Source organism: Hippoglossus stenolepis, chromosome 18, assembly GCF_022539355.2.
Source record: "Hippoglossus stenolepis isolate QCI-W04-F060 chromosome 18, HSTE1.2, whole genome shotgun sequence".
Classification (NCBI taxonomy): domain Eukaryota; kingdom Metazoa; phylum Chordata; class Actinopteri; order Pleuronectiformes; family Pleuronectidae; genus Hippoglossus; species Hippoglossus stenolepis.
In genome coordinates, this window is record NC_061500.1 from 2,965,496 (window position 1) to 3,102,531 (window position 137,036).

Genomic DNA, 137,036 nt, shown 5'->3' on the forward strand with positions numbered 1-137,036 from the left:
CTTTCTGTAAAGTGTCTGTATAGATAAATGTGGTTTAATCTTCTCTCTGTGTTCAGCAGGATGGTGTCATCTCTCCAAAGACCAACAGCGGGTTCATTGGTTCAGAGCGCTGCCGTCCGACTCCCGCAGCTGGCCCCAGCCCTCTCCACCAGGGGGCGTCACGGAGGTGAGGAGGTCTCCACATACACACACATTTACTAAACCCAACTAGAAAGAATACGAACAACACCAGTTGGTTCAGCAGAACAATCTTTCTTACAAGATAACGTAGGAGTCTTAAAGTAAAAGAGTAAGAGTGAAGACGTGGCCACACCCCCCATTCTGCTTATTATCACTATTACAACTGTATTAACAGTGAACTAAGACCAAATGATCAAGTCCTCCCAATAATCATTAACCTTAAACCTAACCTGGCTTTAAAATCAAACTAATGTGTTAATACAGACCCCTTGGACATATTAAGCCGAAAACAGGCGTCCTTGGGGTTAGAATAATTAGTATATACATAACATATTGTTTAGTTAATTTTGTTTCTCACCCAAACTGTCACTAATTTAGTTTCCTGTCGCCCATCTCTCTTTCAGCATGTCCTCACTGCCCGTCCACGTGTCTCCTAGCAACAGGACCAGCACATCCTCAGGGGTCAGAGGTCACAAGGTGGCGAGGGGGAGGATGAGAAGCTCCAGGTCTGTCGATGGGCAGAGCTGTCTGAACGTCTTTCTTAATAACACGTAACTCACCTCAAACACTGAGCGAAACCCTCACCAACATACCCCAGCACCTGTTCTGAAATAAATAAATGTTGAGACATTCGTCCATCCAGCCGTCCTATTCTTGTGAAGGTGAAATCTCAAGAACGCCTTGAGGGAATTTCTTTAAATTGGGTACGAACGTTCAGTCGGACTCAAGGAACTAATACGATTTTGGTGGTCAAAGGTCAAGGTCCATGTGACCTAACAAAGCACAATTTGTCTTGTGAACGCAATGTCTCTGGATCGCCGTGAGGGAAACCCTTTACATGTGGTCCAAACATTCACTTGAACTCAAGGATGAGCTGATTAGATTTTGGTAGCCAAAGGTCCCAGTGACCTTATATTAAATCTAGTAGCTGTTTAACATCTAACAGTGTAAATTGCTCGTGAACAAATGGAAATAAACAGTTATTACTGCTGTTACTCAAAAACATGATCCGAGTCTTCAATATAATGGAAGCCAATTTATTAGACAGCCTTAGTACATACTAGGTAGACATGGAAGTATTGTTTGTGCTTCAACACTTGCAAACAAACAATCCCAATAAGTTAAAACAGTTTCAGGACGGACTAGTGTTTCATTTAATGTATTTTTTCCTCTGAAAATCAATTGATTTAACAAAGTAAACCCTAAACATCGGCAAATTAAAAAATAAACGGAACACAAAATCAAGCGCTTGCATCACAGAAAACGCAGTAGTGCAATATACAAGTTGTTTGGCCGGGAAAAAAGTGGGAAAAGCTCAAAGTTCAGTCGTTATGTTTTTCGTCTTTTAAAGCCATTCACCACTGAGGGGTTTTTACACTGCACCAGGAAGAAACGGACAAAGAAAATAGAGATAGAATTTCATTTTCCCAGCTGACCACTAACAGCTACAGCTAAAACGTCACAAACACGGCGGCTTCACATCGGCATTTTCAAAAAAGGTTAAAGGAATCACTACTTCACAGTCAGAAAGATCACCAGTCAACAGTGAGACGCTAAAAACGGCAACATATGGCATTTACACAACACGACTCAGTGCATGGCCCAAGTAAACATCATTACGAAAACCAATGATAAGACTTAATCTGACAGGATACAATACTGAAATACAACTGGCCCTTTTTAACATTATTCTTTATATAACAGCAAGCAACGGCCCTTAGACATTAAAACATGAAGTTTCTTCACGGAGAACGGAAAGAAGGTTGTGGAGGGTAAATATTTCACAGTCTCTGCAGCCGGAGGAGGGATGATTCTATTTTTTAAAATATTTTCTAACTGAGCTCTTTCTCTTTTCATCTTCTGCTCCAACAAGTTCTTAAACCAAACTCTAACTTTGTTTTGAGTGTCAAACACACACCAGACTTTACATATTTACATGGAAACTGTGTCAGAAAGGGTCAAATTTAGTTTGTTCCTGCCTTTAGGGTATTTCTTTAAATTTGGAGAAGTTGCCACTTGAACTCTTAATTAATCAATCAACTGAAAGATTAATTCAAAATGGTGATTCTGGAAGAAAACCTACGTAGTGGAGTAGTGGACGGTGGTTTTTGAGAAGTTTCAGTGATGCCGTTTCATACTCAAAACAAAGAGTTTGGGTGGAGGACTCCAGCTCAGCATCTTTGGAAATAAAGCTAAATGCTAAACTCTGCAGCTCCCAGAACATCCACACCGGATACAAACACATCGACAGTCCACACAAGTCCAAGCATGCTACTGAATATGCACATCTCAAATGAGCGAGGTGGGGCTCCTCTCCGGTGAAATATATGTATTTTATATATATTGCATGTTGACTGGTATGATATTTGAGTTTTTTTACAACATCGACCTCCCAACACGTCACATCCCTCCTCCACCTGCTTCCGATAAAACTGACACGGAGGAGAAATCCAGAGGAAGGAACCAGAGAAGATGTCCACCTCTTACGGTTATTACATTTGGTACTTTCCGTTTAAAATGGCCTTCTCTTCTGATATTTAAACCTTTTTAAATAAGTTTATTTAGTTGCATCCATTGGAAAACATGAGAATACTTGCAACGATTTTTAATCTTTGATACAACATATATATTTTTTTTTTACTCATCTAAGATGTCTTTTGTTTTTCTTCTTTTCAAGCAAGATGCATACACAGTTAATGGATCGGGTCGGGTCGGGAGGGGGTGGTGGTAAGATGGGTGAGGGTGGGTGGGTTAAGGGGGAGAGAGATGTGATTGGAGGATTTTTAGCTCGTCACTTCCTCGTCTGGTTTGTTCATGGCCTTGAGCTGCTCCAGGAGACTGGTGGGGGTGAAGATGTGGGTCGAGCCTGGAGACGCGCACGCAAAAGACACACAGACACACACACAGGGCGTTAGATCTGCACGTTTGTAAAGGAACCAGTGGAAAAATGTGTTTTCAGCTCTTGCTATGGAAGCCTGTTGCGGATGTTTCGCATAATGGAGCTGCCGTCACTCTGCGGATTCAGATTTTTTCATCATCAAAACAGCTCGTCACAATTTTTTTGAGATCTCCTAACTTGAGTTTCCACCTATAGAGAAACTTACACTGATCTGAAACACAAGAAATCCCCCAAAACTAGAGATATGACTTGTGCAAGACTGATTGGACATGGTGGAAAAACCTCATATGTCCAAATTTGGGGGTTTTCACTTGATTTAATTTCTCCAATTACCTCCACATCTCTTTTAATCTTGTAAAAAAAATGACTATTTTAAACTTCTATCACTCTAGAGCTGATACAGACTCATGACGCGGAGCTAAATCATGCAGCCGGACATTATGGAAGCACACAGATCAGCGATGGCACCACACGACTGACATGACACTGTGCAAGGCGGGGCTAGTGGAGAGCCTACGACACCAAAACCTGTCTACGCAGCGCAGCCAATCAGGTGTGAGAAGGAATGTGCACATGGCCGTGTAAGGCCTTTGGTTTAAAGAGCATGCAGGAAGCTGAGAAATACATCGAGAGGAAGCAACGAAAAATAAATAAAATACAGCAAACAGAGACGGAAGCAGATCTTCTCTAACGTGTCATGAAATCCAAAACCAGAGAGTTAGTTCTGTCGTCTGCCGATAAAATGGATGAAAATGTGAAACTCGGTAAACCTCGATCAGACAGTGATGAGCTCGTGTGACAGCTGAAGACACATTTCACACATCGTAAAAACTTGAAAGGTGCCGAGTGGAGTAAAGCAAACATTTACGCCAAATTTAAATTGTCACTTCGTGTCACGGATTCCCCATTTTTCACTTCTCGATATTTGATTTACTCCTCGCACCTGTTCAACGTCGACAGGATTTTTTTTTTCCTACGTCGGCTTGTTTCTGTGGCAAAGCTGCGTGTTTCTTCCAGTTTGGGCTGATTCACCTCAAACACATTCGCCCACTACGAGGACAGGAGAGAAAGAGGCGGGCCCATCTCGAGTGGGGTCGTTATGGTGATGATGCAGGTGGGGGGGGGTGTTGTGGGTGGGTGGGGTTTTAGTGCGGGTCACGGAGGTCAGTGTCGGACTGGCCTCACCTGCTTCTCTGCTGTTCCCCCCAAACACACAGCTTCGTGGGCCGCTCGGCCCCAGAAACACAACGCCGTCTACGCCACTGAGGCGACTACTGAGGTCCAGACCAAAACAGCATAACAAAAACAAAGAGTTGTTTTAGTAAGTGATGGCCATTTTGCTCAGGAGGTGCTGAATGTGGCAGTATGTGGGGGAGGGGGGGGTCATACTGCTTATGGTGTGCGCACGGAGGAGGAACCATCCGTCCGGGTTGTGAACGATATCGCTTTAGCAGACTGGTCGGGAATGAGATGGATGCCCAGGACGACAGGTTTCTGTTAAATGGCGACGATGAGGTGGTCATGGGATGTGGAAATAAGTCTCACAGGGAGATGATGTGTCGAATGTTCCTAAACGTTCTGTCAAGTTTCAGAATCGGTGTTAGAATTAGTGGTGAGGAGGGTAAGGAAGTTTTTAAGTGCAGATAGCGCCACCATGTGGCTGTTTACATAACACTTTTTAGAATTAGAACACTTCTGAACCCAAAAATCAAAAACTTATTCTCCATTTAATCTGTGGTTCAGATGATATCTTGTTTATTTACTAAACTTTTAGATAACTTTTAAATATTACATTTTACAGGTGTGGCTTATTTTAAATAAACTTTAAAATTATTAAAAACTATTCTGTGACACTCTGAGCATTTTAAAAGATGTGATGTTCTTTAAAAAGCTCTCAGATTCCCATGTGACCGAGAGCTGTTCCTGTAAAAACAAACTTAAAACCCTCTAAGATGATTTCTTTGAAAGAAATGAATGTGTTTGTGGCATCGTTTACTTTTTTCGGGGAGGTCGCTAAAGCATATCAGGTGGAGCGATGCTACATTCTCAGACTGTGTCAGCAGAGAGACCAACTGAATTCCTCTGAAGCTGAACCCTCGTGATCTGTGTCTGACATCCAGCTCCCTCTGCAGACGAGCCATGAGCCATGTGAGCATGTGACGTGGACTGAGAGAGAGTGTGACATGGATGAGGGAGTCAAACAAATAAAACAACACACACAGAAAGAAAAGGAGAGAATCCTTGTTTTCAAATCCAGCATCAAGTCAAGGACCTGTCCTGAAAGAGCAACAAATCGGGGGGGAGGGGTGGAGGGGTTCGTCTTTGCGAAGGGTTAGAAAATTAAAAAATAATAATCGGACAGTTAAAAAGTGATAGAGATGGATCTCGGGGCGGGGTAGATTAAATCTGGAGTGAGCGGTCAACAGGCTCAAGGGGCCTTCGGGTGGCGGTGGAGGGGCGATTTAATCCACCCAGTTGAGATGATGGGAGGAGGCAGCAGGGATGGGGTCGCGACCCCCTCAGGCGCGGCCGCTCCGCAGCACGGACTCTACATGAGCTGAATCCACACGTCCTCCCTGCAGACTCACAGACGGGTGATGTCGAGGAGCGAGGATTAACGTCACACGCTTTCTTTTTCCAACGTGATAAAATACAGAAGTTGCTGCATTAAGAGTCTCAAACTCATTTTATAGGATGATTTTTATATTTTAGAGATGAAACTGGACAATATTGTACTATAATGGAGTATTTATCACATAATTTATAAGTTATATTGATTGTTGAAAATGTTATTTTAAAGTGAGTAAAATAAAAGTCTGTAATAAGATTTTCTTGGACAAAATTTGACGGAAGGATGTGACAGAAAGAAAGAATTACATTTTAGTGCAGATCCGGAATAAGGGGTGGATCCAGCATTTTCTTTTTACTTTCTTTACCTAACTTTCTTTAACATTGTGAGATTCGTTGATTCCTCGGAGAATGATTTGTGGATTTTAATGAAATAAAATCAGGCTTGTTTAGGGAACTGACATCGAGGACTGTTTGACCTTGATATTCTTTCTTTAACATCAAGAGCATCTTTCAACTTTTCCACGAATAAATCATGGCTCTGGTGTGGATCCAGATAAAAATATGGATCTAGGAGACTGAGGACATCTGTCTGATATTTAAAACACGATACGGAACGTGAGTCTGCAGACGTGATGAACTCTGGACATTTGGACTCAGCCTCCCTGAAGCCTCGGACGACAGGCGACTGAGGCGCGGAACCCCCGCTCTGATTGGCTAACCGTCAGCGAGACTGGTGGAGCGGTCCGTGCGCTGAGGAGAGGTCGGGGGTGCCCATCCCCGAGGGACATGGGGAGGAGGAGGAGGAGGAGGAGGAGGGTGGAGTTACATAGAACAGGACTGAGTGTTCAAAGGAAGGAGAAGGAACGAGGACGAAGCCCTTGTGCTGTGAAGGTTCAGAAAGGGCTTCATTGTGCGGCTGCCTTTACTTTTTTCAGTGTGATTTCTCTCTCCCTCCCTCCCAATCTGTCTCTGCCTCACTCGGCCGCGGGCTCTGCGTCCTCAAAGGACACCCTAGTGGACTCTCGGAAGTCGGGGTGCTGCAGGTCCGATAAGAATTTGGTGGGGGTGATAACGTGGGTGGAACCTGTGGAGGAACAGAGGCGGCTTCACCACTCGTCTCTCAGCACATGCCACGCCCCCTCCCCCAATCGCTCCATTTAAATAAAAAACCCCAGAAGGGTTAAAACAAACACACACAGACACACACACACACACACACACAGAGAGAGAGACACACGCTCACACTGACACACACACACACACACACACACTCGCCATTCTGCAAAAGACACAAAACAACTGGGAGGTACAGACAGAAACAGACGTGGCGTGGCTGCAATTCAAAGACAACAGTTGTTTTTAAAGACAACAGCGGAAGCAGAGCACAACACAGACTAACAAGACACTTTCCCAGTTATAAGACAGACTGGCTGACGAAGCTTAAGGACATGAAATCGACAGTACACAGGGGCATAACATGACAGAACACACGGCACAGGTTACGACAGCTATTCTGCAGCTTCGTCCGCCTCCATTAAGAGTTCACTTAAACGTGGGATTCATCGTCTGCGTGCGGGGAAAGCGAAAAACTGAAATATCTCTATTGGTAATTTTGTATTTGTACCTGAAAGTGTGTTTGGTTAAAGTCGGCGCATAAATAAAAGAAAACCAGAACTTTTAACGTAACTGTGTCTGATCTTGCATTTCTTTTTATTTCTGTGTGCCAGTGGGGCAGTATATTGTTTTTAAAAATTGCTAAAACATCAGAGTGAACTGTCTCGTAATAATGTTTTTACGACAAACTTACTTCCAGAAAGTATTTGTTGAAAACTCATAGTGCTTTTCGGAAAATACAAGCTGATTCAGATTTCTTTTCTCACACGGTAAAGTTGCTCGTCTACGTCGATGTGAGACCCTTTGTTCACTTTCCTCCTTCTGTCCTTTGACCTTCAGAGGACCTGGAGGTCGGACCGGCCTCACACAGTGACCCCTGAATTAGGACGCAGCGATCTCACAACACGACCACTATGAGTTCAAGAGTCTTGAACTTATCAACTCACTAACCCTTCCTCTTGTGCTCAGCCTGCGCTCAGTGCTGCCCCCTGTTGCATTACTCACCGATGATGGCTTCCCATTTCCCATTGGCCTGTGTGACCTCGTAGGCGCAGCGCATCTCGCTGAAGGACACGCCGCCGATGATGAAGACCATGACGCGTGGACCGGTGCGGTACTCTCCGGGTGTCTTGTTCTTGTGCCAGTGGCCGTACCGAGCGCTGCAGGAGCAGAACAAGGTCACGTCATCAACGGATAATAGGATTCTTATTTCATGGATGCAAAGATGCAAAATTTGGTTATTGGAGGAAAAACCTTGAAGGGATTCGGGAGGAAAATGTTTTATCTGGACATTTAAAACCAGATTCAAACATTAGAGCTTTAATCTGCACGTGTGTGACCAACCTACAAGTATCCTAACACAAACCTCAGAGCTGTGTGGTGTGTGTGTGTGTCTTTTTTTTTATAAATTATGTTATTCAATGTGTGCAAACATTTCAATAAAAACAATAAAATAATTTGATAAAAATGCAACTAGTCAGTTTCAAAATGTGCAAACTGCAGAAGCTTCAGTCCTGTGTTATTTCCTCTTCCTGTCGTTGTTCCTCCAGCTCGAGCTTCTCTTCTTCCTGTTTTTACGCTGGGATTCAAACTGCAGCACCTCCCTGCTCTCCATTTCCCCCAAGTATTGATCCGTCGGACTCATCTCCCTTCCAAAATTACTATTGATCCAACACCAGCATATCTATTTTGGTCATTTAAAAAGGGTAATAAAACACAACGCTTTGTGCATATGTCGTTGTGTGTGTATGTGTGTGTGTGTGTGTGTGTGTGTGTGCACCTGACTGCAGTGGTGCTGAAGGAGGCGGAGGAGCGGGTGGAGATGTAGGGGTAGTGCTTGGTGTCCAGCTTGTCCTCGATAGCATCCTGCAGGGCGACAACAGAAATACCGTTACACACTCGTGTTGCACAGCATCGTTGTTGTGCGACTGCGACGCCTCTTACACACTCGTCACATGTGTTTCCGTCATTGGAGATCAATCGATGAACTGGCTTTGCACAAATAAGGAGCTGAATACAGTCGATAACATTACGGCTGGAAAAGAAAGATGTTTGACTTGATTAACTGAATTGAGGTTAAATAGAGATAAAGAAATAACACGTGTATCTGATGTTTAGTGATTTGCAAACACACCTCCATGATGTCCTTGACCAGCGGTGTCCAGCGGGACAGCTGATAGGTCTGCTCGCTCACGCGCTCCTTCCTGTCCAGCTTCTTTCCTCGGCGCAGGGTGGACTGATGAAGGGAAGAGGAAACGAGGAGGTTAAAAGGAGGAAAGTCTGTAGATACAAAATTATTTCGCAGTGTTTGCTACAGATAAAAAGGAGAAGAGGAGGAAGAGGAGTAAGTAAAGAAGTAAAAGACTGAGAGTCCGACTGAAGGAGAAGAAAGTGATGGTCTCACGTCTGTGATGATGGGGACGCCCAGGTGAGCCATGTTGGTGATGATCTCACTGTCCTCAGGGGGAATCTGAGCGTGTTGGATCAGCTTGTTCAGATTCTCCTCCGTGATGCCTGGACACACACACACACACACACACACACACACACACACACACACACATACACACACACACACACACACATAATGAACTCCATGACTCTGTTTACATTTAATATGTTCAGCCTACTCCCTTATGAAGGCAAATTCATGTTTGCTGCTCGAAATCCAAAACTAAAATAATTCCCTTTAATTTAAAATTTGTTCACTTTGATATCTCTGCACTTTCTGTATATTAATGAACTTCAACAGTCTGTGTTTCTGAATTTGTATTATGTGAAACGGAATACATTAATAGAAATATTAATACTCATGAGTCTGCATTCATATTTAAGAAGACGATGGCAGCACGGACTTCAGATTGACTGTTGTCTCCGACTCACCGTTCTTGAGGAAAATGTAGAGCAGGATGATGCGGATCTTGTCGTATGTGGTGACGTTGGCGTCGAGCAGGATCGGCACGATGGCCCTCATGGGGTCTTTGATCTTCTCTCCCTCGGCGTCGGTTCCCATCGCCAGATCCTGCGGCAGAAAACGTTTGTGAGGTTAAACAATCTCCGTCCATTGCTCTGGACATTTCCCAGAACTTTTCCTGCAGCCCCCTGGTTAAATATGGTTTCCTCTTGTTTCCTCTTGTTCCCTCTTGTTCCCTCTCACCTGCTCCACACGGCACAGTTTGTCCACTGTTCCCTGGTAGTGCTTCATACAGTCCTCAGCCAGCTGCAGGTGAGTGGAGTACTGAACGAGACAAAACACACCGTCAGCAACAACACACACACATAGGAAAGGATACACACACTTACATGGTAACACACACATAAACACACACACACCTTGCTGAGCTCCTTCTGGTACTGAGGCATCTTCTTCAGCATCTGGGACAGATCCCTCATCGTGGTCTGTTCAGAGAGAAGAAACATTCATAGGATGAGTCCGGTGAAAGTCGTCAGTCAAATAAAACCCTTTAAATTAGTTCTTTAGGTAAATATTCATTATTTAAAAAGCTTGAAACATAAAAAATGTCGGTTCTCTGGTGTTTTATAATCAACTGGACTAAAACTAACTTATATTATCACTGCAGGACAAACTTCACAAGTGGAAAACTGAAAAATAAGACACAGAAACTTCAGGATTCGTTTCGTTTCCTCGACTAACTGACAAGAAAAGAGAAAAACTGATAATCCCGGTCACATTTCTGAGAATATCTAAAGGAGTATGTGGAGGTATGGACTGTCTGAGTGCCCTTCTTGTTTGAGATCACTTTTTTAGATATAATTTACTTTAACAGACACAAATAATCAATCCCAGAAGTCAGTAGTTTCTCAGGGAATTCAAGAAATGATCCCTCTTGTAAACACATCAACGAATCATTACCTTCTCTCCAGTGTTCATCCTCTTGCTGGCCGAAAAGTCCTTCAGTTGACGCGTCACTTCCCTGAATCACAAAAACACAAAACACAAGCAGCGAAGGGCGAGCGCGTGAGCGGAGAGTCGTGAACGCTGCTGGACTCAGCGTCAAAAGAGCGATGCAGGAAAGTGTGAAGATTCAAAGTCGTACTCACTGGGACACCTCAGCTATGTGTTTGTGTCTCAGGCTCACCCACAGGTCATCGTCCTCGTGCAGCAGAACCTCCTTCTCGCGTCCTCCGTCTCCGATGCCACTGGTCTCGTACCTGCAGAAAGAGAAACGTCCATTTCAACATTTCATTCCATAGTTTGATAACGTCCAACAAGACGCCCTCGATGTTTCTGTCGTTTGGGTTCTTGTCGTACTTGTAGACGTCGTTTTCGATGGGCAGCAGGTCGTAGCCCATGGCCTGGAAGGTGAGCTCATGGAGGACAGGTGAGACGGGGTCGAACGCCCTGTCCAGGATGATCAGCTGTGAGCGAGCCTTGTCTGGACCCTGCGCCGGGAGGAGCACATACAGGAGTGAGAGAGGCAGCAAGAAAATCATGCATATAAGAGGGATTTTGAATAAATACACGTCCACATACAGCCTGAAATAAGAATGTGACACGAGTGAAATTTGCATTTTCCTGATCTCACCTCTCCCATGGTCGGGTCGTCAGCCTTGTAGGCGTCCAGCTTGTCCTGAACCAGCTGGGCCAGGGTGGCGTTGTCCTTGTACTCGCTGACAGGAAGACAGACGGACACACAGATGGAGGGACGATTAGTAACACAGACAAATGGAAACACCTGCACCCATTGGGCGTTATCAGCTGCCAATCACACGGTATCCACGCCCCGGTGCAAACAATGCTTTGACTCTAAAGGATCATAATTTACGAAATGAACATCAGCTGTATCGAAAAAGACTTGAAACTAGAGATTAAGACATAAACCCCTCCTCCCATCAGCGCCCCCTGCTGCTCACCCTCGGTATCTGACAGCCGGGTACTCCTTCAGGGTGGCACAGAGCGTGGCCAGCTGCTCGGCCAGCCGCTCCATCACCGGGTTCTTCAGCTGGGTCTTATGGGGGCTGTAGAAACTGTGGAAGGCATCTGGATTGTCCAGTGAGTACACCTGCACACACACACACACACACAACACACACACACACACACACACACAGAGAAATGTAAACGTTGCTGCAGCTGCACGGTTTCGCTCCTTCCAGCTTTGACCGTTTTGACCTTTTTCACCTTCGTACATCTTCTTCTTCTCTAAAGCAACGTGCATCTGAACGTCCGGAGCAGATTCGATGATGTAAAATCATTTTCAGTGTCAGAGCGTCTCGACTCGACAGCAGGTCAACGTTCTCTCACAGCCTCGGTGATAACATCAAACTGATTTATATAATGTCTCCTTTTTCCTCATCTCTCTTCCTCTGTTTTACTCTCAACTCCTCTTTAATCACTTCACCTTCATCTCTCATCTCTAATTACTTGTTTCCTTTCCTCTCTTTCATTTTCCTTTTTTCATTCTCTCTCCACGTCTAATTCCCTCTCCTTCAATTTCCTCGTTTGCTCTCCTTCGTCATCCTCATCCTCCCTCTCTTCTCTCCTCTTCTCCTCTCCCCTCCATCCCGCTCCCTCCTTCCCTCCCATCTGTCCACGGTCACATGACCACGCTCCTGCGCTGCAGAAGGGTCCCTCCGTCAGCTTGGCTGTCATTGGCCACCGATTCTGATTCATCCAACAGGACGAGAGCATTGGGTTGGCGGGGGGCGGGGCTACAAGGCGGCGTTTCGGCCCCGGAGCAGAAAATCACTGACTCCGAATTAATTCTAGTAGACAGGAGGGGAGCAAGGCATTGTGGGCCGAGTGGCATCTTCAGACAGTGAGCGAGTGAAGGATGGACAGAGGGAGAGATGTGAGAGAGGAGAGGAGAAAGAGAGGGAGGGAGGGAGGGAGGGAAAGAATAAATATGTGAAGTGAGTATAATAAGAAAAAATAAAAAGGTTGAAGCTTAGAGAGTGGAAGCGACGTGCAAAGGCAGGGATGGAGGAATGGGAAGAGAGGGAGGGATGAGGAAGGACATGATGGAGGCAGGAATCTGTGAATACGGTAAAGGATGGAGAAGCAGGAAGGAGGGAGGGAGGGAGGGAGGGAGGTGTGAGTGTTTCTAGAAGAGTCTGGCAGTGAACACAGTGAGTCAGCAGCATTGTGACAAGCCACCACCTGAACATGCATTTGTGTTTCTCCCTCCGTCTCTTCCCGTCCATCGCCTGTTACTATTCCTGTCTGAGCAGCTTCTCTGTCCTGCGCCTCGTCTCCATCCACCTCTAACGCTCTCGTTCTCTGGATCGTTCTCTCACAGCCGCGAACAAACAACAGATGAAAAAGAAGAAACAGTCGTCACGACGCGCGCGACGCTGCCGGACGTCTACCTGAGACTCGTAGGGCAGGAACGCGATGTTGATCTCCGTCAGAGTCTTTGTGGATTTGGAAGCGCGGCTCTTCACCAGCTCGTTGAACAGAGGATCAGGGCAGGCTGGAAAATACAGAATCACATTGATCATCATTGAATATTTGCTCTTAATCACGACCTAAACATCTGGGATTCTCACTGATTTATAAATGCATGTTCCTGTTTGTTCATGCATGTTCATGTTTGTGTATAATATACTCACAGTCAGTGAAGAAGACGTGCGCTGCCTTGTATTTAGCTGAATGAGGATCTTTGTAATCTGCGATGAGGGTGTGGACAGACTGAAGAGAGACAGAGCGAATCACTGATGAGGATCACAGTATATGTGCACATTCAAATAAGCTTTATTGCCATGATGTCGTAGAAGCTTAGAGGACGATGGCCTGAGTGTGAGAGAGAGAGAGGAGGAGAGAGAAGGAGAGGGAGAGAGGGAGAGAGGGAGAGAAAAGGAGAGAGGGAGAGAGAGATCATCCTCACCTTCTCTGTGGGTGTAATCAGGTAAATGGCCTCCAGGCTGGGAAGAGGCTCTCGCCGCTTGTGGATGTCCTCCACAACTAGAGAAAAGAAATGACACGTTACAATCACACAACACAAAGTGTGAGCGTGCAGAGCGACAGCGGACGTGATGGTCGTCTCTTACTGGTGATGCCCTCCGTCATGATGTCTGTCATCTTGCAGCAGGACGACAACATCCTCATGCTCAGCTGGTCCACGATCAGCGCCTGGCGACAGGGGGACGAGACACTAAATATACAAACTCTTACTTCCATTGAGAGGCTACACTCGATTTGAGTCGTCACAAACTAGACTAAATGAGAAGCTGCAGAGATTTGATGTTGATGAGGTGGTCGTTGGTTCTTACCTTCCATTCTCCCTTCTTCTTCACCTTCTTGATGACATCGTTCATAATCTCTGTGGAGGAAAAGAAGAAACATGGTCAGGAACCCGAGGGCGACACGGTGACGTGAGGAGCGAAGATGTTTTAATGCTGTTAACCAAACCCCCCCCCTTCAGAGCAGACCTCAGCTGTTTCATATTCACTTAAATAAATGATGACATAAATAATTCTAGATACATTCAGATGAATTCACTGTGTGTATAATATAAAGTCGATGGTTCTGTCGTCTTTCAAATCTCTGCAGGCCTCGATATGCTCAGTTTGACCGGGTGACTTAATGTGTGTGTGTGTGTGTGTGTGTGTCTGTGTGTGTGTGTGTGTGTGTGTGTGTGTAGAGGGTTCACATTTGTCTCTGTGTTATGTCTCATGTGCTCTACTTATCTGAGTTCCCTGCTCTCCCACAGCTGATGTCATGTGATTTTTCCTCTTTTCTTTCGTCGTCTTATTTCTCTAAATATATTTACTTATACTATTTGAATCAGAATTAAATTATTGTTATTATTATACAATAACAAGGATCCGATAAGGACAACGAAGGTAGATCCCATCTCCTAACTGCTCGCCTGCAGCACAGTAAGAAAATAACAAATCAGGTTTGCAGGTTTTCAGTGGGAACAAAACAACACGATCCCGTCCGACTGGTGCAGATTTAAAAATAACCTCATAATGTAAATTCCTGCAGTGGAGGACGACGACAGGCGAAAGTCAAACACGGCCTCCAACAAGGTTGAACTGAGCACAGACACCGTGACGAGCAGGAACATAAACTGCAGGGGATTGATTCCGTGTTTGATTTCAAATAATCGTATCCACCGTGACGTCACATCACCGCGGCGACGCTGCCGATATTGGCCTGATCACTAACGCCGACAATCTGCCAGTCGCATTAGGACAAATCCATTTAGGGTGAATTACTGTCGGACATGATGCTGGATCACTGTGAATGAAACCCGCTAATCCCCGTGGCTAAAACCTGAGGCCACGGAGATACTGATGGATTATCACAGATTAAAAAAGGACACGCAGAAATAAATAATAAAAAACTAAGATTACACAGCAACGTGGAATAAAAGATCAGAGATGTGCTCGTGTCAGTCAACGCTGGCTCTGTTTGATTCCCGGTAAATCAGTGAATTGATGGAGATGCTAGCTGCTGATTGGCTGAGAGGGAAGAGGATGGATGGATGAGGACAAACAGAAGCTGTGTCTCAATTCAGAAGCTGCGTCCTTAGAAGTCCGCTTGGACCACAAAGGCCGAAATGAGACGGTCTGGTCCACGGAGGCTTTCGGGGTCACAAGCTCGTCCCGCAATGAATCCTGGGATAGGATCCACCCGTTGGGAGCCTTCGTTTCTCGGGGGACGAAAAAAGGACACAGCCTTTGAAATGAGTCAGTCTTGCTGCCTCGACAGAAACAGCCAGAGAGTCAGAGACAGTTCTCACCTCCTGTGAGTCAGAGGAACTGTGTCTGACCTCCTGTGGGACGCGTGATGTGGGAATAGTACGTTTCTCACTGAGTGACAGTGATTTCCTGACTCAGTCTCTTTCCAACATCGTCTCAACGAAGCCGCAGCAAATACAAACTACAGAAGTTGACTTTTCATTAAGGAGCGAATAGTTGTGGATGTGAAGCCTTTGACAGATCTGTGCTTGATGCTCAAAGTGCACGTTCGATTCCCAACTAATCATCTCGTCTTTTCATGCAGCAGCAACCCGAGGACCTCAAGACGAGACACTTCCACAAACAGAGCGTCAGCGAGGAAATCCTTCTTCCTCTGCCGCTGCTCATGTGTTTCCTCTCGACGCTGCTGCAGCTTCTTTCTGAGAAACAGCTCCAGGAATGAAAATATCCAGTCACAGTACTTTGTGTACTTTATACCCGTTATACACTGAACCACAAAACACATAAGGTTACATCACCAACATATTGACGCATTTGTGTGGCTGCTGCATGTCGTTTTAAGGTTTTATTTTGAGAACTGCTCTGCACGATTTTAAAAAACATTATTTATTAAAATTCATTTATTATTAATGAATCTACCTGATTACGCTGCATGTCTGTGTGGTCATGGCTTCACTGAGAGGCCGTCTAAACAGGAACTGAGTTAAATCTTTCATCCAAATGTTGTCTTCTGGAAAAAAGTTATAAATAAATAGTAAATACTGTCAGTTTTGTTCAAGAAAATACAAATATATATATATATTTCAAACCCTTATGATAAAGAATTGAGGCTTGATTTTAATTTCTTCAGTTTAACCATAAACTTTGTTCTAAATAACAAGAAACAGAAACAAAACACAAACAGAAACAGATATAATAGAACTTGAATTAAGAAAATACATGATTTCGTAGAATGTAAATGTCTCCTCTGCTTTGTTTATTCTGCAAACATAAAGATAACGCTACCGACTCTATTGATATAAATGTGAAAGCCACATATTGACAGAGTTTTATTGGTCAACCGATAAATTGGAGCGGGGTCTCCTAAAGAGGAATCGACTCGCTCACAGTTCTCCTTCGTGTGGTAGCGTCACTCCGTCGTGTTACTGAACCACGTCAGGAGAAAAGCTCTGTGGGTTTTTCCTTTCTGTCGCGCAGACAGAGCCTCAACAAAGCAGGGACGAAAGGGAAGGGACCTGAACAAACACAGAGCAACAGCTGTGTCAACCAAACACACACACACACACACAGACAGACAGACACACACACACACACACACACACACACACACACAACACACACACACACACACACACACACACACACACACTCCTCAGAAGCCTCAGGAGCTCTCTCACATCCAGTTTAACAGGATACACATCCTCATGGACAGAAAGCGTGACAGGAACCTCTAACTTGTACTTTCTTCTCAAAACCTATTTAAAAATAATCTAAAATAAATCAATCTAATCTTTGCTTTTTCAATTTCCCACATTTCCTTCTTTTTCCGACCCTCAGAACAAACAGCGTGACGCGTTATCGTGATGTGACTGCTCCTGCTGATTGGCTCCGTGTTCCCTCCTCAGCCTTGACTCTGCACATTATTACACATCACAGCGGCGACAGTTTCTCCCTTTGACTCGTGCGTCCCCCCCCCCTTCAGGGACCTTCACCTATGAGTGCATGACCCACTTCTCCTCTCTGGATCTTCACTGGGGCACCGCTCCCGAGAGGAGACAGCGCCGCGGAGCTCAAAGAGACGAGCAGACACCTCAGCACTTCTCAGCAGTGAAACCCTCTCAGCTTCCACCGGGGCTCGGCTGAGAGATTTCTTTATTTCATCTGATAAAAAACAAACAAACGCTTGAAGCTTTACTAAGATGCAGCTTCTGTAAAAGTCTCTGTTGTAGTAGTTCATTAATAAAACTGTGTCAATGAGTGATAACACACGACACGGTTTCATAGTGATGTGATATACTGTAAAGAACAAAATGGAGGCAAAGAACATGGTTGGTATTTACATGTATTTGTATATTTTACAATATATTATTCATAATAACGTTTGTGTTTAAAATGTAAAAAATTAATCTTCCAAAAATATGTATTTGCCAATAGAGTTAAATAATGACATCTTGCCCAATTCTTTTATTTATGTTTTTAAATATGTATCTGTCAATAAACTGGTTTCAGACTCTAAAGTAAACTAACATAAAATAGATGAGTATCGTTAGAGTTTGTTTGCTCTTCATCCTGCAGTTACATAACTAACCAGCACAAATGTTTTTTTAAGAGAAGCAGAGGAGGATCACGAGTCTGTCGCTCCTCCGGACTCCCACATAAATCCAGTCAGAGGTCAGAGGTCAGGCCGAGGAGTCGTGACCTGCACCCAGAGGTGCTGGGAGATGACGTGCAGGAGTCACGAGACCTGAATGTAGTGAGACACTGTGATTCTGTAAAGACACGCACGTTGTGAGCGATCAAATCAAATCTGTGCAGCTGTTAAGTAGCAACACAGTGAGAATAACATCTTCACATATCGACATGTCATCGTCTCCCTTCCTCTTCATCAATCTGCATTTCCTCTTTTTGCTCACGTCGCTTAAGGACGACGGCATCTTGACCGACGCTGTTTGGCTCGTCTGGATATTTCTGTAAGACTGTGTACAGTTGGCCTCTGTGCACATACGTATGTAGAGGAGGATGGAGAGAGCGCTCACGTGCCGCTGAGCGGAGGAGTGGGAGGAAGAGGAGGTCTGCCAGCTCTGACACAGCACTCTTCCTCAGCGGGAGAGAAAAGAGGGAATTCATTGAGATAACGAGCGACTGTGACCCGGCTCTGTTTCAGCCGGTTCTTCGTGCTCTCTGCAATCACGTGACATTTCAGCTCTGATTTACTTGAGTGTGTGAATGTGTATTTGTTGTGTGTGTGTGTGTGTGTGTGTGTGTGTGTGTGTGTGTGTGTGTGTGTGTGTGTGTGTGTGTGTGTGTGTGTGTGTGTGTGTGTGTGCGTGGCCCTGAGGGCTGCAGGCACTGCGTCAGACACTGAACCCAGACGAGTGTGCGATGCTCTGGTTCAGTGATGCTTCCAAGGTCAGCAGCGCTTTGTATGAGTGTATGAGTGTGTGTGTGTGTGTGCATGTGTGTATGAGTGTGTGTGTGTGTGTGCATGACTGTGTCCTTTTCTCTTTCATCTTCCCTCTCCTCACGAAGAGTAAATACACACCAGCATGTTTCCAGAAACGTCCAGAGAAGAGTGACCTTATCCAGCAGCCAATCACATATTTAAAGGCGACGTGTTGTTTGCGATGAGGAAGACGAGAAGATCGATGTGAATCACACACATTCATAACAAAGCTGAAGTCTTTCAGGGCCTGATTCGATTATCTAATAAAGACTGGAGACGGGGGGTAAAACAGTGAGTCTCTATTATGTGTATGTAACATAAAGACATGTGTGGTTTGAGGGGGGGTGTATATGTTGGAGCTATGCAGTTTATCTATCCAATAGGGGGTTATTGATGACTTCTCTGGCACCTGGATGAAAATTGGAACTCGGAGATTCTGTTTAACCTTCAGATTTACTGCAGCTACATCACAGGTCAGAGCGTAGGACGGATCAGTACATGTCTCGATCACAGTGGATCTGTTATGCACCTGCAATATGAACCTCATGACCCTGAATGAGCAGCTGAAGACAACGAATGACACTTATTATGGTCATGAGAGAAATCCCATAATGCTTTGTGATAGTAGTATTTTGAAATCTGATCATTTTAAATGTTTCATTTCAGTTGATTAGACTTTCCCACCTGGGTATCGTGTCTAGAAACTGTTTCTCAATTATGGAAAAATCTACAGCATCATCATCCTGTGATACCAGATTTTAAGATAAGATAACAGTTAAGTGATCCCACGCTGGGGAAATTCACCAAATGTTTTCTGGAGAATGCAGGAATTTATCGTGCTCATGTTTTAAGCGAGCGCCGTTTGAGCTACTTTCGCTATAAATCTTGTTCTATCCACATCCCCTGATTTATCCCCTGATTTGATCCATATAAACCTGAGTTATACGTGTCTTAACGAGTAAATAAATAAGTGAAAGCTGTCTCTTTCAAGACAAGCACACGGAATAAGACGAATACCTGCACGATGCAATGAAATCCAGTAAAACAGCCCTGAATCACCTCTAGAAAATCAGCTACAGCTACATAACATTGTTCCTTTTTTAATATTCAGCGCTGTAATATTCAGCGCTGTAATATTCATCTCTCTCTCAGCTCCATCAGTCTGAGCAGCAGCCTCATTCAGAGATGATGAATCCTCCAGCTCAGGTGATGAGAGGCCTCGTCATTCGGCCTTATTTCCCTTCTGCTGCTCTGTGGAGGCCGATGCTCACGTGCAGTCATGAAAAAGATGGTGGGAGAAGCTTCTGCTCGCTGCCCACCCCCCCCTCTCCTTCATCCTGGCTGCTACATCCACTGCTGCAGAGAGAGAGGAGCCGTGATGGTGTCGCCCTCCTCCCTCCCTCCCTCCCTCCCTCCCTCCCCTGCCAACTCCACCAATCCCATCCCAGCTCCCACCCTCAGCCACACGGAGCCCAGGTGTCGCTGCGTTCACCTACTGGGAAACATCCACAGTGTTTATATTGTTCTGGAAAAGAGGAGCCAGTGGCTGCGTGTGCCCGTCTTCAGTTTTACTGACTGGTTTATGTAATTACCAGTTACAAGGCCTGAATAATGAAATAGTCCAGGACATGCAGGGATGTTTGTCGTGTGAAGCTGTGTTGTGTTCGGGTGTAGGTGTGCAGATGATATCATATCAAGATGTTGCTTTATTCTAACAGGAAAATCTTTTTATAAGAAACAATACCAGTGACGCAGGGTGTGAAAATGAAAGTCTGTGCTCGCGATGCAGGGCTGCAGGGCGATGAAGGAATATCAATAATCATCCCAATATAATTTTAATCAATAGCAATATAACAAATGTTGAATATATATATTGATATATTGCTTCTGCATCGTGCAAACTCAGTGAGGATTTGTAAAATGCTTTGCTGTTTGTGCAAAAATCTGTCTTTACACCATTTGACATTTATCGTGATAATAACCTGACTCATATGAACATTTTCATCTCCATAATATTTTTGGCCTTATTGTCCATGCAGCACGAGCTCACACTAATTTTAAATCAAACCTCAACTACAATATAGAACAAGGCCAAACACTATTTCATAATCATCTATTAAAAAACCCTGTTCATCAGGATTAACCAATAATGACTTAAAGGTTTTAAGTCAGAAATCTTCCCTTATTTGGGAATAATCAAGGATTATCTTATTTTATCTCATCCTATCTTATATTCTCTTATGTTGTGTTTTCGTTTGTGTTTGTTTGTCTGTTAGTTAGAAGGATGATGATAAAACGACCGGACAGATTAATGTGACACTTGGTGGAAAGATGTGTTATGGGCCGGGAAAGAATTTATCAAATTTTGGTTCGGATCCAGGATATCCTTTTCCACTTTCTTTAACATTGAGCGTTTCTCAATATTTACTATTTTCTTTCTTTTTACACAGTGTGATGTTATTATAATTATTATCCAGGCCTGGTAGCAGCCACAGCTTCGCACTAAACCAACCATAACAGCATACATAATATTCTGGGTTTCTAATCACTCTACTCCTGCTCCATGTTTGGAGTCTGATTCCCGGGCTAAGCTCAAACCCTTTCCCCCTCCACGGTGTCACAGCAGAGGTGTGCTGGTGGAGGAGGTGTAACCGAGTGGGGGTGGGGGCCCTAAAATGTGCAGCAGTTCACCCAGGACATGATGTGATGCACCAGCGATGCCTGGTACCATTAACAACACGAAGGGGGACTCAGCTTCAGAGACTGGGACGCTACTACAGAGCGGCTGTTTGTCCTGGACGTCGGTGAAACGTGAAACCTGGATCAATAACAGTGGAGAGATATCAAGTGAAGCAAATCCTGCAGCACAGGCTGGAGGCAGCGTAACAGCCAAACTGAGGAAACGATGGAAAAACCCTGAGTCATGAGTTAGAAACGTGCGTCTGGAGGAACTGGATTCTACGAGTCCAGTGTCCAGGCCTGTGTGACGTTAACACGACCAAACTACACATGCACCCAGTTGACCCTCCAGAGCACATCCATGTTCAGGCCTGCACCATGTCCACACGCACACACACACACACACACACACACACACACACACACACACAGACTCACACACACACATAATGACTCTAAAAGCCAATATCACACAGTGCACACACTGATCTGTCGGATCTGCTGCGTCCTGACGGTGCAGAGTGACACAGACTGGTTTTGGCGCATCACCAATAAATTGCATGATGATGAGGAGGAGGAGGATGAGGGTGAAGAGGAGGAAGAGGAGCTTCAGCGGGTCGTTAGTGGGGCCATGTTCAGATAATGCGGAATTTCTCGTGCTGCGGCCTTTTAAAGGCAACTTGGCCACAATCCGCCATTAGCAGCTGACACCAGCCCGGTGGAGCACCGAGACGCTCCGGCTCCATCAGGGAGGTGAGGCGGTGCTCGACCTCGCGCACGGATTGATACCGTTAATGCCCAATAATCACCTATTAATCGATGTCATCGCACGATTGGCTGGAATTAGCCAGCGCCAGGGCGTGATACGCCGCAGCAGCGCGTCGCATCAGCACAGTTTTACGATGCAGCTCCAGAGAAGCAGCGCAGATTTTTTTTTTGCTTATGGGGGTAAAAGGGCGTGTGTTGCGCTGCGTGAGCCTCCACGGATGTTTTCTATCTGCGGGAGAATCACCGCGCGTTAAAGACATTTTGTATGTATACGCATGCTGGAAATGGAACAAATTGCGCATCCGCACCGCAGGAGACCAGCCAGTCTGTGCAGGTTACTACAGCCGCTGGGGTCTACAATAGGATGCGATGAAGCACCACCTTCATCACCATCATCCTCCTCCTCCTCCTCATCATCACCCCGATGCTCTCCAGCCATCCGCATCCTGCAAACACACGCTCACGCACACACAATAAACGGTCGCTTTTACGCACAGGGCGCGGCGTTACATTTAGGACTAAATGATCTAAATGTGAAATAAAGAAAATCTTACTTTCTCCGACCACCGCCTTTAATCCGATAGGTGCCATGATGCTGCTGAGTGCTGGAGCGACTGGTCTCCCTGTGCTTCCTCCCTCTCTCCCTCTCTCCTCTCCCTCACCCACCCCCCCACAGCGCCGTGGAGGAGCCTCCAGCTCGAGACGTCACCGCGTATCCTTCCGCATCGTCCTCTCATTGGTGGACCTGAGTCTCATATTAGTTTAATGAAGGGTTTTACCGCAGCAGAACCTGGATGAAGCCTCTGACATCCACACAACTTCATCTACAACCTCTCAAGTCCCTGAGGAACCCACATGTCATCCAGACGTCATGTGTTAAAGAGGCTGCGGGATGTATTTGGTTTGAACGTGTGAAAAACTAAATATTCATATGTGTCACATCTTTCTAGTGTTTTGATAAACACAGGAATTGTTTTTAATTGGCTGCTTTTACTCCAGAGAAGAAGCCAACGTCCAAATCAATGATGTGAAACACAGAAGCAGCCGCTCGTCCTCATATCTGACAAACTGAAATCAATAACCTGTAGGTTCTATTTTTGCTTTATAACTTGAAATAGTCGATTATTGAAATTGGAGCCTGATAATATTCTATTGATCGGCTCATGAAGTTATGTTATGTTGCAGCGTAAACTTCTCAATATGATCCCTGAATCAGGCTAATTTCTTTTTAATATTTCTCATTTCAGATAATCGTTAGCACATCTTCTTATCTGATGAACTATGTTAAATATTTTGCTTCATGAAATAAATATTTGATCATTCATATACCTAATACTTAATATAGCAAATGTGTTTTTGATTGTGGAATTTATTGATTAAGGCATCTTTTAACTATGGATCAGATAATCTGTTGCCAAGGTAACAACGAAGTTAAAAGGGGATGTGATTAAGCTGGAAACTCATTGATATTATATAAATAAATAAATAAATATTATATCTAACAATATCAGTTATTTCACCATATTTCAAGACTTTTGAATGATCTGTAAACTTTCTGTAAACAATAAAATAAAGGTTGAACTATGTCACAAATTCTATGTGAGCATTATTTTCAATATGCTCCAAAAATATGTGGCTTCAATAACAAACTGTCCACCAGGGGGCAGCATCTATCTGGAAAACGCCTCCCCAGGACCTCATGGAAAAACGTTTTCCTCTCGTGACAGAACCACAGACATTTAAATATTCATGTGTCTGTGGTCAGAAGCTCTAATAGAAATAAAAGAGACAACCTCTAATAGAGTTAGTTAATTAAATGCAAAGTGACAAACCCGTTTAGGAATAAGACAAATAAATCCGGAGGGAAGTTTAAATAAAGGAAGTTTGTTCTTTGCTCATGAGATTGAACAGAAACATCATCAACACGCTCCTGCTCGCTGGGTATTGAAGCTGTTCCATGAGGCTCCTGGTTCTGGCCCCACCCTTGGCAGCTCCGACTGAACACGTTGGACCAGTGATGACTCCCAGAGGGTGTGTCCTGCACACGTCTGTGAACCAGCCCAGTGTTCACCTCCTCCTCCTCCTCTTCCTCCTCCTCCTCCTCTTCCTCCTCCGCCTCCTCCTCCTCCAGAGAGAAGACGCAGAGTCGTGCGCCTCTCACCCGGAGAAGTGGCACAGTTTTTACGCAGCGGCTCAGTGGATATTCGACTCTGCTGGAAGTTTCCACCACAGCCCAGTTTGACCTGGAGGACAAACCAGTGCGAGGCTCGGGTACCTGCAGGATCGGTTGGGCTCTCCGGTCACCATGGGGGACGTGGTTTCCTCTCACCTGGATGAGGGCAGGAGGGAGGTGATTACAGGTAAGACACGAGCTGGACTTCACACAGTTTGTGGCTTTAAAAGTTTTGATCTTCAAACTGAAACTTCCCTCAAAAAGTTTACTATAGCTTTAGGTTTTTAAACTCTCCAGTGGGGATATAACTACACTATTAACACTACTATTTAATTAGATTGTCCTGCTCCTTTGTCTGTGAATCATAAAAACACAGGCTACTGGAGTAATCTCTCGTTTTAGATGAAAAGAACTTCTTTGTAATCGAGTTATCAAACTAACTTGAAACTTCAAAAACAGCTTTATTAAGTTTTTATATCCTCCAGAAGGGAAATCACCACAATATCTGCTTTATTGTTCTTATTAGATTTTCCTTTCTTCCTTCTTTTTGTTCTGAATCGTATAAAAACAAATGCGCCGGAATAAACTCTATTTCAAGATGAAACAAACTTATTTTAAACCGAGTTATGGAACTGAGCCGAGGAGAGAAATCCACTGAAACTTCAAAAACAGTTTATTACAGCTTTATTAAGTTTCTACATCTTCCAGACGGGAAATCACAATATCACTTGTTGAGTTGAGCTCTATTTTTAAAACAAACAAACTTTTCTTTTAATCCGAGTCATGGAAACTGAAACTCTGCAGAAATTGTCTCATAAAATCTGTTTAAAAATCCTCCTCCCCCACCTGCTCTCCTGTCATTTCTATCCCTGCTTTGTTGCTCTGCTCCCCTGAATCCTCCAGCTCTGCTGCAGGCCCATTTCTCCGAGATAATAAGTAGGTTTCCCAAAGGCAAGCGTGTTTGTATAAGTTCGGGACAGAGTGCTATTTAGGTCTCAGATTGCTGCAGCCTCCCACTGTGCAGGTCTGTGTGATCGTTTCAACCGGGAGCAGGAACAAGCAGAAGAGACTCCCGTGCACGTGTGGATGAAATTATAAGACTGTCCTCACTTTGGAGAAAAGTTAGTTTTTTAGTTTGACTTGGTAATTACATCCCTCAGAGCTGTGCTTTCTAGAAACTGCTGCGTCTGAGTGGTTTCAGGCTGCAGGACGCTGCAGCACGACAGGTTCAGGACTGTCCTTCTGTTTACTGGCAGCCCAACACTTGCATGAAGAAACCACTTCCAGAAACCAAGGATTGTGTCCTTGAGGTTTGTTGTTGATGGTTACGGGAAAAACAATACTCTCAGAAATAGTTAGAAATTGGAGGAATAACATTGTTAGAGGCTGAATTGTTGGGTGTTGGAGCTGTGCATATTGTGCATATAAACATATTTAATTAAGTTTAAATCATCTACAAAGGATAAATGTCAGATATTCTCTGGTTTTATCATCTCAAATGTGAGGATTTGCTTCTTTTTCTCTGTTTATATCATGTTTATATCATGTTTATATCAGCTCTGGGACATTCTGCAGATTAAATAAACTGTTTTTATTTGAAAACAATGAATTCATTTATACATTTCATCTCTAAAAGTCCACTTACTAGTTCCTTTGGGGCCTTTCAGTTGCATCTCAGTTGGCCTGTGTTGTTTATGACAAAGGTGTGGTGCAGTGCATCTACCTGCGAGCGCCAGTTATTCATTCCTCATTCCTCACATGCGTCATTTAGTTTAGAGCTATTACAGTCATCCGCTTTGTTTGAAATAATAAAATAACATAACAGGCAATATCTCCTGAGAGAAAGATAGAAGGAGTGCAGCGCTGTGTGAGAGGAGGAGAAGATAGTGAGTGAAGCTGCAGAGGTGAAGCAGGTAGAAACATGTCACAGGATTATTAGCTGAAACTGTCTGGTTGTCACACACCCTCCCTCTGATGAGCGCGAGCCGCCTCCTCCCGCATGTACGTGCATGGATGAATAGTGTATGTCCTTTAAAGTACAAGCCACAAACCCTCTCTGGTTAGTGGGTGTGCATGTTGTCTTTGTGTGTGTGTGTGTGTGTGTCTGTGTGTGTGTTAGGATGACTCTGCACTGGGAGTCATGTTTGGAGAGTGTTCCTCCCTGCACATCCTCACAAAATGATCTCCTCCCTCGTGTGAGCCCACATAAAAAGACGCAATGTGCACGTAGTCACGCACACACACACACACACACACACACACACACACACACACACACACACACACACACACACACACATTTCAAGAGACCTGTGTGATCACCGACATTCATCCGCCAATGCTGCAGGCGTTCCAGACGTTAACCTTTTCAACACGATCAATTAATTCTTCCTGGAAATATGTGAAAAGGTCAAAAACCGCTCACATTCTCACACTGTGAAAGAAAGTGATGAAAAAGTTCCTGGATCTGCACCAACATTCTTTCTTCAGTGGAAATCCGTTCAATTGTTTTTGCGTAATCCTGCTGATAAACAACGAAAAAAAAGGAAAAGACGAGTGGTCGTCAGTGGAGCGTGTTCCTCAGCCACGGCCCAGAAGTACAAACTACACACACTCACAGATATCAGGTCTCTGGACAAGATTGAAGATTTAATTTAAGGAGGTATTGCACTCATGGTTCCCAGAGGATGAACCCCCCCCCCATAAACACATGTCAGCTGGGCTTTGCTCTTTCAAAATAAAAGGGCACGAACATGACCTTGCCCCATCCAGACCAATGGAGAACAAGTGAAGATCTGGACTTCGGTGTGTGCACTTACCCTGAAACAGAGGATTGGGTGTGTGATTTATGATGTGGTCTTTGCTCCCAAATTCCAATTTCCAAACTGCCCTAAAAAGTCCATGTGCCGCGTCCCAGTCTGCTGACTTTGGCACCGGTAGGACCAGTGGAAAATACCCAGAGTATTCAGGTTTGGAATGGAGCACACATATACGGTGGAAGTTTACTCAGGTCCGGACCTACAGAGGATTTAAAATCTTCATTCAAGGAGTTAAACATTGTTTCAGCCGTCTCACTATCTTCCTGTGACCTTCTAACCCGTCCACTCATCTCTCCCCCTGGTCTGACATGATGTTTTTAATTGTGTGTCCTCCGTCTCCTCCACATTCCCTCCACGTCTGTCCTGTCCTGTCAGCTCTTTCCTTCCTGCTCTCCCACTGCAGGCCGGCCGCCGCCTCCTCCCTCCTTCCTGCGTCGTCGCTTCCACAAACACATCGCAGCCGACACTCGTCTGACGCTGACCGAGTCAAAACGCAGCGATTTTCCCAAACTCTCACACTTTGAGAGTTTGGGAAAAGCTCGTGTCTCCTCCTGCACGTTCCTGCTTTATTTATAAGATGCTTCCTGCAGAGGTGGGAGAGAAATGCTGAGTCAAGCAGAGAAAAACAATCATTCAATATAACTGATCCCCAAAATGACTCAGCTTCTTCTCTAACCTGAGGCTCAAACTTTTATTATTTCCACTAAGGAGTTTGTCTTCATCTCTGTCCGTTTGTTTGTTTGTCAGCAGGATTTTACAAAAACTACTGGATGGACATTTTCACAGATTTCTTATGAGAATAATTCATGGATCTTCATTCATTATTGAATAATCTTTTATCAAATATCTTGTTTTGTTCAAGAATCAACGTTAAACCCACAAATATTGAATTTATAAGAAAAATAATACTTTTAAATTGACTCTCAGGCTGAATTGGGCAGGAAGACGAATATATAAAACTATTGTGACCAAAATATCCATTAACACTTCAAGGAATAGTGCAGTTATTAAAGTGTGTTTACTTGGGTTTAAATATTTTATTGTGTAACCATGAAACAAGACATTTTAAACTAGTGCATATTCGCCTCTCATCAAATATTTACTCATAGTGTTTGCTGAGCAGTTATAACATTCAAATGTCTTTTGAGTGCATCGATTGCCGATGACGGACGTGTGACACAGACGTGACTGATCCAATGTCTCTATCTAATTTGAAATTTGACTATATGACACTTTTCCTGAAGAGCTGATAGCAGCAGTGGAAGTGAAGTCGTCTTTACATGAGAACTTTATCAACGTCCTTCTACACTCACTCAGTCAATGTTTAACAACGAAATATGAACTGAAATACAAACTTGAAACACTTTACTTTACCACCGGGTTGATTTCTATCTTGAAAAAACCTTCTACCTTCTACATGTCACCAAATGGAAACGTGATCAGTTTGTGTGGTGTGATGTTTAGTTTGGTTTCCTGATCTCGTGTCTGTGTCTTGCAGCTCAGACCAGAGACGTGATGAAGGAGTTCAGCGACGTGTACGAGCAGCAGTACGCCGTCGCTCTCTTCAACAGCGTCCGCTACGAGATAGAAGGAGGAGGCGGGACGCAGTCGCAGCTGCTGCACCGACAGGCGAGTTCATCCAGATACATCCGATAGGACGAGGCCTCCACCTCCGACTGGATCTTAATCATGTCTGAAACTAACCTGATGTCTGAAGAAAGTGGATATTGAGGAATAAATCCAGTTTGGTTATGACTTTTAAAAGTTACTTCATTTACAGTGACGCCATAAAGACAAACAGTCCGACCCGCAGGAAGGTTTGAACCCAGTTTAGCCCAGAGACTGAAAATAAAGATGGCCGACATGACGGCTCCCCAAAAGTGAAGCCAAAGTGTCTTGATCGCCCTCTGGTGGCTGGCTGCAGTATGGGTCATAAAGCTCACCTACGACATGTTAGTATATCGATATTTTGGCTTCATTTCTGGACAGTGGGAGGAAGCGGAGACGCGTCGTCCATCTTTATTTAAAGTCCATGTGTCATCCAAAAGCTGAAGGTCGTGTGTAAACCCTGATTGATGTTAACAGATAATTAACGTTGTAATTAAGGAAATAAATTAACAGGAGGCTAATCTGTCTAATCGTTTATTTACAAATTAGGAAATTTAAAAAAAAGCGTTTCAGAAATTAAGGAACATTAATTTCTCCAGCTTCCTTCCTGCATCCGAGGAGAAATCCACACGTTTGTTTGTAGCTCAACGATTTGTTAGCTTCCATCAATACGAGCTTTGTTTGGCCGACGGAGCTCGATGATGCTCACACGCTGCATGAGTGAGCTCATTCTGGGGTCGACGTGCTCGGACATCACCTAACGATGGGAACCCCCTGCTCCACCTCCCTGGTTCTTCTGTTCCTCTCGTTCTCTCCCGGGGTGGGGGAAAGTGGAGCAGATTTCACACACGAGCGGAGACGCCGTTTGTGATTCTATTATGGTCGTTCATCTGCTGCCTTCGTTACGTGGAGGACGGCTGCTCGGGACCCAAACGCAAAAATGACGCATTAAGCAGCACCGTGCAAACACAAATACACACCAGAGCTCTTTAGTTCCTTAGTGTTATTTTACTAAATATAACATTTTCACCTTGATTACACGTTTTCCTGCATAATGAGAACCGGCCCTTTGATACATGTCCTCCCCACTATCTCATACTTTGGTTTTAATGTCAAAAATACTTTTAAAAGTACATAAAATCCAGGTGAATACTTTGCAGGATCATCCCTTCCTCTCTGCTCTACTGCCGTCAGTCTGCTGTGTAATACAGCGTTTCAGTTGTTGCTCCTCCTGCGTCTGCGTCTGTCTCGTTCCGTCCTTCCCCCTGAGTCACTGGATTATTTGATCTCAGACAGGAAAACCCAAAACACAGTGTGTGGTGTGAATCCTTGTGCAAATACTGCACCGCCCATGTTTGGAAACACCTGGTCTGTCCTCACGTCTCTTGCACAATTAAAGGAGATCACAATGAGAGCATTATTAAAAAGTGACAGCATGGAAACACATGATGAAACTGTCAAATATCAAACCGCATTGTTATTATAAGCATTGACAAATCCATATGGCTCGTTTTCTGTTTATAAGTTAAATATCTATTGTATTGTGTCTTAGTGTTGAGGGTCTGTTATCTTTCAGGACCCCCTGGCGGGCCGCACCATTTTCTCAGGGAGTCTGTTTCAGTACCTGGAGGAGAACAGGAAGTGGAGGAATCGCTTCGTGTCGGTGCCGAACACCTACAGCTTCGACCTCTATGAGAGCAAAACTGTGAGTTTTTCTATTACTGGACGGTTTCTGTTGACTCAGGCACTTGTGTTGAAAGCGCTCTGTGTGTTTGGCTTCTCTCTCTAAACAGGCACATGACCGGGAGCTGCATCCGAAAGTGACCATCAGCTGTGCCGGGTACAAGGCCCTGACCTCCATGGAGGAGTACCTGGAGCTGATGAACACCAGCCTGCCAGGTCAGACCCGGACACGACATATTCAATCCCTGCTGCACCTGCTTGTTTTGCAGTTCACCTTCTGAATCTCATAGTTTCTTGTTTTTTCCGTCATGTGACCCGCTGCAGGAATCAAAGCCCGAGTCGGCAGTCATCCGTTCATCAAGTGCGCGACCCAGTTCCCGCTCATCCTGTGGCACCCGTACGCCCGACACCACTACTTCTGTGTGACGACGGAGAAGGAGCAGAAGAAGTGGCACGCCGTGCTGCAGGACTGTGTCCGACACTGCAACAACGGTAACAACACACACAAACAGACACACACAGACACACACGATAATCTCACCTGAACGAACAGGAATTAACAGTATACGTCAACACATCATGAATGATTATGAAATGCAAATAAATGATATTATGAAGTATTATAAATAAGTATAAAAATAAAGGAAACACAAATACGACCAAATATTAGAACACGAATTAAGTAAACAAACCAATTACAAACAAATACATAAAATAGGCTGTAAAATAAATGTTTATATTGGGAAACATCAACTGATAAATGTCTGTGAAAGGCTCATACCAGCTCAGGGACGGTTTCTCAGTGTCTTCGATGTCCCCTGTGCGATGAGTGTCTCTCTACCTTCTGTTGGTGATTCAGACCAGGGTGTGTGAGTCTCACTGTGTCGCAGTGTTACGTCCTTACATTCCACTTGGGTGAGCTGGTGGATTGAGGAATATGAGATGCTGCAGGAATGATATGTATTTGTTTTCTTAATGTTCGGTCGCGCTCGCAGTGAGCGAGGCGTGTTGTCGTGTTCGGAATCCGAGTTTTAAAATGTTGCGGCCGAGACAGAGTCCACATCACTGAGGGACGGTTGTGAGAACCCATCATGAGGAGGTGGTCCATTGTGTCGTCATGTTGTCGAACTGTATCTCTCGACAACACAACTTTGTGAAAGATAATTGGTAGAAGTGATTGACCTGCTTCCCGGTTGTTCACCACATGGCATGGTGGTTACTTGCACGCTCGTGCTTGTGCATGTGTCATCTCATGTTGGGATGTGTGCTTTATTTAGACTCGAGTCAGAGAGAATCAGAAAGTGCAGATTTTTGGGGAAGTCAGGATCAAAACACTAAACGCCAAACAGACGGTTGCCGCAGTGAGCGTGATCAGGCTCGTTTGAGCTCCACTGGCTGCAAAGGCACCGAGCGCAGATTATTTATTTTATTTATTTATGTTTTATCATCAGGATTCATCTTTTTCTAAGGATTTTAAAATTAAAAATGAACCGACAAAGTGTTTTCCATTGAACTCTGAGGAGATAAAACACATCTTATTATTATCAACTCCAGATATTTTGGCAGCAAAGCACTAGATCATCGACATTCTTAAACAGGCGTAAGATCTGATCCACAAACACAACACTTTACCTCGGCTGACCCTCGTCTTCAAACACGTACATACACAAGCATGTGAAACGCCTCTGGGTGTGACACCCGGCTCCGACTGCCTGGAGCCGACGTATGGTTACATCTATCTGGGATCGCTGCAGGGTCTCGCTGGGAGTCAGTAGAAGCACCAACGCTCTACATGTCTAAATGTGTCCAGTGTGAGTTAGAGCGAGTGTGAGTCCTGCATCACGAACAACACAATCGAACCTCATACCATTGAACTGAATGAAAACAACACGTTGGTTCTCCGCTCATCAACACACTGACAAGGTTGCTTAACCTGATCTGACCTTGTTTTTACACCACGGAGCCGTCCCACTGTGCTGCGTGTATTCAAATCCTCCTTAACCACACACCAACATGCCAACAGTGGTTTTCTCACAAGTAATTGTTTGAAAACATCCAACGCATGTAGTGAAGTGAGAGGAGCCAAAAAAACGACAACAACAGGGGGGGGGGAGGTTTCCTCACTTTGGGTTTGAATGAATTTGAAACCAGACTGTAGCGGGACAAGATAAATCTCGTCTCGATCGCTCTTTACTTCCCGAAACGACCTGTCCGGGCTCGCTCAGCGAACGCCACAGTCGCTGCTGTACATTCCAGCGGGGAGGCTGGGCTGCAGGAGCCTGTTGTTTGTACTGTCACCGGGGCTGCTGGAAGTGTGGACTGGCATTCATGGGATTTCAGCCTGTGCCGACACGCCCAGTCTCACCTCCACCTTGTTGGTGTCATGGAGGAAAAGCAGAACCAGTAGAGGAGTTTTTTCCTGAGGGTGATGAATGGTTTTTACAGCCCGAGCCCTGAACTCGCTGCAGTTCCTCTCAGTCATTAGACCTGTACACACACATTTACATGAACTGTACATACAAACACTTCTCACACTTTATACACAGGGCTCAATAGAGACAGGATATCAAGGACATTTCGGCAGGAAAACCTTTATTTTACAGATAGAACATTACAGAAATAATTTCCATGTATGTTTCTTATATTTTACGTGAAGAATATTGTACATTTAAAGCCTGATATCATATTGGTATTGGCATCAACCCCTTAAAGCCAGTATCTGTCACACTCTAGTGCTAATACAGTAAATCTTTACTAGCTAAAAGAAACGTATCTGAGGCTGAGCTGTACAGAAGTGATGATTCACCTCTGAATTCAATCATCATGGTAGAGAAACTGCTGCGGTGGCCATGAAGGAGAAGCTTCATGCAAAGCAGCTCTTCAGCTGAACTCAGATACTATTCATGTGTGACGGTTTTGAATCCACTAAAGCTCCGTTTTGTTTTATTTTAAATATCTCTCCGATGAAACGATCGGCTGCCGCTTTGCATCTTTTTAAACATTTGCAAAGTGACCTGTTCATCAGATCCGAGGTCCGGCTGCAGGGAATCGTGTTAGGAATCAAACTCTGCTCTGAGCTGGAGAAACACCATCACGTCACAGCACCAGAGACAAAGCACCCTCCCCCACAGCCTGTATTTGTGTCATTATGCTTCATGATGGTTATCTGTAGTGTGGGTTCCCCGTCCTCCTGCTGCTGCTGGAGACAGAGATCTGCTAAACTCACCTCTCCAGTCATGTGTCCGTGATGTCTGCGGCTGATGGTGGGTTCCACTCAGTGTTTATTGTACTGTGGGTTCCGCCGGCTCCATAGAGCTGAACCATATGGAGGAACACTACTCATGCATGTCAGGGGGAGCAGCAGCAGAGAGTGTTTGAGGCAAATGTTTAAAACCTGCGTCCAAAACAAGGCAGGTGGCCGAGAAGCTGAAGTCTGATTAGACCATGTTTGACATCTTAAACTGCGTAACGGGTTTTAAAATGTCAAATGTATGAAAACAGAGAAAGATACTGCTCGCTCGCACACACACACACACACACACACACACACACACACACACACACACACACACACACACACACACACACACACACACACACACACACACACACACACACACACACACACACACACACACACACACACACACACTTGAGGATATGAAGGCCTGGGAACTCGTCCCTGGCTGCTGCTAAGATCCCACCAACCGGAGCGTGGTGAGCAAGGCAGGGAGGGAAATGCCTCAAATAAAAAGAGCGTGGTAAATGCTGCCACATGTGCTGTTTGTAAAAGTGCACACACACACACACACACACTCACACACACTAAAGAAAAACTCTAATGTGCTCCTTGATCTTGCTTGGTTCAGACACATGGAGAATGTCAAGCAGTTTACAGGCTCGGGCAGTTCGGCCAAAAAATATTTTTCTTTTTCTGTCGGCACCGAGAGGAAAGTTCTCATTAAATGAGCAATTAACTTGAAATGTAGAAAAATTCCCTTCCAGGCGTTTTTACACCGGTGATCTGGCTCCAAATATGAACCTTGAAAGAATTCAAATCACTGCTTAAACACTTTTTTAAAAGGTTAAAGCAGGAATATATTTTACAACATCTAATAATCAAGATAAAGGTTTGGAATGTGGAAGGTGAAAACCCAACCGAGTCACCACAAAGCACTCTAAGAATTTCCTCACAACTTCCTGTCACGGCCACAACAGGAGATTATGAACTGTACAGTGGGTCAACAGTCCGTCATCATCTGCTAATCCACTGGATCTGTATGTTCTGTGTCCAAACTGCTGGGACACGCGTTAAATATGAAACAAGAAGCTTCCAAGAGGCTTTAAGAGATAGAAGAGGTTTTAAAAAAGTGTGTTATTGTTCTGTCTAGTTGTCAACAAAGCAAAAAAAACAAAACAGACTGTAGATAAAGATGGAGATAAACATGACGGCTCCTCAAAAGTGAAGCCACAGCATCTGGATCGCCCCCTGGTGGCTGGCTGCAGAATGGGTCTTAAACCCCACCTCCTCGGTGTAATCAGAGTGAGCTTATAAATTCCTTTTCCTTGAGATGTTTTCCTGCATTTTAGGTAGTTAGGTAGTTCTAATCTATGTTGAAGTTCACTTGTTCAGGAAAAATAACCCTAGTTATTTGATGGAATAAAAACGAGGTGATTGACGGCTGAGACGTGATTGGTTCTCGCTGCTCTGGCTCCAAATTATGTTATCTGCGCCAAATGGCAGCGTTTATATCCGGGATATTTTCTAGACAGTGGGAGGAAGTTTATCTTTATTTACAGTCTATGGTCTGGAAGTGTCCAAACCATCAGTCGGCCTCGTGCATCAAGTGATGACCGACCCACCTACCAGCAGGACAGTTATTTTCCCACCGGGATCCTAACCTCAGTATCCAGTGAATCCACTTGTGCCAAAACAAGCGAACACGCAGCCTTCAGCCTGAGTTACTGAGCCGGCAGCACAGACGGCTTCCTGTCTGCCTCCGTCCACCCGCCACTCGACTCTCCGGCCACTTCCTGTCTTTGTCAGCCTCCTCTGAGTCACAGACTTACGACTTTCGATCCGCGCTCAGGCCGCACACATGCACGTCTTTAATTGTGCGTGACAGACCTGACACGTGACCCGACCGTCGTGTTCAACGTCCATTCATGCACAACGCAAAACAGGGAACTCCAGTATTTCTGTCATCTGATTCCACAGCAAATCAACCAAATCACAACAAGAGTGATAATATACTATAGACAATATATGATTACACTGACTGAGCACTTTATTAGGAACACGTGGACACTTGTTTATTCATGCCAGTTATCCGATCGGCCAATCATGTGGCGGCAATGCAGTGTGAACAACATCCTGCAGACACAGATCAGGAGCCTCGGTCAGAGTCAGAATGTGGAAACATGTGATATAAGTGACTTAACAACAACGTCTCAAAGGATGAAAAGAGCTGAACCATCCTCTAATTACACATCTGTGCATCAGACACGAGACACGAGACTCTGTCTTGTTTCCGCAGGAGAAAACACAACGGAAACATGTGACTCTTTAATATAAAGTCGTGAAACTGCTAATTACAGCCAAGTCCTCTTCCATTCACCTGTTTACAGTCTGTTGTGAGGGAGAGAGGCAGCTCTTCAGCTGGTGACGTACGCCCGTAATACACAAATACACGTTAAGAACCAACTTCCTTAAAAAACACGCATGTTTGTTGAGCTGCCTCTGTTGTGCAGTTTTGCTGGGAGGGGCGGTAACCATAGCAACCACATGAAATCCGTCCTCCCAACACGCCAGCGTCTTCCTGTTTTTGGGGGATGACACAGCCGTGGTGTGTGACAACGGCCGAGCGTGTGTTGTGTTGTGTTGTCCTGTCCAGATTTAAACCGTCACACAGAGGTGACTCAAGTTTAACTGTCGAGACGGAGAATCCACTGGACCCGAGGAACTAACACCAAGTTAACGTTTATTTAGATGTTGCAGAATAATTCAGAGAAAAAGAAATAAAAATTTACCAACTGTGCATCGTCTGAAAAAGGGAAAAGGGGAGTGGGGGGGGGTGTCCTTTAATTAATGTTAACAAACGTCTGCTCTGCTCTCTCCTGCCCCCAACAGGTCTGTCAGAGGACAGCACTGTTGAGACGCCCGCCTTCACTGACGCTGTGAGACGCCACAGACAGAAGAAGGGACACTACGGGACCTGGGACATGATGTGCGGAGCCCCCCCGCAGGTCAGGACCTCAGCACTATTTTTTAGGTAGTTCTTATCACACAGTGGTAAGTTTGGTTTTAACTGGGTTGAAATGAAAAGCTGAGACTTTGAATCTGCCTCCATTTGGCGTCAAAGGTGCAAGATGGCGGCACCTTCATCCGAGATAGTTTGGCTTCATTTGTGTACGAGGAGAGGAAGTGGAAACGCATCAACCATCTTTATTTACAGTCTGTGGGGAGTAACTTTTAAACAAGTGCTATGACCTCTAAAGTCCTAAGTTCAGCTCGGGGTCATAGTTCAACTTCCTCAGATGGATGATGGATGATGGATGATGGATGATGGATTTTTCAGAGGCCGCGCTGCTTTCCGGAGAAAAAAAAACGCTTTTCCTCAATAAACGCAGCTCAAGAAAACACTCCATCATCTACCTCCAGCTGACGCCCTCCCCTCACACTTGAGAACAAGAAAACAGCCACACAAGACCTTCAAAGACCCGGCAGCCAGACCCCACCCCTCACGTGCACACGCGTCCTCTCACACTGTTGAATGGGGTCTCCGCCGTGAATGAGGCCCTTTCAGTCTCCTGCTCCAGCTCCATCGTGTGTGTGAACGTCACCTTTTCATCATTAAACCAGTTTCTTTCTAGCTCCAGGAACATAACAGTTTTTATATTTATAACTGTGGGGCTATTTGGGGGTATTGACATTAAATACATTGATGTGTGAGATATCAAACCAAGGTAACGCCAGTCACCGTCAGCTAGGCAGCAATAACACAGAGACGTTATCATTTCATCGGCTGCTTTCAGTCAAACAAGCTTTTAGTCAAACATTACTACAATAAACCTTTTGTTTGTCAGGCCTTTGTGATCCTGGGTAGAAAAAAATACTTTGCCTTTGTCACAGCCGTACATTACCCGGCCAAATATTTAGTTTAGCTTAGTTAGAACCTGGTGTGTGTGTGTGTGTGTGTGTGTGTGTGTGTGTGTGTGTGTGTGTGTGTGTGTGTGTTGTGCCACTGAGACCTGCCTCCCTGCTTCTCTTTATCCAGCTGTGTATCATCTCAATCACTCCACTGTATCCACGTAACCACACAGGAAGAGGCTGCATGTTTTCCAGGTTTATTTCTGTTTCTCGCTTGTTTTTCCACTACACCCCCTGTCTAACAAAATAAAAGTCCCCAGTTGGCACGTTGCCTTAGCAACAACAGCATCCTGTGCCCGTCACAGTGTGAACCACAAGAAGCATCAGGAAGAAGTAAAGCTGATACAATCCAGTCAGATGAATTATTAAGACAGAGGCTCGAGGCATTATGGTTTCATCCCATTGTGAACACGATATGTCAAGAACGCCTTGATGGATTTTCTTCAAATTTGGTTCGAATGTTCAGTTTGACACAAGGAGGAACGGATTAGAATTTCTGTCTTCAAAAGTCAAAGGTGACCTTATAAATCATATTAAAGGGATTTCTTCAAAACCTGTTCTTTTTGTTGTTTTATCTACTTACACATAAAATTACTGTAAATATACACTTGTATGTTAAAGTGCAAATCCATTAATACTGCGTGTTGTGTGTTTACAGATTCTGGCTAATCTGGTGATGGAGACTCTTCACCCCGAGTTAAGAAATGTGATTGGTCCTCGCCTGAAGGGGAAAATGCAGCAGAGGCAGAGGAACTGGATGTTGGTGAGTTGCTGTCGCACTGTGCGGCGAGAGAAGCAAACCAGTCCAGACCAGTGACGCTCTCCAACGCCTCTCTCTCCTCCAGGTCTCCGACGCTGTGTACAGGCAGGTGTTATCTCAGACCAAGAGCCAGTACGGCGCCCTGGTGGACGCCTGCGAGGCCCAGAGGGTTCAGCTGGACGCGAGGCTGCGAACGGACATGGACCAGATCATCACGTCCAAAGAACACGTCAGCAGCAAGATACGAGGTGACCGAAGATCTGCGTGACGCTCAGCTCGAAAACAATCTGAGCAGCAGCAGTTTCTGCTGAGAGAAGAATTACTAAGAAGTTTAAAGGCCTAAAATTCAGATGACTTAATTTTTTACTTTTGTAAAACCTATTAAGTATAAAAACTCGAGATATCTGTAGTAAATAAGCAAGATGTAGTGAGTAAGTTTAAAAAATATACATATTTAAGGAGTAAATTCAGAGCTATGATTAGAAAGGAAAGAAAAAAGTGTGAATAGTTAATTTATTTATCCTTTAATACTTTATAGCGTAATAGTTTCATCTACTTTCAACTGCAGTTTACGTCGTCACGCATCCAACATGCTTTGCACAGTGAGTTGGTTAACGTGTTGCTCGCTGTGCCGCGTAACACGATCTTCCCAACCCTCAAGTGCATGCTTCATTGTTCACCCACTGTTTGCCTCGGTGAGGTGTAGCCGTGGTTTCTCCGGCTCAGGGATTACTGGCACAGCAAAGCGCCGGCTCTGGTCGCTGAATAACGCCACAGTGCTCAAATTTCCCCAGGGTGTATTTGGACACAGGGCGATAACGTGGGCGTCTGTGACCGAACGTCCGCCTCATGTTTGAGTCTTTTCTGTTCCTCCTCACCTTGTTTCCCTCCCTTTCTGTTTGACTAGCTGCCTTCTACAGCGCCGGGGACAGTCCCCCTCCGAGTGGACGCTCGTCAAATTCCTGTTCAAAAGTGAATCTGGCACCGGCCGCTCATTTTTTTCATACGCACTGTTTTCCCTAAAGTGGCAGAACTGCATTCCATCACCTGCAGTATATATGGGCCGTTTGTGACTCCATCTCCCAGATAAGCTTCTATATAAGTCAACTGTGCAAAAAGATGCAGGGTCGCTTCACGTGCAGATGTGAGAGGTTAAATTCCAGCTGTGATCTTTACTTCATCCCTCTCGTTTAGTTGAGAAGTCACATTTCTAACGACTGGGCGTGTCTGAGAGTTAGGTGAAAATGAAAGGTGCCGGGTCTCCTTGGAAACAGAGTGTTTTCTTGAACATCATAACACACATACCAGCGACGTCAGCCTGTCAAACAATGCACTTATCATGTGTCACTTATTTACAAGCTGCAGCACCTAACCATTAGTGTTGCTCTTCTCACCCTCCGGGCCTCGCTGCTGCTGACGCGCAGCTCTGGTGTTGCCCAAGACGGAGCCGCTCCTGCGGACCAGCGTCCAGCCGTACATCAGCTCCATCCTCGAGGCCCTGATGGAGCCCACCAGCAGAGGCTTCTCGGAGGTCAGGGAGGTTTTCTTCCGAGAGCTGGTGGAGATCAGCAAGAACTCGCTCAACGGAGGGGGCAAGGACAAAATGGGAGACGTGAGTTACGCTTAACCGGCCGCGAGTCTAAAGTCAAAGGGGACACATGATGCCAATCAGAGCAGTCTGGTCTTCATCAGGAGGTAAAACCAAGCGTTTCAGGCAGAGGCTGAAACGAGGAGCAGCAGCAATGGACCGGATGAGGAAAGACGTGTTTTCTGAACATTAGAGAATGAAAACAGTTTCCAGAAATCACCCTAGTTAAAACTTATGAACTTTGATATGTGCAAAATGTCTCCGTTAACCTGTCTCCAGATGTCTCTGCACTAATCAGTCAAGACGAGCTGTTAGATAACAATGTAATAAAGAGGAAGAACAGATGGACGACACAGATGTGTTTTCATCTATCAGACTTATGGTTGATGTGCTCGAAAATCAAAACAATGAGCTCAAAAGTTTCCTCATTCCTACTTTTTACACATGACAGCTTTACAGTATCGATCCTGAACAATCAACCTTTTTCTGTTTTGGTTTGAATACACTTTAAATCCCTGTTGCCCTCCTCTGTCTCTACCCCCCCTCAGCACATGGAGAGACTGTCCATGCTCGCCTTCCACCCCGTGAAGATGCAGAGCTGCTACGAGCAGGTGGAGCAGCTGAATCTGGAGGGGCTGCAGCAGAGGTTCGACGTCGGCAGTCCCTCGGTGTTCGTCAGCAGAGCTCAGATCCTCATGAGGGAGGTGAGGACGTCACACACCTTTACTCTGTTTACGACCCAAAGAATTAGGATTCACCACAATCAGCAGAAAACTGGACAGCGCGGGGGAAGTCTCTACTCCCACCTGCTGGACAAGATGTGACCTGGATACGTCTGCATAACTTAAAGCTATTTGTTGATATTTTCACAGCAAATGGACAACGCTGTTTACACATTCGAGCAGCTGCTGCACCAGTGTTTGGAGGGAAAAGAAGAAGATGACATGTGCAAGACCATCCAGCGATGCCAGGACAGGGTTCTCAAGGTAAAGCTGACAAAGTAGTAACACATCTGTTTATGACTAACAGCTGGAAGGATGCTGAAAAGGTTTTCTGTATTTTACTTGCAGCACGTTACATCAGTCCCCAAACAAAGGTTTTAGTTATTCTTTGTGGTCCTTAACCATGATGGTTTAATTTCAAGTTTTCGTCCTCCACCCAGATACAGAGAAGGTTAGTTAGAGTTCATGTGTGAGTCTCACAGCCTTAAGTATTTGGAAATGTTAAGTCAGGTATCTAGATGAACTACATATTTTACTCTTGACCCTAAAGAATAAATTGTTGAAATGTAGTTTGTGCAACAAGTAGACAAGCTGTTATGAGTCACATCTTTAAAATGCATTTCTGGTTCTTTCCCGTCAGAAATATGATTACGACAGCAGCACAGTGCGAAAGAAGTTCTTCAGAGAGGCTCTGCTGCAGATCATCATCCCGTACATGCTCCAGCAGCTCTCACCCTCCTGCTCACCTGTGAGTAGCATCCAACACTCACATTATCCCCATCACTACTTTTACTAAAGTACTGAGACTGTTTCCACCTGTGAACAAGGCTGATATTACTCTGTATCATGGATGTATCATGCATGTCAGGATGTCCGGGGATCAGTGATAACTGAAGGCTTCAGAAACAATAAGGCCATAACAGGCAACTTTGCCTGAAGCTCATTTGTGTCTCGTCCTTCTTCAGGAGCTGCCTCGTTTCAAAGAGCTGATCTTTGAGGACTTCTCCCGTTTTCTGCTGGTGGAGAACATGTTCGAGGAGGTGGTGCTGCATTCCGTCACCAAGGACATAATGATGGGTGAGGAAGAAGAAATAAAAGCTGTAGCGGTAGAGATGTGTGATATCGTTAAATCAGACTCGTGAGCACAGTGATTGATTGTCTTGTTTCTTTACGTGTCCAGCTGTGAAGGAGGCGGCCGTCCAGAGGAGACACAACCTGTACAGGGACAGCATGGTTCTGACAAACAGCGACCCCAACCTGCACCTGCTCGGAGAAAACGCCTCGGTGGACTGGGCCACCAAATTCGGTGGCGAGGATCCCGACAGCTCTGTCATCGGTATGATTGAAGGAGGGGGTTCTGGGAATAGACGCCGGCAAGTGGTGTCCATGATCCAGCTGGACGGGGTGCCTCTGCCCTACGAGTCCTGTCTGGAGGTTCCGGGGGTGGAGATCATCCCGGAGGAGGACGGCGAGGTGTTTGACAAAAATATGGAGTACCACGAGGAGGATGAGGAGAACGAGGACCTTCCCAAAGAACCCAAGTCTCCTGATAGCGTGACTCAAATCAGGGACCTTATTAATCCGATAGTGGAGATGGTGCTGCCGGTGTCAGAGGAGGAGCAGAGCGACGTCACCAAAGGGACGCAGCCGACCAGAGGCATCCTCACCTCGGAGGGCGGAGTGCAGGAGGAGGTGACACACGTCACCACCATAGTGGAGGACGTCCCCAGGAGATCTCTACGAGACAAGACGTCCCCGCATGCAATCCTCAGGCAGCTGGTAGGAAGCAAGAAGGAGAAGGCTGATAAGGAGGCGGCCATCAAGAACGCCACTGAGGAAATTCCTTTGGCGGCACAGGATGACGGACTGATTGCGGAGGTCTCTGCGGGAGAATCAGATTTGGAGTCAACACCACTGCCGACAGACTCCAGCTCGCGAGAAGACAGCGGCTTCCAGTCGCCGACCAACGTGGAGGCGGATGAAAGTGAGCCTCGGCCAATCACAAACGGCCTGAGTGGGGAGGACAAAATCATCGACCCGGTAGACGTGGAACTGATTTTAGCGTAGGAAGACGAATGTTCTGGACATGAGTATGAAACTGGAGACAAACTGCAGACAGAAAACAGAGTTGACAGGAGAGGAGAGGAAAGAATTCAGATTTTATTTAAAGGTTTAATTTGTGTCTTAATTGTTGTTTATAGTTGCACACTTCAAAACCCAACTCCCCCTCCCGTCCCGTTCTGAAACATCTCTCTGGAGACTGTCTCCTCTCTGCAGCGTTTTCTGTAAACGACAATAAAACTCTACATATCTGTTCGCCAATATTTTATTGCGATCGTCCACTTTTCATCTAAGTATTGGAAGTTTTCTAAATGACAGGGGTTTGCTTGCATCGGTAATAAGATCAGATTGATATTATTCTCAATTTATCTCAGATTTCATGAAAGTTAGCTTTTAAAAGTTCAGCTTTTGCTACAGTGCAGGTAGATGAGTCGTCCTCTAATGAGCACAGCCTCTACCTGGGCAGCAGGGGGTGCTATACCCATTCATTAGTTGCTTCTGGGTTGGTATCTTTGATCTCTTTAAAGCAGTGGTTGTCACCTGGTCCAGAGTAACGCCCACAAATATAATCAGTAAAAAGTGTTTAAAAGCATTTTCTTACTTTTAACAGCAAATTTGTCACAAGGGTAATTGAGCCAATTTCACAAAAAAATTTAATTCCGTCCCTAAAATAAGTTATTTTATTTTGAATATTTTAATTTATCTTCGGACGCCTGCGAGGTCGGGAATCACTGCTTTAAACGACTATGTTTCCTTTTTTTAAAAAACATATTTCTTTCCTCGTTTGTGAAATGTTATTTTAAACATTTAATTTGTTTACCATGCAAACATTTCTTAAATTTGCAAAATGGCCTTTATGTTTCAACACGTTTCAGGATATGATTGTTGCTTCCACAGTGATTCTTACATTTTATTCCTCTGGGGGGGAAAATAACCAGAACACTTTGTTTCTCGTGACCTTGACTCGACTCGATTGAACTTGTAATTAGAGGACGCCGTCTCAGTGATTACAAGACAAAAGAGTGACTCCTTTTTCTATTTAAAAACAGTCTTTTATTATTTAATTCCATCTCTTCTGGGTAAAAGGGAGAGTTCAACCCAAAGTCAAACGTATTCACTGCTTTGTTGGTATCAAGCTCCACAGATGTCTGGTTTTCTTCTATGTGACAGGGATAAACTGGCTTTTCAATTAAGACTATGTGACGTCCTTCCCTGTGTAACAATACATGTGAAAGAAAAGACTGTATCACTGATATTTGTCCTTGTGGAAGACATTTGCTCACATTTATATAAACAATCGTTGTGTCTCTGTGTATAATGAAAGGTGATGATGCAAGAGGTTCGATAAACTGTAAATATTAGACTTCAATTACTAAAATAAATCCGTCTGTATTTTAAAAGGTGTGTCATGTTCTAATCATTTTCTCAGATGCTTCCTGGAATTACAATTTTTTATAATATAATTCCTACACTAGCAATTCATTAAAATGTATTGATTGTAAATATGGCAGCTTTAGTCAGAAAATAAAAACATACTATTGATCTTTTACAAAATTATAGGAAACTTCAGGAGCTGGAAAATAAAAGTGCTACCACATTTTTGTTGTAATCATCACACACACACACACACACACACACTAAAGGGTGAATTATTTTCCTTATCCCTCTCATCGCTGCCTTCACATTCAGACCCACGACCATCACCTTCCCCTGTTGAGTTAATCAGCTCAGATATGGTCAAAATAAAATCATTTTATCAACTTTATTCTTGATTTCAATGTTAAATCAGTAAACAACCTCAGATGATCAGACACGTTTCTTCTCATGTTTCACAATCAGTTACAAAAATAGTTTTATTGAGCATGTATCAATAAAATACATCCGAAAGCGTTAGTAGCAAGACACTAACGGTTTGTCAATGATTTCCACAGAACCACATGACCTACGTGCACTGTCCCCATACACATGTGAGAGTGACTCCGATCTGTACGAGGTTCACGAGCTAAAGAGGAGAAAGAAAAATCACATGGGCCAGTTCCTCTATCTGACAACCTTAAAATGACCTGTGGCTCAACGGCCGTCAGTGCTGATCAGAAAAATATAAAAAACGAAAGCTACAAACAGTGGAAGACTTCCCATTCCCGTTTCTGTTCTGAGGACAATTTCTCCTCCTTCAAACTTTGCAAACTATTTTACCATGAATAAATAAAATAAGAGTACAAGGACGCAGCACGTGCATGATTCTAAACTCCTTTAGATGTTTGCTGCGTGTGAAGGGGAAAAGTAAAATGCCTCAGAAACATCTGAAATGTCCAGTTGAAGTGTTTTAAAAGAGTCCGGAGGCCTGACACCGAAGACTGAGATTAGTGACTGGTACAGATGATATGTTGCATTATCTGTATTATTGTGCAACTCATTTTCAAGCATAAAAGCAACATGATTCCATTTTCTTGCTTCCCAAGTGTTAAAATTGAACAAACACTGTGCTGAAGAGCAACAGACCAACATGCAGAAATTAGTCATTGAGTGGTTTCCCCATTTAGTATCCAAAAGAAAAACGACCTCCTCCCGTCTCGAATCCAGAAAGTGAAGTGTCCGTGACCATCAGGTCTGACCCAGCAGAGGGAAGGAGATGAAATAACCCAGAACAGAACCGATGATGACGCCGATGAAGATCCAGATATTGTAGGTCATGACGCACAACATCAGCATGTAGCCGAGAGACACCTGCAGCACGTGGAGGACGGTCTGGATCCCGTGCAGCAACCAGCTGAGGACGAGGAGAGAGGAGGATGTGTGAGGGAATTATGACTTCAGCCAGCAGAGGGTTGAGTGACTCAGTATAAACAAACTCTGAAAAACTAGAATTACCGCCTCACAGTTGTTTACCTCCACAAACCAGACAAGTTGCAGTTGATCCACGTCTCTACAGACGAACGTAATACATGTATTTTGGACATTGAACTCAAGGTATTGAGTGTATTTTGTCACAATTACCTCCATTAAGGACGTTATGTCTGTGTTTGTTTGTTTGTTTGTTTGTTTGTTTGTTTGTTGCTGTTGTTCTGCTGAACGGATTTTAACGTAACTTGGTGGAATGAAGGGACATTGAGAGTTTTCCCAGGGAATAATTAATGGCCCATTTAGGGGAAGTGTGTAAAATGTTGTTCAGCCTATTCAAGCTGAATCTAAGGGGACTGTTCAGCCTTGGCAGAGGCATGTGCTCTACTGAGTATCTTTGAATTCTTGAGTTATGGCCAAGAATGTGTTCTGTGATGCCACAGCGACCTCGAGTGCAACTGAACCACGTTTGTGACAAATTTAAAGAAAGTACTGGGATTAAAATGAAACTACAGCAGTGGTATGATGGAGCTACAATATCCAAACTCCAAACTATTGGTTGTCACTCGCCAATTAAGGTTGATTATCTGACCTCCTGGGCTGCAAATACTATTTGATGAGGATCTGGTCCCTGAAAATGTTTTTATTTATCAACATAATTGTGCATCTCATGGTCCCTGACCTGTTCCTGGTGTTGGGAGCTGGAGGAGGAGGCTCGATGGGGGTCACGGAGGATTCGGAGGAGCTTCTCCCGAGTGTGGAGCTGCAGTCGCTGTGGAGGGACGAAGGGCTGAGGTACGGCTGTGCCAGCATCGACTTATTTCCCAGCCACAACCTCCAAACCTTAAGCACCTCGTAGAAGACTGTCAGGAGCAAGACGACGAACACCGACAGCGCCATCCCTGCAGACACAAACACACACAGAGTTAACTTTCAGGCATGTTCTTCACGGATCGAAAAATATGTTTCCCGGATTCCGAAAACACCCACAAATGCTTCGCCCCAAACCCAACGCCTCGTGAATCCAAGGGCCGCTCCTCCACAAATAAGAACCTGTCTTCCAGGCCCTCATTACACAACAAGTTCATAAAAAATACTTTAGACTAGATAATAACGTCCAGTTTGTGTTTGACTCTCTGTGACTTACCCACAGGCCCGTTCACGTTCCAGAAGTCGAACAGCAGTGTCACGCTGTTCGACACCTCAAAAGTCATCTGTAGAAAAGACAAAAGAGACAAGTAGTAAAAACCTAGAACCAGCTGGGGGTGCTGGTCACTGGTTAAATGCTGAAGCAGGTTTCATGGGAAAGAGATAACTGATGCAGGACCAGGTGTGGTCAAGGTGTGTGACCTCAATCCTCCTTCCCACCAAGATCAGTTATCCAGACTGGGAGTCAATGCTCTGTCTCAGGACGTCTTATGTTACTGATCTGAGCGACCTTTACTTTTCTTTTCCACCTTTTCTTACAGGACCTTCATTGACAGAGCAAAAAAAGTGCTTCTCAAAACAAAGGTTTTACTTTTCAGAATAAAATACAGATGCAGAGTAATCTCTGTCTCCATCTACGCTGCCCTCAAAACCTCCTCTGTTCAACATGTAATTTTTGGATTCCTTTAAAAAAAAAAACACAAAAAAATTGGTTTACCCTGTTCCAAACAGGCGTCTATTCAGCTGATCTCATCCCACAATTACAACAAGATGTATTGTCCCACAAAAGCTCCCTCTGTTCTGCCTGGTTGCTGTAGATATGTGACTGACAGAGGAATGCACTGTTTGTGTGTGTGTGTGTGTGTGTGTGTGTGTGTGTGTGTGTGTGTGTGTGTGTGTGTGTGTGTCTGTGTGTGTCACCACCACCTGTCCAAATATGACTTTTTCTCACCAGGTGCCCATGTGAGAAAGTCTAAATGGAGCCTGCGCTGTTCATGTCAATAGCGGCAAAAATAAGGCTGTTGATCAATCGACAAAATATTTAGCAGCGTTCCATAAATTATTTATCAAGCAAGGTTATTTAAATGTGTTGCGTTGCTATTATTCATACCTCTTTATCATATAAGTTGAATATCTTGTTAAATCTGAACAATTTATCCGTCATTTCAGAGACTAACTAGAAAAGGCCGGAGAGCGCATTCCCCAAAAAAGTCCCCTTCGTAAAAACACATGTATTATTAGTTAAATCTGAGAAAGTGTCACAGCTCACAGTTTTTAAAAGCAACACCCTGAAACTTCTTTACCTTAAAGCAGCAGCTTCCAAATGACCTTACCGGTTCACTGACATCTGAAATGCTGTCAAACGAAGCAATCAATCAGCAACCCTCCTTGGCAGAGGTGTATGTGTAATACAAGTTTTGCAGCTCCAGCCCAAACGGTCACTGTATGCGAGTGTGTATGTTGTTTGGTGGCATCTGAAGACAAAAGAGTGCGAGAGGATCCCTTCTAAAAAGGTTTTATAGGTTTCAGATATTTCAATAATGTCTACGTGTCATTGGTCCTCATTTCAGTGTGATCATAACAATGACCTCACTATGGTAACTGCTGATCTGGGAGTGCAGTGGCATCCATCGGGGGGGAAAGAAGCTGTAATTAGATGATGTCAACGTTGTAAACAAGCAAACGGTTTCTTCAATAGGCAACGTGGGAGGCAAAAGTGGGCACACCCAAAATATGTAGTACATTTTGGGTGTAGCAAGTTAATTTGGTCAATTGTGAAGCTGCAATGGGAGTTTTAAATGATCGGTTTGGTTTACAGGTTCAATATTTACGTTCGTTTTTTTCCGCTTACGAGCTTGAATTGTTAGCGTTGAGGTTTGTTTGAAGCACGTCTTGTGCTTCTTTACCTGATGTCACTTTGCTGCCAAATCCCAGGAATTAACCTGTGAGTGCAGTGTTATTTTTTGGGAAATGATGACCGTCACCATACCCACATAAATAAGCCGTAGCAGAAAGTCAAATATGAACAACTCGAGTCAACAATCCTGCTCAGACCAAGACTTGCTGATCATCGTCAGCTTCTCTATCGAACCCCTTTAAAACCCTTCGTGGGGGATTTCCAGGTAAAACTCTGCTTTCACCTCAAAAACTTTCAAAAGGCTGCATCGGTGTCTCGCTTTGCTTTGTCCCGCACAGGTCAAAACATTTTGTACAAAGTAGTACAGGTACCGGCTGGTTGAACGCTATGTCCGTACCATTTTCAAAATGTTTTTAAAATCTTTATTACCTCCGAGGACGTCGTGTTTTCGGCATCGTTTGTTTGTTTGTTTGTTTGTTTGTTTGTAAGCATAATCACGCAAAAACTACTGAACAGGTTTCCACGATATTTGGTGGAAGGATGACGTATGGGTCGTGGAAGAACTCATTACATTTTGGTGCAGATCTGCTTTCACTTGATGAGAGAAATAAAGTCATTTTAAAAAGGGACTGATATTTTCATGTGTGTAATTTGGTGCAGATCTAAATAAAAATCTGGTAAATTTAAATGTGGTTTGAGAATTGTTGGGCCCTGGGGGATGTATGCAGACAAGTTTATTGATCTATTCATTTATAAATAAAGGAAATAGTGTGTTCTATGATTATGCAATGTCTGCAGTTTGTACGTATAATAAAATAATACACTGTTCCCCACAGTTCAGTGAAAACATTTTGCAGGAAATGTCTTTGTACATGTTACATGCATCTCTATCTAACATGGGGATAACGAGGCTGATCAGCCTTGGCAAACAAATGCCTTTCCCACTTGCCCTTAATCATAAGAATAGAAACTGAAATATCAATAATTTGCTGTGGAAAACAGTTTAGTATTGAATGTAGGGCCGGAGAATAACACAATATAAACCTGTGGGGATTTGATTGGGAAGATTATGAACACGAATATTGTGTTTTTTACAATATATGAGCCAAAAGAAAATTTGGGGTAGAAACTTACTTTTGTTCCTAAAGTTTTAAAGTAAGTTTAAGTGAGTTAACCCCCCAGCCTTAGTTAAATATGTATTTAACAAACAACCTGCAGGTCTTTTCAAACTGGGACACTTAATGTATTTATTAATCTGAAAACTGTAATAAAGATAATTAAAGACTGAATCTACACACACACACAGAGAGAAACCTTTAAACTGCAGTTAACACGTTAGCTAACAAACAACAACACGACACTGTGGTAAAACTACACAACAAACACACAACTTACAGACATCATGGTGGACTCGCTGGAGGACACAGGGGGGGGGGTAACGTGTCTCTTCACTTCCCCATCTCAGGAGCTCTCTGCCCGGGCAGCAGCTGCAGGTACAGAGCCTCTCTGGTCCCGGAGCAGCACCGACACACCGCGGAGAGTACGGACACACACACAGCGAGGGATGCCGGGTAATGGAGTTCTTCCCGGGGGCTGCACGCAACGACCCGCTGCGGTTTGAACCGAGGTTCAACTGGAGCTTTTATTCAAATAACCCGGAGAAACACCGGATGTGTCCGTCAACAGCGGCACACGGTTACACAACTAGTATTTAGATTGTGTTAGTTACACAAAGAGAGAAGGAGGCGGCGGCCATGTTTTACTGAGCTACTGCGCATGCGTTGAAGCGGAGTTTGTTTACGGAAGCGAAGGGAGGTCACGTGATCGACGGAGGAAGGTGTTCGGAGCTCTGCGGCGGAAACAGACCGGATATGAACATAATATTTATATAAAATACTAATTAATAATTATATGTATTATATTTATTAGTTCTGTATGTTATCTTTATCTCTTATCAGGCACTGGCTCTGCATTACTCTGTATAGGATTTATATTTATATTTGAATTACAATGCACTTTCTATACTTAATAATCTATTGTTTTACTTACTGTGTTCTGGTGTATTGTATATTGTTGATACTGTCATCTTGTCAATTCTTGCATATGTACAGGACAGGGATTGAAATGCTGTTTCTCTCTGATCCTTGGTGTAAACATGTAGACAGAATATATAAGTACACAACATATTAAGTACTCGTAGTACACACAGTACAACATAGTATGCAATCATACGTCCTCTCTCATCCTATATTATCTTATCTTATTTAGAATGAAATATGAAAATCTAGAATTGAAAATGCAGGTTGAATATGTTGAATGAAAGTTTGAATATTTTCAATCAGATCTGAACACATAGACTTAATGTGTGAATATTTGGACTGAAGGTTGAATATATTTGGATGAAACTTGTGGATACAGGGAAAGAAACAGCACTGGCGCCATCCAGTGTTGTTGATGTGTAATATTCTGTGTTTCACCTCCACTCCAATACATTTCAGACCAAATGCAGTTGTTTCTCTTCATCTATGTGAGAATTTCAGTTAAACAACAACAACATAAAGTTTATGAATTAATTGACATTTTTTGTTGTTGTTGTTAAGTTAAGGGAATCAAACCAATGTATTGGTTTAATCTGAGATCTTGTCAACATCACATTTCGGTACCTTTTATCTTTTCTAATGTGCAGTGAAAAAGTGTTGTCACATTGATTTTTGTTTTTGCATCCATCACTAAAGTAATCGAAGATCTTTTTGCTTTTAATGCAACTGCAATATGATGATCAATTCCACTGAGGCAGATTGATTTGTCCTCTATGGCCTAATAGTTTTTCCAAGCATTTATATTATATGGAAAATTTTTAAAAAAGGACTTTGCATTACACCAAAATTTATTTCTCTATTTTTCTGTCAACACCTGTTTTTACATTTTCGTTTTGGTTTAATCCAAAAAATGCTGAACACTGTGTTTTTTTTTGTTTATTTGTTTTTTTGTTTAAATCTGAGTCACACACCCTCGTGCACGTGACACAATTAACAGGAAAAACCACTCACGTGACTCACATGAATGCAAACACACAAAGAGCACAGAAACACAAGTGTGTGAACACAAAGGCACACGTCCCGTATCCCGTCACACACACACACACACACACACACACACACACACACACACACACACACACACACACACACACACACACACACACACACACACACACACACACACAGTAAAGCTGCTGATGTTTGTTAAATCCCCGTGTGACGTCACTGCCAGTCACTGGGTGTGTGAGGTCTTCACTGGCTTGTTAAACATACCACAGATTGAGGGACGTCCACTAATGAAACTCTGTCCCTCCCCCTCTTGCTCTTTACTTTCCTCACTCACAGTATTTCCCTCAGTCTGCTGCTGCTTCAGCGTTCACAACCTCGAGTCCCATTCAAGGTAGATATGCTTTTATTAATGTTTCCTTTTCTATGCATGTTGTTTTTTCCTTTTCTCATACAGTCTGATTGGGTTTTACTCTTTTTGATGAACTTTTTCTCTGTGCTCTCACTTTGGACCTGGACACAATCACTTTGTCTGCGAGTTGGTCGGCGAAGCGTTTAAGCTCCAGTCTCATGTTTATCTGATCTCTTTTCCTCAAGATCCCCGAGATCTCCCACTTGTGAGGAGCACAAGCGAGGCCAGCAAGTACAAAGATGTCTGTCCCACTGTCTGTGCTGATATGTCTGTCGACGGTCCAGCTCTGCATGGGAGATCAGCTTGTGGAGGAAGTCATCACAACAAGTAAGAAGTGATGAGGAGACGAAGACATGTGACTGTCACTGTGTGAACGTTACAATGAGAATTCAGAAAGAGAGCAGACTGAACTGCTCTGGGTTTCTGACAGTGATATCAAACTCTTTAAGAAACTGTCTCATAACTGAAGCTTCAAACATAGTGAAAATATGCAGTAAATATAAGATTCAAAGATCTTCTTTAAACAATCTTGACCAGTCAGTGGGATTTCTTTAAAGATCCATAACTACAAGTATCTAGTACTTATAATAATGTGGATTTACACAGATGAGTCTAATGTGTTACTTTACTTGGACACAGTAAATGTTTTAATAACAGGAAAGCACACCCTCACACTTTGACTTTCTTCTTGTTCATAATTTCCTTCCAGTGTATGATAATGACTCTTTTGTGCTAATTTTAAATAGATAATCTAATTAAAAAATTAGTTTACCATGCCGAGTGAGGCATGGTTTCTACAAAGAGTGTATAGAGATGTATTACTTGTATAAATATAGGTTTATAGGTAAATATTTGAAAAGAACACATGTAAGAATAACTCTGGACTATGATGGGATTTGATGGGAGATGCAGGTTTTATAGATGTGAAGTACAATACAACATTATACAACAATGTCAGCAGCTCATCTGTGTGAGAATCATGACTCACAATCTAGAAAGCAGCCAAACAAAACAAGTGCAACTCTGCCAATTCGACACTTGTGATACAATGAAATCAAACACGTGAACAGCAAGTTTGTACAAAACGTTTCAGAGGAACCGTGAATGAGTGAAACTCAAATTACATAAACACAACAACAACGACGAGAACATCTAGTTTTAATTGATTTGTCGTGAACATTTGGATTTCTCAGGGTGTTTCCATATGACTTAAAGGAATAAGTTGTGCCTTTGTGTTTACACAGTGACTTGAAGTCTGGTCGGGCACAGTGAGTCAGAGAGTTGAGCTCATGCTGAGCGTCACAGAAAGTTGTCAGTGACTGAGTGCAGTTTGGTTTGGAGAGGAAACACAGTTCCATTCGGTGCCCATTCAAAAAATGGGAGCAGGGAAATGTTTGATGGCTTGTGTGGATTTATAAATGCTCAGTAATTTAAAATGTTCCACGGGGTAAAGCAGCAAATTGCAGCTTTAATTCAAACATTTTGTTTTAGCAAATAAATCCGATAACTGTTGGTGGCACTGTGTGAAAAGTTAGTAGGCTTTATTCTGTCTGTATGAGGCTCTGTGGTTTCGCATTATATTCCAATTAGCTTCGAGATATTTATCTGTGGAAAAAAAAAGTCGTGCACTGACTCGCTTTCCATTTCCATAGAGCCACTAAACTGCAGAAAACACAACAAAAATAAAACCAACAGCAGTTTGAGTGGAGCTGGAACTATTATCGCTTACTGCTGCTTTTATTTGCTCATGAAAGTCTCTTTTATTCCGTGGCCTGGTGAAGGAGGCTGGGTTTGGCAGAGAGGGGACGCTGGTTTGGCAGCGTTTGAAATAATCTGCTGAATCCAAGGGCTTTGGAGTTCTTTCAGTTTCCAATCTTTTGACTGATGCTCTGGACAGAAGCAGCTCGTTTTCAGGATGTAGGAGCATGAAGAGCCTCAAAATACAAAACCGTAGCACTTAAAAGCTGAGAGGGAAAATGTATGGAGTATGGATGTGCTTTTATTTGCACATTTTTGTTGCTATGCATGAGTGTGTGCATTTCAGTGTTGTGTTATTCTGGAGAGAACACACTTCATTAGCCTCTCATTGAGTTACAGTACAAGGAAAATGACCGTGTGTGTGTGTTTTCTTCACAGAGAAAGTTCCTCTCCTGGGCGGCTGGTTCGAGAGGAATCCAGAATCAGCCGAGGTTCAGAAGGCAACTGAACAGGCTGTGAAGATGTTCAACGCACGATCCAAGAGCAAGCGTGTGTTCAAGCTGGTTTCCATCACCGCTGCTCAGACTCAGGTGAGATCCTCCGTTCAGGAACAGAGGAACTCACATCCCCTGCACCGGCTTGTTCCACGGCATCGAATAACTCCTCTGTCCTCTTGTCGTGTCGTCAGGTGACCAACATGATCAACTTCAGGATCGACGCCGTCTTGAGAAAAACCAAGTGTCTCAAGTCCGAAAACCCCGACTTGGAGAATTGCAGTTTCGATAAAAAGGTATTTCTCTTCTGTGGATATTATACTGAACCAAAACTAAAATGTCTCTAATAAGCAGTTTTCAAGATACATACAAAGATGGACGACATGACAGCTCCCCTAACGTGAAGCCAACTCCTCATTGGCCCCCTGGTGGTTTCTGTCATTTTAGGTAGTTCCTATCACACTGATGTATGATCACATGATCAATTTCCAAGTAAGTTCAGTTATGATTTTTGGTTTGATGCATAAAAATGAAGTGAAACGTGGTGATTGACAGCTGAGACATATTTTGGCGGGACCTCAACACCGTGGCTCCGATCCACGATCACTACTGCGCAGACCTGGGCTCCTGATGTTAAATGTACAAGATGGCGGCACCTATATCCAGGATATCATGGCTACATATTTGTACACTGTGAGGTGGTGGAGACGTGTCGTCCATCTTTATATTATCTGTCTCATGATGGCAGGAAATGACCGACTGTATATTGGAGTTCAGAGATTTTTCCCATTTATCTAAATCGCAGTTATTGCCGTTTCCTCCTCCGCAGCATCTGAAGTGCCTCTTCGATGTGACCTTCAACCCACGCGACAACAAACACGAGCTGCAGAATCACAAGTGCAAGAAAATCATCCCGGACAAAGTTGAACTTTTGGATTGACTGAACATTTTCACACTGTAGTTTAGCTCCATAGCTTTGACTCCTTAACTCAATATAGTGTTGATGAGTTAAGAGCTGGATGGGTTGGTCTCAATAAAGTTTGTTTTGAAGAGCTAACGTGTTTTTTTTTTGTTACCATAAGCAGAGATTTGTGGTTTGAGGTTTGTTGTCATGTTGCATGTCATTTATTTTGTGTTGTTTTATACCTTTATAGCTAGTTGTATGTTCTGTTTGTGTACTCGTAAGAGAAAAGAAGAGATCCGGATCAAGAACCCATGAATTTTCACGTCAATATATATTTACACTGAAGGAATTTTATTTAACCAAATCAACAATCGTATCACTGGTGACTTTTTGGAGAAAACAGCAGATACAGTGTCGTGAGAGTCGTCTTCGTTTTCTTTCAAATGTCTGAAAAGAACGATAGAAAGACAGAAAAGAATCATCACATGTTCTAATCTTTCAAATCCATCCATTGCCATGAATGTTTAAAACACAAGAATCTGAAAATCAACATGTGTGTGCAATGTTTGACATTTTAATAAATTTCCGTGACTTTATCTTTAATGATTTCTACACTTACTGCATCCGTAAAATCTGTTGATCCTGAGGATGTCGATATCAGACATGTCCTCCCTCTGTCCGATTGGCACAGAGGAGTCTGGGATGGGAGTAATGGTCTCTGCTCCAAATGTCTCTGCGAAATCAGTCCTGGAAAACATTTAATAAAATAAAAACATATATTAATGGAAACCATAGAAATGTAAATGTAAACAGAAATGTAAACGACTTAAAGGGGAGGTTACCTTCCATAGTGCATAACAGAGGAATAGTCATATGGCGTGTTCAGGTTGTTGGTGTCCATTTTGTGGAAGTTGAATGTATTTACTGTTGAATAAAAAATATACATTATGTAGTAAATCATATGAGTGTTCCCATTCCATATTATGATACATTTACAGTGACTAAATATGAAAATTTAAATCTCAGAGGCCGTGACCCGACCTGCTGGGAGGTTTCCCCAGTTGATCCTGACGTACTGGTCCCTGTCGCTCCGTGTGTGTTCATGGTGGAAGCCCAGTGCGTGGAGGAGCTCGTGCTGAATGATCCCGAGATCCAGACAACCGTGCACGGACAGAGAAACCACCTGCCGGCCTCCGTCCTTGCCGATAGTGGACCAGCATCTGTGCAGTGCAGCGAGAGACAGAATGAAGGTTTTGACCCTGACGGACGACTTCAACATTACACCGGACAAACGCCTCCGCTCTGCTTTTCACCCCATTTCGCTCTCGATGCTCAGGAAGTCAGTCTGTTCGCGCTGAGGAACAAAACGAACACAGGTTTTCTGCTGGAACGTCTCCATGGCTTTCCTAATCGAGGCCCTTTCACTGTCGTCTGCAACGAAAACAAGATTAATGTCGGTTTGTTGACATCAGATTAAATGAAACACATTGAGGGGTCGAAGCATTTACCTGTGCACGTGCCTTTTATAGCTTTTATACAGAAATAATACCAATTCCTGATGATGTCATCAAGACGTCATTTATACCACGTGGTGACAATTCTTCTAAATACACTAAGATTGTATTTTTAATGCATTACTACACCAATTAAACTAATTTCCTGACTTCATTGTGACATTATTCCAACATATGATCGATTATTTTTCAACCTGTGTAAGTTGTAAGTCTTTTGTCCCGCAGGATGCAGAGATACCATTAGAAATGTAAGTTGTAAATATGCGTGACAGGTTTTCTGATGTCTTTGTCATCATATGATATCAAATGATGAAGAATCATCTATCTTTGGATCAACACAAGCTTTAGATTGTCACTCTAGCCTTTTGATTTTCAGAGATATCTTGAAAAATGTGTTTTTCTGACAACTAATGAAAAGCTCTCTCACAGAAATAATCGCTGATGGTGTACGGAACTTCAACCAGTCCCTTGTGGGATTTTGTCCATTTGCAGTCTCCGCCCGAACACTTCATGGCATTTCTTTTCCTGGAGAGAGCGACGTCACCTTCCACCAGCACCTGGTCGCTGCCTGGAGACGTGAACAGATCCACAGATCCACACCGGTTCATAATGTGCAGGATGTAAACAGGCGATAACACGTTTCACAGAATAAAACCAACTGACCTTTATTTGCCTCCAGAATTCTTGAAGTTATGTCCACGCGACGAGATTCATTGGTTTTCACACCTAAAATAAGATTTGTTTACTTATCTAAAGAAGCCACATTTAATTAAATATGTAAAATACTTAAAATGAGAACAGTCGTTTACCTTCTTCTTGAGGTTGCACCTACAGAGACACAAAGTTTATAAGCATTAAAGGTATGTGGTTTTTGTACAACTTGTTCATGTCCCTCCTTTGACTTTTATTGTCAATTATCAAGAAAGTCAATGATAAATAAATAAAATCCAAGACTTGATAAAGAAATGTTTGTGTTGCAGCACAGCCTCTTACCAGGGAGTCGTTTTGTGCTGAAAGCCCGAGCAGCACGGCCAAGACGGCAGAGAAGAGGTTCAGGTTCATCTTCCTCATCCTGTGAACCGGTGACCACCGAGGTCTCAGTCTTGGTTTTATACAACCAAAGAGGGAGGAACCTCTGTCGTATAAACAGATTTACTGCAAAGAAAATACGGTTTAAATGGAAGGATTAACTGAGGAGGAAACACCCTGAACCTCTTTCAGGAAACTAACGAAGCTGGTTTGATTAAACATTAACATCTCCCTATATTTAAAATGGCTATTTATACATTTACAGTAAAGATGTGTATTTCTCATTTGTTATTGGTAAAAAACAGGTAAAGATAATGATTTTTATTAGCTGAAGTTATTAGACTGATAATTACAAACTAAAGCTCCGTGAAAACACACAAACCAAACATGTAAACAACACAAAAAACCACTGGTCCACACCCAAAGGTTTCAAATGTCTGTTACTGGAAAATACAGCCACACAACTACAATATCCAAGTCAAGAAAAGTTTATCATCCAGCATATTTCATATATATAATCAATGTGCTTCCAGAAAAAGCACAAAATATATAAAATATGAGGATATTAAAAGACAAATAAAAGAAATAAGTGAAAAGAAATGAAATAAATAAACCGAAAGGGAATAAAAAACAGAAAAATGTAAATAACTAAGACAAAAAGCCTCGTAGTAAAAATTGAGAATGATAAATCTAATGTTACCACACACGACTCAAACGCTGACATATATATATGTATTCTGAGTTTGATTTAAAAGAAGTTTTTAGGTCTGACGACAGCGAAGTGGGCCCAGAATAAATGAAGCCACCAGTTGTGCATGTGTGGAAACCTCAGTCCTCGTAAAACAACGTGTTATTCTTCATCACTTTATAGGAAAACGAGAGTGGGTGCAGGGAAACTTGAGGCCGTGCGGTGGCCGACCAGTGTTTACACAGCTCACTCTGCACTACACCATTATTTAACTATTAGGACGACTGTGTTTTCCACTTAGGATCCAGCTTCACACACAGAAACACACAGAGAGCTTTATTGATGCCACTTGAATCCCTTTACGAGTCTTTTTCCTCTTTTATTTCAGCTCCAAGTTTTGGAAGATCGTTTTATTCCACTTGCTTAATGGATGAACACAGTACACACAGATTAGGCTCAGCACTGGAACCACTTAACCATTTTATTGTCGTGGGCGATGGGTGTGTATTCTGTATTGACTGGATCCAGCAGGAAAACAGGAAAGAAGATATGTGTGGGTGAAGTATAAGATAAATAATAAATGTGTGCTTCAAAATGTCCGGTTTTTACTTATTATCTTATTCCCCAAAGGAATAAGTAGCCATTTTGCTGGTCGTTATTCTCAAAATCCAATTCTACTTGAGTCGTTATCGATATATATTAACTTTATTCATCAATTTTTACCTTATTTAATGTAGGTAAATTAATTAATTGACTGTTCAACGGCACGCTCCACTCTCCACAGACAGAAAAACACAAAACAGAAATCGTCATGCTGGTCCCACAACTTATATTTATTCTTGAAATCACAAAGTTTATTTACAATTATTTACAAAAGATTCTTACAGCTTTTTTAAAAAAATCATGTTCGCAAAAAAGCGTCGCTGGGATGACTGATGGGTCGTCTGTCAGTGTCTCCGGTCGCCAGTTGTCAGACGCTCGTCTCAATATGAGGCGACATCTTGCTGTTCATCGTATGGGACAAGAGTCTGTGCTGCTTTTTGAACCTGACACACACACACACACACACACACACACACACACACACACACACACACACACACACACACACACACACATTGTGAGTTAAACAGCAAAATGTTGGCTCCATCATCTGGCCTGGAAATGCCACTGCAATGATTTTCTCTTCCAACACTATATGCAATATGCAAATCTGTTAGACGCTCTCTCGGCCACCGTAGCTTTATGGAGAAGAATGAAGTCGTGCACAAACAAAGACAGTGAAGTGCACGCTGAGTTTTAACTTGTCTTCATGACTCTGGGGGATTTAAAAGCACTGATCTACTGACGTCCTTTCATTCGAAGCCTCTGAGGTGATGTGGTCTCACTCACTTGTTGCGGACCCTCAGTATCTCCCTGCTCTCCTCCTCTCTGAGCTCCACGAGAACCTGCTCCAGGATCGGAAGCTCCAGGTTCAGATACTGGGCGACCTGACGCAGAGACACAAACAGAATCAGGTCAGTTCAATTTGTAGCAGGGAGATGTTAAGATTATGGAACGGAGACGTTTTTTTTGTGATGCTCTTAAAAGCTTCTAGCTTCTCTAGAGGTGAGACGGAAATGAAGCAAGTCTCCTTGTTCAACAATGGGAAGAAGAAACATATATTTATCGTATTTATCTGAACTCTAATCATATTAATGGCTTCTATTCATGTAATTGTGGTACATCGGGGATCGAACTCACATCGTTGCTGACTTCCTGCTCGTCCACATCCATCATAAAGATCTTCATGATGTCATCGGAGGGCCCCTGCAGTATGCGCTCCCACAGGGGCTGGTCTCTGTTACTGAGCTTCCTCTTCTCTGGACAAAACACACACACACACACACACACACACACACACACACACACACACACACACACACACACACACACACACACACACACACACACACACACACACACACACACACACACACACACACACACACACACACACACACAGTGACGTCAGAGGAGGATTCTGGTTCCACTTCCTGTGTGAGTCAGGTGTAAGAGACAGACTGTACCTCCACTCTGGTGAACACAGTACAGAGCAAACTCCTGAGGGTCGTTCTCTATCTGTGGGACGAAGACACAGTGTCGCACGTCAGTTCAAAACAAAGCTGTGACCCACATAGTTGCGTCCATTTTACTGATTGGCAACTTGATTAAAAGTGAATAAATTCACCTTGAACTTGTTTAGCAGCTGCTCGATGACCTGGTTCGTGGTCATTGCGCTGGAGATGCGAACTTTAGTCGGTGTCCCGAAGGATGGAGTGAAGATGGCGGTCTGGAGAAAAGAAAGTGGTGATTGGAGGGTTTACGTGGATTATCTGGAGAAGGAGGGAGGATTCATCTCGTCGGGTATAGAAGGAAGGAAGTAGAGGACACAAAGGGAGAACCTCTACCTTATAGTTGTAGAAGTGTCCGTTGATGGAGAAGCGGTGTTGTCTCTCCTTCTCTCTCTGAGCGGCCGACTTCCCCCTGCCCCGCCTCCTCTTGACCAGCGAGGCGTCGCTCATGCAGCGGAACAGGTTGGACTCGGCCTCCAGCTCCGGGTTCTTCTGCCTCGCGGGACGCAGGGTGGTGGTCTCGTAAACAGCAGGGGGGCCTTCGGGGGGGGGGCACAGAAACACACTGATGCAACGTCTCACATTTATCCAAATAAAATAATCTAAGCAATGTGCTTTAATGTGATGCCATGCAAAAGTGGGAAGAAGACATTAGGGCACTTTCCCAGGAGGAAAATAAGAGCAACCTGGTAAAGGACTGTTGACGACTGTTTCCTGTCCCGTCTCTGACATCTCATCTATCTGGTGCAGGTCGACATATTCTCCCCAGCGTGTCATTCCCCTGCAGACAGAGAAAACAGGCAACAAAGGTGAGGATTACTTTGCATGGAACTGCACATCTTGTGTGTTGCATGAAGGACAAGAACTCAAGGACACTGTTTTGTTCCGGTGGAGATTAGCAGGAGCCCTCTGCTGTTCTCACTGCACTTCAGAGTAGTGCTTAAAAACTGTTTTAGAAAAGCAATTCAAATATAACAGCTTCTAAATTTGGGAAAACACAAAAGCAAATGTTAAATTGCGACCACTTGTGTGGCTCAGCATCTCTGCACAACTTGCCTTTAACTTGGTTGCACAATGGAAAACTGTTTGACGTACACCCAGAAACTAAATAGTTCTGATAAAATAACATAATCATTCATTCCCATTATAAAGTACATATACTGTATACTGTCTGTAGTCGGGACTAAAGGAACATAGTACAAGTATAAAAGTAAACTTGTAAAGTTAAGTATAAAAGTATAGTTTGAGGGAAACAGGGTGTGACTGAAGGACGGATTCACTTGTGCAGAATCCACTCGAAACAAAACAGATTCAGACTCATGAAGTGTTTCTTGCTAAGTTCAGACTTGTCTCTTAGAAACTTTCCTTTCCAGAACTGAACAACCCTCTCACAGAACCGTGCGAGTGCAGGTTCCAGATTTACCGACTGCAAATTAAGATCCAAACTTCTTCACATATTGAGGAGACATATTAGTGATGAAGGTTTAAAAGCGGACCTCTTGTTTCCGAGCGGGCTGACGGGACTGACGGGACTGACGGGGTCCGGTGGGTTTAGAGGCACGAAGGGAAGCATCTGTTTGTCGTCCTGTATTTTCAGCCTGATGGGTCTGCGCACCCCCCAGGAGATATTCAGGAAGCCCTCCACCACCACCTCTCCATCAGCCCCCTGTGATGCAAACCAATGAACACACACCTGTAGTCGTGCAACACTACACATGGACAACATTGTGAATGGCATTAGAGCCTCACCTGAGAGTAGCTGAGGTGCAGCTGAGTGTGGTCCTTCAGGAAACAGTTGTAGGTTCTCAGCAGGGAGAGAAACTCTGCTCTGAAATCAACACACAAGACAAAACAGCCACACAAAACTCAACACAAACCTGTGACATTTAGATATTCATGGCCCAGTAGGAATCATACATTTATAACAACAAGTGAAATGATCAGATAACTTCAGGAGGATCCTAAAAGTGACCAATTGCACAATATATAATAATGAGGTACTTGTACTTAGAGACTCTAGATTAACTGTAGGTGTGAATGTGAGTGTGAATGGTTGTGTGTCTGTCCCGTGACGACCGGACCAGGATGAACAGCATCTTCTCGTTCAATGTCAGCTGGGATCGTCATCAGCTGGAAATATTCCTACGTTTACCTGGACGTATACTTGCTCTTTGAAACTCTTGCGATAGGAACATTTTCCGAGCACTTGTTCCACCAGTGAAACAGAACATATCACACGCTGGAGAACTCGGCTGCAGAAGACAGCGTGTGAAGAATTTCCACTGAACTTATTTATCCATTAAGTTTATTTTCCAGGGACAAAATTACTAGTCATCAATAATTTTCATTGACTTTTTATGAAGATGAGGTGACCCACCTGGACAGTGTCCGGCCGTCTCCTGCCTGGACCAATGGGAGCAGACTCATCTCCGCTTGTGTCGACTGTGCTGCAGAGGGAACAACAACATTTAATAAACATTAAATTCATTTAGTAGAGGTGATATGATCTTGAGCTCGGAGCCAGGAAACAAACAATAAGGTGGACTTGTTGAATTGTGTTGTTGTTGTTGCATTTCTATATCAAACTGCATGGAGGAACGACCCTGAAATCAAACCACACACTGCACGTGCACAACCAGCATGTTGTCTATTCTCCTCATATTAAACAATACAGAGTCTTACCTTCTGTCACATGGCAGATCAGAGCTCTCCTGCCTGATTCTGTCTCTTTGTCTGAGCCTCTTTCTTCCGTCTGGGCTTTAAATATCTCTTTCCAGTCTCCCTCTCTCTCTCTCTCTCTCTCTCTCTCTGAAGTTTTTGTGTTATATTTATCCCTCGCTCTCCCTCGCTCCAGCCATGCCTTTACTCTCTCTCTCTCTCTCTTTCTTTTCTTGTGCTCGCCTCCCAGAGATTTAATAACAGCTCTCCACCCAGTACCCAGTGATGACAGGACCCAACCATTTGTTTATTCTTCAGTCAGAGACACTGAAGGTCGTAAAGAAAAAAGAGATTGGAGGAATTTCCACGTGGCTACTCTCCCTTTCTTTAAAAGCTCCTCCTTTCTTTCTTTCTTTCTTTCTTTCTTTCTTTCTTTTTCCTCCTTCTTTCTTCTTCTTATACACGACAGAGCCGCTCTGAGAGGAGCAGCCTGTCCTCCGCTCGTTTCTCTTTCTCATTCTTTCCACCTCTGTCTCAGCCTGTTTGCTGGTAAGAGAATATCTCAGGTATTCAGCAGCTGTCCCCCCTGCAGCCCCACCACTCCCTGCTCTGATGGACAGTTCACAAACCAACCACCAGAAACAAGAACATCTAAAGGTGCAATGCAGAACTCGACATGTTTCTAAGAGAACAAAGGGAATTCCACATTATCTGTCATCACTTTCAAAAAGCAGATGTTAAATCTATATTTTCACTGATCCATCATCTTTATCTCTTATCCCTTAAAGGTAGCAGGGGGGCTGGAGCAAATCCCTGCTGACGGTGAGAGGTGGAGTTCACCCTGGGCCGGGGTTTGAACCAAGAACCTTCACCACAGTAACACTGTGCCACCCTTGTTTTTACACATGATATATAATATTCTGCAGGAGAAATGTCTAAAACCATAATATATATTTGAAGTTATCTCACAGGAAATGCTGTTTCAGATGTGACATTACCAAATCATTAAAAAGACCTTATGTCTTGTTTTTCATATTTAAATTAATTAAGATAAATCATACAAATGTATCACATGTGATGTTATTGACATGTAGAATGTGTTTTTAAATAAATAATCTTAATAATAGCGTGTCGAATACTGAATGACATAAAAATATATATTTGAAAATTGCCGATAATTGTTTTTGAATTATATCCTAGGAAGATAAATGTATGAACGCATCAAGAAAAAAAAGGAACAAGCTAAACGTTTACCAACAATGTACGAGGAACAGTCTCATCATTTAAATTTCTATTTCCTCCTCAGCTGCCGGATATGAAAGGCAGGACTCATATTGCACTTCACCTCAAAGCCTGATGTTTGTACTCGTAGTAAACGTATAATCTGTCGAGGAAACACTTTGATCTGCTCTTCTTCTTCTGGCCTCTTATCGAGGATCAGCTGGTGCCGGACCAGGTGCAGGGTTCTACATCGCAGCGCTTCTGACTGAACTGCTGCTTCTAAGTTGTTCATTTGTGAATCCTGGCTGTCGTGCACGGTGACTCACGGTTGTGCATGTGTGAGTCTGAACAGGCACGACGTCGCTGGAGTGCAGATGTTCTGTTGCTGTCATGAAATAAAAGTTTAATAAAGGTTTGAAAAGCCTCGTTGTTGCAGAATAAATACAGATTCAGTTTTGGTGCATGTTTTCCTCTTTTGTGTTGAACTTGACTTCCCTGTGACGGTCAGGCCTCAACATGTCGGCTTCACGCAGCGCTAAAGCAAACACACCAGACCGGAGAGTGTGTCTACATGATTTATAAATCACAGGAGGAAAAGGAGAACTATTGAAAAATGGCCAAATAACCTGTGAGCGTTTATAAACCTGACGGGCTTTCAGCAAGTTAGAGGAAGACAACTGCTCCAAACCATAGATTGTAAATAAAGATGAACGACGTGATGTCTGATTCAAAGAAAACTGAAAAGTGAAAACACAACACCTTGTCTAGAAGGATTTCTATCATGTCTCTTGGCCATTTCCTCCTCTATTCAATGAGCCATACGCACATTGATGAATTAAATCGGCCTCTCTGGTGTCAGAGGTGAATACGAACTCAGTAACGTCCCTGAGGTTCAACCAGAAAACTGCTTTCTCTTTAGGATGGATGAAGGAACACGGAACAAACGTAGAACAAAACCTTTTAAAAGAAGAGTAAGAGTGAGGATAAAACTGTAATTGATTGTTAGGTATGGGACCATTTTACACATTTATATAATCAGAATGACAATGATCCAGTTCACAAGACCAGAGGGTGTAATGTACACACACAGGGATATGGAAGCTTTATTGTCGCCTGTGAGACGAACAAACGTAGCCAGCGGGAAAAAAGCCAAAGTACACAATGACACACCCAGTTTCTTTCTCTGCTGCCGTCACTCCCCCTTCTCTCTCTCTCTCTCTCTCTCTCTCTCTCTCCCTCTCTCTCTCTCTCTCTCTCTCTCTCTCTCTCTCTCTCTCTCTCTCTCTCTCTCTCTCTCTCTCTCCCTTTACTTCCTTTCTTTCCTAACTGTCACACAACATGTCACACTTGCTCCCCGTCACTCACATGCACAGATTTGACCTGATTATATAAAAATTGTCCCTCGGCTCCCCGGGTGTTTGTGAGCTCTGTTTTCATTTTAGTTAAACGGCATTTGCTGATGTTTGTAACTTGCTTCAGCCAAGTTAAGTTTTAATTTGAAAAGTTTTTAGACCAATCGTTGAAAAGTTAATAAAACACAAATAAACTTTGCTTTATTACAACTGGTTGTATGAAGTCTGGATTGGGACATTTTTGACAAGTTGACAATAATACTTCAAAATGAAAGAATAATAATACAAAGAAAAGTAATCTGACAGTGAATCTAGTGAATCTATAAAAAAACAATTAGACATATCTTGGTACAGTTTGTTTCCGTGAATCGATGATTAATCATTTTATTGGTATATAACCTCCGTCTCTGGTTCTGCTTCCAGTTTCAGTTCAGTAACACCACTTTCACACTGAAGGATTCAAAATGAAATGTCCGGTCCTACCTGTCCAGCCTGTCTCCCAATCTTCTGATGAACAAAGTTGCTTTACTCCATGTTTAAGTTCTAGTATCTTGTGCATGTGTGTGTTTGTTTGTATCTGTGTGTGTGTGTGTGTGTGTCTGGTCCAGAGTACAGTGTGTGTGTGTGTGTGTGTGTGAGGAGGTGAACTTGCAGCAGCTGGTTAATTATTGCAGGACACGTTGAGACATCGTGGAGAGGGAGGAGCTGAGTGACACCAGATATGACTCGGCTGCTTTGTCTGTGCATGTGTGTTGTATGTGTGTGTTCTGTGTGTGTGTGTGTGTGTGTGTGTGTATATGCCCAAAAGAAAATATGAGAAAGAGGAGGGGAGAGAACATATGAAATTTAACCTCTCACAGATTTTCACCTTGTGTGAACCTGATAGTTGTCGTAACGGAGAACACACAACATGCAGCAGGTTTATATGATAGAATAAAGAGAATGTAATAATCCAGGGAAGCCGCCTGAAGACAGAAATCTACAAGTCACTGGCTTCAGGCTTCACACACACCTTGGTCTCATATTGTCAGACACTTCATCGTGACTCATGTGGATTGCACAGTCGATAATTCCACACCTGCAGAGTTTTAAAGAGATATCTGACTCCCTTGTGCACGAGGAACAAATAACCACCTGGAAAGATCTCGATGCCAAAGATAGTCTGTGCTGTTTTAGATCATTTTCCTTCCCACCTCTCTGAAAAGACAGTTTGTGGGACGGTCAATCCTCCACAGCTGTTTCATGCACGGAGTCCCACAGGGCTCGTTATTCGGGCCTTTATTTCTTTCCTTGGTTGCATATTATTCTTTTCGTCAAACATTTCAGAAACATCGCATCAGCTTTCCTTTCTATGCAGATGACTCTCAGCTCTGCACCTCTGTCGATCCCAGTCACATCACGCAACCGAGCAGACTACAGGTCTGTGGCCCAGATGTGGAAAACTGAATCTTGCAGAATGTCCCTCTCTGTGAAAACTCAGATGGTTATAATAAATCAGAACTTATCACCTTAGGATCAGATTCTGCAGTTTTTCAAATCTCTTCGCTCTCAGGGCCTTGAGCCTCTTTGCAGAATGATCGTGTCTCGTTTGATAACAGGTTTAAATCTGATCTCCACGTGAACTTGGCTGTCCCTGAAATAGTCGTTGCCCCTTGACTCTGGAACAGTTGGTTTTATTTGTATTTTCTCTACATTTATATTTGAGGCACATTTAACCAAAAGTGTTGTATAATTAAGTTGTTTTTACATTTTACATTTATAGGGAACAGAAATGTGCTGGTGACAGCAAAGTAGACAGTGAATGTCTACTTTACTCTTTTGTCTTTATTTCCCTACAGTTTCATGAAAGAGGAACTTAAGCATTGAAAGTTCATGATAATAGAAAGTCCGAATGCAACATTAGGTGTCACCACAAAACAAGCTGGAGGTTGCAGCAGGAAGAGCACGACAGGCGACCGGACTGGGTGGACGAGGAAGCAGACTGGTTTATATGGGTTTACTGCAGGGCAGGTGTGAGGTGACACAGCCGTTGGTGAATAATGAGAACGAAAGAATGAGGGACGGACCTGTAGCTTTTAACATCAGAGCAAATATTGGACTTTTCAGAGGAACCGTGTGTGCAAACATGGTGGGTAGAATCCAGCTGGTGCTATTTAGCTGTAAACTCTGTGCAAAATAAAATAAGATCAAATAAAAAGTTGATAATTACTCATTAAAATGAATAAATATAATACTTAAATGATTTTGATTTAGTAAAGTGTCACATTTCTTCATGAGCAGTTCATTTCTGAGCCAGAGGAGGGCGTCAGAGTATAATTTAAAATATCATCCAGAGTCGAGCTGCTGAGTCAGTGATCATCGACCAAGTAGAAGTTTGAAAATGTTTCTCTTTAGTTTTGGTTCTTCTGACATGTTTTGATTTGTTATGGCCTTATTTTTCAAAAAATGACAATCAGGATAAAAAAAAGAAAGTCTCTTACTTGTTCTTCTGTGCCATGCAAGTGATCCTGCAAGACAGCGCCACCTGGTGGGCGAAACAGCTAAAATCATAAACACTGCTCTATGTGTAGTGTTTACTGTAAATTTGACATTTTACCATTTCATTAACAGATGGGACTCAGGGACAATGTGTGATCTCCTTTAGTTTCTTTATATTATGATGTGATCCATGGAAACGTTGCGCTACTGTTGTGTGTCTGGTAAAATGACCATAAAGTCTGATTTGATTTGATATGATTTGATGTATACATGTTATTTTACAGGTTGTTAAAAATTAACACTGTGCAAAAGTCTATTGTCTGATATCCTTGTGACACAACATGATACAACCCATAACATCCTCTATGGCAACATCTCCATTACCAGTCACATTATTGTCCATGAGCATAAACATTCAATTCCAGATTTTCTTAAGGCAGCAGTTCTATCTAAAGAGAAGAGAGAATCACGTCAGTGTCTCCCTCACAAACAAGGTGGCAGGTTAATAACTGTGGCGGCCGAACAATACGGTACGATAGTCCACTTCATCCGGAGCAGAATGGACGAGGGACGACTGGAGAGAGATGCCATTCCTTTCCAAAAATAAAACAGGACATACAGGCGAGCGGGCGACAGGTGGACACAAAGGCTCCTGGACTCGCCTCCCTCTCTCTCTCTATCCGTGTGTGTGTGTGTGTGTGTGTGTGTCTAATACAGTAAATACTTGTTAATTAGAGGGTTGGGATCCGCTGGTCAGTTACACTCGTACAAATGTACGTGCACAGATGTTTCGTACATCCACTTTCTAAAGGATACGGGTGTTGTAGATGCAGTATATCGTGATTTTGTGTGTTTGTTTAATATTTGACTGATAATTTATCCTGAGAATTTTCTTTATGTAGAAAATCTCTGCAGCTTTTCTCCTCCTATACGGTGCAGTACATTGAGTTGCAGCTTATAGACTGAAACAGGAAAGTATATTTATGAGTTCACACTGGAATATAAAGGAATATCAGCTATTTCAGTGTTTTAATGTGTTGTTTCCATAGCATCTATCTCAACCTGAATCCTGAAGCTTCATGAACAAACAGTGTTGTTGATCAGTGTGAATGTGGATCTCTCTGCAGCACTGGAACCTTCGGAGCTTAGAGCTCCAGCTACAAAACCTGAGTGAATGTTCATGGGGACAGATCGCAGCTGCCACTGTCCATCACACACACACACACACAGACACACACACACAGTGACCGAGCTGGTCCATGTAGAGCACAGAGCTCATGGCCGTCACACGCAGACGCACACAGTGAAGAAACCCTCCAAGTGAGTCAACAACAAGGTCTCCTTACCGGGCCATGGGAATCTAACCAGCGGCATACAGGCTACTGTGTACCAGTGAGGGAACAGTTTGTCCAGAGGGTCATTTAGAGTCAGTATGAAGACTGTGGAACCTCTCGCAGTGATAAAGATCCTTGTTCTGCTGGTTCTGGTCACCTCAAGCTACAGTCTACAGAGAGGTAAGTCCGGTTTCTGCCACTTAACGAGTTTTTCAGCTTTTGTTTTTTCAGCATTTAAGTTGATATTCTAAAAACGTAGCAGCACTTGCAGGAAAGGCCTTCGACGTGATCTTTCCTTTGACTCCGTGCACGCATGAGTTAATATGCTGAGGTCAAAAGGCTATAGATCAACACACTCAATGGATAGATGGGGAAAAAGGAAACATCATGAAGAACTTTTACTATTGCATCTGGGTTTTAACTTATTTTTATTCTGTTCTTGAAGAGAGCCCAGGGGTGAGCTCCTCTACATGTGTAGCACTGACCTCACCTGTTTTCCACTGCGTCCTGCAGGGAAATGGAGAAAGTGTTTATAGGCCCTACACAGTGTAAATGTGACTAAATCTATATCCTTCCTACACTCGGGCACATCCTCCCCGCAGGCTGCTGTAAAGGTGCTGAGGGACCAGCTAATCTTTCCTCTGCTGCGCTCTCGGTTCCCACATGATCAAGAGACAGTCGGGCCCCAAGTGACATTTTCTTTCCTGTGTTTTTAAAAAATCGATAGAACTCTGAAGCTTTAATCAACTTTAAAGGCTGAAATCAACCCCAGTAAAACAGAAAACAGGTTCCAGAAATGAGAAGGAATGTAAAAACATCATTAGAGACTTTTCAGTGCAGAAAGTTCACCCGTGGCGTTCGGCAGCCGGACATGTGAGATGGGAACCGTATCAAATGCTGGCACATGCACAGGCCGGCCTGCAGAGCCCAGACACATAATACATGTTTTATGAGTCCAGATACACGGTGCGTGCTGCACAGCGGCTTCGGGAGACAGGTGGTGCAGTGGTTGATGTTATAGTTGATGAACTGGGCGAGTGCAGGGCTGGATTTTGACGGATGACCTGTACTTTGAGGTCAGTGATTACAAGGCTGAAACTAATGTGGACAGTGTCTTTCTTCACAGTCATTATTACTGTAAGTGTAACTGGAGACAGGAGACAACGCTCAGTAAATATACAGCATGAGTCAACTTCCACTGACCTGGGATCAGGAGTTCTTACCGAACGTGACCACTGGGGGTGTTGTGCAATGTATACGTTTATGTCAGGATATAGCCGGACCCATTGTGTTCATTGTGACGATTGTGAATCCTTGATTAGCGTTTATCAGCATGTTCCAGCACGATATGTGGGCAGATGGTAGTTAGGAGGTATAGTGAGGGTCGTCCACTAAGTACCAGAAGGGCGGTGGTTCGATCCCCGGCTCCTCCAGTCTGCATTCCCAAGTGTCCTTGAGCAAGATGCAGGACCTCAAATAACCCCTGACGACTGTGTATGATGGAAAAAACACCCCCATGTAGAATGTGAACGTGAATGCGACTTGTTGACTTCCACCAAATGCACAACTTATAAAGATAAAAACTAAATATATACCTTAATTAGTCAGGAGTACTTTTATCCTTAATACACATATCTTATTAACTATTTCTTTAAAACACGAGCAAGCTGTTAAGCAAGTCAGAGTAAAAGCTAATTATTATTATATTGTCATTATTGTCTTTCTGCTGTGCTGTGGATACTGATCCTTATCGATCCTCCACTGAAAGATATTGTATAGGCCTGTTTCTGAGTCACAGTGGCCTTGAGAATGAATCAGCTCAAACCTGCTTTAAAAAATAATATTTTGTCTTTGATAATGACACATTTATTAAGACAAATAGATTTTGGCCGAACAGTGTGGGTGTCATAGTGTAAAATACGCTCCACAAATACTCATTCATGGAAGATCAAAGTGTTTATGTTGCTCAGCATATCTGTGAAGCCGCACAAACACACGGGCGACTCCTCCGCGGACATCCGACCCCCCCGACATGCCACGAAAACAACACTATTTCTGTGTTTGTCCTTGTTTGACCACGCTGAAAGTCAAAAACTGTGTATTTGGTCTGCACGATAGCATCAGAGAGAGAGAGAGAGAGAGAGAGAGAGAGAGAGAAGGAGGATAAACTTCAAACCAAAGCAAATACCAGTGAATCCAGGGGTTGTAATAAGATAGATGATTTTGAAGAAGGCCACTGTTATGGGAAAAGAAACAGAGTGTGGAAAGATCGAGAGATACGAGGAATAAACAGAACAGACACGTTATCAACAATGACGACATGGAGGAAGTTGTAAAAGACATTTGTGCGAGCAAGATCTGGTGAAACTGGGCGAGCACACAGGGAGAGTAATGACAAGATGACTGCATCAGTGGATTTTAGGAGGAAGGAACAAACCAGCAAGGAAAGATTCACCCTGCACATCGATCAGCCAGTTCTATCTTTGTATTCCTGGAGCTTATACATCAACATTATACATAAAGACAGGGATTGTTAACAAGAGGCAGTTGCAGCATTTTTAAATGTGCGATAATTATGTATTTGTGCAAAGATTTTGCCCCAAAATGTCCATAATGTACATTGCATACATAAATAACAAGCATTGGTATTTAACCTGACAGATATACTGCAAAATTCATATTTAAGTATTCAGTAATTAGACGAAATTAGTATTAAACTATAAACAAATTTCAAAAGGAGATATCCAGGCGATTTGGCTTTATATCATCATATGTTATCATGAAATCTTTATTTCACAAGAGACCAAACAAGCACAGTGTCCCGATCCTTTCCTTTATCGTCCTTCTGTTTTCCTCCTTCACTTTATTACCCCCTCAGTACTTTGTATTCTTTTCTATTTTGCCTCTTCCTCCTCTTAGAGTTCGTGCAAAGTTTAAATCAACCCCCGATGTCTCTGATGTGAATCCACACACAACAGTTGCTGCCTCATCTCTATATCTCCTCTCATCCCCCTGTTTCCTTTCAACACATCTCTGTTTGAACTCCCCCTCTCATTTCTCCTCCTTAATATATTCACCGTAAAAAAGACCTTATTTGGGCCGGTTGCTTTAATTTCACCTTTGTCTCACTGGTCTGAAAATAAATCCATCATCTCAGTTCATTTCTTTCGTGATTGAAGCTCAATCTGGGTTAAAATAAATATTGATCACGTCTTTAACTCTGGATTCACCTGGTTTTATAATAACAGGTGGTTGTATATATAAGTTGGATAATCAGTTTACACAGAGCTGGTAACTCTTTCCTTCTAACAAAGACCATCTGTTGAAATCAGATCTAGAACAAAGAGCGCGCACCGGGGACGGAGCCCGTCCTCGAACCCTGAATTAAAACGTCCTCGTTTCAGCTTCTGCTTGAGTAAAAACTCAAGGATACACTAAAAGACTTCAGATTGAGTTCAACAATCCGCCGTCTGTCCTTCTCGGTCGAACTCTTTAAAAGATCCAGATGTAATTTAATCCTTTAATCCTGTTTTATCCTGTCAGTCAACCTTCTACTGCTCCAGGTCAAAACTGAAACAAAAGTCAAAACCTCTGATGCGTCAGCAGAGCCGGACTGAAACAGATGACTCGGTCAAAACAGGAATGACAAGAACGTTGTGCAATTTAGCTGAAGAGATTCAGCTGTTTTCAGCGAGTTAGACTGTCATGCATTATAAAGAAACAACGTGTTCAGCTCTGTCCCTTGTGCTACAAAATACAAAAAACAAATTGCGATGACACTTTGCAGAAAGCACACATCTGCACAACAGAGTTTCAGCTCTGCTCAAACTGTGAGATATTGTTTTTGCTCCAAATGCAAACTTTTCCCAAACCTCTACTGGATTTCTTGTTTCCTAGCCCCTCGTATCATCACCTTACTAGAGACAGTGGATGTGCTGCTGGATCACAATGCCACCTTCATCTGTGAGGTGCAGTCACGTCCTCCTGCTGACATCATGTGGACCAAGAACAACCAGCCGATCATGTAAGTCGACACCAGGAAACAACTCTGTGATTGTCCTCTTTCAGGTTAAATAAAGAATAGTCCTTTATATGGTGTTTATCTTTAATTTGGCTTTAATTTTTGATATGTCACACAATGCAAATGCTGATATTTTTATATAATATTATATATATTACATAATTATATTTAAATTAAGTAAGTAAAGCAAGAGAGACCCACAAGGATAGAAGTTTCAAAATAAATCAGGAAATGGAGAATTGAGTGCAAACCAAAAATCCAAACGTTCGTAGCAAAAGTCCAAACTTATCAAGTTCAAAACATCAGAATCATAACAAACACATACTTGAACTATGGATTTTTCTATATAAGGTTCATATAAGACATTTATAGCCCTCCTAACACTAACCTGATCATGTTCCCATAACTCTGACCCCATAGAGTTTGTTTCAAGTGTGATCCATTGGTCTCTCCTGTTTACAACTCTCTGTCCCATTAGGTACGACCCCCGCTACATAACCAAGGAGCAGGGACAGATGCTGATCGTCCCTCATGTGAGAGAATCAGATAACGGAGAATACTGCTGCCTTGCCAATAACGGCATTGGAGAGTCGGCCAAGAGCTGTGGAGCGCTGCAGCTTAAGATGAGTATGTCTGTTTTCATCCAAGCTTCTAGAGCTGAATGTGCAGATGGTACAACTCAAAATGTAATTTCTCAAAAGCACTGAGACAAAGGGGTTGAAAGTGCAGCATCTTATTTTGTCCGTCTCTGCATTAGAACCTCAGATCAAACGCCATCCCACCAACCTGACGCTTCTGCTGGAATCCAAAGCGGTGTTGCCCTGCGTGACGCTCGGAAATCCCAAACCAGATGTCACCTGGATCAAAGATGACGAGCTTATTAAGGTTTGTCCTTTTTCCCTACACATATAAAAGCATCAAGGTATCCAAGCTTAGCATAAAATAGCACAAATAGCCCACTTTTAGCTTAGTGTGTCGTTCCACGGGATAAGGAAATGATCCAAAGCCTAATGTCAAGATATTTAGTTCATTTTTACGAGTAATAAACGGAAAGGAATATGATTCTAGCAACTTGTCTCTTTCCTCCATCAGATCACTGACCGCGTGACCATCCTCGACTACGGTGCGTTGAAGATTCACAACATACAGAAGGAGGATGCAGGGCAGTATCGCTGTGTGGCCAGGAACAGCTTCGGTTTGGCCTTTTCAAAGCCGGTCACTATCGAGGTTCAGGGTACGTATCTTAATGTGATTTCTCCTTTTTTACGCTTGTAAGAAAATTGCTATTAAAACTGAAGCGCATTACTGGTTGGTTGCAGTGTAACTACGCCAACTGCACTGTGTGGTTTCTGTATGTTTTCCAGCTCCGGCACGAATCCTGCGGGTTCCAAAAGAGAAGAGAGTAGCGTATGGCAGCCAGATTAGCCTGGACTGTAACGCCACGGGGAATCCGATACCCACCATCACCTGGCTGGAAAACGGGAACACTGTAAGTTTCTTTAGCTTCAGTGTTTGAAGGTTTCTTTGGGTACTCCATGTTCCTCCAACTGTCCAACGTCACGCAGAATGGAGTTAGATCGATTGAAGAGCAGCTAGCGACCTGTTCAAGGTGTACGATGCCTCATGTCTAGCGTCAGCTGGGACTGGCTCCAGCCATCACAACCCTACAATGATTGTCGGTACCGTATAGATAATGGATGTATATCTAAAAGGCCAATTCTTATGCAGATATTTCTCAAATTAATGAATCTATACATATTTAAACGCCTCTGAAAAAGCTCTTAAAGCTCCCTGAAAGCCATATTTCAGCAGATCCTCATCCATCCGTCAATCCATGTCTGCCCAGTCCCCTTGGACTCTCATAAATGCCTGTGATCTTATCTCCTCTAGTTTGGCCTCAAATGTCCGTCAGCACAGCCAAGCAACAGAGGAGTTTCATCACGTAGCAGGCATTGTGACACCCCGTCAGCCGAAGAGCTTTGCATAATGCTGTGACAATAACGGAGTCGACGGCAGGGAAAGCGAGCGTGTTTTCAAAGTTCACACAAAGTTTGGGAAATGGAATCTCAATCTTCACTCGCTGCAGCGTAGATGTGAGATTAAACTCTCCTGAAGTGCTCCAGGGGATACGAGCTAAGTGCTATAAGCCGAAGCACCACAGTTTTTAAGTGGTTCATGGTGATTGACTCGCGTCCAATCCCGCACACATTAGCTAAGTCTCAATTCGGGGGCTGCATCTGAAGACCGATAGTGTCACAGCGGAGCAACTGGACTGTCCCGATTGGAAAGCTCCTTTAAATGTGGAAGAACATGATGTCTGTCTGGAGGAGCCGGGAATTGAACCATAGATTTTTCTACGAATGGCTCTACCTCCCAGACCACATCCTCCCTGATTGGTGTTGTTAATATACTGTCTATCGGCTTCTACTCTCAATAGTCATGTGCGTATAAACCGGGACACAAGAAACACAACTTCACACGTGCAGTACAATGTAAGACACACATCAGATACATTACCCCCCCGTCTCTCTTTATCCTCTGCTCTCTCTCTGTCACTCACACTCGCTCAAAGATCGGCTCAGTGATATAAACAGCGGAGGAATTCTCATTATGGCGACAGGGGATTTAAGGGCTTGATTTCCATTTAGCTAATAATACTCAGTATTATCAGCTTTTTAATACGTGAACTTGTGCTATGAAGCCGATGTCGCAGAGTGCTGACTTGTGATCGGACGAGTATGGGTTATAGGGCACAAGTCCTGCCTCCTCCATGTCAGCAGATGGGACATGGACTACAACTAACTTTTGGATAAGTTTAGATTAAATTACTTATTTGATGCTCTAAAAAGGGTTTTTACGAAATTCTGAAATTACATTCAAAGAAACATATTAAATGATTAAAGAACAATTTAGACTTGAATGAGGTAAAAATCTTAACAAAGTAATATTGTGGTGACTCAGATTGGGGCTAAATCCTGTAGATTACGTACAGGACCACCTTAATGGGACGTTACTTCCAGTAAGGCAGCAAGACATTTTTAACGTGTGCGCTATTGCAGGCAGACATACCCCAAGTAATGTCTGGACATTTAATAGCCTTTGGTGCTAACTACAACATGATTACAGGCCCATGATGCTTGTAAATACTGTGTGTGTGTGTGTGTGTGTGTGTGTTGATTAAAATGACTGTGGGAGCTGCTTTTCTGGCAGCAAGTAGACGTCATTAAATTCAGCGGGGCAGCGAAGAGATCATCGTAAAAACAGATGCTATCAGACGCATGTTCAAATATAGACATGTGCACAACATCACGCTCACACACACATTACACACTCGTACACACATGATTTATATTTATACAGTACATACAGTATATATATGTCAGTGGGAAACTATGGGCAACAAATTAATCGTATCAGGCTATATCGGTGTAGTGTGAATCTTTCACGCTATTGCCTCCTCCAAACACGTTATGTTTTCTCCCTTGTTCATTTGTTGGTTTGTATGTTTGTTTGTTTGTGAGCAATATTACACAAAGACAACTGAACGGATTTCCACGGAAATTGGTGGAAGGATGTGATGTGGGTCACGGAAGAACCCGTTAAAGTTTGGTGCGGAACCAGGATTTTTTCTTATTTTCACATTGCGTTTTTTCCGCATTTTCCGAGGTTTTAATTTGTCGATCTTGATGAAAAACATCAGGCACATTTAGGACACTGATATTTACGAGCGTGTGAAATTTTGTGTAGTTTGATTGAATTTAAGGGGCCTTGGCGGAGGTATGCCGAGTGCCATGTAGTTACAAGTGTATTTCAATGCCAGACATTTATTACATGCATGCAATTTTAACAACTCAACACCCACGAGACTATAAACAGTGCAGGAACAATTTACACGCAGGGAGAATTTAAAACAAAATGGTACAATTTCGCTAAATCCGGCAGCATTTCTGTGTCACTGCTCGTTTAATTGTTTTAATTATTCTGTCTCTGCCTCCGGGAAACACTTTCTTTTTATGTCTCATTTAAATGACTTTTTAATGTCATATATTCAGGCCTTTGTAAATCACTGTGAATTCCCTTGTGTCCGAACGCTGCTATAAATAAACTCCCTTTCTTGCCTCGCTCTCACAAACCTTCTTCCAGCTGCAGCCGGGAGCCGTTTTCAGTGGAAAGAAAAGCTTTGATGGCAGCGAGACAAATTTGTGGAGTTGAGCATTTAGCCGCTACGGGTGCCAATGTCGTTTTTTCAGGTGTCGGTGCGGAGAATTTATGTAGAACGCTCCTCGGCGAGAGCTGAATGTCCTGAGAGCCACTAGTTTGCAAACACCTTCCCTATATCAACTTGACGAGCCAATAATATGACAACCATGGGGGATGTTTGGCTGCAGGAGGGGTTCGCCCCCCTACTGGATGAAACAAGGAAGAATGCGATGATTAACGCTGCTCTAAGTTCAACGTCTCCCCCTCGTATGACGACGTGTTTTCTTTGTCCTCAGGTTTCAGGTGCATCCGTGGAGGAGACGTTGGTGGGAGAGGTGATTCTGTCCGTCCTGAAAGTGACGGTGAACAAGCCGGCTCTGTTCACCTGCCTGGCCTCCAACAGGCACAACGCCGGAGCCAACACCGTCAAAGCAACCGCAAGGGTCACCGTCGAAGGTAAGTGACCATGGACTGTGGACAGAGACGGGCATCAGGCAGTGCAGCTCATAAATCCTGCCTCCTCCATGTTGGCGGATGGGACACGGACTAAATTAAAAAGTCAAAGTACATGTTTAATCGTTTTTGGGGTAATTTTACATTGCTGTTATCACACTGATTTGGGTTTTTAAGTTGTTATCATACTATTATTATAGTATTCTATTAAAACAGGGTGAAATGCCATGATTGACAGCTGAGATTCGTGATTGGTCGAGCTCGTGTATCGAAAATGCTCCTCCATCTCAAATCAAATCAAATATACTTTATTGTCCCCATGGGGAAATTATTATGCTTTTGACTTCCATTGCACACATGAAGTACTTTGTATATAGTGTGTAGTTGTTGTTGTCGTTGTTGTGTCTTGTGTTATTTTAGCTGCCGGTTATATTGGTGGGGTTTTGTGTGGCCTCAGCTGTTTGGTGTCTCCCCCATTTGGTTGATTCTTCTCAACCACACCCCATGACTCCAGTCACCTAAAGACAAACAAACACACACACACACTTGAATACCTCTCTGGCCACACACACACACACAGACACACACACAAACTGTCTGTCAACCTGGTCGTCCCTCAGTGTCCTCAAAGCCGGCTATGAAGCACCATGGTTGGATTTCTCTTCCAGCTCAGACTGATTTTTGTCTCTGTGTCTCTCTCTGGTCTCTTCCGTCCTCTCCTCCTGCTTCTCCTCCTTCAACCCACGTCTTCCGGACGCTGCCACTTCCCCATAGAGTGGAGGTAAGAGTTGTTCTTTGCTTGTTCTTCTCCTCTTGTTTACTGTATTTCCATGCCGCAATCCAGTTTTCACGAGTTTTGTAGTAACACTTTTCAGCCTGAATAGTCAGAATAACTACACAGCACATTGCCCGTCATTAAATTTTACGCAGGCGCCAAAACCACTTGAGTTCTCGCTGCATTTTGAAGACACTGAAGTGCTGTCACTTCCTCTGGGTCTGCAGAGGACAACCAGCATTTTAGCTGTGTCAATAAACCTGCTTTGCCAAGAGGGAGCCGTTCTCTCAGTCACCCATGTGGTGTGAGTTGAATTTGAACTTTGCTGAACCACGTCGCATCCACATCTGGACCAGGGGAGAGAGAGAGCGACAGAGGGAGGAAGAGAAAGACAGACAGGCAGATGGAGAGAGAGGGAGAGGAGAAGAGAAAAGGTGGGAGAAGAAAAGGGGAAAAGGAAACGTTGGCCTGATGAGAATCTTTGAGGTAGAAACGAAGATAGTGGTCGCAGGCTAAGAAGGTTTACTCACAAGATTTGCCAACTCATGACCACATCTGGACCATATGTTCGTATTGAAACGGAGAGAGCGGAGAAGAAAGAGAGAAAGTAGAGGGAAGGATGACATGGTGGGATGACGGGGTTGAAAGATTTACAGGTTAGCTCGAGCTCTGACGGTTTGACTTGAACTTGAAGCACCAAACTCCCACGAGAGGCGACATCTGGAGACTGTAACTGTGCACAGACAGACACACACACACACGCTCACATGCAGGCAGGCAGAGACATCAGACCTTCGCTGTGAGGCAGACATGTGGATGGTGCTCATGCTGGAAGGCGAACAGATGTAAGAGCTGAGGAACATTGCAGGCAAACAGCAGAAAAAGCCGAGCTGGTAACACAGGTTAACGTTTTGTATATACGACCGAGCGGCTCTGTCGCGAGGCAGCTCCCACCGAGAGGCAGCCAGGATGTAATTTCATACGAACCTCCCGCAACTTGTTTCATGATCAACATCTGGATCGTATCAAAGAAGATATTTCTTTGTATTTTTTTTTTTTGATGCACACCTCCGCAAACTAAAAGTCGGCCAAAGCAGTAAACAAGCGATTACTCCAGGAAGCTGTGGACTGCAACAGCTGGCGAAAGAAGATAAAATATTGTCTTGATTATTCAATCGAGTAAAATCAATAGTGCGTGACTATAGTGAGTTAAAGGGTAATTTTGGATGTGAACATGCAGAATCTGTAGACAAGTGATTTGGGGGTCGGAAGCCTTTTGGTTGCTAGTTTGACCAATATCCTCTTGGAGCAGCTTTGTGGGGCACATTGACCGAGATGCATCGGCTATCGGCCTTTTAATTAATCTCCATTCATTAGCAGATAGCTGTTAATAGAGATTAACCAAAATGTCATTGTCTGTTTGATAAAAGAAACTAGTCGGACTGTAAACGGTGTACGAAGAACGTAGAGAGTCTTGGCCTTGATATCTTGATGTGTGTGTTTCTCTCCCCTCCGACAGACTCTATAAAGGTGTAACCGGCTACTGCAGCGCCTACCGCGGAGATGTTTGCCGCAACATCCTGCGAGACGATTCGCTGGTTTTCTTCAACTCGTCCCTCTCGGACCCCGAGGACATGCAGGAGTACCTGGTTCAGAGCTGGTCGGCGGAGCTGGAAGGCCTCAGTGCGACGTGCGGCCCCGCCCTGCGCTCGCTGCTCTGCCACGCCTCCTTCCCCGACTGCAACCCATCAGGGTTGGGCCCGGCACCGAAACCCGTCTGCAGGCAAGTGTTTCTCTGAGTAAAGAATAAATTAACAACATAATAAATGAGTAGTTTAAGGAGGTTTATCATCTGTTTCCCGTTCAAAAAAACAGAGAGCACTGCCTGGCGGTGAAGGAGCTGTACTGCCATAAGGATTGGTTGGTGCTGGAGAGCAGCATTTTGTTCCAGCCGGGCCACTTCAGCTCCGTCATCGGGCCCCACACTCCCAGTTCACTGCTGCCCAAGTGTCAGGCCTTACCCAGTCTTCACTCAGACCCGGAGGCTTGCACACATGTCCCCTTTCTGGGTAAGAGACCCCTTACTGAGGCACTTTGGGGCGTCCAAAATGTTTGATACATCTCTGCTCTGTGGGATCAAGAACAAGTTTCTTTTATTGTTCTTGCACAGGGCATTAAGTTTTATTTTACTTCTTAAACACAGAATCTAATAAGAACGTGTAGTTATTTGTGTGCTGAAGGGAAAATAAACTCATGGATATAATGTTAAACATTCTGAATTTACCTTCAGCATTGTATTAATTTCTCATTGAAATGTTTTTATGCGGATCACTTTAAAGTCTTACTCTTAATATTCAAGGTTTCTGTGTATTTCTGTATTTCAGACCTCAAGAGAGATCACATCACAAGTAAGTTTAAAAAATGTTTTCAGTCATTGCAAATAATCTCAGACATCAACAAATTGATCCTTTATAAGATATTAATTGTTGAAAACAAAATATCAATACATTTATATTCTGTTTGGTGTCAACAGCAACATGTTACAATGACAGAGGCCGTTTCTACCAAGGCAGCGTGAACGTGACGAGGTCTGGGATCCCGTGTCAGCCATGGAGCCAGCAGGTAAAGTGTGTGTGTGTGTGTGTGTGTGTGTGTGTGTGTGTGTGTGTGTGTGTGAAAAAGAGCACAGGGGAGAAACGTGTGAATAATAAAAGACAGAAGTTTGAACAAGTTACAGGGAAACAGGAACCTTTTGTAAACGTCTCGTCGTTGATGGCGACGCTGCCAATACAAGCCTGAATTAAGTAAGTGTGACTGATGTGCTATGTGTGGATGTGCAGATTTATAGGTTCTCGACCTCAGAAACAGAAAAACACACACAAAAAGTGCTTACAAGTGAATACACAAGCACACACAGACACACACACACACACACTCTCTGTGGCCCAAAAGCCCCTTTATGTTTTTATAGATTCGATGGAAAGGGTCTGTTAGGGTGAGCTGTTTCTACTCTCCTGTGCAGTGTGTGTGTGTGTGTGTGTGTGTGTGTGTCTGTGTGGCTGTCTGCCAGGTCAGCAGAGAGGGAGGGGCTCATCGTGTCACATCCTGCCTCTGGAAGCAATTAGCTTTCACACGCATATGCTGCAAATGCTCCATCACAGACACACACACACACACATGCACTTTAACACTTCACAGTTGCTCAGACACACACGTGCACTGTGTGTGAAACTGACAGAACTTTCTCCGACGTGATTCTCGACATATTCAAGCACATTAAATCACATAATGCTTGAGAAAAATAGGAATATTAGGCCTTTATCTTTAACAGTGTCTCTTATATACAATAACATACACACAAATTCACGTAAACAAACTGTTTCCCTCACAGGAAGAATTAATATCAGGTTATTGAGTCTGTGTCTCAATCTTCTTTAATCTGAAAACACGTGACATGATTAACTGTCTCCCACTGGTTGACATTGGCAGAGAAGCTTGTGTGTGTGTGTGTCTGTGTGTGTGTGTGTGTGTGCTGCAGTGGACACTAGATTGTGGGTGCATTATGTCGGGATCAGGTGCATTTATGCAGGATGTTGACAATGTGCGGCTGCAGATTTCATGTCCATTTAAAATTAAAAAAACAGCTTGAGCGACTCGAATAAAACACATATTCAAGTGTTTCATATTAAACCTCAGGCCCCGAACATCTAAAACCCTGAATAACAGACTTGTCAGGCTTTGATTTTCTCTAGACACAGCTGTAGTAATAAATATAAATAAGTGCAAAAGTGTAACAAATGAGCTTAAGCTGCAAATGTTAGCATGCAAGGCTTTTATCTTATTTGTATGTACTTTATAACTCTTATACTTAAACCTCAGCAAGATAATTGTTTGAAAAAGGAATAAAAAAAAAAGATTGTCAAGGATTTTCACATGATAGAAAATGAGAAGCCTGTTTTTCGCAATGGGTGACAAATCATTCTGGATTTTTATAAATTTGCCGTCATGGTGACGTGTAAATCTCACTGGAAGTTCCGAGAATGGAAAGTGTGACGAGCACAGCAGCAGTGAAAGCGCCCGTTACAGCTCCGAGGTGAAAACGCATTGTCCTGCATTAAAGTCGGGATTTAAAGTTACTGAGAAAACACAGAGATATCAGGAAGTGAGCATGTAGCGTGTTCTGCTTCCAGGAAGAGGGCCGGAGTTTTGTGATTATGGTGCAGCCGGCCAAACACAAGTTTAAAAAAGGCTGATTGTTAAACACGATCACGTTGATGATGATCCTTCGGTTCCTGGCCAGGACCTAAGCTGCCATTTCCTCTTGTAAGAATAATAATAGGTTGATTGGGATGAAGTTTCTCCCAGAAGGCGACGTGAAGCTGATTGGAACATGAGGTTTACTCAGAAGGTTAGAAACAATATCTGGTTTTATGTGGGAATGTGGATTGTTTCTGTCATTTGAGGTTGTTGTTATCATACTGGTAAGTTGAAGCCTTTGTTTTTACAGCAGGTTTGGATAGAATTCGATATTTGATGATATAAAGACAGGTTGAAACATCGTGATTGACACCTGAGACTCTGTGAGTATCGTCAGGATGTTGACACCTCGGCTGTGGAAGGAAGTGTCGTCCATCATAATAAACAATCCATGGTTTTCAATGATACATTTCTCAACTGTGAATTGAGAACAACCTTTGTTTTTCTCACCAAAATAACAACAACTTGCCATTGTGACTACGACATTGTTGTGGTGCTGCGAAACATCTGCAGGGATTAGTCTGGGACGGAGGTCTGGGTGTACGGTGTTGGACTTTGGAGACTTGTTTCCCATCTCCTTCTGGAAGCCAGAGACAAACGGTTGTTGTTCAGGTTTCGTGCAGTTGTTGTTCTTCACATTCCCGGCGACCTGAGGCTGGAGCTTTGTGCACGACACATTCGGCACATGTGCTGAACGCAGCCTTTTCAGCTCATAACCTCATATCTCCTGGGAGCGGTTGGACCGAGGCTCTTTTGATGACTAAAGCTCGTGACACATGAAGACACCAGATGTTCCGTGTTTGAGTTGGCACTCCGGTTTGCAGAAACAACCATGTAACCCCATAATGTCCCTCATTATAGAACATTTTACAACTCATGGTTATTAAAGTGGAACCCTGCGTACGGACCCTAAAGAAGTTGTGCTCAAGTCCATCTTAGTTTCATTTTCTGACGTGGAAGTCAAATTGGCTTTAACAGCTCTGAAACATTCCAGAATAAGAAAATCCAGGCGAGACGTTTATTGATCAGACTCTGCTGATCCCTCAAGTCAAGTCTGTTTCCTCTTTACCCCCCCCTCAGAGCACAGGGTCAGCAACAGAACAGAGCAGATGATGTTTTACTCAGAAACACCTCTGGTCACAGGCTGGCTCCCAGATGTGCTCAGCAGGTCTGGAGGTAGAAAGAAGGAACAGCAAACTTCTGACAGGCCATCGAGTAAAACTCTCATTTCCAATCTCATTTTCGATCTTCATGTTTTTCTCCTCTGTGCCGTTTCGTCTCCGTCTCCTCCTGCAGGTTCCCCACCAGCACCGCTTGTCTGTGGACGTCATCCCAGAGCTGAGGAGCGCAGACAACCACTGCAGGAACCCGGGAGGAATCAGCGACAAGCCCTGGTGTTACACCTCGAATCCCAACATACGCTGGGAGTACTGTGCCGTGCTGCATTGTGGGGAGGCAGACACAGCGCCAGGTACTCTTATACAGTGTTACACCATGTAGTTTCATTACAGTCAGGGTATTTCAACAAGTTTTGATCCAGGAAATACACATTTTTGGTGCAAGTAGCCAAATTTCACCAGGAAACCTAATTGGGTTTAATGTCTAAGTCCAGTTTATTACAATGTAGATCTTATTTTTGTCCCACATAAGTAAAAATAATCAGGGAACACTGCAAACTAAAAAGTAATTCAGTTAAATATAAAGTGAATAATATCTATTATCTAGAAGTCACATATTTACATCCAAAAGTTACCATAGTGACTCCAGATTGGTGTGCACACATGTGAACATGCCACCCACAGACCCACTAACACACAAAGTGCTATTGTGCTGTCCAGCGCCTGGTTCTCACCTCTCAGTCCCACCCTCTGAGAGTCACTGTTCAGGGAAAACTGCTTTTAATGCTGGCACACTAAACATTTATGGTGTTACTTAGTAGATATTATGCTGCAACAGGCAGTGACAGCGCTGCTTTAAAAGCCGTGTGTATAGAGTCTGACTGAGGGATTTGGAGTTGGGCTGGTTTTTATTGGCTGTTTGGCTGGTTTTTGTCACACAGACCTGGCAACCCTGACTTGCATGCAGTGGATTCTAGTGGTTAATGGCTCAGCTTCCTGAATAAAAAAATCTGGCTTCCACAAATGAGACGTAAGGTTGATGGTGTGTCACCGGATTCTTTACAAGTCGGTGTCTGCGTCCATGATTAGTAGAAATTCTGTTACCTTGGTCCAAATTGAAATCGGCTATTTTTGCTACCTTACTGTTTCTTCGTCTTTCAACTTAAGTTTTTATATTTTATTCTTCATTAAAGCGACGTTTAATGAATGCTGAAAAACTACACATACAGCGGACAAACTTGTAATAACCCAGACTTCCATTTATGCTCACTTGAACCTTCCTGGATAACAGTTTATGACTCTGTGTTTGTCAGTGACGAAGCCGGAGTCGCAGGGCCCCCGTCAGCCGGCTCATGTCCCCCCCACGACCCCGGTATCGTCTCCAGCCTACTCCATGTCCGTCATCGTCATCATCCTCACTGGAGGGGCAGCTGCAATCTTCCTCTTCATCAGCATCCTGGCCTGCCGCAGACGGAGGAAGCAATGGAGGAACCGAAAGAGGTAAAGGAAAGAAAGGATGCACAGCTTCTATCCACCCTTCTCTTCCTCGCTCATCTGGTTTTATTTTGGGGTCCACAGAGCGATGGAGACCCCGACGCTGAGCGCTCTGCCGTCGGAGCTCCTGCTGGACCGACTCCACCCGAACCCCATGTACCAGAGGGTTCCTCTGCTGATCAACTCAAAGCTGCTGGCCCTCGAGTACCCACGAAACAACATCCAATATGTCAGAGATATCGGGGAAGGAGCCTTTGGACGGGTTTTCCAAGCCAGGTGAGAGAAATGGAGGAAAATCAAGGGAAGAGGGGAGAAGTGGATGATTGAGGTAGAAAAAGATGAGGATGGAGAAGCAGATTCAAAGAGTCGTCGTCTACAAATGGGCGAGAGAGGTAATAAAGAGGGAATAGAGCAGCCAAACAAGGCCCAGGTCACACAGAGAAGTGCTGCGTCATTCACAAAGTCACAGGCGGAGCTGCTGCCGGTGTCACTTACACTGAACACTGACACGGGGTCAGTGTTCGAGACACTGAGTCTCAAGCCGATCTCTACGATACGATGAAATACCACCTGGGTCATAAAGGGCATGGAATTTTAAAAAATGGAACAAATCTCTTCACACATCATGAAATAGTTCTCTAACTTCCTACACACAGCGTTACACAGGAGTCGTGTAGAGCTCAAGCGAACACAGCGCAGATATAACAGGGTGCAGATCACACAGCAACACGGTGGCATTTTCACAGTAGCACCGGCGGTGAGCAGCTAAGACGTCCTTCTGGCCGGCTGCTAATCCCTCAGTGAAGATGGGAATGCTGCAGTATATGGACACCCCTGGGAACACGACACACACGTGCACATATTCCTTCACACACACACACATTTATATAACCTTGATTATGAGACGTTGACTTGGTAGCTGCTCCTGTAGGAAGATCTGGGACAAGATAAAATGTCTCTACGTTTTATTTTGACATAAGCGTCTGAAACTCAAATTTGGCTTCACAACGATAGAGCACGGACACACACACACACACACACACACACAGACTGACACACAACATTCACAGTGACCGAAATAGAACCAAGCAGTAAATAACTTCCTCCCTCACAAGTGGGCAGCAATCTATAGTTTCCCATTGTGTGCGTGTGTGTGTGTGTGTGTGTGTGTGTGTGTGTGTGTGTGTGTGTGTGCGTGTGTGTGTGTGTGTGTGTGTGTGTGTGTGTGTGATGTATGTGTCCGTCTATATATAAAAATCTACAGTGAGAAACAACATGTTGACTTTAGTTTGCCCTCTAGTGAGCAACACAGGAAGCTCGTATGAATGCATGTATGTGTACGTTTCCCTTCCACTGACCAACATCTACAGTCCTCTGTAATAATACAGTTGCACAGTTGTTGACTTATAAAAACATGTTTAAAAACATCTGGTCAATGCATCACGTAAAAATGCATCCCACAATGCTAAAATACAGAAAAATTGATATTTACAATCCTTGAATTTTGCTGGAGGAGAGACTGAGCTGCATGTGTGCGTCGCACCTCATGACTGTGTGTGTCTGTGTGTGTCTGTGTGTTGCAGAGCCCCGGCCCTGCTGCCCATGGAGACGTTCACCATGGTGGCTGTGAAGATGCTGAAGGAGGAGGCGTCGGCCGACATGCAGAACGACTTCCAGAGGGAGGCGGCGCTCATGGCCCAGTTTGACCATCCCAACATCGTGCGACTCCTCGGTCAGTGGGTTGTGTTTGTCTGTGGGAGAAACAGCGAGTGAGGAGATTTGGTTTTTTACATTATTCAACTTCTAGAGCAATTTCCTTTGAGGGAGGAGGAAAGAACAACGGAAAAGAAAAAGAGAGAAAGTACAAAAGGAGATAGAATAATGTTTAAAAAAGCAAAATATGACAGAAAAGACGACCGGATTCACACAGCACATTGAATCGAACCCCTCTTCAAGTTCATGTGTTTTAGTGTTTTTCCTTTTTTATTCGCAAACCAGCAGCAGACATTTTAGTCATAGCGTGTTTTCTTTCTGAATTGCTCCTTTTTAATGACGTGTATTATAAGTCATGGGTCATTTCATCATCCAGATCTATCTGCTATTTCCAGAAATCTCTATTTTTTAAGAGAGTGAGCAAATCCCATGGAAAAAAATAAGCTTTTCTTCTGTAAATCCAGGTTCCTGTTCCCGCTCACACACACTCACCCCGAGTGAAGTCATCCTCCTCAGATCTTTTCCACCGTAAAACCACCAGAGAACCGTTTGCCAGTAAATAAGAGTTCCCTGACAACTCATGTGCCTTTGTTGGCCTTGATTAAAACCAACGTCCTCTATTAAATTTTGCATCGACACTAACGCTGCAAATCTAATCTAATACAAACACGCTCGCATCCGTATATATTTTTTCCAGGAAGACGTCCACGGATGCAGCACAGCTCAGTAAACAAGCCCATCGCCCACTGGCTGCGCTGAAAGAACTTTGTTTACTCTGGTCCAATCTGCAGCTCCGGTAGCTGAGAGTTCAAACTCACCACCGATCGGAGAAAAAACGATTTTTATCGGAGGTGAAACTGTGCCGAACGTTTTGAGTGACACTAACTTGGAATGAGTCGTCTGCAGAGTCACTAAAGTCTCCGGTGCTGACGAAGCCAGAGTTACTTAACCTCTAATTAGCCTCCGGGGCTAATAATATGCGTTCGTTAAAATTAGAGGAACCATATGTCTGCATGTCATGACTTTGCTGCTTGTGCAGGACGGGGCCTCCGAGTTCTGTATATTTAGCGATGGAGTGAGACATTACTACTGTTGAATTACAGCCCCCCCCACACACACCACACACACACACCAGGCAGGAGTAATCAGAGCTTCCTTCTCTGACAGGCTCCTTCACTCATTGACACACAGGACATGAACCGACTGAGCTTGACCTCCGAGCTTCCTCCCTTCGCCGTGTTTTCATGTTGTTGTCGCAGCTCCCTGGACATCACAGTTATAAGACAGTCAAATAAACATTACAGTTGAGGCCAGTTTAAGGCACTTGGAGAGCGTTGACCTCCACCGAGGCCCCTGATGGAACCGCACTTAAATTCACCAGATCTGGATTTATTATTTGGTTCTGCACCAAATTGCACAAACTCATAGATAGAGTCGAGCTTCAGTGATTTGTGTGACCATGTGTAGGAGGAGACGAACAGGTCAAGAGGAGGATGCTCATCGAAACTCTCCTCAAACACAAAACTATTTCATCCCCTGGCTTGATTTATGAGTGTCGCCACTTCCTGTATCCCTTGTTTCAAATTAAAAGCCAAACGAAAACAACCTCCCTGTGCATTTTTGGTTTAAAGTTTCTTGGACGACAACGAGGGCTGAAACATGTCATCTGTGTGTCCCAGCTGTTTGTTTGAAGCCCAATGATGTTTACGCAGTTATTCAAACCAAACATCATCTTCTATTTCCCTAATGCAATCTGACAGATTTGGTATTTTGGGGGGACTCTGGGATTTCCACAAGAAATTGAAATAAAGTTTTTTGGGGCCACCGACGGGTCACTGAGGTTCCAATTCACGGTTCACACATAAAAACGAAAATGCAATCAATCAAAATTATGACTGCGGCCGGTGTGACTCAGAACAGTTCAGTGCACGAACCGCAGAGAGCGGACTCGCCATGTACCGAGCTGGAAAGAAACACGGAGAAGGTCGGCCGAGCCTCGCACGCTTGGCTGTGGGACGAGAAACTGAAACTACCGTCTGGCTCCTGTCCGGTATTTCTGTCCTTGTTGGCCACTCTGCTGATTTGTTTTAATATTTTCCACAGAGCTGTGTTTTGCGAATGCCAGGTTACATGAATATGGGACATGCACGGCCTGTGCAGGGCGTCTGGGGCTCTGCACAGTCTTCACACTGTGCGCTCTGATTCCTCTGAGCTGTGCACATCGCAAAGAAGCATTCACAGGAATCCAACGATAAACAAGCAGAGAAACGCTCTTTTATAGAGGCAGAGTAAATATGAAGCGAATAAAGTAGAATACGTTTGGTGGCGGTAAATATCGGCGGAGCTAAGAAACAGATTAATGAATGGATAACTTTTAAGATAAGAGATAAAAATAATCCTTTATCAGTCCCACAACGGAGACATTTATTGTGTTACAGCAGCAAAGAGGAAAATCTGTAAAAGTAATAAATGCACTATAAACACAAGGAAATATGAAAAATTTAAAATAGAAATAACATATACAATGTGAACAGAATATATAACGACGCCATGATAAAGAAAAAAATGACTGAATGAGAATAACTGATATTATTGATGATTGTGTCTTTTGTGGAGAAGGAAATGTTTGGTGGTGGACGATATATCGTTGTGTATCGTTGGTTACATCTACGTGATATTCAAAGATGTTTAGTACTTAAACAACGAGAATCTCCTTGTTGCCTATTTCCTAATTTTTATTTCCTTTATTCTAGAAGAATTACGACTTTATTCTCGTAATATTGACACTTTTTTTCTTGTAATGTTACACAACAACATTGCTCTAATACTCGTAATATACAGTGTGACAGCAAAATACTTTCTCCACATCAAGAGTTATGGAAGACGTCTCACTGCAAAATACCCCTCAGCATCTATAATGTTTCCAGAAACCTAAAAATAACTTTATTTGTATGTTATTCACATCTGAAATTCAGAATGTTTATTAAACTTAAAATCTGTGCAGACAGGCCCAGGAAAAACACAAGCTTCAATTCAAAAAACACTTAGTTACACACTTATGTAAGACGTCTACGCCACTTTAGAGTTTATTTATGAGCATGTACACATCACAGATGGCTGCGTCTGTGTTTATGTCTGGACTGAATATATTTTTACCCTATACAGTGAATGACCTCATTGTATAATCTGCTGTAGGAGAAGAAACACACTTGATTCAGGGTGTTACGACGTCACTAATGTGTGTGCTCTCTCACACCTCTGTGGTGGAAACTAATCTGTACTTACTGTTCTAATGTAAATCCTCTGTATCCTCTCTCACCAGGCGTGTGTGCGGTGGGCAAACCAATGTGTCTGATGTTCGAGTACATGGCCCACGGCGACCTCAACGAGTTCCTGCGCCGCCGCTCCCCGACCCAATCGGTGCACACCCTGAGCTGCGCCAGCCTCTCGGGCCGCAGCTTCTCCACGGAGTCGGACGCGGGGCCGCTGGCCGGCGGCGAGCTGCTGTCCATTTCCAAGCAGATCGCCGCGGGCATGGCCTACCTGTCGGAGCGCAAGTTTGTGCACCGCGACCTCGCCACCCGCAACTGCCTGGTGCGTGAGGAGATGGTGGTGAAGATCGCAGACTTCGGCCTCTCCAGGAACATCTACTCGGCCGATTACTACAAAGCCAACGAGAATGACGCCATCCCCATTCGCTGGATGCCCCCAGAGTCCATCTTCTACAACCGCTACACCACCGAGTCGGACGTGTGGGCCTACGGCGTGGTGTTGTGGGAGATTTTCTCCCACGGCATGCAGCCGTACTACGGAATGGGTCACGAGGAGGTCATTTACTACGTGAGGGACGGCCACATCCTGTCCTGTCCCGAGAACTGTCCCCTGGAGCTGTACAACCTGATGAGGCTCTGCTGGAGCTCTCAGTCGTCGGACAGGCCCAGTTTCTGTAGCATACATCGGATACTGGAGCGAATGCATCAGAACACAATGAGCGTGAATGCTGAGACCGAGGCCGACTGCTAACCTGGGAGATTTTTACAAAAACACGTCTGTACCTGAGCAGGAAAACTTTATATAGTGATTTAGTGCCTGAAACCCGACTGTACACTGAAATACTGTGACTGTGCAGTTTTTATCTTCAGGAGACGCAACCAATCAGGAGACTTGTAATTAACCATCATATCACCATATTATACCATCGTCATTTAGTAATTCTTTAATCCAGATCCTTCTATTAGACAAATATTGAATGCATGTATGAACAGACTCTGACCCTGAGCACATTGCCTTAATGTGTAAAGACCTGAAACCACTAACGAGGCAGATATACCCCTAACCGTTAATCTTTACTTCATCCGTTGCATGTTCAGTTTTTTTGGGGATATTTATTGATTTTCATTTTCCGTCTCTCTTCCTGATCAAGGTGAGACAAACGGCCCGACCACTGAACGAGTCTAGTTGGACTTGTTTAAGTCGCCTCGAGCAAATTCCACAGCGGCACACAATCACTTTAAAACACTGATGCTGGTTGTTTAGTAGAAAAAGTTGCTATTCCAGTTTTGGGGATTCTTGAGATATATTTTTCATCATGTTGTTGTTGATCATGTCTTTTTTTCTTGATTTCAGAAAAATCTATATACGACCCTGACGGAAACAGACATTTAATTATTTTATAACTTCTCGGTTCCTTTCTTTATAATAAACTCTTCAGTAACTAAAAAGATTCTGCTGAACTTTTTTAATTGGTTCTCACAGAGACAGAAATTCTTTGATATCAAACTTTATTCGTCAGATTATTTCATTGTCATATTCTGACACAATTTGGTTCAGCAGTTTTTGATTTGTTTTTTTTAAATGTATTTAATTAATATAAAAATGTCGATGTTGCCTTTCAGATGAATAACACGTTTTATCTTTGTTTTTAAATGTGGTGTGATTTTATGTTTTTGTTATTTGTTATGTTACATAAATGATAAAATCTTCCCTACACTTCTCATTTACTTCGATATTTCTTGGTGCACATCACAGAGAATTAACTTCATATCATACATTTCTACACTACTGAACATTTAGGATTTTGTTATTAGAGAGGCAGAGAGTGTTTCTCTTTAATTAAGTTAATTATGAGCCTCCCCCCCCCAAACACATGTTCCATGACAGGTCCTCTCTGGCACCCACCCCCATGTTTTACCGTGTGGATGCTGCAGTGTTGTTACTCACCACAAGAGGGACCAGAAGGTGACCTGCAGCAGAGGAGGAGATACTATACAGAGCTGATTCAATAGTTTATGGTGAATTTCTTAGTGAATTATCAAAGAAAAACATTGCATCCTCGCATGCACGTGCATTTATATACGTTTGAGAATGTGTCTGTGTTAAGAGAAGGCAGCACAGGTCATTTAAAATCAACAATATGTTCTTTTATTAATTTATTTGTGACCTAACGCATCATTATCTGGAGCTCATTCCTCCGCAGAGGCCGAACTGTCCCTTCATGAAACAACATTCAAATTCCCTTGATCCTAATTTTTATATGTAGCCGACACACTTCTAAATATCAGTTCCCTACATCAGGCCTGATTCATTTCGCCAAGATCCACGAGTTAGTCTCTGACGCATCAAGTAAAATGTGTAAAAACTCAGAAAGAAATAACAACTTAATCAAACATGGGTAAAATCATAACCTCATTTGCAGAAGTAATAACCGATTCAATGATTTCCTGTTTGCACTCTAACACATCACTTCCTCTCCTCGCTCTGTCCATCACTTCCTCCCCGTTTCCTCTCTTATCTCTATTTGGTGTCAGTTCCTTCTTCGTGTGTCCCCCGTCTTCGAAAATGTTGTATTGCTCAACCAGCCGTAGACGCCTGGTGTAAAGAAAAAACGCACATTCACACTGAACTCAGACAGTTTTCTATCCCACACAGCAAACAAAAGGTTTTCGCTGAATGGACTCTGACCTTCCTGCCGACGGACGATCGCAGCTCTCAGAGTTTGGTGAACCACAGATTCTGACTGTCACGAAGAATCATTTCCTGTTTTGTCACGATAACCCTCCTTTGGTTCGGTTCATCTTCACCGAACGGACGCGTGATAACGCTGCAGGGGAAGTTGCTGCGATTCCTGGACATCTTGGCCGACACGTCCGCAGCTCGGCTGTTAATGTCTCGTTGACCTTTCCAATGAATTAGAAACATTTTTGCTGATTCTGCCAGTTTAAATCATTGGCTTCCCCCCCATGTGCCACACATGAAGTGGGAAATTTGACCGCGGGGACACATTTGTCAGTCATCAAACCATGGGGGGGGCAAAGATGTGGCATCCCCCTCACTCAGCGACGGCAAAGAGGAAACTTCCCGTGTGGCTGCACCGGCTCTGATTGGCCCATTTAGGGAGTAACAGGAAATAGGGAGACATACATCAGTCAACTGGAGAGCACTCAAAAGCTGTGGAACAACAAACATGACACACGCACACAGACACACACACACAGACACACACACACACACACGGAGCATTCTTTCCTAGAAAAACATTTGGCTGCTGTTGCGAGAGCTTAATCGGTGTCACACACGAAACACAGTGGCCCTGACGACTCAGCAACTACAGCAAACGCACAGTCTTGCCGTGCACCGGTTCACGCAGGGTCTGCGTCATGTCACAGTTCTCGTGCACTAACGTAAAGTGATTACTTTCTTTTGTTTATCTGCACTCAGGCGTTTTCCCATCAGCGCACACAACCTCACAAACTAATCTAAATCACCGACAAGTCCCAAGACGTGTCGAGAGCCTCAAGGTCTGTAGATCTTTATTAAGTCTAGTGAGGAAACTTGTGCGTCGTGAAGTATATACATTATCAGTGTGTGTCTGTCTGTGACCCTGTTTGCCTTTTGCTGACTCTTTGGATGTCATGGAAACGAAAACACGGCAGGATAACAGAGAGGAGCAAACCAAAGCAAGGCTTCGCATATCAGATCTGCAGAAAGACTCTTGAGCCGCCTTCAAGTTTCCGATAATAAAAAAACAAAAAAACAATCAACAATTCAGACTTTTGTGTACGTCATGTTTTTATTGTTGCTGGAATATCGGCGCAATGACTCAGGCTGGACATTCATTGATATTAGGCCGGGAAGTATCGATAGAATACGTCACAATTACTCTCGACAAACAACTGGTACATGGTTTATTAAATCTGAGTTCAAGTACTTTTCTGAACAGCAATTTTCGAGCAACGTAATGCAGATATTACCGTATAATCTTTGGGATCAACACGTTTGGTTTGATGTGATGAGAATTTAATACCAGTTGTGTCCTGTAACGTTGTGTTTATTGAATGAGAATAAACTTTTGTGCAGATGATGGCAAATTGGTCAAGACTTCTCCGTCAGATTGTGTTTTTTAACATTTAAAACTTTGGGTGTTTTGATGTCTGTCATATGTGACCCATGGTATATATACTGTGGTTATTGGACATTTTGGAGGCTATGTTGTGTACCTTTATTATTTAAAACAAAATCATGCGTTTCCGGTGAACACTTTGTACAAAAGCGGACTGATTAATTTGTTCTACTTCAAGGCAAATGTAAGACAACGGTGTTAGCAACACAAAAACTTAAAGAGTAGCTTTCAGACTGCCTGAAAATGCCGGTATCTGCTGCCCTCTAGTGGTGTAACTCCCCACCTCCATGACATCACAGCTGGGTGTGGTCAGAGGTGAAGCGTTCAACCAGAGGGGGCAGCAAAACTCAAACTTTTCAGCCTGGTGTTAATAAGTTACTCTTATGAAGGCACTGCACACACACATATACATATATATATATATATATATATATATATATATATATATAAAGTTCTGGGTCACAAACAAGTTAATGACTCTACAAGAAATTCATTAATTAGGTTTCATAATACAAAGAGCTCATGACATAAAAAAAAAACACAAAATCCTACAGTACATTTGGACAGAGTACGACAGTTAAATTTACACACACGCAGTAACACTTTCCCTTTGGTGATTAACTTTGAATACGATATTTTATATACACACATACTGTACACATATACTTACAATGGTATACAAAGAGTGATTCACTGGTAAACAAAGACATACAGAGACAGAACGTTTAGTTGGTTTGCTATAGAACCTGAATCAATACTTGGTTAGAACAACGGTGACAGTAAATGTCAAATACTGAGACTCGAGTCGTCGACCTACAAAGTTTGGTCGATGAAACTCGCACGAGGCGGACAGGCGCAAAGATTAAAACAAAACAAAAACATACTTTGTATTGACGATTGTTGCCTTGGAACTTCTGTTTGCGCAACCGTGGCAGTTTCGGAAACGGCAGATGACTTCATGTTAAATCCCTGACAAACATCTTGCTTCCTGGAAAAACATTCGACTGTATTTTTGGCTGCGATTCCCGGCGTCGCTGTCAGCTGCCGCGAGCGCCGTCCGTGTATTCTGGGGCCCAAAGAAAGTGTTTTGATTCAAGTCACGACAAAACATTCAGCTGGCAACAACGCCCGTCATGGACTCACAACTCGACTACAACTTGCAGCTGGCACAGATTCCCGAGTTAATGGCAGGAGTCGGGGGGGAAATAAAAGATAACGCCCGTTCAGCACAGCACGGGTTCAACTCTGGATCACCTCTCGCTAAGTCCGTTCGTTAAGGAAACACCCGAAAGGCTTTGACAACCATCCTAGGAGTAAACACATCATTGTTGTCAGTAGACCTTTCACGGATGATTAGAACTGCTCAGTGTTGCTGTTGGGATACGACTCACTCGTATTAGACTGTGCTTCTGTAGTTCACCAGCGCCTGTAAGACAAAGAACTGGGCATAATCTGCCTTAAAAGATGATAAAGGATTTTTTTCGATTGATTAAAAACTGTATTTAATCAATTAGATTAGAAAAACTTACAGTTCTATACTTTTCTTTGGCTCTGCCGATTGACGTTTTTAATTTAAATCACTTTGCTGCGTTTTCACTTGACGTCCACACTACTACGAAGTTTTTGAGCACATGCAACAGAGAACTTTGGAAAGGCTACTGACCAGGTCTAAGTTCGAAAACTTAGCCAGTTTGGCTAAAACATTCGTAGAATTTTATGAGTAGAAGATCTACTTCCTGTTTACACCGCCACGTCCATGCCAGTGAGCATGGAAGGTCACGTGATGTGCGTCTTTATGTGTGTTAGTGTGGAAGGAGACTACTTTTGATACGGAGGTAAAACGCTTATCTGGACGGAGATTGTTTTGTTTTTAAAAAGGCGTTAAATTAAAATATGTTTGTTTGGATGTAGCTTGAGCAGGTCAGCAATTGAAAAGTGTTTATATCAGCTGAGAAGTGGACTTTTTAATGTTTCAGGCAGAAAATGAATTCATTGGCTCTATTTTTTCAGACTTCTGAAAGAAATTAATTGAAATCATTGAAGACAAATTCTCATTTTCAGCCTCTTGGACTCGGAGACGCTTGATAAAACCAGCTCAGCACATTTCATGTCATACTCTGGAGTCTGTTAACACTCAGCAGATATGACCTTCACCTCCTCTCCACATAATACTGTGGCACGCAGCCTGCTCCGAAACACTGCAAACATCCTCCTCCTCCTCCTCCTCCTCCTCCTCCTCCTCCTCTTTCTGGTAACATCCCTGGAACGGCTCGTCTTCGATTCCTTACAGAGAATAAACATCTCAGGGTTTCTCTCAGCTCTTGGACTCCCTCAGAGATTTTTTCGAGGGAACTGATGCGACGGATTCACAAAAGGTTTTTATTGGATGTGGACGGCCAATAGAATGATGAGTCCCTGTAGTATTAAGTCACTAGTCAGTTAAAAATGAAAGATTAATCTATCGTGGAAAAGAATAGTGGCTCTTGATACTTCAGTCCTGGGCAGTACTGCAGTATTCCTGTCATCAAACATGTCAATATTTACAATGGTAGAACAATTGGTTAATTCATTTGCCACTTTGGTGTCTTTAAATAAAACCCTTGAAATTGTTAAAAAAAACTATGGAGAAAACTGCTGGAAAGTCTCCAGAAGGTCATTTGGAAGTTAAAGCTGTTGGAGATTTGAAGTTTTTTCTCCTGAAAATAAAAGAAAAAAGAAATGATAGTGTCTGTTGGTTCTAACCGTAGACTTTGTGTAAAGATGGACGAAGCAACAGCTTCACAAATCATCTTGATGCCTGGTGGCTAGTTCATTAACCCCACCTCCTCCATGTTAGTGGGTGGGACAAGTTTGGTTGTAATTAGTTATTTGATGTTATAAAAACAGGGTGAAGCCTCGTGATTGACAGCTTGTGATTGGTCATGTGCTCGTATGGGCAGGACCTCAATACTGGGGCTCAACGCTACGATCACTAGTGCAAAGACTCCACATGACGTCCAAAACGCAATCCGGGGTATTTTAGCTTCAATATTATACAATGGGAGGTTGAAATGGAGGCATGTCGTCCATCTTTCTTTACAGTCTGTGGTTCTGACCCAAAACGTTGCAGCTAATATGAATTTGTCCTGAAACTGATGTGACCCAAGCCCATGAGCAGGGGGGCAGAGTGAGAGAAGACCGGAGAGAGAGGATGGGTTCTACTGGCATTACCTTCATTTCACAGATTACTTTTAAATAGTTCATATCAGCATTTGCCCGAAACGAGACATTTGACACTGACAGAAAATAATAAACAGCTAAACCCCAAAAAATGCTAACAGTCTATCAGAGTCTGTGAAGATCAGACCATTCCTGTGTTCGTCCTCCACACAGAGATAACAGTCTCTTCATCTTTCTTCATAGTTGCCGTTCTTCTTCATTAAGATCTCGTTCAGCTCATCATCATCAAATCCACTCCTTCATCTTCATCCTCACACTTCTTACGTTACAGTCTTTCTTTAATATGATCCCAGTCCCTCTTGACCTTTGCATTCCTCCATTTCCCAGTTTCCACGAGAGATTAACCCCTTCAATCAGTCGGATTAACCTCCAGGATATCCAGCCCTCCTTTACACTACTGAGTGTTCGTTGTGGTGATGGTGGGGGTGGTGCTGGTGGTGCTGGAGGTGCGTACCGCCGCTGCCAAGCACCGTGTGGTTGACGGATGAGGCCGAGCGGTCTGACCCCTCCGCCACCGTCCCGTTGACGTTCTCCTGCCGCTGGCAGCACAGGATCTGCCTGAAGGTGGCGCTCATCTCCTTGTCGCGGTAGGAGTAGATGATGGGGTTCATGGCGGAGTTGAACTCGGCGAGGAGGAGGAAGAACTTCTCGTAGGTGAGGACGTTGCACTTGGCGCAGAAGACGTCGAGGAGGAGGATGACGAGGCCGGGGGTCCAGCAGATGATGAAGGCACCTGAGGAGACAACGCAGAGAAGAAACTTAAATTAGGAAAATATGAAGATCGGAGCAGGAGTTGGTTATTATCTCCACCAAGGAGGTTGGTTTGTTCATTAAACAGCAGGATTATGAAAAAAGTATTGATTTGCACGAGGTTTCTGCAGGTTTCAAGTTAAATTCAAGACTTTTTAAGATTTTAAAATGAGTAAAATTTACGATCAATGTCAAGTACGACAGATATGAAGTAATATCTGAATCCCAGAATTACATACACTTCCCCAATACTGAAGATAAGGTGAAGGAGCCGAGTCGAGAATAAACGTGGACACACCTCGTTATCTCTCAAACTACAGACATTTAGTGAGTGACTTTGTACAATAACAACTATCAGACTACTTCTTTGTGTCTTTCATCTCCTATCATATGAGCTCATCAGACATGTGGTCTGGCCTCGTCGGAGGTATTTGCTCCGTCGAGTGCGCAACTGTTTTGACCCAAACAAAAATCACTTTACAGCCACTTTACCATCCACTTAACAACCACACCAGCCACCATATTTGGAAGGAACAACCACCCTGCCACTCTATAACCACATGTAAAAACTTACTTTTGTGTTTCAACATAGTTTATTGGTGCATTTCGGTGCCAGTTAGGGCGCCCCTGAAGTGAAAAATACCACGAAAATGGGAAATTGGTGAAAATGTGTTTTTTACAATGTTAAAGGAGGCAATAGCCAATTACTCAATTAGCCCCTTTTTTTTATGATCAGCAAAAAAACTTTAATAGATTCTTTCTTGGCCCGTGTCCCATCTTTCCACCAAGTTTCATGGAAATCCGTTCTCTGACTTTTGAGAACGGAGCTCACAAACAATCAGAGACACCAACGTTTTCGGTGGAGGTAAATGTTTGCTCCATAAAGGCTAAAACTTTCAAAATAAAAGCCCAGTTTCAAAGAATCCGACATGGGCATAGGATTCCTGATGTCACAGGAAATTCCACAACATCGTCCTTCCCCTTAACGAGGAACAGAAACGATCGACCTCTACCTCGTCTCTTTCTGCAGCGCTGGCCTCCACTATTCCATCATCATATTCGTAACCCTCTGACCTCGTGTGAATGCATCATTGTTTCTCTGATTGGACGGAGTGCGTTAACACAGCGGAGGTTAGCGGGTCACCGAGGCCATTACTCATGGTGATGAAGCGTTAAAGCGAATCCTGTCCACAGATACTATTTGTCCTCACTATAGGACAACTGTGGGACGTTGCACTCTTGAGGCAGTCAAACCAAAAGTCTTGATGAGAAATGAGACGAGAGAGAACGAGAGAGAGAGTGAGAGAGAGTGAGAGAGAGAGAGAGAGAGACAATGCTGACAGGCAGGCCTGTTATCTGTTAGTGTTCTGCAGGCGGCAGCTGCAGCGAAGGCTTGACCTCACTTCCCAGCTATGCACGCAGACTCTCCAGAGTTAGATAAATGTCTCAAACCGCTCTCGCAACCCAGCAGAGAAACTATCCCAACTATTTGTGTCTCGGTGAAACATCGCACTGTTCCCAGGAAGAGAGTCAGCACGAAGATATGCAAAAGTGAAACAAAAAAAAAAAAATACTCTAATTATCTCATGTTATGTATCAAGTGTCCAAATTCGCACACAAAATTCAATACACCTGTCAAGTGTGAAGAAGATAAGATTCTCAAGATATGCCAGAGAGATTTTGGGAATTATAATTAAACACAAACTTTATTCTTATATTCAATGAGGCAGGAGCCACATCAGAATAACAACTAAAACACACACAATCTATTTTCTATTCAGTATCTGGTCCTGATGCGTCTTTATGATTCATCCGGTTTCTCTTTGAAACGAGTATAAAAGCCTGTTTGTGCGGATTTTCCCACAGAATGAGGAATAAAACAGGTCTTTGTGTGAAGCGTTGACCTGAAAGGTTTCACCCTCGGATTCTTTCATTTCCTCTCTCAATCCCGGGATATACAGTTCGCTTGCGTTACACCCTTCATCTCAAAATTTCCTCTTTTGCACACACAGCTTCACAAAAATGAAGCTGGTTTACTGTGATAACATGGAGCCACACCAGGGTCACAGAGGTTGAATGTGTGTTCTTCGTTTGCGGAGGAAACAAATACGTTGTTTGGCGGATTTAAGTGAATCCCTCTGAAATGCCACATGGAACGAGGAGACACAGGGAAAAAGGGAAAATTCAGAGCAAGGCTGCAGAGCCGGTCTGGAAAATGTGGAAATGTATGGAAAGCTACTGTGAAGTTTTCCAGATCTCGACGGAGTTAGGAGCTACACGGGAGCAGGAGATGTTGTTGTGTCCTTGTCATCATAGCAACAGTTTCCTTTATGACACATTGTGGTAGTTGTTGCTTTAAAGCTATTGTGGAGCAGCTTGGCTCGAAGACACTTTGTCCGTCTGTTGGTTTGTTTGTGTGTTTGTGAGCAAGATTACGCAGAAACTACGAGACGGATTTACACGAAACTTGGTGGAAGGATGCTCGAGGAGTTAGGGAAGAACTCATTAAATTGCAGATCACTATCAGGGGGCGGATCACCTTTTTTTATGGTGTCTGTAACATTGCCAGGAAATTGTGTAGGCCAAATTTTAAACCTACACAATTTTGAGTTAGTATGGTCAGACTTTCGTTCCTCTTTCTTTTAGTGTTCCTGGTTGAAGCAGGTTTCTGTGTGAGTGGGAACAGAGGCTGCACTGCCTGGGAATAAATAAAGGGAAATAATGGAGACCAGACTATAGCAATGAACCCCACACTCCCACAAACACACACACACACACATGCCAAACTGAGGGTGGACAAGAATAATCACTCACATGTGCAGACGCAAACACACGCAAACACTCGTTTACATAATTACACACGGCGCAAAAAAGACAGATGGTGGAATGCTCAAAACACATATTGTTAAAGGCAACACTCAGGGAGACTGTCTATTCCACCCCAGCAAGCTTATAGCCGTACGATCAACATGTCCACACACCGTCCTCCCCTCCAGGTTAGGAAACATTGGATTTCTGCCCTAATCTAACATTGTCTCTGTCAGGAAAGGGCTTCGCTCTAATGGCTGACGTGTCAAGTTTCTTCCATTTGTCATCACTAAGACGTCGACAATATTGTTTTTCAGTGTTAGTGACGCATATTCGTTTTTTTCTCCAGCGTCGGCAGCTTGTTCTGTTGTCCTCAGTCACATGAGTTTCATAAACATGAGGTCAAATGGCTGCGAGGATCACGCTGGTGGTCTTGCGTGTTCGTTTGATCGCTGCCATCCAGATACTTTGGCTCTGCTTTGAAAAACAACTGGCAGAGATTTGAAACATGCTCAGGAATGGACAAGACATCGCAGCGAACCCTATGGCGTCCACGAGGTGTTGTCCGTTAGCCATCCTGTTTTCCCTATGACGCCTTAAACCAATGACTACACTGTTCACATATAGTTTGTTGTTGCTTGAACAAGCGACAGAAATGAAATCAAAACTTCCTTTCAGACTTGTAGAAATGCCGAAATGTCAATATTTCTAAACGTCAAGGAAAAAGAAATGTGTAACTTGAAAACCTCCTGAAGTCTCTGATCCTTCTCAAGCTGAGTCTCACCCCTCAGAGTCTCAGATGTTTCCCACATGTAGAAACACACTTAACTCAACACAGAGGATCTCATCACATTCTCATGTCTTACTATCATTTCTCACATGTCGGCTCCGGTTTCCACTAATGTGCGACTCTCTCAGGCCTTTAACGGTGAATAAACATACAATATTAAATTACTCTTCATCCCATTAATCCTCTCAATCGGCATCTCTGTCTCTTTCTTCTTCTACTGGTTCCCTGTCCTCCTTCCTCATTCCTTTCCAATTCCTTTCATTTTTCTCCTTCAGTTCTGTCTTTATTGTCTTTTCTTTACTTTTATCCCCCCCATGTCTCTCTCTCAGTTTTTCAATCTTCTCCTGTATCTGTGGTCGGGACCATGTTTCCCACAAAAAATCAGTCAGCGGACAGAAACCATTAAGTCTATCTGATACGGGCCAATTGCTTCCCAGTTGTCCGGTAAGCGATTTCTTCTTGTTTCCTCTATTCTCGTTTCCACATCTGTAAATCAAACAAACGCTCACTCTCACACACACACACACACACGGAGGAGATTAGACAAGTTCACATTCAGTAGCTTGAGTGTTTACAGTTATTAATGAAGAGGCCAGTGTTACACAGTGATGGAGTCTGGTGGCGAGGTCACAGGGATCTGATGGATACAGAAACACTGGAGGCACAGTCGGTTCTTTGAAGACGGCTGTAACTTTCAGTGACTGACTCACTGAGAGTCCCAACTTTTTTTTGAACCTACTCGTTTCCTTTCTCTCTCACTGTGTTGGAATAAAACAGGAAAAAAAAGTCGACAGTCAAAACAAAGCACAATGGAGCTGTAACCTTCTGTTATGGTTTCCATCGAATCCACAAAAGTCGCCACCAAAGTTTTAAAAAACTCCCTCTGACTCAAAGGGGCACTTTAGTCCCTCGGTTTGATTCCATTCAGCTCGAAGCTAAAACTCATCTGCCCGAGTTTTTGCTGACAACGTTGTTCTGTTTGGTGCCAACACGATTTCTGTTACTTCAGGCGATGGATCCTGAGGTTTTCTGCCAGAGAAACGTCCGTCACATTCGCCCGACTGACACCCGACCAATATAGATCACGGAGATCAAAGAGACAATATCAATTTAAAACATAACTACAAACCATGAACAGAAGGAATGTTGGTTTTAGGATCCCACAAACTTTATTTTAAAAAAACTGTGACTAAACTATCTCTAAATTATATTATTATATTGTATATATATATACATACGTCCCCAAGAAACCCATAAACTAAACCACTATTCAATATAAATAAGAAATGTACCCATGCAAAGACTAAACTTCTTTTCCAGAGCTGTTTTTGAGCGACGTCCAATGTCAACAAAAGAGTTTATGTGGAAAAATACTTCACCATACATAAAATACTCTAGTAGTTAATGTGCTCTTACACAGAGATAAAGGCTCAGTGTGTTTCTGATGCTGCGGAGACGGGATCCATCAGGACAGGTGCTGCGTTGTGAGCGAATTAAGTGATTAGAGAAGCTGCAACGTCCATGAAGTGCGTCACAATCACACACACACACACACACACACACACACACACACACACACACACACACACACACACACACACTTAGACAAAGAAAACAGGTGACATTACAAGCTGCATACCGGGCGTGTTTCCACACTGATTGGAGGGTTTGGCTCGTACATGCTTTGATTGGTTTTGCTGCCAGAAAACACACATGCACTGAAGCAGCGTGGGCGGGAATGTGTGTGTCTGTGTGTGTGTGTGTGTGAGGGCGTGTAACCATCATTTGCTGGTTTTGAAATCTATATATGAGCAGCAGTGACTGGTTTTACATAGCGATGTATAAGAAGTCAGTGTCGGAACCAGCTGTTCGCATGTGTTTGGCCGATGGTATGTGTGTTGGCGCTCCGCGGTGTCTGATGATGCGACCGCAAACAGCACAAGATAATCAGATCATTCACAGGAGCCCCCTTCATGAGCCAAGGCCTGACCCCAACACACACACACACACACACACACACACACACACACACACACACACACACACACACACACACACACACACACACACACACACACACACACACACACACACACACACACACACACACAGACACACACAAACGAGTCATGGTTAATTTGACGGAGCTGTTGTCTCACTGATGAGTGACGAGGAGAATCCCTGTCGGTGTCATTCAAACTTGTCACGGACAAAGAGATTCTGTTGCAACAGAGCAGCGTCCGTTGACTCCACAGTTTTTGTCATTTGATACAGTGTTTTACTGTATTGGACAATTTATGCATTATTAAATTACAAGGTGTGGCACCACACGAGCTATGGTCGTCGCTTGATGTGAGTCCATCTCATCCACTATGTCTGCTGCAGGGGAGACAGCTCTGAATGCATTGGAAAGTTTAGGAAATGTAAGACAATCTGCTTTTCTTCCAATATTGTTATTTTACAGTTCTAATAACTAGCACCCAAATGACCTCTAATCTACTTTAACCTTTCCGTCCTGCAAGGTCTCTTTACTCACGACTCAGGGTTCCAAAACTTCTGAATTTCTACATCTGACATTATGAACATTTAAAAACCTGCAGTATTACATCCAAGTTCACTGCCTCTGCTGGCGTATCGATATGTTTTTAATGACTCAAATCTGTATTTGTCATCTGCAGCTGTGTGTCTCTTGGTGCATCCTCATACTGCACAATAACTCTCTCAATGGGAACCTAATCGTAAAAACCTTTATAGCAATACCAGGGGTCCCAAACCCCTCAGAGTACTCAGAGGGATGTTTTATGTATCTATTTGTATACGTTGGTCCAAATGGTATTTCCACATGTGCGAGTGTGTGTCTATTTCTATTATCTTTGGCAAAACAAATAAGTTACGAGCCAGATTCTGGTTTCATTTGTCCCATCGGGCTTTATGTGAATGGAGCCGAACACCGTCTCCCACTGTGTCCTTATCAAGCCGGGGGAATTCATGTGAGTGTGAGACAATCTGTGTAAGTGTCTCCTCATCCTGTCCTTCCGAGAAGAAATCAGCCGTGGCTGGTTTTACCGCATCCTGAGAGGGACAAGTGGAGAGGACGCAGGGGCGGCAGGGGAGCAGTTATTATCATCTGGTCAGCAGATGGGAGAAGCTGGAAGGGGTTTCGCTGTGGGACTTACTTCACGGTCAAACAGCAACAGGCTGAACTCGTCCTAACCTTCTTCCCTCACGAAGACGAAGATAATCAAAACCCAGAATTTTCAATGGCAACGTTAACCCCAACTGGAAACTGATTTCCATTTTTGTTTTTACATTGGACAGAGTTAAACACAGGAACCGATAACGGGAGGTTTTTCAAAAAGGAAATGGGAAATAAGTGTGAGAGAGATGTGAGTAAGTGATTGTACTGTAAAGCAAAAACCTCCCTTCTATCAGTGTGGTGTTCAGTGTCCTCCTCTGGGCTTTACAGTGACCTCATCCACAAACAGCAGTGGATTCCCGACTGAACCGCAACACCCTCAATGAGCCGGATTCAAAAAGGAAATGTGAGGTTTTTTTCCAGGGGTAATTGAAACAATAATTGCACTATGATGTTTCATTGTTTTCTTGAATTATACACGTTCAAACAAAGCTGGTATGAAATAGCAAATACACAAGACATGAATCCCTCAGTTCCCCCGACAAACCAAACATTTGCAAATGGTTTATAAGCTTTTTCTTTACTGGTAGAAGCTGATTTTGTGAAACTCTTGCAATGGAGGGGACATGGTTCAATATCTGGGGAATCATCAGGATAAGGCTTTTCTCTGGGGGGGGGCAGGAACAGCTGCACAATTGGGTTTTCAAATTTCGTCTTTAACGGTGGAAAGACTTAAGATCTGTGAATTATTATTAAATGTTGAAAAAAGTGCCCATAAGGCAACGATAAAGAAAAAAACAGTTAATCTCCAACTTGCTTTCACGGCACAATTTGATCCCAACCGGCACAACATGAACTTTTCTAGTTGCTGAATCAATAAGAAAAAGGAAAATGTGGAAACACCACGAGAGAAAGGGGAGAAAGTTTCATAGGGAAATGTCCGTGACTTGGATATTGTATTTCACTTCTGACTTAAGAGATATTACAATCTGTTACAGTGTTACCAAGAACGTCCCCCACCCTGTTAATTCAATCAAGCTGCAGCAAATTTCACACGTTCCCTAAATGTGCCTGAAGACTTTTTCACAATGCCACAAAAACGCAATATTAAAGAGAAAAGAGAAAAAAACATTTGTGGATCCGCACCAAAGTTTAACGAGTTCTTTCCTGACACATTCTGCGTCCTTCCACCGAGACGTTTTTGTGAAATGCTGCAAACTAACCGTCAAACAAACGCCGATGAAAACACAATGTCCTCGGCGTTAGTCTGCGTCTCTGCACCTCCCTGCCAGTAAATGGTTTGGAAAATCCTGCCGTTTACATAGGTTAAAACAAACAGAGCATCTCCGAGCAGCCCGACGCTTCACTTTCATACATGCTGTCCACTACAGAGCACATTCTGCTGTCCACTGCTGTGAATTAAGTGCGGAGCAAAGACAACAGAAGCAACAGGATGAGATAACACAGCACAGAAGGAGACAAATCACCCACAATCCTTCGGTATGTTTTGTCTGGGACCAACACATCCTGCTTCCAGGCACTGAGAAGTGCTTTTTCCCACAGTTCACACTCTGCAACTGGCTTCACACGCAGCTGAGTGGGTCGGCTACTGTGCTTTCAGGAAGAAAAAAAAAGAAAAAAGAAGACAGCAATGCTTCTGTTCATCACATACCACTGAGGAGGCCTGGAGACCCGTGAAGAGGGGAACATACCTCCACTGACGGCTCAGACATTAAACTGCCAGACTGCACACACGGCTCGGTTTGAAGGAGGAACAGGCGCTGCTTCATCAGAGCAGAGCAGAGCCTCGTTACTGCGTCAATCAATTAACATTCACAGAAAAACACCTCAACACGACACTGGGGGATAATTCTGAAGTTTTGAAGCTTGTGCATTCTTCATAATTCTCGACAGACGCAAGAAAAAGAGGCAAAACTCCTGCATCACAGTTGTAAATGATGCAAGAAGCTAGAGGGGCGTTTTTTCCAGCTTGTGTTAAACTGCAGTTTGATGATAATATTTATTTAGTGCAGTGGAGTGTAAACCTGATTTAAGGCTTTGCTCTCACCTTTCTCCGAACCTTTCATAATTGCTCTTTAAGTGATTTTCCACCAAATTAGACTGAAAACCTGCAGAAGTGGAACAACTATCCCCTAAGACTCCACCGTTTAACATCTACCACACTCTATAATGTTATCTATCAAAGTGCTATGACAGCAAAAGGAAACGCGACGGTGCCTTCATTCACAAACGTCAACATAAACTAGCCGAATCCTCGCCGATTGGTGCAGTGTGTGTCGAGAGCAGGGTCGGATGAGTTGATGTGCATGAGGCCTGAAGTCGTGCTAGGCAGACGCAGGGCTGGGACTCAACAGACGCATTGTTCTGCTGCTGAAGTCATCAGGGTCGCACAGATAGACGAGTTATCCGGGTGCAGACAATGAGAGATGAGTGGGTGCACGGGTAGAAAACTCCACCACGATGTCATTACAGCCTCTATACAGCTCTGAGGTTTCACTATTGAAATCATGAACATTTTCCGACTTTAATAACTTTAGATTTTTGAAGTTTAAGACAGAAAAAGAACACGTAACTTGATGGTAATAAACAGCTTTGGGTATTTAGGAGGCATACAGATGGTTAGGTAGGTTAGTAGGTAGTTAGGTAGGTAGATAGGTAGGTTGGTAGTTACGTAGGTAGGCAGGTAGTTAGGTAGGTTGGTAGTTAGGTAGGTAGGTAGATAAGTAGGTAGTTAGGTAGGTTGGTATTTTCCTTACCCAACACAATCACCACGGTCTTCAGCAGAGACATCATGGTGTCCCGGTTGCGTCGAGGTCCCGAGCTGTGCCGCGACATCCTCATGGTCCTCTGCCGCACATACACAAAGATGTGGGCGTACAGCGTCACCATGACAACAAAGGTCACCAGGTTAAACACCGCCCAGAAGATCAGGTAGGAGTTGCTGTACAGCGGCGCCATGTTGGAGCAAGAGCTAATGCTACAGATACAGTTCCAGCCGACACTCGGGATGGCGCCCATCACTATGGACATAGTCCAGATTATAACAATCACCACCACAACACGCCGGTTGCTCATGCGCGTGTGCAGCTGCATGCGGAACACGGTGATGTGGCGCTCGATGGCGATGGCGAGCAGGTTGGCCACGGACGCCGTCAGGCTGGTGTCAATCAGTCCCTGGCGAAGCAGCCACGTGGAGACAGTCAGCCGCCTGGTGTTCGGCCCCGTGTTGAACATCAAGTAGAAGTAGGCCAGTCCAGCGAAGAAGTCAGCAGCTGCCAGGTTGGCCATCAGGTAGTAGATGGGGAAGTGGAATCTCCTGTTGACGTAGATGGCGACCATCACCAGGAGGTTGGCGAGCATGATGAAGATGCACACGGTGATGCCCAGGCCCATCACCAGCCTGCTGACCGTGTTCCATTCGTTCGCCAGGTTCTTTCCACTGCGGTTGTAGAAGAAGGCGATGGTCTCGTTGTAGTAGCACTGTTCCTCATCCATGGTGGCAGTGATGCTTTCTGAAAGCAGAAGATAAACATGTAACGTTAAAAAAAAGAGATTTTCATGTCTGGAATTTATACATTTTCATGACGCTCTCACAGGAGCTAGAATTTCTGGATTTCATTATTCAATTTTCTTGTTTTCCTTCAACTGAACCATGTCGTTGTCCTTTGGCGTTTTCTTAAGATTCGTGCAGATATCCAGAAAGACGATCTTTACTCGTGTGTGTTTGTGTCTCTGACAAAACGTGGAATTAAAGCATTTAAAAGTCCCACTTGAACTCTGTATTTACATGGATTGAGGTAAGTCAAACATTTAGAAACAGTAAGGCCTCTGTGCTCCCTGCTCCGACCACATGTTCTGTTTTTAACCTTTAGTCAAAGACTGAGTTAATCTCCTTTCTGGGAAAATGCATATATTCATGTTTCATAATGTTTAACACAAAGCACTGCTTCAGGACACGTGCACTTAAACTGGTTTCCGAGACGGGGGAAAAACAAAAGAAATCCGTTTGGACTCAGTTTGATCAGTAGTTGTGTGTTTGTGTGTGTGTGTGTGTGTATTTCACAAACAGAAAACAGCCGTCGTTGGGACAGTAGATTTACAAAGAGAAAGTGTACAAAAAAATAAGAGGATTTGAGGAAACTGAGAAAACTCTTTAGCAGCAACATGATGCTCAAGAGTCGACGCTCACACACACACACACACACACACACACACACACACACACACACACACACACACACACACACACACACACACACACACACACACACACACACACACACACACACACACACACAAGCTCGCAGGGAAAATGTGTGTCTGTGTGTAATAAGCTCCAGTCCCACACAGATGCTTGCTAGTCTCTCTCATTCACCCCAGACCGGAAACAGGTCCTCAGGGCTAGAGGTGAGTGTGTGAGTGTGTGAGTGTGTGTGTGTGTGTGTGTGTGTGTGTGTGTGTGTGTGTGTGTGATCCATACACAAAGAAAGAGAGAGAGGAGGCAGGGGGGAAGCAACTGAAGAAACAAGAGGAATGAAAGAGCGAGTATTAGAAGTTCTGGGTCAGAGGCCAGTGTTTTCCTGGAAATCCTCCTCCTTTGATTTACCTTCTAATACGACGGCTCAGATCCTTTAAACCGTCTTTTAGCTCTGCAGTGACACGACCCAAATCCCCGCTCGGCCACAGCCGAACCACAGACGAGACATTCTTACTATCGGATGAATTTTGCAACGTCGAGGAAAAACTATCACAACTTTTACCCCTGAAGAGATTCTCATGCCAATCAGAGGACGGGTGGGAGATGAGGTTGAGAGTTTAAAGCTTCTGTCTTAGATCGGAGACATTTATATAAATGTAAAAAGTTTACAGCTATAACACATAATTTAGCTCATCCTGAATTCTGAATTCTGAATCCAAGCCAAAAGCAACACAGCTCATCAACTAGATGCCTGGCTCATAATATTGGCAGTGAAGCACATTCTTATGTTTCTCCGCCAAAAAAACAGCGAGTATTAGGCCAACGATGGTTTGAAGGAAGTCTTCATCAATTAAATAAATTATGTTCTGGACTCTGTTTAAATCTCCAATTTCCTGAGACGGCGCGATAAGGAAACTCCGTCTGCGGCCATGTTTGCTTGCAGTGGCTGTAAAATGTTATAACAGCAGCAGCACATTCAATTAGCTGAATTGAATTAGTGCTGCTTCAGACAATCCAGATGTGCCTGCGTGATTTCTGCACGTCGATTTTTACGAGACATGTAAAAAAATAAACACCGGGCGCTAATCTTCATAATAGGGTCACATTTTCTCATTGTTTTACTGGGTCAGTCCATCGTTTTATTAATTAATCTATATATTTTTCATCATTTAAAGAACAGGTTCACATTTAATCTGTAATGTAAGGTTATACTTTCATTGGCGTTTGTTTATCCGTCCTTCTATCCATAACTCAATTTGGTGCAGATCCAGATCAGGGATCACTTTCTCTAACATTGACGTTTTTCAACATCAATCATGAATTCCCAGGGAACAGTTCATGGATCTTGATGATTCAAAGCAGGTATATTTAAAGGACTGATATCTAGAAGTCTGAGATTTAATTTAGTGCAGCCTGATTGAATTTGAGGGGCCTGCCGGGCCTGGGCGGAGACATTCTGGTTCTGAAGTTTTGTCGTATCACGATAAGATCTGATGATAGAAACTTCAAAATTTCAGATGCATGCAAATAAACCTTCTCCTGACTTTGATGTTCATTAAAAGCTCTTCTTCCTCTTCCCTCTGATGTCTGGGTCGTGTTTTTATTACATTAGAAAGCACATTATCCAACCTGCATTCAACTTTGAGGTTTTTAAGTGTTACACACATCCAGAGAAAACAGTAACTCGGCCATTAGGAGCAATGAAGGGAGCAGCTGAGCGACAGCAGCATCACTAATGCAGGATGAATCCCAGGGGGCCTCGGGCGACACTAATCATCGCAGATGAAAGCTCCTCGACTCCGCTCGTCATCTGAGGTTTGTGGCCATTAAACGTCTGCAGGGAGCCGTCACCGGGGCATTAGAGGCCCGAGGCGAGTCATCAGCACTAGAAAGTGGCAGGAAGTGTCAGTGGCCTCTCAGAACACATTCCCAACACTTTCATCAGACGCTGGGAGCCTGCAGAGGGAGATCCTGTCATTGTGTGAGTGTGTGTGTGTGTGTGTGTGTGTGTGTGTGTGTGTGTGTGTGTGTGTGTGTGTGTGTCGTGTGTGTTTGTTTGCTGACAGCCAGTGGGTGGGTCTCATAAAGTGGAAAGACTGCGTAAGAGAGAGGAGACAGACTGAGGGGATTTTAGATTTCTGTGCTGCTGCACCTGGGTGTGTATCCACCCTGTAAAAGACAAACTTTGAATTACTACGTTGTTGAAGCATTTTGTTTGTGTGTGTGTGTGTGAGAGGAAAGTTTGGGAGTGTGTGTACAAAGTCTTGAACTCAGTGTGTTAAAGATTGAGAACAAAATGCTCGCTGTGCCAGAGTGTGTCGACACGCTATCTTAATAAAGTGTGACGAAGTCTGGCTGTGCGGAGAGAGAGGGAAGTGTGTTTGCTGTGTGTGTGTGTGTGTGTGTGTGTGTGTGTGTGTGTGTGTGTGTGTGTGTGTGTGTGTGTGTGTGTGTGTGTGTGTGTGTGACAGGCTATGAATGGACCACCCTGGAGTCCATACAAATGAGGTCATAACTCAAGCATCAGCACCAGAGCTCCATCCGAATATTCAGAACATCCAGCTAATTAACACACACACACACACACACACACTAATAACTGTTGTGTCTCTTTCACCGTTACATACACATTTCACAAGTTGTTTCCAAATGAGCAAACACACAAGACCCAACCGCAGTCTATACTGCGAGTTAAACATCCAGTGATACACACCCTAAGAGGATGAGACATCTCGACAAACAGCTGCTGAGATCTGAATCTGACACCTGGCGTGAAGCGGCGCCAAGCAAGTGTCTCGTGGCGCCCCGGACCGATGCAGTTGTCATTTCTCTATGTCCAGCGGCCACGTTGTTTGAATAGCCAATCTGAGGCACCGGCAGGCGAGTTGGTCCGAAGGTGCGGTCAGGCACAGTTGGAACATTGTTATCTTCGAGGGCTGCAGAAAGCGATTGCCAACAAAAACCTGGTCCGACGTCAGCGGCGTCCGTTTTTACCATAAGGTCTCATTATCAACACAGAGATGCTCCGACATAACAGACAACATGCGTCAGCTCGGTTTCTTTACACGCACAGATGGTCGGCTCACGCTCAAAGTGAAAGCTCTTCCTCTGCAGAGAAGTGTTCTCTCTGGCTACCTGGCAAATCCGCCCTTTTATTAGCAAGGCGTAGGAGCACATGGCTTTTAAAGGGAATGGGAGCTGCCAGTCTGATTGGTTTATTGCCCGTTACGACCACAACACTTACGATTACTACTGAGTTACGAGCATTACGACTATTAGCCCTTTGAACCGTGCACCTGGCACAGCGACCTTCTCTCCACCGTTTAACTATCAAATGTGGATTTTGTTCTTCCCAAATTCACCTGCACCAAAACGCCTGAGAACATTCAAATACAGGCGCTTGACAACAAAGCTCATTGTCGTATGTCACTTCATGACGATGTGGAGCAGCGTGGGATCATGGGAGTTTACCCTAACCATAACACGAGTTCAGCAGGGGAGACCCACGTTAGCTCTGACCTGCAGTAATTCCCTGACCGTAATCACATGGCTGTTTACTGTAACCATGGCGACAAATGCCCCCTTAACTCTAACGAAGAAGCACACTTATCTCCGACCGCTATGTTGCCCTAACGTCGCCCCTAGCAACCAACCATGCTCTGTCATCACACGGTTTTCTGTTGTTATTGCAAACAGGCCTTTATTTGATAGTGGCAGTGGAGGAAACCTTGGAGGAGAGCGAACGCCAGTAAATTATCCGACCGGCCCGGAGTCGAACCGGGGACCTGCTGCGAGGGGCATGTGGTAAGAACATGTTTTTAAAGAGTGACTGTGCTGTAGGTCTGAATCTCCTCTTGTGTTTTCTTATCTTTTTGGGCCAACACCTACCGAGATAAAACCCCCCGACCAGGTCCAGTCGAGTCAATGTTAGAACAGGAGTTAGATAAACTTCCGCGGAGCCAAGTCTGCTCTCAGTCTCCAAACAATTCATCATCCAACCTTCTGCTCGCTATTTTTAATACGATCCTGAGAGAAACAAAGCTTTATGGGAAACTATTGAACTTCCAATTTGACATGTTGTTCCTAGAAAGGAGGGAAGAGTTAGTCTGTATATTAGAGAACAGTATTAGATGTACGGCTCATCTGGGAATCTACACGGAGATTTTTATTCCACGAGGATTTACTCAAAGTGATGGATAATTAAAAGATGAGTTCGACCACATCCTACATTATTTTCCAATAATAGCAGCCAAGCAGTCAGTTGTGTATAAAAAGACTTAATAACAGGTTTTTTTGAGTTCAGGGTTTTCTATTTCCAGTCGGACAAAAAATGTTTTATTCAGCCGCAGTTCATCTCCACGATATCTCAGACTTTACTGTTCACTCTGTGTTTCGCAGCTTTGAAAAGGAATTACTCATTTCATTTCTTCTTTTTTTTTTAACGATCACACCTGCGTGAATTATCACACTGAATAAAAACTCCGCTGCTCGCATCTGGGTCATGATCATGATTATTTTCAAGATGTAAAACTATTTTTAACGCGTGAAATAAATCACCCAGAATAGCAGAGACGAGCTGTGCAGCATTTTTTGGAAGCGGACTTTGATGTATGAGGTATGAGCGATAGAGGAAACATCTGAAAGGGGAAGAAAGTCTCATCGCTGGATGCTTTTAGAATGAGTGGAGACTGAATAACTCAGATGAGTCAACTAATATTTAGTGTCTGTGCTAATTGCATGAGGGAAACACCATCAGGGACCAGAAGTTATTGCACATGAAGGAGTTTATGTTGACTTTTAAGGAAGAGACTAAGAATCTAGAAATCACAGTAAATACGTTTTCAGGTGTGTTATAGATTTGGAGCTAAACATCTGGATGGAGATTGTTTATGTTTTTAAGGGTGTAGAATAAATTGCGCTGGACCGTGACTCATACTCTGACGATCCTCTGTGGATGTTTGCCATTTGTTTGCAGGTGTCAGGGCTCTCACGTCATATTGCTTTAAAAACTAAAAAAACAGATTTCCTTTGCGTGTGTTCTGTTGCAGGCAGAGTATTATGAGATTTAACTTTTGAACGTGAGCCCGATCCACAAATTCCCACTTGGCCCTGATGTGGCCAAGTGGATATCTTGCGTTTGTCAAGTGAAAACGTGGGAGGTTTTTTTTTTTCATTCCATTCCAACACATAACTTTCTCCAGTCTTTCCCGGTTTGCCTGATTTCTTTCTGTTCCCTTCTTCCTCAACTTCTTCCTCCCTTTTCATACCCTCACCTTCCTCTCCTCCTTCCTTCCCTTCCCCTCACTCCAGCTCTAAGTCCCACATTCTCTCCCTTTACCTCGTCTTCTGTCATCTCCCCTTTCCTTGACTTTTCCTCCCCTGTCTCCTCCTCTCCTACCCACCTCACTCCTCCTCCTCCTCCTCCTCCTCCACCGCCTCCCCCTTCCTCCGCTTTGCCAACTCTCCACACAATGTGCCCATTGTTTCTGTAAACCCACCACAGAAAGCAGAGAAACAGGACTGCTGCAACCCAGGATATACACAATCTCTCTCTCTCTCTCTCACACACACCCACACACAGGCCGCCATTCTCTAAACTTCTCTTTAACATCACGGACGAGTGGACACGAACCACACACACACACACACACACACACACACACACACACACACACACACACACACACACACACACACACACACACACACACACACACACACACTCTCAAACAGTTGCAGCGGAGCGGCCGGGCTCAGGACAAGGGCTGGATTGAGAGGTGGTGTTGAGTCATGTGTGGCTGCAGCCATGACGGGCTGATTCACGGCTCGTCGGTGGATGATCCCCCCCCCCCTCCCTCCTTCGGACACTTAAGCGCTTCCATCGCCGCCCGTGAAGCCCCGAACGGAGTTAACTTGTTGCTGCTAAATTACACACGGCTCTGAAGAGACGGGCTGAGCGGCTTTCACGTCGGCTTCTGGTTGGTCCAAAGCCACTGGAAGCAATGTTTCATTTCCACACAACAGCCAGAGCCATAAATAACACATAAAATAACGATAAAATAATTCCAGGGATCACGACTCGGGGGGGAAAGCCTCGAGACAAGTGAAATCCAACTCATGGGTTATTACCTGCGCACTCTTTCATTTTGCAAAATGTCCGTCGAATAAGCTTCTTTGCTTTTAAAGGTATTTCTGCTGTGATCTGTTCCACATGTTTTGCTACAGCGGGTTTTCGGGCTAAATGGCAGGAACAAGGAAAAGTACGACCGTGAAGTTAATCCATGAAAAGCCCTCAGAAATGTTTAGTCGAGCATAAGCTGCGTGACACAAACACGTATGAGTTCAGCGATTCACACGTAGACTTAGAGGCAACTGGTGGTGGCAGAGGCAGATGGGAAATGTCAAAGCATCGTAGCAGAAGGTTCAAATTATCGAACGCGACCGGAGTAGAGACGGTCGCTCCACCAACTTTAAATCTTCTTCCGGTTTACACTGGCACACATACGCACTTGTGAAGATATAGACGGGGATTAGCTTAATACTGAAACGGAGCTAAAACGCTCATTTGGACAAGGATCCTTTCAGGTTTTCCAAATTGAAATGTGGATGTTGTTTAGTTGCTTTTTTATTATGAGAAAGAAAAGCTTCCACTGAGAGATGGGAGTATTTACTTTAGTGCACTGAGGGTTTTGTAACAATGACTAACTTCTTCTTAACAAGGCCTGGATCCAGAAGAACAGCCTCTGCCCTACGTGTCAGCTTTCTCTGCACTTTATTGTTGGGTGTGTTCAGTCGTCCTCTCATGAAATCACACCATTGGAGACCGACTCCACCGATTACATCACCGTAGCCCAGATGCAACACGGAGTTGCGTCAGCGCGGCCCGCAGAGGATTCAGGGTCCGACTCCAAAGGCCTCGTCCAATTTATCGCTGATTGCTCCGCACGGCCGCTTGTGATAATCGCGGAGTTCTGAATGGAAATAAAAATGCTTGCACGTGGTGTGACGGTCGATATGCATTCAAAAGAGAGTGACTCCAACAAAGAGAAAGCACGACACAGATCATTGGATCACTGCGCATGTACTCAAATCCCTGAATGTGCAGATAGTAAACTCATGCAGCAGCAGATCTCTGGTCAGACGTGCTCACGACAACGGGAAAATCTCCACCGATCTCATCGTCTTCCCAAGTTCTTCGGCGTCTTTTCTTTTTTCAGTTTTGCCTCCATCGCGTGTTGGGAACTCCATCTACGCACTTATATACTCCTACGAGCTTTTACTAAGGCGCTGACAGGAAAATACATCCGGAGTTAAGTGCATGTCTCAAAGCAGCTTAAACGTTTGGAATGTAGCTTATATTCTAATGTTCTGACTATTTCTACATTTGGAATTGACCAGCGATTATAGTGTTTAAGTGATGGTGATTGATTTTTAGGTTGATGATCTTTATAACCCTAATTGACCCGTGTGCATGTGGCCCTTCAACACGCACACAAAGACAACGGAGGCGCTTTTACAGTCGAGCACTTGACTCAGTCCGACAGAGAATGTTTCACTTGCTTGAGACCAGACTGAAGAAAAAATCAATCCAGCTTTATTTATTCTGCACTTTGGAAAACACAAAGTTACAAATAATTAATTTAAATTGATTGAATTCACTTAAAAGGATAATAACCCATAATAACAGACTAATGGTATTTTAGCAACTTAATCAACAATTAAAAATTCAAAGCTCGGACTACTTGTGTTTTCAGGACATTGCGTTTGTTGTGTTGAGTACTTTGTTGGCAGCAAGTTGCTGCTTCAAGCGTCTCTGGAAAGTCTGTAGTCTCTGTGCTTGTGGACAATCCTCTCCTGCTCTTCCTGGAAGATCCTTTCAAACTCTGTCGGGCTGAATGCTCGCTGAACGGCCTTCCTCAGGTTTTCTGGAGTTCAAGTTCGGGGCCATTCAAGGACATTCAGCGACTCGCTCCCCAAACCATTCAGGCCCCGTCTTGGCTCTGGGTTTTGTTTTTCTGTTGTGATGAAAGGTTGAACTGTCGTCACTGTCTGAGGTTGTGAGCTCTTGGCTGCAGGTTGAGTCACCAGGGATTTAAAAAACAGGTTCTTATCTTGTCGTTTACATTTTAAATCCATATTTACCAAAAGGCTTGACAGAAGTGTTGATGTGGTTAAATGATGCGAGGGGGTGTTCTGTTTTTTTGTTCCTCTTTCTGTCTTTCCCATGACAAATTCCAAACTCCGCCACACTCATATAAACACAAAAAGCAGAATTGAAACTCGAGGAACAAAGGGTGTGAGACGATTGTGGTACATTAACAACACATTATCAACATGTTGAAGCAGGAAGTGAAGGGAGTGTTTCGCAGCAGCTGCTATGGTTCAATATGTGATGTTGCATCACGGAGGTCGTGCGTTGCTTGTGACCTTGAAGTTTGAAACATTGCGGCCGCGCTGCCTGCTCGTGGCTCGAAGACGCCTCGCTGACAATCAGCTGATTAGAAAACTTGGTCACGCTGACCAAAAACCTTTTGTCTAACTCGCACGATGTTTATATTTATTTATCTGCTTCTCAATAGATGACAAATTTGGCGTTGGCTTAGTGGAAATATTTTATCAGCTCTGTGACATTACACATAATCAGCAGTAAACTGACAACACATAAAGTAACACAAGGTTTTTTACGTCAACGGTGCTACAGGACTGGACTGCACATGAAAGATAATGATGTTAAAGATGGTTAAAACTGCGTCCGTTATGTTTCACACACACACACACACAGACACACACAGACAAACGCACACTCTGATAAGCGCAGCGGCTTCCTGTCACAACCACAATAAAGTGGCAGAAATTAAAATAGATTTGTCATCTCATTGTGCACAAGCAGCAAAACATTATTTGTGTTTTTGTTGTAAATATATATAAGAGCTTTAGCCCTTCGGATTGTAAACATGCAAACTCCGGACACAAAGGCCTCTGGCGGCCATCAGCTTCAAACCCAGAGCCTTGATGCTGCGAAGCCGACAGTGTTACTACGTGTAAAAGTAAAACATGGAAGCCAGAACAGATCTGACGTGTATCTGCCAAAGCCATCAATCAAAAATCAGTCAACCAACAAGTCACTGGCAGCCGTGACAGGCTGAAGAGCTTCATCATGAGTTATGTCACGGCCACCAATAAAATCATCCAGCAGGAAACCTCAAACAGTTTGGTGGCGAGTGGCCATGATATGATACATCACTCCGTCCTGATAGAGCAGTAACAGACGAGGTGGTAGAAACGATACTTTATCTCATTTGTGACATGATGTTCTTTGCATGGTACTTATTTTTGTACATCAGGGCTTTTCTAGATTTCTGCTAGAACGGCTGCATCCTCAGCGCCATATTTTAATAGCTACATACAGAATACCAGGACTGTACAGTGTACGTTAATGATATAAGTGAGTATTTTACTTTTTATTCTCCTGGTTCCACAAATGGACAGAGAACAGCACATTTCCAGTCCTATCGACCACCCAAAATTAATTAACTCTGCTGGCACGGCCGTCAGAGGCAATTTAGGATCCAGATTCATGGCCAACGACACATCGGAATGCAGACTGGAGGAGTCAGAGAAGGTCGAGCCACCGACCTGCTGGTCAGTGGCTCGACCTTCTCTGACTCCTGAACCACAGCCAACCTATGTCCGCTCTGCTCTGGTCACATAGGAGCCACCTTTACCAGGAGAGATCTTTTAAAATGCAAATGCACTCTCACTTGAAAACGAAGACCTGAAACAAACTGAATTATTAAAAACAAATGACAGACCCATGATACCAATGACAAACAGTCACTTTCTGTTCTGTCAGTTGCTGTGGCTGACCCACTGACCACAGAATGTGGCAACACTCATCAGGACCAAGGGTGTGATGGGCTGCCGAGGACACTGCACTGTTGTTCATCACATCGTTTAGCTGTTGACCACAGACTCACACATGAGCCGGCACAGCAACCGAAGAGATAGATTCACTGAGGCTCTGGAGTTTGTCCCTAAAAGTTTGGAAATGCTGCTGGCCCCGTTTTAGTTTGAAAACTTTGGTGTTTTCCATCACGATGTAGCCGTCGCTGATTCGTTGGGCTCCTATCAAACGACCCCCTCCCAGAGGAAAACAACCGGCATTAGCCTCGGCTACCAGTGGAGAACGCAGCATGGATAATCGATTACAAGCGTTACTGACCCCGGTGTGTTTGCTATCAGCTGTTGTACAGTTAAATTCTAGGTTTTTGAAATGATGCAACTCTTTACATGAGTAGGAGACAAACTACTATTCGAGCGATGCCCAGTGGACGTGAGCTGGAGCTTTGGAAACACCTTGTTCAAACCAAAACATAGAATTATGGATGTAGCCTGAGAAGCTCCACAAGCAAGCATCTGTATAAGAAGGATTTCGGAGATAAAGTCTGTGATTTGTAGTGGCTGTTGTGTCTTTAATATTCTCACGGCTGTTGGAACTTAACTTAACTTAATAATTTGCCACAATAGCTCAGAAAGTGCGTCTCTGGTACCTGCGTGAATGTGGAAGCAATCTGGATGCTGGGAGGAAGAATGGGTGGAATGCGGGTCCTTAGACGAGGGGGAGGAGGAATCGTGCCTTCGCTAATCACAACACAGATGTTTCAAGGACCCTCTCGTTTGACGGATGTCAGAGCTCATGGGGGGAAACATAAAACAATCATCTCCACGGGAGACTTCAAGTCGTAGCTGTGGGAGTTTGGTTTGGTTTGATCACGACGGCCAGAAGTCAGACGCAGCAACTTGTCCCATCGTGTTTTCCTTTTTGCTGGTGGTGGTGGTGGTACATTAAACAAACGGAACTTGCTGCATCAGTTATCTGGTTACTGAGGAAACCGCCGAGTTCCCCGAGAACTATCCCCGTTCCCGTAATGTTGGCGCTGTTGTGTCATATCCATGGTGACGCAGCTGGATTATCCACTAAATCTCAACATACAGGAGAGTTTGGAGGATTCAGAAATTAAGACGGTTGAGAAAACCCGTGGGAGACGTGGGTCGAGCTGCACGTGAAGTCAAATACAGCTCATTACATCTAACTGCAGTGCAATCGGTGTCATTTCAAACCGATCATCTGGCAGATTTGTTTATGTGCAAAAAGGCTAAAGAAGAAACAAACTTTATTTCTGTTAAGCTTTGCAAAATGTTTGGTCCTCTCCTCATGCCCTAACCCTCCTATCCACAGCTGTCTGTGCAGGTTCACACTGCAGAAGGGGTTTTCACAAATTAGCAAGTATGACTAAATAGAGATATATCTATTAAAAAAACAAACCTGGTCTTGTGGCTGCAACCCTATATCTGAGAAATATCTCAGTCAAGAGCAGGAATATTTCTTCATGTGCAAAGTGGAAAGGTTAAATGTCTTATTTTCAGGCCCCAGGCTGAAAACCCCTGTGCTCTAGTTTCCCTATCCCACCTCCAGCTGTAGCTGTTGTGCTTGCAAATGTCTTTAACTTTGATAATCACTCTATTATACAAGTTATTCTATACACAGGTGAAAATTGGCCTTAAAAGTTAAAACGCACTATAGCAGAGTCAACAATCAACAAATGCTCAGTCTCATTAAATCCCGTTAATTAAAAAGTCTTTAGAGCCATCGATCTTGTCCGTCTACAGAAGAGTAAACGCTGCTCGCACTCACACTCCGGCATCAAAGACCCCCTGAGGTCTGTGGCGGTGGGGGGTGGGTAAACGCTGTTCTCGCTCTCTGTTGCGAATACACAAATAAACACACTCAGACACACACAAACATGCAGTTGAGTCTCCATAACCTTAGAGGACATCACATTGACTTACATTCACTTCCTGCAGGCTCGTTTTTTTATCGTTAACCATAATTACTACTTGCCTAATTTTTAATGATTTGCTAAAAGAAGACTGGTCCCTATGATGTGAGTGTGTAAACCGAGTGAGGTCCCCACAACATGAGTAAGACATAGACCACAGACACACACACACACACACAAGCACACAAGCACACACACACACACACAAGCTTACCTTTCGAACCTCAGAGTAATTGGGTGAAAAGGGCAAAGATAGGAGTATATGGTTTTTCTTACACTTCACCTGTGGCTGACAGGAAAAGGTCAATCAGGAAGATTATTTCCTATAAAAGGTAGCAATAAAAGAAATGGACCAAAACCATCCATTTTATTATTCTTCCGGTAATTGTTCCAGTTTTTTCCTCACACTTCATAGGGATGAGTTGCTGAAAACCACAAACACACTCAACAAACCTCACAGCAATCAGAACTATTAGTTTTTATTCCACCACACTATGAAAATCTGGAACTGAGCTGGTCTGAATGAAAAGTTTAAGAGTCTCCAGAGACGTTAGAAAATCTCCTCATGTGGACACAAATACTACGTTTCACAACAGCCTGGTCAGTTTCTTCGGACTTGGGCCAAAACGCTGGACGGCTTCGTTGAGCATCACGACTCGGGCAAGAAAAAAACCCCTGCACTTTTTAAGATGTGGTTCCTTGGTGAGACTCGTAATGTGAACCCACGAGCGCCGACAGAGCTTTTGTGGCCTGTCCACTTCCTGAACTGCACAAGACTTTTTTTTTCTTCTTCTGATCCACAATGCAGAGCTCCAGCTTCCTTCACACTTTGGTTCCTGCACTTTTCTATATTGGCTCAGCTTCAGTGGAGATAATCTTTCTTCACATGCACATGTCAGGTGACGGAGAAAAGACGATTATAAAAAGGTATAATAGCTCTAATAATGGATAATGGATAGAAAGCACCTGGCTTGAACCGTGCAGGGAGGTGGTGAGATAAAGGAACGACGTGTTTGATGTTGAAATACTTTGTCAAAACCACCTCTGCTCAGATTTGACTCTGAGGTCAGTTATCTGTGACCTCAGTGGAGGTGAGGAATCACACAGTGGCCCACAAGGAGAATTAATGATCTTGTCTGAGTGGAGGAACCAAACCACATCCCAACAGTGTCACATCTTCATCACACTTCACTGAGAAGTGAAGTTGCTGATGAACTCAGTGCAGGACGCTGCATTGGCTCCTGTTGGTGGCAAACATGCAGCATTAAGGCGTTTACTTTGGGAGGATGCCAACATCCAATGAACCAGGATGAGCTGCTCTATCTTTAGTGTGTTCCTATATGTTTCCTTATGGGCCAACAGATGCTGGATTGGCTTCTTTTTGGGTGAATGCAATGATGAAAATCCACATTCTCTGAGTTGCAGATCAGCGTGGAAAATCAAGACAGATGTCAAACTCTCACTCGCAGACCCAACGCCCCGCTTGTGTTTTTTTTCCGCTCACTCCCTTCCACAAATATTGTTCCAGCCCCAGAGTTTGATAACGAGCCCAGCTCTGGCGCAACACGTCCTCGGTCTCAACCTCTGCAGGCGCACGACGCAGCGTCTCCAGTCGGAATAACGGTGCGTCCAGGCATCTGCTAATACCATCAGAGCCTTTATCTGAACCTTGGGCTTCCTCACTGCGTCTACGTGGCACACAGGTACAACACAGATGCCCACACCGTGCGTGCGTAATAGTTACGCGTAAAAGTGAGCCAAGGCAAAACCCCCCTTTTTCCAAATGGATCAAACTGTGCAAGTTTTACAATCAATGAGAAGTAATGTAATAAATCCCACTTACATGGTCTATTCCAGTGAGAGCAGTAGGTGGGTACTTGGTTTTCTGGGTGTCCAGCTCAAGTTTGATCCGTGGAGCCTGAGATTCGCTCCAACAGAGACGGTGCCTGCGCGGCTCTCGTGTCAAAGACGCAGCGGTTTACTACAAGACTCCAAATCCAGAATGCAGCCAGGTAACCCTTTCATTTTGTGTCCGTGCAGCGAAGCGGTATCCTCCTCCGACTGTTTCCCACCAGTTTGCGAGAGCTGCTGTTTTTTTTTGTGTTTTTGCAAAGTTGCTCTATTTGATTTTTTCCCCCGGATGAAGACGCCCTGATGCTGCGCTGCGTCTCCGTGGCTCTGTGCGCTGGCGCGACTGCTCCACCAGCCTCTCTCTCCCACTCCCTCCCTCCCTCCCCCTCTCTCGCTCTCTCACACACACACACACACACACACACACACACACACACACACACCTTTGTCTGCACTTGACGTCACACACACACTCTCTCTCTCTATTACACACACACACAAACACACACACCAAAAATGACCAAATCTTTTAACAGTGGCACATTATTTTGAAAAGTTTAATCCCACTGCTCAGAGCTATAAGGCAACAATCTTACCCCGAAGCAGGTGAAACTTTAAAAAACTTCTTCTCCCACTTTGATTTATGAACAAAAAAATATATACGTATGAAGCTGTAAATGTTGTGTCACTGAAGTCCTCTCTTTTGAGTGTGTTCTCAGTTGAGTTGTTCTTTCCCCCTCAGCGCCTAATTGAAAACACATTTTCTTTCAGCAACTTGTTAAGAGAGAGACAGGAAGGGAGAGCGGGGTGGAGTGAGGCTGGGAGAGGAGAGTGACACTGAGGGACTCAAAGACATATTGTATTCCTTCCCAATTAACCTTCCACATGCTGCATCATTAGAGATATTTCCTCCCGTCTGCCGGTGCCGGTGTCCAGGAGGAGTTCAGACCTTCTCATGTGACGTCCTCAGGTTGTGAGAAAGTGTTTGGTATATAGGGACAGTTGTGTCGGCCAACTTCGGCACCATCTGTGAGCACTTAGCGAGGTGTTTGTAGTGAGCCGACCACCACGGCGGTGGAGTGAAATGGGCCGTAAAAGCCACGATACGTTGTGAACTATACACTGTTATATTATATGTCTCCTTCATTTACATATCTCATTCAACACTGGAGCCTTTTGAGGAGCAAGAGACATTAAAAACTGTTTTATCCTCCAGGATCCATTAGTCATAGCTAGCATGTCAGGAGTGTTTGCCTTCTTTCACTCTTTACGACATCCATGATGCCATGGTGGTCAACCTGTCTCTGGCACTATACTGTCTGGTTACCTTGGTCCTTCAAAATAAAAGGCCAATATTTAGCATTTCCTTCCGAAAAGCACCCTGAACGATGTTGTTACTGTTAACATTTGGTGTGTTTAAAGCCTTTACAATCTATGGTTTAAGCACAAAAACTACCTAATAAAGACTGAGGAAAGATCATCGTACATTTTTAAATACCGAACAGCTACTGGCACAAGTTAAAAAACAGCTTTTCAATGTTTTTAATCAACTAAAGAACTTTTTGGGTCCGTAGCTCTGTTGCTTGCATCCTCCGTTGGCTGCGTAGACCGAGTCCTCCGAAGGATGTGACCCCCTGAATTGAGACACAGCTTCTGACCGTGGTGGAGACCTTGCCCACCTGACGTACAATCTACAATTGCTGTGTTGCCATGGTTTCCAGTTACATTTAATAAAGAAAAATTTCGCAACACACTGTGTTAATATTTAACCAAAACCATAATCTTTACCAAACCTTGAGCAAATTGTTCTGTTGCCTGAACTTGACCACAGACACAGGAGCCAGGATGCAAACCAGGCTCTGACGTCTCCGTCCCTCCACAACCCTTTTCCTCTGACCGTAACCCAGACAGTTAACATGTTTCTCACCACAAACATAATTACACACAAATTAGTAATAATTAGAGATACTTTCTTGGAGACAGGGTAGTGAAATATTGTGTCTTCAGCCTGTAGCAGAATGATTATCTAATCTTACCAAGTGACGTTAATGAAAGACAATAATGTAATGTAGCCTGATCTCATCATTATGGAAATCTAAAAATCTCACCACCCACATTCATTTACACAGTTATTGGTTCCCACTCATCTTTGTGCTCATCCTTTCCTCGAGAGTTTGGGTAAGAAAATATGATTTTTCATGAGTTTGATCTCGATGAAGATCCGAAATAGACTTTCATGTTGTGCTGTGCGTGTGTCCGTCACACAACCCCGGGTGTGACGGATCAGCTGGAACCACAGAGATCCCAGCGATGGGGAAATCTGTTTGCTTTGAGTGATTTGTCCAAGTACTTGCACAACCGCTGAGCTACATTTGTGCCCTTGTTGTGATAGAAGCTCTTCTATTTCACACAAATCCAACAGACCAGATTTAAACTGTGGTGTCCCACAGTGGAAAGCAAACATCTGCCCGTCTGCCAAAGGGGAGACTCCCACCGACTGTACGAGAGGCAGACTTGAGCCTCACGTGGCTGCAGGCGGACGCTTGTTTGTATTATGTTTATTTACCACGATGCTGAACTGTTCTCAGAAGATGGATTCTGTACATGTTCTCCGACTGCGGCCAAAATGTAATTCGGTCATGTTGTGATGTCAAATTAGAGGCGAGGAGGAGGCTGCTGACAGCTGAGTGCTGATAAGAAGCATGTTCTTCTGCCTGGTGATGACATTTAGGTTTTATGTTAAGTGGCCCTGCCCATTGATATACATGTGCTGCTAAGAGCGCTGTCAGCGAGGTTCCTGCACGAGGTTCACGCTACTGTTTTGGCCCTAGAGGAAGTTTCTCCTATGGTTGTGTAAGGGTGGGTCCAAAACTGGAGCATCTGCTTTTCCTTCTCAGTCATCACCTGAATTATAAGATTATTATATATTCTTACAAGAGCCAATTGTCAAAATGTGTGTTTTTAGTTCTGTATGGTTGGTTTCTATCATCTATCAAGTCACTCGAAGGATTGTCTCCGTATCATGGTCTCAGGTTTTTCTGCGGGTGCATTCCACAACAGTTGATTTTCATGTGTCACACCCACAGACTCAAGGGAAGAGCACATTTTACAAAACTTTATCTCAAATTGTGCAAGTTGCTGGAAGCCTGAACACCGAGTAACCGCCCTGAGTCATTTCTCAGTGGAGGCATCAAACAATTTGAAGAAAATGGACGCTGCTTTAACACATAATGAAAAGTCTTGTGCGTTAATCAGGAGTCTGTAGTAATACATAAAGTTTTACATAAACTAACTTGACAAGTATTAGATGGATTTAAATGTTAAAACAAGTTTTCATGATGCCTAAGGCCGGAGAGAAACTTGAATCTAAATCATCAAACTTAGAGATGAACATCCATGTTAGCGGCGAGAGCATTAGACAATGAGAGAATTATTTTTTACGGAATAAAAGAGTTTGGGGATTTGGACAAGGGGGCACAGGTTTTTTTTTTGCAAAAGGAAAGTTCAATTCCAGTCGTGGAGCCAGAGAGTGAAAGAGGACGAGGGGTTAGTTTGGGTGAAATAGAGGAAATGGAAGAAGAAGAAAAAAAAACAAGTGGAATAGGGGGGAAGAGAGAGAAACGGGAACATAAACAGCCCGAGGGCGGAGAGACAAGTGGCATCACAGGGTAAACAAAACTATTAGGAGGGTGATTGAAGAGGTTATTATGAGATATTGTTGATGGATATACGGAATGACACAGGCCCTATAAAGACAATACCAGCGGTAACTAGACGTGGGTCTTCTGGTCTTAATGAACCAGACAGAACAAAAGTAAATGTCAGTTAGGGAGTTTAAGAAACAACACATTACCAGTTTCTGCTGGAGTGTTTGTTATTTGGAAACCAAGCGACAAACTGGGTATTTTACAAGTGTCGACGATGAGACGACTTCCTGCCTTTTAACTGGGAGTGAAATAAATAAATTCCTTTTTCACCAAATGTCGCTCTGTGTCTCACTAAACCTGCTCTGCTCTCCTCTCTCCCGTATTCTTCTCCTGTGACTCAGAGATTTTTATGGTCGTGATTGATGACACAGACCAGATGCAGACTGTGCACGTGACAGTACGTGCACGTGCTCCCTGCTCAGCATCCCTCTTGTTGTCTGAGCAGCAAAGGGCTATGAGATGGAGACGACAGATGAGCCACTGGTGATCTTCTGAGCTGGTGATGCATAGTAGCGGCTGCTCTCTGTTGATGACTGTACCGGTGATGAGGTTTTTCTTTTATAATGGACCCTTGTATACTGGTTTACTGGGACCACTGGCAACAGGAGTGTTGTCGAATGTGGAAATGCATGAAACGTGTATTCTCGAGACTGACCATCAGAGGGCGACTCCACAGGTTGGAAAAGGAAAAGACTTCAACGTTTTCATAATCGCTAGTTTCAAGTGTTCAATACAGCACAATGTTCATTTAGACAGTTATGGTCCCATTTAGACTCAAATAGACGATAAAGCACCGTAAGCTTCGGGGCGTGGTTACTGTGTGATTGACAGCTAGTACTCGCTCTTCCAAATATGGTCACTTCTGGATTCTTAAACCCAAGATGGCGCTGGTCAAAATGGCAGCTCACAAACCAATGGGAGACGTCAAGGTGGGTTGCCAGCGTGTTTGAATAGATCCCCCCAAAAAGTCAACACTTTACAGGGGGTTAGGTGAGAAAGACTATTTGTAAAATCCACATAATCATAATTCATGTACACTTCACACTTTATTCCCTGGAAACGTGCTCTAAACGTAACTATAACGACTTCAAGCCTCAACTTAACGCTCACCTTAAAACTTGTCTTAAAATGTAATGATTTATGTCATGGTCCCCGTAAAGAGTGTGTGAACAGATTTCGGTCCCTACAACGTGAGTAAATCCTGAACGCTCACACACATCTGGGAGAACAGCACATTTTATTTTTTAATGCAGATTGAACTAACAAGATAAAACTTGTTAATTAAGTGAGCTTTGTGAGGTGCCGGTAGTCGGGGTTGTGTTACTGTTGGACGGAGCCGGTGTAGCTCCCTGTGTTCCCAGTCTCCATCCGCTCGCTCACATCATCACCTCATTACAACCGGCTCATAAAGGCCCCGGCTTCTTTTTTAATCTGCAGAAAAGACAACAACGACCAGATGAACAATTCTCCTTTTCTCCCACCAGAGGACCACGTATTCAACACTAATCCATCACGTGTGTAGTGAGTGAATACACACACACACACACACACACTTTCTAATAAATGCTGTTGTGCAGCCAGGTAAGCAAACATACTTATCACTGATAAAGAGGCAATCAGGCAAAAGACATAAATCCACACACACAAATGCTCTCTGTGTTTCTCAAATACACACACACACACACACAGACACACACACACACAGGCCTCTTCTGTGACAGCTGTTTGTTATTGAGTCAGTGAGGTCAGTGAGGTCTGGTGTTAGTTGTGGCTCAGACTCTCACTGCGAACATGTCCCCAGTAATGGAGGCGAATACGAAATCTCCTCTTTGGATCCACATCCGCAGTTTATCCTCAAAAGCCAGAGATGTCATCTTACGGCACAAAGACTGAGAAAGGGGGCAGACAACCAACTTTCGTTACCAAGAACCTTTAAAGTTCACTAATAAATCTTATATATCGTAACTTTAATCCACAAAGACGAGGATTGGAGTTTTATTTCTTGGTCGGGAGCAGCGACTTCTTTGAGTCTCGGCTGGTTTTCTGGACAATTAGTTTTTGCTCAGCTAATAATGATGTGGCTGTAGCTTCATAGAAGACAATCAGCAGGTACAGGCAGGGCTTTGAAACCGGCTTTTAACTTCTCTCCTGATGCCAGTGGAGGAGTTTGCTTTTTGTTCGTGTTCCTCGTCACAAACGCGTCCGTCCGGACTTCGCTGTCCTGCAAGATAAGAGGATTAAAACCTCTGTGGCACATTGTTCCCAAGCGCACAAACATCTGGAAGTTCAAAAGTGATTCATACCGTCGCACTGGAAAAGACCAAGAAATGAAGACGTTCATGTCACGTCTCCGTCACTGCTAATCGGCGCCGGAGAGTTAACCCGGGAGTGAACGCAGATTGTATTCATTTCAATTACGGACCGAAGCCAGATGTTGGTGAGTGTTAGTGGGATTTCTGACCAGTGGAAAAGGAGCTTTGATTAGCAGATACACTAAAAGTTTGATGCATGTGTGTGTCAAACTTTTTAACTGCTCCCCCAAACAAGTCTTTCCTGAAACACACACAGGGATGCTGGCTCTGTCTGACCAGTCATCCTCCCTGTGTTTTATATATTGTTGCTCGCAGTCTGCGGTTCGATGCCAGGGCTCTTATCTCGGCTCCACTACATTAAACCGCTCTGTCGCAGTAGTTTTCTCTTTCAAAGCCGTCCCTGACCTACGATGCTAATCAAGCCATCACAGTCGGTGCATTTGTATTATGGCATACCTTCTAATTCAAAGCAGCCATGCTAGGATGCTAGCGTCGCCCCCACCGGTGCTCCGCGGCATGGAAAAGCCATTACCGCCGACAGAAAGGCCTTTTATTTGGAGAACTAAGCTCAGGTTCACATCAGGAACCAATTACCTTCAACTGCTTTCTGAGGAGAGCAGCTGAACACCCCCACCTCCCCCAAACCACCACATCTACCTTTTCTCCATCCATCCCCCCCCACCTCTCTCCCTCCACCCCCTCCCCGACCACTGTCTACCCTCCCTTTCCTTCCTCTATTCGTCTCTCGCTCTCTCTCTCTCTCTCCCTCGCTGGCACCTCACTCTTAAACCGACCCTCCTTTTCCTTCCTGCCTCTGTCTCTATCTGCTTTCACTCTTTTCTCCTCCACCCTTTTCCTGCCAATTTCAGCTTATTTTCATATAGTCCCCCCCCCCCTCAAATCGTGTCCCTCTCTCCCAGATATTCTCACCGTGCCTCGGTGCTCTGGTAACCTCTCCGTGCCCCATTGACCAGCCCTCTCCACGTTCCACTTGTGTGTCTGGTTCTAATTCCTCTCCATGTTATTATCCATTCATTCCCTGCGACTCTTGCTCCCTCTGCCTTTCAGAAAGTTCCACATGTTCCTCTTTCCTTGTCTCTTCTTACATTTAAAGCAGATAAAGCCTTAATATGGATAAAATCTAAAGTTTAATCACGATACTGAAATGACCAATACTTTTCTTTGGTGATTTGCTGCATCCATAATTGCTTCAGGTTTTCATCAGCACAGCAGGATATGAAGCTCATGCTGTAAAATCCTTTTTTCCTGTGCCACTTATCCTTTCCCTTGAGGTTCTTATGGTAAATGGAGCCAATCCCAGCTGACATTGGGGCGAAGAGACGGGTCAGTGTTGCCAGATGTACGATAATTATGGTATTTGTACGATTATTTTGCCGTCTGTACGATCAATAATGCCACACAATTCCATGATGTACGATAATTTGATCATTTTGTGTCACTCAGTATTATCAGTTGTGTTCTGGATGGTAAAGTATGGATCACGTCTGTGTTTATGAGTCTCTTCTCTTATTTTCTACCCCCCCTTTCTGAACAATCTATATTTGAATATTTAAAAAAAGATCTACAGCTCAAAGCAGAGAGGGGATTCGTACTTGTGTCGTTTAAAGGGAATCAGACGTGTGAGGGAGTTCTAACGACACCTGTCTGTAAAACTGAATTAGTCGGCAAATTGATTAAAACTACGTTTGCAGTTTAAATCACAGGTTTCACGTTGAAACATATAGAATCTGTAACCGCAGGCTTCACATGTGGTCAGTGTGTGAGTAACAGACACACACACACACAGACACACACTGAGCCGTGCCATGTCTGTGGTTGAAGGCCTAGTGGTGTGGTACCATGTGAACACAGCACTCAGTGGCATGGTTGTGGTAACCCTCACATAGTCTCACCCTCTCTGTGTCTATTTCTCTTTCCCTCTTCTCTCTGTCTCGCTGTGTTTTCATTTTTTTAACCCGACCACAGTGTTATTCTTGCTCGTCTCTCCCTCTTTTCCTCGTGCTCTCATCCTCCTGTTTCCTGCATCCGGTTCTGACTCACAGTCCATTTTATCTGCATTAACGGGAGCTTGCACACGTCTATCAGCTCTGTATTCACTGGGTTATCTCCACTGTCCTCGTCTCTGCACTATACATGTGTTTAGTATACGACAATTTATGATATTTATAGTGTTTGATGAATCACACGCAACTTTGTGGATATTGTGTGTTTAGTCTTCATTCCAGAAATAAGGCAATGTTATAGCTTTCAACACTATCTTCATTTAATTCATTGTAATATCAAAATAATAACAGTCGCTTATATTAATTTTATTCATTGACCATTTTATTAGTGGTATTATTGTATAAACCCATCAGCAACATTAAAATGTGTAAATAGCAATATGATTTAAAACTTTTTTTGTAGTTTAAATTTGTTTAAAATAAAATATAATATACACAGATCTGCCTCATCATTAAAATGTATTTTGTATTAAAATACTGTTTTAATGCTGTGGCTGATCAGTGTAAATCACCCAGTATCAGATATGGACTAAATGTATGCACTCACATTATTATATGAGAAACACGTGCACGGCTGCTCTTACTGAGATGCACGGTCTCTCCTGTTACTACACACACACACACAAAGACAAAGACACACGCACACACACACACACACACACACAAACACACACACACACACACACACACACACACACACACACACACACACACACACACACACTCACACACACACACAGGCAGGCATTCTTGGATAAAGAGCTATTTGTTTTAATGGCTGAAGGGAGGATGTCGACCTACCACCCATCGCGGCGCTGTGCTGACGGCCACAGTTCTCAGGCGCTGTGAGACGACTCTCAGCCTTTAAAAAACTCCAGGTTACAGACAATCAGCTGTGAAAAAAACTGTGTGTTCGAGCCGCAGCAAGACCGAGATAAGTTTATCCAAACATGATCCCGTGTCAGGTTGTCCGCAGTAATTTAAATATCAGAGAATATTGAGACACATCTCCACAGTCAACTTGCTGTCAGCTACAAAGGCTAACGGCCCGGATGGAGGAAGTACTCACACTCCGCTGTGTGTTATCTAAAACACACTGAATGATCGTCCAACACAAACAGCTTCGGCTCAGGTCAGAAGTTAATATGGACAAGTTTTCTGATTATTAGAGCAGATAATTCATTTTTCAGTCCAAACACCTTTTGTGGTTGTTGGACGGGACAGAAGAAATGAAAGGTTATTCAACCGGAGCCACGAGCTGGAGACTCCAATGTATGTGTTATTTAGAGAAAACCAACAAAACCAAATTTTCTAACTCGAGAACGCAAGGACTGACCTTATAGAAACAGAAACCAATCCTCGTTATTTCTCTATGTTGTATCTTTTCAAAAATGTATTTTTGGGAAAGACTCCACCACCATCATCCTCCAGGGCAGCGTGGCTTGGTTTATGACCCATATAGTTTCTGGAAAGCGTATATGTATATATTGGTTTCTATTTATAACAAGAATATGTGAGAGAAAATCGAGTTAAAACTTTTTTTACTCCACTTCCTGACAACTGGGCTATTGCATCTCGGTGAAGGCGCTCGGAGCAGAGGTTATCTTGTAAAGCTTTTTAAGACATGAACTCCGGATAGTGTCTGGATAATATAGGGTCGGGACATTATCTGGACTTTCACACGTGGAGAAACGCAGCAGGAGGTTCAGAGCAACTGACTCGGACCCAAAGTGTCAACTTTACAACTGGAGAGTTTTTGACCTTGTGACAATTCGAAAGTCACAGGATTCCCCTCATTTTTATAGGTTGTACGTCATAAGCCAATGAAAGGGAAATAGATCAAGTTTCGATATCAAGAATTTGACAGATTCCCGTCTCCACTTGCTGCAGGACAAAAAAGGCGAAATGTGATTTTGGGAAGTCTGCGAGTTTGATGAATATTCTTCCCGGTGCAGTTCTTGTGCACAGTGTTTTAATTAGCAGCATGAGATGCACACATGTGGCACATGGCAGCAGCTCCGTGTCTCACAGCCACACAAGAAGCTCGAGCCGGGACACGCAGAAGAATCCTATTTCACAGAGAAATGAAGTCAAACGGAATTCTCCCGCACAGACGTCGTGATTCGGTCGTCGGTTAAAGTACACAAGGGAAAGGATTTGATTTGCGTAGCTGCGTGTATAACAGGAGAGAGAATCTAGTTACAAAAATAAATTCACTAAGGGCTTGGCTGGCAACACCCTGTTTATTCTATGGCAAATTCAATGAAAGGCCTTTTTCTGCCGTTACTCGACTCCCTCGGCTCCGTCCCTGCCAACATCTCATTTCACTCCTCTCCTGCATTGTCTCAATTACTTCCCCACTTCCTCCCTGCGTACCTGCAGATGCATTTTTATCTTCTGATATTCCTGCGAAATCTTCTTTGCAAATCAACGTTTCACTCTCACTTCTGTGTCTCGCTCGCTCGCTGTGTGTTGTGGCTGTGTACACACATGTGTGCTCGCCCTGCAGTATGATTAGTGTGATTTATAGGGAAGCTGCAGACTGTGGAGAGACTCTGGTTTCAGCTTTGAAGTCGCGGCAACCACAGGACCTCTGGCTAACACACACACACACACACACACACACACACACACACACACACACACACACACACACACACACACACACACACACACACACACACACACACACACACACACACACACACACACACACACACACACACACTCTCAGTTCCTGTGCCAGCATCTCAAAAGAGGGAGTCAGCACTGGGGAGAAATTTGACAGAGTAAGAGAAAGATGGTAAAGAGGAGTAAGGGAGAAAGGAGAAGATATAAAGACCTTAAAATAAGAGAAAATAGAGGGAGGGGGGGAGGAAGTGGTCCCGGCCCATAGAGGTAAAAGAAGCCCTTGTGTTTCAGCTCCCTTTATAAATTCAGTCTGTTTCATTCCAACGTGCCACTTGTTCCACATTCCCACACATGACACGCGAGTGTTCATACTGAATAAACTCCTCCAGAACGACCAGGCACATTTATATCTGGAGAACTGGGTCAAAGATGAAGTCTGAGATAAAAATGCATTTGAAATAAAAATGATATGAAGATGAGTCACAAGTAAAATACAGTGGATGAAATGAGGAAGAAATTACATGAGGGATTAAATGATGTGCAGATGTGTATGATGAGGGTTGAAATATAAAATGTAATATAAATGAGATGAAGATTAGATGAAAAATGATAGATCAGAAATATGGGATGAATTATAATATAATAGGAGGTTAGAGATAAAATGTGTGATATATGTGCTGCGTGTGATTTGAGATGAGATGATGTATAATCAGATTATGAGGTTAGTGTAACGACTTGTACAATTTTATAGTGTACCATAATTCAGTATAAAATAAAATTCAGAAGACATGATTATGACTGTTTCTCTTTTCTTTATTATCACTTTAAATCCTTATTATTCTACGAGGAAAAGCTTAAAATAAAAGGAAACATTAAGAATGTAAAGAACCAAATGAATGAATGATTGGAAACGTGGTAATTTAATTAAAGGAAAAACAAACGTATTAGACAGCTGTGTGTGTGTGTGTGCGTGTGTGCGTGTGTGCGTGCGTGCGTGCGTGCGTGCGTGCGTGCGTGTGTGTGTGTGTCTCTCCATGAAGCCATGTTCTCTTCTGGAAGCAGAGGTTTGAGGGTTGCCTTAATAAATGGGTTACAAGGGAGGGAGCATGTATGTAACTTAGTGGTGTGACATTCTCTGCAGCATGTTGAGAATGCGCGCACACACACACACACACACACACACACACACACACACACACACACACACACACACACACACACACACACACACACACACACACACACACACACACACAGGAGCTGCTGTGCTTGCACTTCAAAGTGGTGACATTTAGCACCCGACCTCAGCGAGGGGTCAACCACAGCAGATCACCCACCGTCAAAGCAGCGATGAGAGTGTCACTCATTCTCGTGCGGGCGTGTGTGAGTCAGAGTCGCAGCGAGCGGAGGGACTGAAAGAGAGGGAGCGAGAGACGGAGCGAGCATGTGTCTCCATGTTTGTGTGTCACGAGGTCAAACCAGCCTGTTGGCTCTTTCTCTCAATGGGTTTACCGACACTCTGTGAGGTAAGTCAACGACCTTACCTGCTGCCGGAGGCCCACACACACACACACACACACACACACACACACACACACACACACACACACACACACACACACACACACACACACACACACACACACACACACACACACACACACACACACACACACACACACACACACAGGCAGGCCTCGGGAATCAAACTTCATTTGCTGTTTATGTTATTTGAGACATTGGAGCAACAAGATACAAGCTAAATAAACTGATGATGATTTCGAGTCTTGATGACCACTCAAAAACCTGTGCAGCACTTTCTCCATGACATGACTCACATGCAGGCGTCAGGGGGAATTCAGGGCTCAGCGTCTTGCCCACAGCACACAGCTTAGAGGAGCTGGGGATCGAACCACTGACTTTTCATTTATTGACGAAGAAACCTTTATTTTATGGGTAAACATCCCATTTTCATACTGGTCTAGGTTGTAAGATATAAAACAATATATAAAAACAAAGCTGTGTCCCAGGGTCCACGTCCTTCAGAGGATACGACAGCTGGTTGACGGAGGCTGCGCAGGCCGAACAGAAATGAGATGATCTGGTCCAAAGGGGGATTTCTTACTTGCACCACCAGCTTCTCCCTCTCCGTCCATTGCATCATTAGCTAAATGGCGTCATCGTGGGTGTGCAGTGAATCCTGGGAAAGGTGGATCCACCCGCTGGAGCCTTTTGTTGCTTGGGAGTGGACGGACATCTGTTGGCCCGTGTTTGAAGGAGCCTTTGGAAATAACAACCTAGTTCCACTGCTGATGCAATGAATCTTCAAATGCAGCTTCAGAGGGATGTGGCCCCTGCATCAGGGAGGGGATCCACCCATTTTGCTGCACTTCTGATTCACTGAACTCGAACCTTCAACCTTTTCCAAAACAAGACGGCGTTCGTTTGAGGTCAGACTGTGTGTTCTCGACACATGAGTGAAAATACAGTAAACGTAATCGCAGTGGAATTCATCATTATGCAACAAAAATCCAGGAGTCCTTCATTGGAAGTGAGTCCTTCATTGGAAGTGAGTCATCTGGAATTGGCAAGTTACCGATCGTGTGTTGCTCTGCTCTGATGTCATGGCTTTTTAAGGCTACGTTTTCCTGAGAAGAATCTAAAGGTGCAACTGAAATGAGCCAAATGTCGAAGCCAAAAATGGGCTTAAAAAACAGACCCTGCTTTTGTTTCCACTGAAATTGAAAAACTGAGATTGTTGTGTAGAGTTGTTGTCTCTCCCTATCCATCAGGTGTGTTGTTCTGAAAGGTTTCAAATCAGCGTTCTCACTCACTACAGATTTTAAACTGGGTTACTCTTTGGATTTGACTTGTATGAAATCGAGGGGGACCTGCTAGAGACTGATTAGGAAAACAGAACGGCCACAATCACAGCAGCTCAGAAACTGAATCTTGCACATCTGGATAAAAAGGCCCCGGCTGCTCCCCGAGTCCCCGAGCTACTCTTGCTATCACAGAAGTTTGTTTGATTAGAGGCGAAGTGTTTTCAGGTCGGCCGAGCTCCGTGTTTGGGAAGAGCGTCTGGGCTGGATGTCCGTTTGACCCAAACAATTCTAGAGATGACGACAATAATAGATTTATGT

At 43.7% G+C, this 137,036-nt stretch overlaps 8 protein-coding genes across 12 annotated transcripts; 3 read left to right on the top strand and 5 right to left on the bottom strand.

The window, feature by feature from the left end:
• Nucleotides 1–1,201: 1,201 nt before the first annotated feature.
• stxbp1a (syntaxin binding protein 1a) lies at nucleotides 1,202–22,728 on the bottom strand. Of its 2 annotated transcripts, XM_047344586.1 has the most exons (20): nucleotides 22,598–22,728; nucleotides 13,997–14,046; nucleotides 13,775–13,856; nucleotides 13,612–13,688; nucleotides 13,337–13,415; nucleotides 13,094–13,197; nucleotides 11,639–11,787; nucleotides 11,311–11,395; nucleotides 11,037–11,167; nucleotides 10,826–10,936; nucleotides 10,638–10,698; nucleotides 10,097–10,162; nucleotides 9,921–10,001; nucleotides 9,647–9,785; nucleotides 9,168–9,277; nucleotides 8,898–8,999; nucleotides 8,544–8,629; nucleotides 7,769–7,923; nucleotides 6,577–6,734; nucleotides 2,912–3,046 (listed from the first exon to the last, which is right to left on the bottom strand). In XM_047344586.1, the coding sequence occupies exons 1-19, from the start codon at nucleotides 22,632–22,634 to the stop codon at nucleotides 6,625–6,627; spliced, it is 1,815 nt and encodes a 604-aa protein (XP_047200542.1). In that variant the 5' UTR covers nucleotides 22,635–22,728; the 3' UTR covers nucleotides 2,912–3,046; nucleotides 6,577–6,624. The 2 variants fall into 2 exon arrangements, with proteins under 2 accessions (XP_034997357.2, XP_047200542.1); XM_035141466.2 differs by lacking the exon at nucleotides 6,577–6,734 and having other exon boundaries at nucleotides 1,202–3,046.
• Nucleotides 22,729–24,182: 1,454 nt separating this feature from the next.
• LOC118097988 (protein Niban 2) lies at nucleotides 24,183–44,007 on the top strand. Of its 2 annotated transcripts, none has more exons than XM_035141338.2 (14): nucleotides 24,183–24,403; nucleotides 28,534–28,664; nucleotides 30,220–30,348; nucleotides 30,437–30,542; nucleotides 30,651–30,818; nucleotides 36,457–36,572; nucleotides 38,135–38,239; nucleotides 38,322–38,484; nucleotides 39,661–39,848; nucleotides 40,373–40,528; nucleotides 40,697–40,810; nucleotides 41,187–41,294; nucleotides 41,512–41,623; nucleotides 41,727–44,007. In XM_035141338.2, exons 1-14 carry the CDS (start codon nucleotides 24,349–24,351, stop codon nucleotides 42,611–42,613), a joined length of 2,538 nt encoding a protein of 845 aa, XP_034997229.2. In that variant the 5' UTR covers nucleotides 24,183–24,348; the 3' UTR covers nucleotides 42,614–44,007. The 2 variants fall into 2 exon arrangements, with proteins under 2 accessions (XP_034997229.2, XP_034997230.2); XM_035141339.2 differs by having other exon boundaries at nucleotides 28,539–28,664.
• Nucleotides 44,008–44,350: 343 nt separating this feature from the next.
• slc31a2 (solute carrier family 31 member 2) lies at nucleotides 44,351–50,017 on the bottom strand. Of its 2 annotated transcripts, none has more exons than XM_035141541.2 (4): nucleotides 49,629–50,017; nucleotides 46,596–46,662; nucleotides 46,131–46,350; nucleotides 44,351–45,377 (listed from the first exon to the last, which is right to left on the bottom strand). In XM_035141541.2, the coding sequence occupies exons 1-4, from the start codon at nucleotides 49,635–49,637 to the stop codon at nucleotides 45,212–45,214; spliced, it is 462 nt and encodes a 153-aa protein (XP_034997432.2). In that variant the 5' UTR covers nucleotides 49,638–50,017; the 3' UTR covers nucleotides 44,351–45,211. The 2 variants fall into 2 exon arrangements, with proteins under 2 accessions (XP_034997432.2, XP_034997433.2); XM_035141542.2 differs by lacking the exon at nucleotides 49,629–50,017 and adding an exon at nucleotides 47,680–48,481.
• A 1,510-nt stretch (nucleotides 50,018–51,527) lies between these two features.
• si:busm1-57f23.1 (uncharacterized protein LOC368621 homolog) lies at nucleotides 51,528–54,938 on the top strand. Its single transcript, XM_035141801.2, has 5 exons — nucleotides 51,528–51,674; nucleotides 51,878–52,019; nucleotides 53,829–53,980; nucleotides 54,079–54,180; nucleotides 54,714–54,938. Exons 2-5 carry the CDS (start codon nucleotides 51,932–51,934, stop codon nucleotides 54,822–54,824), a joined length of 453 nt encoding a protein of 150 aa, XP_034997692.1. The 5' UTR covers nucleotides 51,528–51,674; nucleotides 51,878–51,931; the 3' UTR covers nucleotides 54,825–54,938.
• A 449-nt stretch (nucleotides 54,939–55,387) lies between these two features.
• LOC118098197 (hatching enzyme 1.2-like) lies at nucleotides 55,388–57,373 on the bottom strand. The gene is made up of 8 exons (XM_035141800.2): nucleotides 57,296–57,373; nucleotides 57,112–57,130; nucleotides 56,966–57,028; nucleotides 56,730–56,870; nucleotides 56,102–56,219; nucleotides 55,830–56,008; nucleotides 55,631–55,712; nucleotides 55,388–55,535 (listed from the first exon to the last, which is right to left on the bottom strand). The coding sequence occupies exons 1-8, from the start codon at nucleotides 57,371–57,373 to the stop codon at nucleotides 55,388–55,390; spliced, it is 828 nt and encodes a 275-aa protein (XP_034997691.2).
• A 1,458-nt stretch (nucleotides 57,374–58,831) lies between these two features.
• On the bottom strand, nucleotides 58,832–66,034 carry rassf6 (Ras association domain family member 6). 2 transcript variants are annotated; one of them, XM_035183839.2, is made up of 11 exons: nucleotides 65,848–66,034; nucleotides 62,511–62,580; nucleotides 61,883–61,961; nucleotides 61,630–61,799; nucleotides 60,820–60,914; nucleotides 60,470–60,672; nucleotides 60,250–60,351; nucleotides 60,089–60,140; nucleotides 59,763–59,881; nucleotides 59,412–59,509; nucleotides 58,832–59,065 (listed from the first exon to the last, which is right to left on the bottom strand). In XM_035183839.2, exons 1-11 carry the CDS (start codon nucleotides 65,921–65,923, stop codon nucleotides 58,990–58,992), a joined length of 1,140 nt encoding a protein of 379 aa, XP_035039730.1. In that variant the 5' UTR covers nucleotides 65,924–66,034; the 3' UTR covers nucleotides 58,832–58,989. The 2 variants fall into 2 exon arrangements, with proteins under 2 accessions (XP_035039730.1, XP_035039731.1); XM_035183840.2 differs by having other exon boundaries at nucleotides 62,511–62,575; nucleotides 65,848–65,995.
• Nucleotides 66,035–69,063: 3,029 nt separating this feature from the next.
• Nucleotides 69,064–92,196, top strand: musk (muscle, skeletal, receptor tyrosine kinase). The gene is made up of 17 exons (XM_035141368.2): nucleotides 69,064–69,356; nucleotides 73,074–73,200; nucleotides 73,676–73,824; nucleotides 73,955–74,082; nucleotides 74,290–74,431; nucleotides 74,562–74,686; nucleotides 77,694–77,853; nucleotides 78,625–78,631; nucleotides 80,145–80,408; nucleotides 80,501–80,694; nucleotides 81,010–81,033; nucleotides 81,159–81,247; nucleotides 84,179–84,353; nucleotides 85,314–85,500; nucleotides 85,579–85,770; nucleotides 87,078–87,226; nucleotides 90,530–92,196. Exons 1-17 carry the CDS (start codon nucleotides 69,275–69,277, stop codon nucleotides 91,228–91,230), a joined length of 2,895 nt encoding a protein of 964 aa, XP_034997259.1. The 5' UTR covers nucleotides 69,064–69,274; the 3' UTR covers nucleotides 91,231–92,196.
• Nucleotides 92,197–94,257: 2,061 nt separating this feature from the next.
• On the bottom strand, nucleotides 94,258–123,574 carry lpar1 (lysophosphatidic acid receptor 1). Its single transcript, XM_035141369.2, has 3 exons — nucleotides 123,212–123,574; nucleotides 108,087–108,842; nucleotides 94,258–98,558 (listed from the first exon to the last, which is right to left on the bottom strand). The coding sequence occupies exons 2-3, from the start codon at nucleotides 108,823–108,825 to the stop codon at nucleotides 98,215–98,217; spliced, it is 1,083 nt and encodes a 360-aa protein (XP_034997260.1). The 5' UTR covers nucleotides 108,826–108,842; nucleotides 123,212–123,574; the 3' UTR covers nucleotides 94,258–98,214.
• Between the last annotated feature and the right edge of the window lie 13,462 nt (nucleotides 123,575–137,036).

Excerpts from the sequence above, each read along its gene's own strand:
- stxbp1a (XM_047344586.1), bottom strand. The coding sequence starts at position 22,634 with ATGGCACCTATCGGATTAAAGGCGGTGGTCGGAGAAA. Across the intron at positions 11,168-11,310 it reads ACGACCCGACCATGGGAGAG|GGTCCAGACAAGGCTCGCTC; the intron begins GTGAGATCAGGA and ends CTCCCGGCGCAG. Across the intron at positions 10,002-10,096 it reads ACCAGAAGGAGCTCAGCAAG|TACTCCACTCACCTGCAGCT; the intron begins GTGTGTGTGTGT and ends TGTCTCGTTCAG.
- LOC118097988 (XM_035141338.2), top strand. The coding sequence starts at position 24,349 with ATGGGGGACGTGGTTTCCTCTCACCTGGATGAGGGCAGGAGGGAGGTG. Across the intron at positions 36,573-38,134 it reads TGTGCGGAGCCCCCCCGCAG|ATTCTGGCTAATCTGGTGAT; the intron begins GTCAGGACCTCA and ends GTGTGTTTACAG. Across the intron at positions 39,849-40,372 it reads GCAAGGACAAAATGGGAGAC|CACATGGAGAGACTGTCCAT; the intron begins GTGAGTTACGCT and ends ACCCCCCCTCAG.
- slc31a2 (XM_035141541.2), bottom strand. Across the intron at positions 46,351-46,595 it reads GAACGTGAACGGGCCTGTGG|GGATGGCGCTGTCGGTGTTC; the intron begins GTAAGTCACAGA and ends TTGTGTCTGCAG. Across the intron at positions 45,378-46,130 it reads GCTCCCAACACCAGGAACAG|CTGGTTGCTGCACGGGATCC; the intron begins GTCAGGGACCAT and ends CCTCGTCCTCAG.
- si:busm1-57f23.1 (XM_035141801.2), top strand. The coding sequence starts at position 51,932 with ATGTCTGTCCCACTGTCTGTGCTGATATGTCTGTCGACGGTCCAGCTC. Across the intron at positions 52,020-53,828 it reads GGAGGAAGTCATCACAACAA|AGAAAGTTCCTCTCCTGGGC; the intron begins GTAAGAAGTGAT and ends TTTTCTTCACAG. Across the intron at positions 54,181-54,713 it reads ATTGCAGTTTCGATAAAAAG|CATCTGAAGTGCCTCTTCGA; the intron begins GTATTTCTCTTC and ends CCTCCTCCGCAG.
- LOC118098197 (XM_035141800.2), bottom strand. The coding sequence starts at position 57,373 with ATGAGGAAGATGAACCTGAACCTCTTCTCTGCCGTCTTGGCCGTGCTG. Across the intron at positions 55,713-55,829 it reads CTGGGGAAACCTCCCAGCAG|TAAATACATTCAACTTCCAC; the intron begins GTCGGGTCACGG and ends TTTATTCAACAG. Across the intron at positions 55,536-55,630 it reads TCTGTTATGCACTATGGAAG|GACTGATTTCGCAGAGACAT; the intron begins GTAACCTCCCCT and ends AATGTTTTCCAG.
- rassf6 (XM_035183839.2), bottom strand. The coding sequence starts at position 65,923 with ATGCACAAGATACTAGAACTTAAACATGGAGTAAAGCAACTTTGTTCA. Across the intron at positions 62,581-65,847 it reads TTGGGAGACAGGCTGGACAG|CACAGTCGACACAAGCGGAG; the intron begins GTAGGACCGGAC and ends TTCCCTCTGCAG. Across the intron at positions 61,800-61,882 it reads TGCACCTCAGCTACTCTCAG|GGGGCTGATGGAGAGGTGGT; the intron begins GTGAGGCTCTAA and ends TTTGCATCACAG.
- musk (XM_035141368.2), top strand. The coding sequence starts at position 69,275 with ATGAAGACTGTGGAACCTCTCGCAGTGATAAAGATCCTTGTTCTGCTG. Across the intron at positions 69,357-73,073 it reads AAGCTACAGTCTACAGAGAG|CCCCTCGTATCATCACCTTA; the intron begins GTAAGTCCGGTT and ends CTTGTTTCCTAG. Across the intron at positions 74,083-74,289 it reads AAGATGACGAGCTTATTAAG|ATCACTGACCGCGTGACCAT; the intron begins GTTTGTCCTTTT and ends TTCCTCCATCAG.
- lpar1 (XM_035141369.2), bottom strand. The coding sequence starts at position 108,825 with ATGGATGAGGAACAGTGCTACTACAACGAGACCATCGCCTTCTTCTAC. Across the intron at positions 98,559-108,086 it reads GACCGTGGTGATTGTGTTGG|GTGCCTTCATCATCTGCTGG; the intron begins GTAAGGAAAATA and ends TTGTCTCCTCAG.